Genomic DNA, 131,779 nt, shown 5'->3' with positions numbered 1-131,779 from the left:
GGATGCTTGCCATAGATGCAGGCGAAACGTCAGGAGAAATGCCTCTAGAACATGGCTCTATAGCCCGAAAAAACCCACAAGAACCTATTACCATATCCCTTTCTCCCTCCTTGGAGCAGCACACCTGTTAGGCCAGACCTTGCTTGCCTGCAGCCTGCCAACTCATAGTTCCAAAACTTCCATAACTCCATAATTTCAAAATGCTAAGGATTGGATCCCTGTTTTCCATACAGCACTACCTGACTTCCTGCACAAAATCTCAGACTCCAAAACACACTTCTTCCTCTTCCCTTGAAAACGAAGGCCAAAGTGACCAGACTGCTCCCGTGCAAATCTGCCACTCTCCATAACCCATCTCTCTCCATCTCCATTTCCTGGCCAGATGTCGATTCTTCTTGATTGGTGTTAGCCTTGTGTTGACTTCCTTCTTAACACTGTAAATATTTCTGTTATCACTGTCACAGTTCTATCACAATTTACTATTTCAGTTCTCATTAGCAAGTTTTAATTACAGTTTCAGCAAGCAGGTTTAGTCATTGCAAGCCATAACAGTTTACTGGTGTTTCCAAAATTATCAACTCTCATTCATTCATTCTTCCATTCTTCCGTACATACCCACATATCATATCAAATCCACATTTATCAAATCTGCATATTAAAATTTTGTGATATTTGTTCATGTTTTATGTTATATTTTTGATAGATTATTTTTTAAAAGTTATAGCTATTATGTTCAAGTTTAACAAAAGCTTTCCAAACTCCGTATTTTTAATGTATTGTCGAAGGCTTTCATGGCCGGAATCACTGGGTTGTTGTAGGTTTTTCCGGGCTATATGGCCATGTTCTGGAGGCAATTTTTCTCCTGACGTTTCGCCTGCATCTGTGGCAAGCATCCTCAGAGGTAGTGAGGTCTGTTGGAAGTAGGGAAAATGGTCATTCCACCCTAGTCATTCCATAGATATATAAACCCATTTTCCCTACTTCCAACAGACCTCACTACCTCTGAGGATGCTTGCCATAGATGCAGGCGAAACGTCAGGAGAAAACTTGCCTCCAGAACATGGCCATATAGCCCGGAAAAACCTACAACAACTCTGTATTTTTAATTTTGGGCAGTAACCCCACCCACTACTCCCTGGGGCAGAAAAGGCACCTTAGCCCAGTTCTCCCCAGTTCCTGAGCCGCAGTAGCAGCTAGAAAGGGGGAGGTTTGATGTTGTGGGGTTGACCGGCAGGATTGTGTGAATTCACAGAGAACCACTGAAAGAAATACAGTTACAAGTAAGCATCCTGTCCTTCTTCGAAGTCTTTGTGAATGCACACTTGTGGAGACTAGCCAGATATGGCAACTGCTGGCAGAATAGATAACACTGTTCTACAAATTTTCAGTTTTTCTCAGTTACGGAAACGAAATGTGCCGTTTCTTAATAAATGTAACATGCTGAATTCAAATATAATAATTGAATGTGTTAATTGGCTCTGGTTTTTATGCAACAGCTATTTCAATTTTCTCCACAATAGGTAACTCGTTAATATTATGATAATGCGCCTAACCTTACTGCATGTATATAAACCGTGAATATTTACTAAATTTTAGTCAAATTATATTGCCAATAGTTTATACATGAGAAATATTTATTTAATGAGTCTATTGTTTATGTTTGTGCAGCAAGAAACTATATTAGTAGGCCTAATGCAGTTGAAAAGTCTGAAAGTTTAAATGTCGCTTTAATCGTGACTTTAGTTTATATCCTGTTTGCTTCTCTTGACTTTTCTTTTGTATTCAAGGAAAGGATTATCTCTTTCAAGGCTCCAGCAGGAGTCTGACAGCATTGACGGAGTCCATTGGCCTTGATCTCTTTTTTCCATAGTGCTTTATTTACACACGTGCGAGGAGGCATCACTACAGTCAAAAGAACAATGTAAAATGATGTTTAATGATACTGTCGCAGTCTTCAACTGACTGACCCTCACCGTTCAAAAGTCTGGCCTTATAGAGGGCTTTCTGGCTTTTGCACACGCCACACAGCACTAATACTGCGTCATCAAACTTTCTAGAAAATTCTAGAGTCTTCCATAGTGTAAGTCGCAACATGCATTTTTTCAACCATACATGATCACGTGATTGCTTTTATCATAAAAACTAGAGCCAATATACATTTTTAAATGTCATTTTCGTTTTCAGCACCCCAAAATCATAAAAGAACAACTATTTTCAGGCCCGCAACTTTTTCTCCGTTGAACAGTGTAATCAAACCTACACCAGTATACAAACTAAACACATTAGGTTTATTTCACATTAGCAACAGGAGCCATATTGAGAATCTTGAAGCGCAACTTCATAGTAAACACCAGACTGTTATGAACAGCTATGAATAGTAATTAAAAAAACAAACTGTTTCCACATTAACTCTTCCTGGCAGTGCAGAAGGTCAGCAAGCATTTGATTGTTGTACAGAAAAACAACCATTACAAGGTCCTGAGGCCGACAGTAAGTGAAATAATACAGATGCCTTCAAGGAAGGTATGCTGGATGGTTGCACACAAGAAATCATGTAAATACATTTTGAACTTTGCCAAAAACCTTTTACATAATTAAACATCATGACACTGATAACCGTGAGTTTGTCTCTGAGTGTCCTTTCATCGGGAAGGAATAGCCTATGAGCCCGGTACCATTGAGGGCTGGGTTCCTGAAATGCTAGAGGCCGAACTGACCAGCCAAAGGCTGTGTCCTGATGGGATCTCACATCTAGTCTATAGTGTGAGACAAATGTCATTGGGTTGGCCCAAATGACTGCCCTACATATAGCGTCCAGTGGGATTCTGGGAAGGAAGGCTGTGAATGCAGCTCCCCCCCCCCCCCATCACTTGAGGTCGGATCAAAGAGGGTGGAGAGCGGTGTGCTGCACTTTGGTGCAGCTGGCTGGGTATCAGCTGCATTAAAATCACTACTGACCGAAAGGTCATGAGTTCGAAGTCAGCCTGGGTTGGAGTGAGCTTCCGATCAATTGTGTAGCTTGTTGTCGACCTTTGCAACCCGAAAGACAGTTGCATCTCTCAAGTAGGAAATTTAGGTACCACCTATGTGTGGGGAGACTAATTTAACTAATTTACGAGGAGATACAAAATCTCCAGCAAAAGCATGCGGGGAATGCGGAAAGTGCTTCATCAGTGTCGCAGGTGGACGGTGAAGCGACAGCTCCCCTGGTGGCCAGAAATTTGGAATGTTAAATAGCCTCTGACTGTCTGTCTATATGTGTTGTGTGTCTATGGCATTGAATGTTTGCCATGTATGTATACATTGTAATCTGCCCTGAGTCTCCTCCAGGGTGAGAAGGGTGGAAGATAAATACTGTAAATAAATAAATACATAAATACAAGAGTGTGGCACATGTGCAAGGGCTACACAGTCGATTTGGAAACCAATGGGATTATTCCAGTCCATGGCTAACTTGCAGGCTTGTAGGTTTAAGGTTTCAACCTGCCCTATCTCCCTGAGGGGACTCATGACTTACTCATGAATTGGTTAACCCACCACCACCACCACCACCAGGCTACAGGCCTGTTAATCCTTTTAGAACATGGAAACAGATTGCAATGGACTTCATTGTGGATTTGCCTGATAAGAAAGGGTTCACCACTATCTTGACTATCATAGACTTGTTCTCTAAACAGGCTCACTTTGTGCTGCTGAAACAGATCCTGAGTGCACCGCAACTGGCGAAGCTGTTAATACAACATGTTAATCACCTTCTTCATCTTCCCCTGAGAAAGAAGCCTGAAAGTGACCAGACTGCTCCCTTGCAGATCTGCCACTCTCCAAATACACCATCTCTGTCCTTCCCATGGAGCAGAGCATGGCGGGTGAACAGCGTCTCTGTCTGTCACAATTTGAGCATTATTAGACGGAGTCTTTTATAGTAATATTCTGTTGATGTAGTCCCAAAGTTGCAAATTAATGATAGACGTTTTCCATCCTGGATCCATCTCAGTGTTGATCTTCTTGATTGGTGTTAACAAGCACAAGGCTTGTGTTGACTTCCTTCTTAACATAAGGAAGGTTGCAAACATTTCCTTTATCACTGTCCCGTTCTTATGAGAGTTTACTCTTCAGATCTCATTAACAGGTTTTAATCACAAAACAGCAAGCAGGTAGTTAGTCATTGCAAGCCTTAATATTACACTGGTGTTTCCAAAATTATTAACTCCATCCATACATCCTTCCATTCATTCACACACATTCTTATTAAATTCACATTTATCAAATTTGCATTTCTTATTACACAAATATGAACACAGATGGAGTTTGGGGAAAATAGACCTTGATATTTGGGAGTTGTAGTTGCTGGGATTTATAGTTCACCTACAATCAAAGAGCATTCTGAACCCCACCAACAACAGAATTGGGGCAAACTTCCCACACAGAACCCCCATGAACAACAGAAAATACTTAAGGCCATCCAGTCCACCTCCCTTTACCAGGGCAAGAAAACATAATCCAAGCCCTCTTGACAAAGAGTCATCCAGCCATAGATATAGATAAATCTTGAAAAGAAGCAAGGGAGCGGAGGGATGATTTATTGTTGCCACCAATTTGAAAGGAACCAGTATTCAGGAGATTTTACCCCAGTTCCAAATTTTAAAAATAACTGGCCGATTTGCAATGGAGGTTGCCGATTAGGAACCAAATTTACCATCAAGTTAGAAGGGAGGCTGTTCAATTGCACCTCCTCCTTTATTAAGAAAGTAATAACTTAGTAGTAATTACACTGTATATACTGTAGCGTGACTGGAGAGAAGAATGTAGATTTATTTGGTTACTTTTCCCTGCGTTTCTGCCACCACGTGAGGTAAGTTGTAATATTGTGAGAAATGGCACTTTGGACACAGAATAGATGGAGCTGAGGCAATCTTCAAATAAAAGTTAACAATTTTATTAAGTACACAGCGTGTGGTTGCATGACATAACTTTTCCTTGTTGCACTTGGAATAATACTTGTAACTTTAACAGTTCATTCTTTCAAGTAACACAGTATCTTTCTGACGTAGAGCACTTGTTTCAGACAAAGTTTCAATACAGGGATTTTTCCCTTATTTGATCCTCCCTAAACCAAATACTAAGTAAACTATTCTTTAGCCTCTCCTTAGACTAAAAGAATACCAGCTCTGTTTCACCATTTGGCTGCACTAGCCTGAGAAACTTCCAATAGCCAAACCCAGCTTTTCAAAGCCTCAAAGCTTTGCTTCAAAAGTCACTCCGCTACTCCTCACTCCTCTGAACCTAACTCCTGACTGCTCACTCTTCTAAACCTAAACCCTAACTGATTTTTAACTGTCGTTTTTTCAAACTCTCCCCTCTAAGCTCCTCCCACTTCCCTCTCTCCTGCATCGGTCTCCATGGCAACGCACATGCAGGACTCCTCTGACTTAGGCCGCTCCAGCATTACTGCAGCCAATCTAAACACAAATACAGTTAAAATCATACAATTTATAATCAACTCCTGTACAATGTGATTCACACAGAGAGAGATATAGTATCATGATTTGAAAGGGACCCCTAAAGAAGGACAGTTATATGTTGCATGTTCCAGAGTAGGCAAACCAGACAGTCTCCACAACAACACTGACAAGGAAACAACAAGAAATACCGTTTACCTACAAGCAGAAAGAAATTACATATATTTGAGGCCAACACTTTTTAATTACTTTATTTTCCAGATCACTAGACTGGGCCACAGCAACGCGTGGTAGAGGACAGCTAGTAAATAAATAAATACATTTGTGATGCCTTGGTAGATGCTAAGGGGTGTTTCAGGGGTGCCAGTTTCAACAGCCCTACATCTCCCAGGGGAAGTGCTTGGCACCTGGAGCTGCAGCTCATCCTGGCATCCTTCCCGACTTAATCTGCTGGTGTCTGCTACTGCTTCTTCCATTGTGACACGTTCCCCTGACATGTAAGGGATGTGGAGGAGGAGGAGGAAGGGGCACCTACCGAGAACTGGCATCTTCAAGGCTGACTGTAGTGAAATCTACCTTTAAGGCGTCCAGGCCGAAGCCTGAGTGTCAGTAGCTGTCATCTTGAAAGACAGGCAGAAGCAGGAGGAGGAGTCAAGCCGACTCCTGATTGGTCAGAGCAATTAGGGGAGGAGTCGGTTGAGAGAGGAAAAGAGGCTGTCAGCTTTTGACAGGGAGAGAAGTGTCTTGACATCAGACACAGAAGGAAGGGATTTTTAGGAGACGAAGCTAGATAGAGTTCTTTCAGGGAAAGAAAGCTTTAAAGTGAGCCTTAAGGATAGGGAATAAGGTTGAGACAAGGGCTAGGGTTTTACTGTGTTGAGAGGGCCAGTAAAAGAAAGACTTGTCTTCTTATACTAAGGGAAAGTATAAGAGAGCTTATTGCCCTGTGTGTGAGACAGATAGGGGTCTGTTCTCCAGTAGATACTGTTTCTAAGAATAGAGCAGTGTGTTTAAGGAAACTCACAGTTTTAAAGGCTTTATTCTCAGTGGAACTACTTGTTAACCCAACTAAGTCTCTATAACTAAATTACGCTTCTGTACCGCTCATTTTATGAGTAGATATTTGTTTAAAGTTTAATAAACCTTTTCTAGTTCACTTTTAACTGGTGAATGCCTCAGTCTGTCAATCTCCTCAGAACCAAGTCAAGTCAATAATAGAAACCTCTTTAAAGTCCAGTCAGCCAGTGAAGAAGCAATAGAAGAACCAAGGGCAAACACACCTTACCTACAACATATTCACACCTTTGGTTCCTCACACCAATAAAAACTGAGGTGGTGGCAGTCATATCTACCAAAAACATCAGTCATTGATATATTTAATCCATGGTCAGCTGCTAATTATTTCACAGTGGTGACAGCGGTGGAATTCTTTGTTCCCCCCTGCCCCAGGTATCTTTGATCTACGTTACAGTGGTGGCAGCGGTGGGATTGAAAAGTCTTCCCCCCTGCCAAAGTCAAAAAGGTCAACGCTAATTTCGTTATACTGACCTTCCCTGCTGAGACCCTGCTAGGCACTGTGTATGTTGTATTTACTCAAGTCTAGTATGCCATAGAATCTAAAGTGCCCCTCCATTTACAAAGCCCTGAAACTAAAAAAGAAAAAGAAAAAAGGATTTCCTGCTGAATGTAATCTACAGTGGCGGAACGTGCCCTCTTTTTGTCACTTGGCCATTGCACTTGCTGCCTGCTGAGAATCCCTTCTTTCAACACAAAAGTGTTGGAGCACCAAAGCTTCCAGAATTGGAAATTCCATAACCGATTCGAAATAAGTGCGCCATAACCTTATCGAAAAGGTTAAAATGATATCACATCAGTTCTGCAAGTGTGAAACTTCATGAACATGCGGAGCCCACCTTTTGAAAACCACTAGTCAAGAAAAGCATGACCTTGTTAGAAGTCAACTCTTCAAACAAGTGATATTCATAAACATTCATGGAATGGCACACGGGTAACTCATCTGTTAGGGAAGATCATAAAGTTGCAAACAAACAGTGAATAGATGGAAATATTCTTTCTTTCTTTTAGTTACAGAGATAATCTTTTTCTCCAAGTGGCAGATAAGATTCTGGAATCTTAACACCCTAACTTCAAGCTGTTGTGGTTTAGAAAGAAGCAGGTTCCTTCCCTATCTATAACTGAAAGTTAGTTCATGAAACAAAGGGTGAAAACTCTCTCTCTATAACTATATAACTCAGTACACAATATGCTATCTATATACTAACTCAGTATAGCTTAATACTTATCTATAGTTTAGTTTTTGCAATGGTTTTTCCAGAGCTAGCTGCTTAGCCTTCAGCACGCCTGAGATCCTTCCTCAAACTGAAAAGGACAGGAAGGATTCCAAAATGGAGGTCTGGCCTGGTAGAAGGGGCGGGCTCAAAGGGCTGCTCCCTAGACCAATCATTGCAAAGAAGGCCTGCAGACTGGCTTTGCACACTCTGATACTAGTATCCTTTAGGGCAGTGTTTCTCAACCTGCGGGTCGGGACCCCTGGGGGGGGGGGTCGCGAGAGGGTGTCCAAGGGGTCGCCAAAGACCATAAGAAAAAACAGTATTTTCTCTTGGTCATCTGGGTTACGTGTGAAAAGTTAGGTCCAATTCTATTGTTGGTGGGGTTCAGAATGCTCTTTGATTGTAGGTGAACTATAAATTCCAGCAACTACAACTCCCAAATGCCAAGGTCTATTTCCCCCAAACTCCACTAGTGTTCACATTTGTGCCAAATTTGGTTCTGAATCCATCATTGTTTGAGTCCACAGATGTAGGTGAACTACAACTCCCAAACTCAAGATCCATGCCCACCAAACCCTGCTAGTGTTTCATGTTGGTCATGGGAGTCCTGTGTGCCAAGATTGGTTCAGTTCCATCATTGGTGGAGATCACAATGCTCTTTGATTGTAGATGAACTATAAATCCCAGCAAGTACAACTCTCAAATGATAAAACCAGTCCCTTCCCCAACCTCACTAGTATCCAAATTTGGGCATAGTGGGTATTTGTGCCAAATTTGGTCCAGTGAATGAAAATACATCCTGCATACCGGATATTTACATTACGATTCATAACGATCCTCAAACTTTTTAAACTGGGGGCCGGGTCACAGTCCCTCAAACTGTTGGAGGGCCGGATTATAATTTGAAAAAAAATGAATGAATTCCTATGAACATGGCACATCTTGCTGGCATCTAAAACACAGACATGTGCCTTTCATCTCAAGAACAGAGAAGCATCCTGAGCTCTGAAGATCACCTGGGAAGGAATCCCACTGGAGCATTGCAGCGCACCCAAATACCTGGGAGTCACTCTGGACCGTGCTCTGACCTACAAGAAGCACGGCCTGAACATCAAGCAAAAAGTGGGTGCTAGAAACAATATCATACAAAAGCTGACTGGCACAACCTGGGGATCACAACCAGATACAGTGAAGACATCTGCCCTTGCGCTGTGCTACTCTGCTGCTGAGTATGCATGCCCAGTGTGGAACACATCTCACTACACTAAAACAGTGGATGTGGTTCTTAATGAGACATGCCGCATTATCACGGGGTGTCTGCGCCCTACACCACTGGAGAAATTACACTGCTTAGCCGGTACTGCACCACCTGGCATCCGCCAGGAAGTAGCAGCCAATAGTGAAAGGACCAAGGCAGAGACATCTCCAGCTCATCCCGTTTGGGTATCAGCCAGCACGCCAACAACTTAAATCTAGACATAGTTTTCTAAGATCTACAGAGACCCTCGCTGGAACACCCCAGCAAGCGAGAGTCCAAAAGTGGCAGGCTCAAACCCAGCACCTCAACCAATGGCTGATACCAAATGAGAGACTCCCTCCTGGGCACACAGAGGACTGGGCGACTTGGAAGGCATTGAACAGACTGCGCTCTGGCACCACGAGATGCAGAGCCAACCTTCAGAAATGGGGCTACAAAGTAGAATCCTCGACATGCGAGTGTGGAGAAGAACAAACCACTGACCACCTGCTGCAATGCACCCTGAGTCCTGCCACATGCACAATGGAGGACCTTCTTGCAGCAACACCGGAAGCACTCCAAGTGGCCAGATACTGGTCAAAGGACATTTAACCAGCTACCAAACTCACAAGCTGTGTATTTTTCTGTTTGTTTGCTTTGTTCTGTTAGACTGGTTATTCTGACACGACAAAAAAAAAAAAAAACCAAACATGGCACATATCTTATGTGTAATTCAAAAAACACTTAAAAACAATACAATAATTAAAATGAAGAACCATTTTAACAAATATAAACTTATTCGTATTTCAATAGGAAGTGTGGGCCTGCTTTTGGCTGATGAGATAGGATTGTTGTTGTTGTTGTTGTGTGCTTTCAAGTCGTTTCAGACTTAGTTTGACCCTAAGCGAGGTCCGGGTAAATGACCTTGGAGGGCTGCATCCGGCCCCCGGGCCATAGTTTGAGGACCCCTGCTTTAGGGCCTTTGCAAACTGCAGCATCCCTGGAAAGAGTGCAAAGGAAGAACCTTAAGCAGCTGAGAGGTAAGGCAAACAGGATCCTGGAGGACGGAACATGCACTGTTTGTTTTTTGTATGCAACATTGCAAGTTTGTATTTCATCTCTGCTATTAAGAGTAAAGATTTTCTTTCCCTGTTCATTTCTACTCTTGTCTGTGAGTCTTGTGCATGGGACGTGGCTAAGATCCGCTTGTGTTGCAATCCAGAGCAGGGAACGAGGCCCTAAGGTAACTATCCACCACACTTGGCTGTGAAAAACAATCCTTTTTTATCGAAGAAAAATGGTTACAAAATAAAGGAAAAATGCAAGTCAAAAGCCACAGCAAAATCAGCAAACATGAATTTAAATGGACAAAGCAAAACCAAAAGCCTCACTGGGAAATGTGAGAGAGGAAGCCACAGGGAGGAGGGAGCAAGCTTGTTTTCTGCTTCCTTGGAGACTAGGACGCAAAGGAACAATGGCTTCAAACTACAAGAGAGGAGATTCCATCTGAACATGAGGAAGAACTTCCTGACTGTGAGAGCCGTTCAGCAGTGGAACTCTCTGCCCCAGAGGGAGTGTGGTGGAGGCTCCTTCTTTGGAAGCTTTGAAACAGAGGCTGGATGGCCATCTGTCAGGGGTGATTTGAATGCAATATTCCTGCTTCTTGGCAGAATGGGGTTGGACTGGATGGCCCATGGGGTCTCTTTGATTCTATGATTCTATGAAATACTGGAACCTGTTAGCAATCCACTAACCGTACTTGATATCCTAGAAATCTTCCCAAACTATGGCCAGGGAACCGGGAGAACTGCCAAGGTCTTCATCAATTCTGAAACGATGCCTGAACTGAGACAGTCAGCCCGGCGTAAGGCAATTAAAGCTCAAGAATTGGTTCCGTGAACCGCCCTTCTTCTTTGAAGCCAATGTTTTTAATTCTTGAATTCGGGAGGATCGACGCAAACTGAGTCATTTACTTCTGTCTTCCCAAATTTGGCCCCTTCTGTTGTCATTACAGTTATCAGGTGCAGAAGGGAGGGAAAGGTCATGGCTTCCCTCTGAAACATTCTCATGAACACTGGTACTTTCATTTTCCAAATCTACAGAAGTTTCTTCCTCACTAATTTCAGGAGCATTGGCATCAAAAGGTACATTTCCACTAGCATCAGTAAATATACTTTCATTAGCATCAGGAGGAACAACCAGAGAATCAGGTTCAAGTTCAAACTCAGGCTGAACCCCAACAGCTTGCTGCGCGACACCCTTTGGATATTTTCCCTATCAATTTCCATATTAATGCTCCATGTTTGGAATAGTTCCTCTATTATTTCTTCTTTTACTGTTATAATGTGTTCGTACAAGTCTCCTGCCATTTTTTCTCCCCTCTCAAACATTTCCTCATCACCTTCTCAAATGGGCCGTCTCTCCCCGTCTATAAATATTTTGTCTTACAGTCCGTCCAACTTTGGATCCAATTTCCTGCTCCTACCCAATTCTGAATTTCTTTTTGCTCTAATGCAGTGGTTCTCAACCTGGGGTCCCCAGATGTTTTTGGCCTACAATTCCCAGAAATCCTAACAGCTGGTAAACTGGCTGGGATTTCTGGGAGTTGTAGGCCAAAAACATCTGGGGACCCAAGGCTGAGAACCACTGCTCTAAAGGATTCCCATCTTCTGTGTACAACTCATCAACTGATCTTTTCCCTCTTCTTTCAATGCTTTACCTACATTTACGTCTTTGTTGTGATTAATTTACCATATTGTTACCAGATTGTTCTCTTTCTTCCACACTCTTATTGTTCCTTTAAACAGTTTCTTACATTTTGTTTCTTCTCTCCTATTCCATTATTTGAATATTATTTCTTTTTCTTTAATTTTCCCCCCATATTTACCCATTTTTTCTTAGTATACTGTATTTCTAACAGTGCTTGTGTTGTAACTCAGCGTGTGCCTTCAGTAACTACTAATGCTAGTAGGAGGAAACGAGGCTTGGAAGAGGAAGACGCTCAGCAACAGCTGAAGCGCATTAGGGACATTTTCCTTGAGACTACTGATGAGGAGGATTTTCAGGGGTTTACTCGTGAGGAGATGGAAACGGAGGATTACCGTGGTGTAAAGCGAGTAGCACGCAGTTCTGAGAGCGATGAGGAATCTATTTCCAAGCGTCTTAAAGACATAGCAGACTGCTAAAAATCTGACAGTGAAGATGAAGAGCTGGACTGGACTAGGATTCAGGAAGTCCAGGATGTGCTTAATGCTCCAACCTCCAGTGTTGAGTTCCAAGGGTTCACAGACTCATGGGTTTCAGATACTGCTTCGCAGGATGCAGCCCGGAGTGCAGACTGGCAACTATGGAGAGAACGATATTCACCTGTGGAAATGGATGCACCTGAAGCTGAATCTAGTGATTCTGATGAGATTTAAGGAGTAGCCTTGGAGCAGTCTTGTTGCAGAGTTCAAAGTGTCGTGTACCTGTGTATCCTGCTGCTAACTCTCGCCTTGAGTCTTTGTTTCCAGAACCGTGTCTTCGTGATCGTGCTGCTGACCTTGCCTGGCTTGGAATCGTGAGTCTTTCTCCTGCCCTGACCCTGGAACGTCTTGACCACTCTACGCTTCTGCCTGTCTCCTATCTGGACCTCGAGCCGCTCCTCATGCTGATTTTGTGTTAGGACTCCTGTACTGACTGTGTTTTGTTGCTGACTTCAAGCCCTTTTTTGCCTGCCTTATTCTTGCTTTCCTTTTGCTGAAGAGATTGCCTGGACTCTTGTTTGTTTACATTCTTGCAAGCGGCAGGCTCCTTTTGTGTTTTGCTCTGCAGATAAGAGCCCTTTTGAGTTGTTAATTACTATTAAACACCATTTGTTAACCCTTAAGCGGCTGTTTTGCCTGGGTCTTGACACCTTGAATGTGAAAGGCCTGGTGGTATGTTTCTAAGCTTGGTATTTCCCAGCCTCCTTCTTCATTTTTGCGTTTGGCCATTTATCTCTTATTCTGGGTCTTTTCCCGCCAACTGCCCATTTTTGTATTCTTCCATCCCATACCTTTAACATCCCCTTTTCTACTGTATTTGGTAATGTTTGGAACAAATATAAGTTTTTGGTATTATGAACATTTTTAAGGCCCTGATTTTATCCACTCTTGTTAATGTTTTTCCTTTCCATTTCTTGAATTATTTTCCATATTATCTTATAATTCCCCTTAACTATACTCTTTGGGTTTTTGTATATCCATATTCCTAAGTATCTTAACTTCTTTAATCCTCATCTCAATCCTGAGATTTTCCTAATCTACAATTGTTCCTTTGGTGGGATATTAAGACTTACTTAGGCGATCCCTCGCTTTCCGAGGATGATTGTCTTCCAATATTCTTGTGGGTCCGTAGGTGGCTGTGGAGCCCTATTCTTGCTCTGCATCTTCTTCCGCAGTGAGGGCATTGGTTTCCAGGTGGAAGGCGGTCTCAGTCAGGGTTGGCTTGACGCGCCTTACTCTTGGCACGTTTCTCTTTTTCACCCTCCACTCGTGCCTCCTCAAATTCTGCAGCACTGCTGGTCACAGCTGACCTCCAGCAGGAGCGGTCAAGGGCCAGGGCTTCCCAGTTCTCAGTGTCTATGCCAGAGTTTTTAAGGTTGGCTTTGAGCCCGTCTTTCAATCTCTTTTCCTGTCCACCAACATTCCATTTTCCGTTCTTGAGCTCGGAGTAGAGCAGCTGCTTTGGGAGACAGTGGTCGGGCATCCGGACAACATGGCCGGTCCAGCGGAGTTGGTGGCAGAGGACCATTGCTTCAATGCTGGTGGTCTTTGCTTCTTCCAGCACGCTGACGTTTCTCCGCTTGTCTTCCCAAGAGATTTGCAGGTTTTTCCGGAGGCAGCGCTGATGGAATCGCTCCAGGAGTTGCATGTGACGTCTGTAGACAGTCCACGTCTCACAGGCATAGAGCAGGGTTGGGAAGACAATAGCTTTATAAACAAGCACCTTGGTATCCCTACGGACATCCCGGTCCTCAAACACTCTCTGCTTCATTCGGAAAAATGCTGCGCTTGCAGAGCTCAGGTGGTGTTGTATTTCGGCGTCGATGTTGACTTTGGTGGAGAGGTGGCTGCCAAGGTAGCAGAAATGATCAACATTTTCTAATGTTACACTGTTAAGCTGTATCACTGGCATTGGAGAGGGGTTGGCTGGTTCCTGCTGGAAAAGCACCTTGGTTTTTTCAATGTTCAATGACAAGCCGAGCTTCTCGTATGCATATTAAGACATAGTATCTCTGATTTAATAATGTTTATATATAATCCTGATAAATTATTGAATTCCTCCAATTTTAAAACAAATATTTTACCATAGATCAGCGGTTCTCAACCTGAGGGTTGTTTGGCCATTACGGAGGGGTCACGAGGCAGCCTCCGAGAAGGCCCTGTCTCTCATCCCTACCAGTCGCGCCTGCCACAATGGCGGGACAGAGAGCAGGGCGTCCCCGGAGGATCTTAATCTCTGCGATGGTTCATAGAGGGAGATGCATTTGGACAAGTAAATTGGGCCGGGGCCATTTAGGGCTTTATACGCCAAAGCCAGCACTTTATATAGTGCCTGGCAGCAAACTGGCAGCCAGTGGAGCTGGCGTAAAACGGGAGTTGTATGCTCCCTGTATGCCGCCCCAGTTATTGACCTGGCTGCCTCTCGTTGGACTATTTGAAGCTTCTGAGTAGTCTTCAAAGGCAACCCTACGTAGAGAGCGTTGCAGTAGTCTATCCTGGATGTAACGAGAACGTGGACCACTGTGGCCAAGTCATATTGTATTCCTTATGATTAACCTTCTGTTGTTTCTCTGCCTTGTGCAAATTTATCCACCATTCTAAATACCTGTTTTAATTGTTGTTTGGGGCGTATATACAGACCAGAGTAATTCTACTTTTTCCTATTTTTCTTTATATCATTACCCACCACCCCTCTGAATCCTTTTTTACATTTTCCACCTGGAAATCTTTTGTATTTTTTAATTAAAATCGCCACACCATGTGCTCTATTTGAACCTCGATTCATAAACCTGACTTCAAATCCTATCATTAAATAATAGAGTCCTGTTCCCCATTCTCTTGTGAGATTCTTGCAAAAATAAAATGTCTACCTTTTATTATTATTATTATTATTATTATTATTATTACTATTATTATTATTAAACTCGCTAGAAACAACATCATACGAAAGCTGACTGGCACAACCTGGGGATCACAACCAGACACAGTGAAGACATCTGCCCTTGCGCTATGCTACTCTGCTGCCGAGTATGCATGCCCAGTGTGGAACACATCTCACCACGCTAAAACAGACGTGGCTCTTAATGAGACATGCCGCATTATCACTGGGTGTGCCCCACACCACTAGAGAAATTACACTGGTATTTCTACTACTACTTAGCTGGTATTGCACCACCTGACATCCGCCGGGAAGTAGCAGCCAATAGTGAAAGGACCAAGGCAGAGACATCTCCAGCTCATCCCCTGTTTGGGTATCAGCCAGCACGTCAACGACTTAAATCAAGACATAGTTTTCTTAGATCTACAGAGACACTCGCTGGAACACCCCAGCAAGCGAGAGTCCAAAAGTGGCAGGCTCAAACCCAGCACCTCAATCCATGGGTGATACCAGATGAGAGACTCCCCCCTGGACACACAGAAGACTGGGCGACTTGGAAGGCGCTGAACAGACTGCGCTCTGGCACCACGAGATGCAGAGCCAACCTTCAGAAATGGGGCTACAGGGTGGAATCCTCGGCATGTGAGTGTGGAGAAGAGCATACCACTGACCACCTGCTGCAATGCACCCTGAGCCCTGCCACATGCACAATGGAGGACCTTCTTGCGGTAACACCAGAGGCACTCCAAGTGGCCAGATACTGGTCAAAGGACATTTAACCAACTACCAAGTTTGCCAAATCTGTGTGTTTTTTTTCTTTTTAATCTGTGTGTTTGTTTTGTTCTGTTAGAATTGTAACACAATGGTATGGTTGCTGATGACACGATTAAATAAATAAATAAATAAATAAACTTTATTTGTACCCCGCTAGCATCTCCCAAACGACTCGATGCGGCTTACAAAGGCCAAGGCCTCGACACACAGTATGGCAATACAATATAACAATACAATATAACAATACAACAGTACAATACCTAAGCAAATTATCACAATTAAGCAAAATAAACACAGGCAATAAACAATACACTAAAACACAATCTTTAACCATTTTCATAACTTTTGATCTTTGTTGTGGAGTAAATAAACCATTGCAATGATGCTACATCGTTACTACTTCACACATATATTATTTGCATTTACCCTCCTGTAGTTTCTTTTCGCTGTCTGCTTGTCTTCCCATTCTTCCCCTCCGAGTCCAGACCTCTCCCTCCTTCCCTCAGAGGGAGACCTGAAAGAGTTTTCCCTTTGTTCTCTTTCATCCCCAGACTCTCCCTTGGGGACTGTGCTGCCCTTCCCGGTTCTCCTCTCTTGCAACTTCTTCCACCCATTTAACCCCATTTGTCCACATTTCATTATTCCACACTTCTTAGGCTGTTCATTCCTATGTCTCTGTACTGGATCTTGTTTCAATTCTTCTATTCTCCTCTCTTATTTTCTGTCTTTTAAGATCTTGTGATTGCTTCTCAATATTTTTAATTTTTTCCAAGTCAAAATCCATGTCCTTCAAGTTCCTTGAGATTCTTTTTTCTTCCATATCTTTTGGATTTCCCATAGGAAATCATCTCTGAGGTAAGCCTGTCCCTGCAGCTTCCAGGTCTTTCAGTGCATTTTGTCCAGCTGGCTTGTCCTTGGTCTTATCTGGATCTTCACGAGCGGTCTTCAAGGTCACCAACGTTTTGAAGGAGATTTCGATTTAAGTTTTTCAAAGCCATCAATTCATCTTCTTATCTTCTCAGCTTGGCTTCTGTCTCTTTGAAATTTTCTTGGCATTCTTCTACCTTAGTTACTATTAAAAAAATGTAATACAATTGTTTGGTTGCTACTGACACGATAAAATAAATAAATAAATACTATTAGCCCAAGACAATTATAAATTTGTGCAATTTGTTCTCTTCTCTGCTCGTTTCCCTGTCTTAAACTCTCCATGTTTAATTTAAGATATTCCAATGCGGTTATAATCTTGTTCACTCTTCCCCTTTCTATCAGCCATACTTACTATCGCCCGGTCTTCTGTTTGTATTCAGAGATTTATGGCTTTGGTAACCTTCAGTCATGACCGCTCAGCCTCCTCTCTTCTCTCTTCTGATCTGGAACCCAGTTAGGGAGAGATTTATGACACTTTATGGGCTTTTTGAGGTTTTAATTGTGCTTGTAGTTAGGAGAGAAATTAGGCACGTCTACTCTTGTTGACGCATGCACAGTCTCCACTGTTAATGAAGTTGTGTCCACACTCTAAGCATTTATTGGGTATCTCCCTAGTGTGAGTCCTTTGATGCACACATAGCTTTCCACTCTGAGTGAAGCTGTGTCCACACTCTGAGCATTTGTAGGGTTTCTCCCCAGTGTGAGTCCTTTGATGCACACGTAGATGTGAACTCTGAGTGAAGCTCTGTCCACACTCCAGGTACTTGTAGGGTATCTCCCCAGTGTGAATCCTTTGATGCACACGTAGACTTCCATTTTCAGTGAAGCTGTGTCCACAATCCAAGCATTTAAATGGTTTCTCCCCAGTGTGAATCCTTTGATGGACACGTAGATTTTCATTCCGAGTGAAGCTCTGTCCACACTCCAAGCATTTAAACGGTTTCTCCCCAGTGTGAGTCCTTTGATGTGAACGTAGATCTGAACTCTGAGTGAAGCTCTTTCCACACTCCAAGCATTTAAACGGTTTCTCCCCAGTGTGAGTCCTTTGATGCACACGTAGACTTCCATTTTCAGTGAAGCTCTGTCCACACCACAAGCATTTAAACGGTTTCTCCCCAGTGTGAGTCCTTTGATGTCTATGTAGATTTGAACAAGTCAATATTTTTCCACACTCCAGGCATGTATAGGGTTTCTCCCCAGTGTGACTCCTTTGATGTGAATGTGGATATGTTCTCTGAGTGAAGCTCTGTCCACACTACAGGCATTTATAGGGTTTTTTCCCAGTGTGAATCTTTTGATGTCTATGTAGATTTGAAATATGAGTGAAGCTCAATCCACACTCCAGACATTTATAGGGTTTCTCCCCAGTGTGAATCCTTTGATGTGAACATAGACCTGAACTCTGAGTGAAGCTCTGACCACACTCCAGGCATTTGTAGCGTTTCTCCCCAGTGTGAATCCTTTGATGGATACGTAGACTTCCATTCCGAGTGAAGCTCTGTCCACACCCCAAGCATTTAAACGGTTTCTCCCCAGTGTGAATCCTTTGATGTGAACGTAGATCTGAACTCTGAGTGTAGCTCTGTCCACACTCCAGGCATTTGTAGGGTTTCTCCCCAGTGTGAATTCTCTGATGCACACGTAGACTTCCATTTGCAGTGAAGCTCTGTCCACACTCCAAGCATTTGAACGGTTTCTCCCCAGTGTGAATCCTTTGATGGACACGTAGATCTGTACTCTGAGTGAAGCTCTGTCCACACTCCAGGCATTTATAGGGTTTCTCCCCAGTGTGGATCTTTTGATGTCTATGTAGATTTGAAATATGAGTGAAGCTCAATCCACACTCCAGACATTTATAGGGTTTCTCCCCAGTGTGAATCCTTTGATGTGAACGTAGATCTGTACTCTGAGTGAAGCTCTGTCCACACTCCAGGCATTTGTAGGGTTTCTCCCCAGTGTGAATTCTTTGATGCACACGTAGACTTCCATTTGCAGTGAAGCTCTGTCCACACTCCAGGCATTTGTAGGGTTTCTCCCCAGTGTGAATTCTCTGATGCACACGTAGACTTCCATTTGCAGTGAAGCTCTGTCCACACTCCAAGCATTTAAACGGTTTCTCCCCAGTGTGAATCCTTTGATGGACACGTAGATCTGTACTCTGAGTGAAGCTCTGCCCACACTCCAGGCATTTGTAGGGTTTCTCCCCAGTGTGAATCCTTTGATGGACACGTAGATCTGTACTCTGAGTGAAGCTCTGCCCACACTCCAGGCATTTATAGGGTTTCTCCCCAGTGTGGATCTTTTGATGTCTATGTAGATTTGAAATACGAGTGAAGCTCAATCCACACTCCAGACATTTATAGGGTTTCTCCCCAGTGTGAATCCTTTGATGTGAACGTAGATCTGTACTCTGAGTGAAGCTCTGTCCACACTCCAGGCATTTGTAGGGTTTCTCCCCAGTGTGAATTCTTTGATGCACATGTAGACTTCCATTTGCAGTGAAGCTCTGTCCACACTCCAAGCATTTAAACGGTTTCTCCCCAGTGTGAATCCTTTGATGGACACGTAGATCTGTACTCTGAGTGAAGCTCTGCCCACACTCCAGGCATTTGTAGGGTTTCTCCCCAGTGTGAATCCTTTGATGGACACGTAGATCTGTACTCTGAGTGAAGCTCTGCCCACACTCCAGGCATTTATAGGGTTTCTCCCCAGTGTGAATCTTTTGATGTCTATGTAGATTTGAAATATGAGTGAAGCTGAATCCACACTCCAGACATTTATAGGGTTTCTCCCCAGTGTGAATCCTTTGATGTGAACGTAGACCTGAACTCTGAGTGAAGCTCTGTCCACACTCCAGGCATTTGTAGGGTTTCTCCCCAGTGTGAATTCTTTGATGCACACGTAGACTTCCATTTTCAGTGAAGCTCTGTCCACACTCCAAGCATTTAAATGGTTTCTCCCCAGTGTGAATCCTTTGATGGACACGTAGATCTGTACTCTGAGTGAAGCTCTGTCCACACTCCAGGCATTTATAGGGTTTCTCCCCAGTGTGAATCTTTTGATGTGAATGTAGATTTGAAATAAGAGTGAAGCTGAATCCACACTCCAGACATTTATAGGGTTTCTCCCCAGTGTGAGTTCCTTGATGTCTATGTAGACTTGCATTATAAGTGAAGCTGTTTCCATACTCCAGGCATTTATAGGGTTCCTCCCCAGTGTGAGTGCTTTGATGTGAAGGTAGCACTGAATTTTGAGTGTAGCTCTGTATACACTCCAGGCACTTATAGGGTTTCTCCCCAGTGTGAGTCCTTCCTTGTTGCTGAAGATGAACCTTCTGAGTAAAACTCTTTCCGCACTCCAGGCATTTAAATGCTTTCTCTTCCATGTCAACAGTGATATGGTTGTTGAATGGCAATATGGATACTTGGCCCTATTTCCCTTTCTTATCTTAATTGAACTCAAGAATTCAGCAAGACCATCACCTTGGGAAGATTTCTTCTTCTTCTTCCAATATTATTGGTCTCCTAAGTGTACCCAAGAGATGGCTCCATAGAATCTTCCTTTCCCTGGTGAAGAAAGAAGCAAAAGATCAGTGAGGACAGGCAGCAACCTTTCCCTGCAAGACTTTCCCCCTTTCCCTTCATGGGTCATGTTGAAAATGGGAATACCAAGAAATGAAGACATCAGGGTCTCAAGCACGTACACAAATGCTAGCAAAGCAATCACTGATTCTTAAACAAGAAGGGAATGAATCCAGAAAGAAAAAAGGGATGGAGAACAAAAAGAATGAATGATAGAAGGAAGAAAGGGGAACCCCTTCTAATATTTATCTCCTAGGCTTGGGCAATCAAGAAAAAAATTGGTTCTAAACTCGTTTTGTTTCTAGTGTGCGCTAGCGTTTCGAAATTCTGAGGACTTCCGAAATTCCAAGATTTCGAAATTTCGAAAATTACGAATCGATCCGTTAATGGCGGACGCGATTGCGCAATATGCTAAAAAAAACCTCCAAATGGGACAGGGGGAACAACAACTATATTATATTATAATTATATTATTATATTATATATTATTATTATAATATAATATATATATATAATATAATAATTTATTATATTATATTATATTATATATATTATATTATAGTATTATTATATATTATATTATATCTTATATATTATTATATTATATTATAATATACAATTCTAATATAATAATATAGTAATTGTTGTTGTTGTTCATTCGTTCAGTCGTCTCCGACTCTTCGTGACCTCATGGACCAGCCCACGCCAGAGCTCCCTGTCGGCCGTTACCACCCCCAGCTCCCTCAAGGGCAGTCCAGTCACTTCAAGGATGCCATCCATCCATCTTGCCCTTGGTCGGCCCCTCTTCCTTTTGCCTTCCACTTTCCCCAGCATAATTGTCTTCTCTAGGCTTTCCTGTCTCCTCATGATGTGGCCAAAGGACTTCCACTTTGTCTCTAGTATCTTTCCCTCCAGTGAGCAGTCGGGCTTTATTTCCTGGAGGATGGACTGGTTGGATCTTCTCACAGTCCAAGGCACTCTCAGAACCTTCCTCCAACACCACAGCTCAAAAGCATCGATCTTCCTTCGCTCAGCCTTCCCTAAGGTCCAATTTATTATAATATAGTAATATAATATATAATATATAGTAATATAATATAATATACAATATATATACAATATAATGCACCAGACATACGAAAATAATTACGAAATAATTACGAAAATAGAGGAAAAAATCGATTCTTAATTACTCCTCACAATATTCCTGCATGGCTCGATATTGGGTCGTAAGCTAATTTAAATACGAATCAATAACGAATAACAAAATTAACGAACTGGATCGCCCAAGCCTATTATCTCCCTTCGGGGAGATAAAGCGGCATACAAATACTACTACTACTACTAATAATATATTTATAACCCATCCTCTCTCCTAGAGGAGACTCAGGGCAGTTTCCAGGGAATAATAAAAATTGGAAACATTCAAATGCCAAGAGGGAAGGGGGAATGGACAAGGGGCATAAGGGTAACGGGACTAAGGGGAAGTGGGATGAGAAACACTGTGTGGAGTTCACAAGTTAACAACATATGGTATAAAAATGACAGATAAAATAAAAGTGGCAACGCTTAATACAAGATGTCTTGGGAGTTGGTATAAAAGAATAGAATTGAAGGATTGTTTTTAAAAATGCTGCACATGTTTATTTTCTCCAAGAAACTCATCAAAAACAGGAAGATGTAAATGAACTAAAGTTAAACTGGGTGAAATATTATGAGAAACCATATGGCAACTCTAAATCTAGAGGTGGAGCCGTAATTGCAGCAAAGTAATGTAATTTTGTGAAAACTGAGGTACTGAAAGACTAAGAAGGTAGATTTATAATAATGGAAGGAGAAATTGGACAAGACAAATGTGTACTAGTGAATGTTTATGCCCCCAATGAAAAGAAAGAAGAATTTTACAATAAAGTGTTAAAGAAAATAACTAACTGGCAAGAAAAATATATAATTTTTGGAGGGGATATGAATATGGTAATGGATACAGTAGAAGATAAATCTAACCCAACAGCTAGAGATGAAAGTAACAATAAGACAAAGTTAAGTAGGACTATGGGCAAATGGAGATTGAGAGATGTTTGGAGATTACTAAACGGAGATGAGACAAGGTATACATATTTTTCAGAAGTGCATAAAACATACAAAAGAATGGACTATATGTCTATTACAAAAAAAAATTGTTAGATAATAATAATAATAATAATAATATAACTTTATTTTTATATCCCGCCAACCAGGGGCGGCTTACAAAGGACACGCCCAAAATTACAATTAAAACACATATGTAAAACACTTAACCAATTAAAACATCAGATAAAAACAAATAACAGCACAATATAAAAACAATACGGCTGAAAGAAACACAGCTGAGGTATAGATTCAATGAATGCAATACATTTTATAGGAGCGCAGGAAAGTGCAACTGATGGGAGCCATGAACCAAAGTGACTCCATTTTGAATACTGTCTATCTTAATATGTATCAGAAAGAGCATATTTCCAACTTCTTAATCTAAAGAGCAAACTTTGCCTCTCTGCCCTCTGGAAGCAGGTGTTGCAATAGTGTCAGCTTGTTCCAAGAGACCGTTTGTGGTCAGCCAATGTGGTTAGCTAGTTACTGTTAAGAAATGTATGCAATAGGTTTTGCTATATTTAATGTATATGGGGGGATGTTGACAGAGAGAGGGTCTTGCTAAATATGGAAGGTTTGTGGTGGCCCAATTCCCCGAACTGTTGACGCAGGAGGAATGGGTTGCCCAACCTAAAACTGTCGATAGGAGAAAAGGGGAACGTCTTCTTCGTAAACAGCCCTATTATAAAAGCCCCAGGACCAGAGGGTCTGGGGCAGACAGAACTTGGACTGCCATGTGATGTACATGACTTCTCTGCCTGTCTCCTATTGCGCAATAGAGAATAAAGGCTTGTGCTTGCTTGCTAGACTCTTGGACTCCTGTTTTGGATTCATAGCAAACTGGTAAGAACCTTGGGAAACTACGTTTTCCGCTACACAACAATACAGTAAACTGGGCAGGAAATACTCTTATAACGCATATTGTGGTAGAACGTATGCCAGTGTAAAGTGCGGAACTTCAAGTAGGGACAAGAAAGTTACTGGTGAGCTGCTTAGTCAAAAGCGCACCAGAACATCCAGGTTTTTAGTTGACTACGAAAGGAGGACAAGGTGGGAGCCCATCTGATCTCCCTAGGGAGGGAGTTCCAGAGCCAGGGGGCCACCACCGAGAAGGCTCTCTCCCTCGTCCCCATCAACTGTGCATGTGACGGCGGGGGAGAGAGGGCAGTGCCTCCCCAGAAGATCTCAAGGTACGCGCTGGTTCATAGGGGAAGATGCGATCGCGAAGATAAGCAGGTCCCGAACCGTTGAGGGCTTTATAGGTGATGACCTGCACCTTGAATTGGGAATGGAAACTTATTGGAAGCTAGTGGAGCTGTTTAAACAGGAGGGTTGACCGCTCTCTGTAATCAGCTCCCGTGAGTAGTTTGGCTGCAGATCTCTGGACCAACTGTAGTTTCCGGGTCATCTTTAAGGGCAACCCTACGTAGAGCGCATTGCAGTAATCCAACCAAGAGGTGACTAGGGCATGGAGCACCATGGCCAGATCAGATTTCATGAGGTACGGGAGCAAGTGGCGCACGAGTTTTAACTGTGCAAAGGCCCTCCCAGCCATTGCCGACACCTGAGCATCAAGCGTCAAAGTTACAAATACCGAAAAAGGAAATATAAGGATTACTGATCATGCTCTAGTCCAGGAGTCCTCACACTTTTTAAACAGAAGGCCAGGTCACAGTCCCTCAAAGTGTTGGAGGGCCGGATTATAATTTGAAGGAAAAAAAGAATGAATTCCTATGCACACTGCACATATCTTATTTGTAGTGCAAAAAAACATAAAAACACTACAATAATTAAAATGAAGAACAATTTTAAACATATTAATTGATTCGTATTTCAATGGGAAGTGTGGGCCTGCTTTGGTTGATGAGATAGGGTTGTTGTTGTTGTTTGCTTTCAAGTCATTACAGACTTAGTTTGACCCTAAGCGAGGTCCGGGTAAACGACCTTGGAGGGCCGCATTAGTTTGAGGACCCCTGCTCTAGTCAGTATAGAAATTTAAATTAAGCAAGGTTACAGTCAGATAAAAAGATGGAGATATAATCCTAGAATACTAAAACAGGAGGCAACTGTAAATGAATTAGCAAAACAGTGAGAAGAAATCTGGGACTGAAACAATAAAGAAATATCAAGAGCCTTATTATGATGAAAGCAATGATGAGAGGGCTGATAATAAAAGAAGCATCAAAGGTAAGAAAGAAGCAGGAAGAAAGGAATATTTTGAAAGAAAAAGGGATAGGAAAATGGCAAAATCAGTAGAATATAAAAAGAACCAAGTTTATATCCAATGAATTAAGGGCAAGAAAAGAAGAAATGAACAAAATGGAGATGGATCAGCTGGAAAAAAAATGATATATCTAAGGAGAGAATTCTTTGAATATAGTAACAGAAATTCAAGAATGTTGGCAAGGTCAGAATGTTGGCAAGGAAAGATATGTAGATTAATGAAAAAAAGGTTTAAAATATTCGAGGAATTCTACTCAGAGCTACATCAAATACGAGAACACTCAATTGATAAAATAAATGAATATGTGGAAGGAAATTGGAATATAAAATTAAGGGAGGAGGATAGGAAATTGTTAGAAGCCCCAATAAGCGAGAAAACAATAGAGAAAGTAAAATCGAAATTGAAGAATGGTAAAGCCCCAGGGTGGGATGGATTTGGACCAGAATATTATAAATTATTTCGGGGGAAAACAAATCCAAAATTAATAGTTATATAATGCAATATTAAATGGAGAAAAATTCCAGAATGACCAGCCACTGCCAGAAGGGACAGAGAGTTTCATCTATGCTGATGATCGTGCCATTACTGCTCAAGCAGGGAGCTTTGAGATGGTTGAACAGAAGCTCTCCAAAGCTCTAGGTGCCCTTACTGCCTATTACAGGGAAAACCAACTGATCCCTAATCCATCTAAAACACAGACATGTGCCTTTCACCTTAAGAACAGACAAGCATCCCGAGTCTGAAGATTACCTGGGAAGGAATCCCACTGGAGCATTGCAGTGCACCCAAATACCTGGGAGTCACTCTGGACCGTCCTCTGACCTACAAGAAGCACTGCCTGAACGTCAAGAAAAAGTGGGCGCTAGAAACAATATCATACGAAAGCTGACTGGCACAACCTGGGGATCACAACCAGACACAGTGAAGACATCTGCCCTTGCGCTATGCTACTCTGCTGCTGAGTACGCATGCCCAGTGTGGAACACATCTCACCACACTAAAACAGTGGATGTGGCTCTTAATGAGACATGCCGCATTATCACAGGGTGTGTGTGCCCTACACCACTGGAGAAATTACACTGTCTAGCTCAGGGGTCATCAAACTAAGGCCCAGGGGCCAGATGCGGCCCTCCGAGGTGATTTACCCGGCCCTCGCTTAGGGTCAACCTAAGTCTGAAGCGACTTCAAATCACACAATAACAACAACAATCCTTTCTCATCAGCCAAAAGCAGGGCCACACGTTCCATTGAAATACTAATAAGTTTATATTTGTTAAAATTGTATTGTTTTAAAATGTTTTTTGCACTACAAATAAGATATTTGCAGTGTGCATGATTTTTTTGAATTAAGATCCGGCCTGCCAACAGTCTGAGGGATTGTGACCTGGCCCTCTGTTTAAAAAGTTCGTGAAACCCTGGTCTAGCTGGTATTGCACCACCTGACATCCGCCGGGAAGTAGCAGCCAATAGTGAAAGGACCAAGGCAGTGACATCTCCAGCTCATCCCCTGTTTGGGTATCAGCCAGCATGCCAATGACTTAAACCAAGAAATAGTTTTCTAAGATCTACAGAGACACTCGCTGGAACACCTCAGCAAGTGAGAGTCCAAAAGTGGCAGGCTCAAACCCAGCACCTCAATCCGTGGGTGATACCATACGAGAGACTCCCCCCTGGGCACACAGAAGACTGGGCGACTTGGAAGGCACTGGACAGACTGCGCTCTGGCACCACGAGATGCAGAGCCAACCTTAAGAAATGGGGCCACAAAGTGAAATCCACAACATGTGAGTGTGGAGAAGAGCACACCACAGACCACCTGCTTCAATGCAACCTGAGCCCTGCCACATGCACCATGGAGGACCTCCTTGAGGCAACACCAGAGGCACTCCAAGTGGCCAGATACTGGTCAAAGGACATTTAATCAACTACCAAGTTTGCAAAATTTGTGTTTTTTATCCGTTTGTTTGTTTTGTTCTGTTAGAACTATACAATACATGTAATACAATGGCATGGTTGCTGATGACACAATAAATAAATAAATTAGTTAAATTAGCCTTCCCGCATAAGCGGTACTTAAATTTCTTACTTGACAGATCCAACTGTATTTCGGGCTGGAAAGGTTGACAGCAAGCAAGACAAATGGCCGGAAGCTCACTCCGACCCGGGCTGGCTTCCAACTCATGACCTCTTGGTCAGTAGAGATTTTTTAATGTAGTTGACTACATTTTGGCAAAATGTCTGGCCTCACAATTACAAACCAGTATTGGACTCACTACACACTACATTAAGGACTCTGCCCACTTCATAGAAAAAAAATCAGCTATTGCAAACTCAACACCAATGACAAAAGGACCAGCTTGGATGTGGTGTCCCTATTCACCAAGGGCCCCCCAGCAGACACCATCATACTCATTAACTGGAATTTCCCAGAAGACATCACTGCCCTATTTCAACATTGCCTACTGACAGGCTACGTCCAGTGGGAGAAAGAATTATATGAACTCAAAGGTTGGGCTGGGGGCTGGGGAGGGGGCTGGGTATGAGGAGTGGGAAAGGAGGGGGGCTGGGTGTGAGGAGTGGAAATGAGGGTGCCTTGGGTGTAGGAAATGGGCAGGAAGGGTGGCTTGGGTGTGGGCAGGGAGGGCAGCTTGGGTGGGAGGAATGGCAAGGATGGGACTTTGGGTATGGACAAGTGGGTGGGAAGGGCAGCTTGGGAATGCAGCTTGGATGTGGGGAGTAGGCAGGGAGTCTGCCTTGGGCATGGGGAGGGAGGGTAGCATGGGTGAGAGAAGTAGGCAGGGAGGGCACCTTGGGAGTGAGGCTTTGGAGTGGGGAGTGGGCACGGAAGGCCCTTTGTGTGTGGGCAGGGAGGGCGACGGGTGTGAGGAGCGGGTAGGGAGGGCAGCTTGGCATTGCAGCTTGTGTGTGGGGAATGAGCAGGGAGGGCAGCATGGGTGAGACAAGTAGGCATGGAGGGCACCTTTGGAGTGAGGCTTCGGTGTGGGGAGTGGGCAGGGAGGGCGACTTGGGTGTGAAGAGCGGGTACGGAGGGCAGTTTTGGTGGGGAGTGGGCAGGGAGGGTGGCTTGGGCATGGGGAATGGGCAGGGAGGGCAGCTTGGGAATGCAGCTTGTGTGTGGGGAGTGGGCAGGGAGTCCGCCTTGGACATGGGGAGGGAGGGCAGCATGGGTGAGACAAGTAGGCAGGGAGGGCACCTTCGGAGTGAGGTTTCGGTGTGGGGAGTGGGGCAGGGAAGGCCCTTTATGTGTGGGCAGGGAGGGTGACCTGGGTGTGAGGAGTGGGTAGGGAGGGCAGCTAGGGATTGTGGTCAGGCGATGGGAGGGCAGTTTTGGTGTGGGTAGTGGGCAGGGTGGGTGGCTAGGGCGTGGGGCGTGGGCCCCAATGCTGCAACATTCACAACTCCTTGAAACAAGGGTTCTTTCCACTGACCCTGGACATCCTGCAGATATTCTGCACACCCCACTTGCTTGACCTCCAACTGAACCGCTGAAGATGCAGCAGGCAAAACGTCAGGAGGGAGTGCTGTAGGAACATGTTTGCCACACAGCTTGAAAAACTCACAGCAACCCAGTGATTCCGGCCATGAAAGCCTTCGACAAGACAATAACAATAATTGTGTTTCTAACCCGCCTCCCCTCGTGTCTCAAGGCGGGTTACAGCAGAACTAAACACATTGTAAGCAATATAAAAAACCATAAAATACAAATACTGAATTTTAAAAAATGCACCATTAAAGCCTTGGCAGACCATGCAAAAAGAATCTGCGAAGCCCACCTCCTCCAAGATGAACTGAACCACCTCAACTGGGCTCTCCAGGCCAATGGAGACTCCACCTCAGACATCAGAAGAGCTGCAAGACAACCGAGAACAAGCCACGAGAATAAAGACGAAGATCCACCCAGAGGAAAAGTGTTCCTGCCAGACATCAAGGGAACCACTGATCGCATAGGGAAGCTGATGAGGAAACACAACATACAAATCTACAGACCCACCAAGAAAATCCAACAAATGCTACGTTCAACAAAGGACAAGAGGGATCCTCTTGCCTCTGCAGGAGTCTACCGTGTACCATGCAGCTGTGGACAAGTCTACACAGGGACCACCAAACGCAGCAGTATTGCCCAGACACACATCAAGGAACATGAAAGGCACTGCAGACTACTTCAACCAGAGAAGTCAGCCATAGCAGAGCACCTGATGAACCAACCTGGACACAGCATTTTTTTTGAGAACACAGAATCATAGAATCCAAGAGTTGGAAGAGACCCCCTGGGCCATCATCCAGTCCAACCCCATTCTGCCAAGAAGCAGGAATATTGCATTCAAATCACCCCTGACAGATGGCCATCCAGCCTCTGTTTCAAAGCTTCCAAAGAAGGAGCCTCCACCACACTCCGGGGCAGAGAGTTCCACTGCTGAACGGCTCTCATAGTCAGGAAGTTCTTCCTCATGTTCAGATGGAATCTCCTCTCCTGTAGTTTGAAGCCATTGTTCCATTGTGTCCTAGTCTCCAAATAAGCAGAAAACAAGCTTGCTCCCTCCTCCCTGTGGCTTCCTCTCACATAATGATACATGGCTATCATATCCCCTCTCAGCCTTCTCTTCTTCAGGCTAAACATGCCCAGCTCCTTAAGCCGCTCCTCATAAGGCTTGTTCTCCAGACCTTTGATCATTTTAGTCGCCCTCCTCTGGACACATTCCAGCTTGTCAATATCTCTCTTGAATTGTGGTGCCCAGAATTGGACACAATATTCCAGGTGTGATCTAACCAAAGCAGAATAGAGGGGTAGCATGACTTCCTTAGATCTAGACACTATGCTCCTATTGATGCAGGCCAAAATCCCATTGGCTTTTTTTGCCGCCACATCACATTGTTGGCTAATGTTAACTTGTTGTCCACGAGGACTCCAAGATCTTTTTCACACGTCCTGCTCTCACGCCAAGCGTTGTTCCCCATTCTGTATCTTTGCATTTTGTTTTTCCTGCCAAAGTGGAGTTGAAACATTCACACCTACCTCCAGCAGAGAAGAGTCCTTTGCCCCACCCCAGCCATTCCACAGATATATAAACCCTTTTTCCTACTTCCAACAGACCTCACTCCCTCTGAGGATGCTTGCCATAGATGCAGGCGAAACGTCAGGAGAGAATGCCTCTAGAACATGGCCCTATAGCCCGAAAAAACCCACAAGAACCGACTGAACTGTATTTCTACAAAAGACGAACACTGAAACGTGTTTCTATAAAATACAGATTGAAACGCACAGGACAGAGATCAAAACACAAGGCAGAGAGTTGAAAACCCGTGCTGAGAACGGGAAGGGAAGCTGAAGGCGGGCTCTGCGAGGAGGAGGAGGCTCCCTCCAGAAGGGCCCCCGGGTGTCTCTCCCTCTCTCTCTCTTTCAAGGCCTGGCCTCCAGGGAGGGAGGAAGGAAGGAAGGAATCCCTCAGGGAAGAGGAGGAGGCCGCGGCTGAGTCGGGAAAGGAAGGAAGGAAGGCCTCCCTCCCTCGCTCCTCCCTCCCCAAATGAGCCCCGGTTGGAAAACAGGGAAGGGGGGAAAGGAGGGAGGAAGAGAGAGAGAGAGACTGGGCCCAATCCCCTCACCTCCTCCTCCTCCTCCTTCTCTTTCCTTCCTTCCTTGTTGTCTTCCTCGCAGAAATGGCGGCGGCGAAGGGGGCGTGGCCTGGTTGACGCACGCGCCTCTATGACGTACAGGGGGCGTGGCCACGGGGCTTACAAAAGGGGGCAAGGCTGGATGACCTGTGGGGGCCCCTCCCTCCCTCCTTCCTTCCCTCCCTCCTTCCTTCCCTCCCTTCCTCCTTCCCTCCCTCCTTCCTTCCTCCCTCCCTCCTTCCTTCCTTACTTCCTCCCTCCCTCTTCCTTCCTTCTTTCCCTCCCTCCTTCCTTCCTCCCTCCTTCCTTCCTTCTCTCCTTCCCTCTTTCCTTCCTTACTTCCTCCCTCCCTCGTTCCTTACTTCCTCCTTCCCTCCCTCCTTCCCTCCCTCCCTCCTTCATTCCTTACTTCCTCCCTCCCTCCCTCTTCCTTCCTTCCTCCCTCCCTCCTTCCTTCATCCCTCCTTCCTTCTTTCTTCTTCCTTCCTCCCTCCCTCCTTCCTTCCTCCCTCCCTCTTCCTTCCCTCCCTCTTCCTTCCTTCCTTCTCTCCTTCCTTCCTTCTTTCTTCTTCCTCCCTCCCTCCCTCCTTCCTTCCTTCATCCCTCCTTCCTTCTTTCTTCTTCCTTCCTCCCTCCCTCCCTCTTCCTTCCTCCCTCCTTCCTTCTCTCCTTCCTTCCTTCCCTCCTTCCTTCCTCCCTCCTTCCTTCCCTCCTCCCTCCCTCTTCCTTCCTTCCCTCCCTCCCTCCTTCCTTACTTCCTCCTTCCCTCCCTCCCTCTTCCTTCCTTCCCTCCCTCCTTCATTCCTTACTTCCTCATTCCCTCCCTCCTTCCCTTCCTTCCTCCCTCCCTTCTTCCTTCCTTCCCTCCCTCCCTCCCTTCTCCCTCCCTCCCTCCCTTCTTCCTTCCTTCCCTCCCTCCTTCCCTCCCTCCCTCCCTCCTTCCTTCCTTCCTCCTTCCTTCCTTCTACCTTCCTTCCCTCCTTCCTCCCTCCCTTCTTCCTTCCCTCCCTCCCTCCCTCCTTCCTTCCTTCCTTCCCTCCCTCCCTCCCCCTCCCTCCTTCCTTCTTTCTTCTTCCTCCCTCCCTCCCTCCTTCCTTCCTTCATCCCTCCTTCCTTCTTTCTTCTTCCTTCCTCCCTCCCTCCCTCCCTCTTCCTTCCTCCCTCCCTCCCTCCTTCCTTCCTTCCTCCTTCCTTCCTTCTACCTTCCTTCCCTCCCTCCTTCCCTCCTTCCTCCCTCCCTTCTTCCTTCCTTCCCTCCCTCCCCCTCCCTCTCTCCTTCCTTCCTTCTTTCTTCTTCCTCCCTCCCTCTCTCCTTCCTTCCTTCTTTCTTCTTCCTCCCTCCCTCCCTCCTTCCTTCCTTCATCCCTCCTTCCTTCTTTCTTCTTCCTTCCTCCCTCCCTCCCTCTTCCTTCCTCCCTCCTTCCTTCTCTCCTTCGCTCCTTCCTTCCTTCCCTCCTTCCTTCCTCCCTCCTTCCTTCCCTCCCTCCTCCCTTCCTCTTCCTTCCTTCCCTCCCTCCCTCCTTCCTTACTTCCTCCTTCCCTCCCTCCCTCCTTCCCTCCCTCCTTCATTCCTTCCTTCCTCATTCCCTCCCTCCTTCCCTTCCTTCCTCCCTCCCTTCTTCCTTCCCTCCCTCCCTCCCTTCTTCCTCCCTCCCTTCTTCCTTCCTTCCCTCCCTCCTTCCCTCCCTCCCTCCTTCCTTCCTTCTACCTTCCTTCCCTCCCTCCTTCCCTCCTTCCTCCCTCCCTTCTTCCTTCCTTCCTTCCCTCCCTCCCTCCCTCCCTCCTTCTTTCCTTCCTTCCTCCCCTCCCTCCCTCCCCCTCCCTCCCTCCTTCCTTCCCTCCCTTCCTCCCTCCTTCCTTCCTTCTTCCTTCCTTCCTTCCCTCCTTCCTTCCTTACTTCCTCCTTCCCTTCCTCCCTCCCTCCTTCTCTCCCTCTTCCTTGCTTCCTTCCTCCCTCCTTCCTTCCCTCCTCCCTCCCTCACTCCTTCCTTCCTTCCCTCCTCCCTCCCTCCCTCCCTCCCTCCTTCCTTCCTTCCTCCTTCCTCCTTCCTTCCCAAGGGTTGCCAGGCTGTCTTGGCTGCAGGGAAGGTGCTGCCACCTCTTCTCCCTTGTGAGGATCCATCAGCTCAGAAGCCCAGACTAGGGATCATTCCCAGGCTGCACCCTCTGCCTGAACATCAAGCAAAAAATATTATAATTCTTTGATTGTTTTAGAATGTTTTAATGTATTTAATTTTGATTTTAATTCAAATGTATTTTAATAATATATTGCTGTTAAGGCATTTAATTTTTGCTTAACACTAAGACATCTTTAGTCAACTCCAGAGTAGAGAAAGACGGGATAATGTATTGTCGAAGGCTTTCATGGCTGGAATCACTAGGTTCTTGTGGGTTTTTTCGGGCTATAGGGCCATGTTCTAGAGGCATTTTTCCTGACGTTTCACCTGCATCTATGGCAAGCACCCTCAGAGGTAGTGAGGTCTGTTGGAACTAGGAAAACGGGTTTATATATCTGTGGAAAGACCAGGGTGGGACAAAGGACTCTTGTCTGCTGGAGCTAGGTGTGAATGTTTCAGCTGACCACCTTCATTAACATTTGAAGGCCTGGCAGAGCCTGGGAAAATGTTTTGTTGAGAGGTGTTAAGATGTGCCTGGTTGTTTCCTCTCTGCTGTTTTGCTGTTGTAATTTTAGAGTTTTTTAATACTGGTAGCCAGATTTTGTTCAAAGACGGGATATACCGTATATACTCGAGTACAGGAGAAGTTCCAGCAGATTGGAGGAGGGCCAATGTGGTCCCAATCTTCAAGAAGAGAAAAAAGGACGACCCAAACAACTACCGTCCGGTCAGCCTCACGTCGATACCGGGCAAGATTCTGGAAAAGATTGTTAAGGAAGTGGTCTGCAAACACTTAGAAACAAATGCGGTCATCGCTAATAGTCAACATGGATTTATCAAAAACAAGTCATGCCAGACTCATCTGATCTCTTTTTTTGATAGAGCTACAAGCTGGGTAGATGCGGGGAATGCCGTGGATGTGACGTACCTGGACTTCAGGAAGGTCTTCTTTGACAAGGTCCCCCATGACCTTCTGGCAAGGAAACTAGTCCAATGTGGGCGAGGCAAAACTACGGTGCGGTGGATCTGTAATTGGTTAAATGGACGAACCCAGAGGGTGATTTTCACCAATGCTTCCTCTTCATCCTGGAAAGAAGTGACAAGTGGAGTGCCACAAGCAGGGTTCCGTCCTAGGCCCGGTCCTGTTCAAAATCTTTATTAATGACTTAGATGAAGGGCTAGAAGGCAGGATCATCAAGTTTGCAGACGACACCAAATTGGGAGGGATAGCCAATACTCCAGAGGACAGGAACAGGATTCAAAACGATCTTGACAGATTAGAGAGATGATGGGCCAAAACTAACAAAATGAAGTTCAACAGGGACAAATGCAAGATACTCCACTTTGGCAGGAAAAATGAAATGCAAAGATACAGAATGAGGGACAATGCCTGGCTCGAGAGCAGTACGTGTGAAAAAGATCTTGGAGTCCTCGTGGACAAGAAGTTAAACATGAACCAACAATGGGATGTGGCGGCCAAAAAGGCCAATGGGATTTTGGCCTGCATCAAGAGGAGCCTAGTGTCTAGATCCAGGGAAGTCATGCTCCCCATGCTCTATTCTGCCTTGGTTAGACCACACCTGGAATGTTGTGTCCAATTCTGGGCACCACAATTCAAGAGAGATATTGACAAGCTGGAATGTGTCCAGAGGAGAGCGACTAAAATGATCAAGGGTCTGGAGAACAAGCCCTATGAGGAGCGGCTTAGGGAACTGGGCATGTTTAGCCTGAAGAAGAGAAGGCTGAGAGGAGATATGATAGCCTGTCACTGAACATCGAGAAAACCAAAGTGCTGTTCCAGCAGTCACCAGCCATCCCCCGCCCTCCTCACACGCAGGTCACCCTCCCTGTTGATCATTTCCGCTACCTTGGCAGCCACCTCTCCACCAAAGTCAACATCAACACCGAAATACAACACCGCCTGAGCTCTGCGAGCGCAGCATTTTCCCGAATGAAGTAGAGAGTGTTTGAGGACCGGGACATCCGTAGGGATACCAAGGTGCTTGTCTATAAAGCTATTCCCCTCCCAACCCTGCTCTATGCCTATGAAACGTGGACTGTCTACAGACATCACATGCAACTCCTGGAACGATTCCATCAGCGCTGCCTCCGGAAAATTCTGCAAATCTCTTGGGAAGACAAGCGGAAAAAGTCAGCGTGCTGGAAGAAGCAAAGACCACCAGCATTGAAGCGATGGTCCTCCGCCACCAACTCCGCTGGACCGGCCACATTGTCCGGATGCCCGATCACCATCTCCCAAAGCAGTTGCTCTACTCCGAACTCAAGAACGGAAAACGGAATGTTGGTGGACAGGAAAAGAGATTTAAAGACGGGCTCAAAGCCAACCTTAAAAACTCTGGCATAGACACTGAGAACTGGGAAGCCCTGGCTCTTGACCGCTCCAGCTGGAGGTCAGCTGTGACCAGCATTGCTGCAGAATTTGAAGAGGCACGAATGGAGGGCGAAAGAGAGAAGCGTGCCAAGAGGAAGACACGTCAAGCCAACCCCAACCGAGACCGCCTTCCACCTGGAAACCAATGCCCTCACTGCGGAAGAAGATGCAGAGCAAGAATAGGGCTCCACAGCCACATACGGACCCACAAGAATGTTGGAAGACAATCATCCTCGGAAAACGAGGGATCGCCTAAGTAAGTAAGTACAGTAAAGACATCTGCCCTTGTGCTATGCTACTCTGCTGCTGAGTATGCATGCCCAGTGTGTAACACATCTCACACTAAAACAGTGGATGTGGCTCTTAATGAGACATGCCGCATTATCACGGGGTGTCTGCGCTCTACACCACTGGAGAAATTACACTGTCTCGCTCAGTGGTTCTCAACCTGTGGGTCCCCAGGTGTTTTGGCCTACAACTCCCAGAAATCCCAGCCAGTTTACCAGCTGTTAGGATTTCTGGGAGTTGAAGGCCAAAAACATATGGGGACCCCAGGTTCAGAATCACTGGTCTAGCTGGTATTGCACCACCTGACATCCGCCGGGAAGTAGGAGCCAATAGTGAAAGGACCAAGGCAGTGACATCTCCAGCTCATCCCCTGTTTGGGTATCAGCCAGCACGTCAACAACTTAAATCAAGAAATAGTTTTCTAAGATCTATAGAGACACTCGCTGGAACACCCCAGCAAGCAAGAGTCCAAAAGTGGCAGGCTCAAACCCAGAACCTCAATCCATGGCTGATACCAGATGAGACTCTCCCCTGGGCACACAGAAGACTGGGCGACTTGGAAGGTGCTGAACAGACTGCGCTCTGGCACCACGAGATGCAGAGCCAATCTTAAGAAATGGGGCCACAAAGTGGAATCCTTGACATGCGAGTGCGGAGAAGAACAAACCACTGACCACCTGCTGCAATGCACCCTGAGCCCTGCCACACGCACAATGGAGGACCTTCTTGCGGCAACCTCAGAAGCACTCCAAGTGGCCAGATACTGGTCAAAGGACATTTAACCAACTACCAAGTTTGCAAAATCTGTGTTTTTTTTCTTTTTAATCTGTGTGTTTGTTTTGTTCTGTTAGAATTGTAACACAATGGTATGGTTGCTGATGACACGATAAAATAAATAAATAAATAAACAAACTTTATTTGTGCCCCGCTAGCATCTCCCGAACGACTCGATGCGGCTTACAAAGGCCAAGGCCTTGACACACAGTATAGCAATACAATATAACAATACAATATAACAATACAACAATACAAAACCTAAGCAAATTACCACAATTAAGCAAAATAAACACAGGCAATAAACAATATACTAAAACACAATCTTTAACCATTTTCATAACTTTTGATCTTTGTTGTGGAGTAAATAAACCATTGCAATGATGCTACATCGTTACTACTTCACACATATATTATTTGCATTTACCCTCCTGTACTTTCATTTCGCTGCCTGCTTGTCTTCCCATTCTTCCCCTCAGAGTCCAGACCTCTCCCTCCTTCCCTCAGAGGGAGACCTGAAAGAGTTTTCCCTTTGTTCTCTTTCATCCCCAGACTCTCCCTTGGGGACTGTGTTGCCCTTCCCCGGTTCTCCTCTCTTGCAACTTCTTTCACCCATTTAACCTCATTTGTCCAAATTTCATTATTCCACACTTCTTAGGCTGTTCATTCCTATGTCTCTGTACTGGATCTTGTTTCAATTCTTCTATTCTCCTCTCTTATTTTCTGTCTTTTAAGATCTTGTGATTGCTTCTCAATATTTTTAATTTTTTCCAAGTCGAAATCCATGTCCTTCAAGTTCCTTGAGATTCTTTTTTCTTCCATATCTTTTGGATTTCCCATAGGAAATAATCTCTGAGGTAAGCCTGTCCCTGCAGCTTCCAGGTCTTTCAGTGCTTTTTGTCCAGCTGGCTTGTCCTTGGTCTTATCTGGATCTTCACGAGCGGTCTTCCACATCACCAACTTTTTGAAGGAGATTTCGATTTAAGTTTTTCAAAGCCATCAATTCATCTTCTTATCTTCTCAGCTTGGCTTCTGTCTCTTTGAAAATTTCTTGGCATTCTTCTACCTTAGTTACTATTAATAAAATGTAATGAGACATGCCGCATTATCACAGGGTGCCTGCGCCCTACACCACTGGAAAAATTACACTGTCTAGCCGGTATTGCACCACCTGACATCCGCCAGGAAGTAGCAGCCACCAGTGAAAGGACCAAGGCAGAGACATCTCCAGCCCATCCCCTGTTTGGGTATCAGCCAGCACGTCAACGACTTAAATCTAGAAATAGTTTTCTAAGATCTACAGAGACACTCACTGGAACACCTCAGCAAGCGAGAGTCCAAAACTGGCAGGCCCAAACCCAGTACCTCAACCAATGGCTGATACCCAATGAGAGACTCCCCCCTGGGCACACAGAGGACTGGGCGACCTGGAAGGCACTGAACAGACTGCGCTCTGGCACCACGAGATGCAGAGCCAACCTTCAGAAATGGGGCTACAAAGTGGAATCCTCGACATGTGAGTGTGGAGAGGAGCAAACCACTGACCACCTGCTGCAATGCACCCTGAGCCCTGCCACATGCACAATGGAGGACCTTCTTGCAGCAACACCAGAGGCACTCCAAGTGGCCAGATACTGGTCAAAGGACATTTAATCAACTCTCAAATTTTGTAATCTGCTTGTTTGCTTTGCTCTGTTAGAAATGTAATATAATTTGACTGGTTGTTCTGACACGACAAATAAATAAATAAATAAATAATAAAATGTAATACAATTGTCTGGTTGCTACTGATACGATAAAATAAATAAATAAATAAATCCTATTAGCCCAAGACAATTATAAATTTGTGTAATTTGTTCTCTTCTCTGCTCATTTCCCTGTCTTAAACTCTCCATGTTTAATTTAAGATATTCCAATGTGGTTATAATCTTGTTCAATTTTTCTACTCCTCCTCACTCTTCCCCTTTCTATCAGAGATTTATGGCTTTGGTAACCTTCAGTCATGACCGCTCAGCCTCCTCTCTTTTCTCTTTTGATCTGGAACCCAGTTAGGGAGAGATTTATGATACTTTATGGGCTTTTTGAGGTTTTAATTGTGCTTGTAGTTAGGAGAGAAATTAGGCACGTCTACTCCTGTTGACGCATGCACAGTCTCCACTGTTAATGAAGCTGTGTCCACACTCCAAGCATTTGTAGGGTTTCTCCCCAGTGTGAGTCCTTTGATGCACACGTAGATGTGAACTCTGAGTGAAGCTCTGTCCACACTCCAAGCATTTGTAGGGTTTCTCCCCAGTGTGAATCCTTTGATGCACACGTAGACTTCCATTTTCAGTGAAGCTCTGTCCACACTCCAAGCATTTAAATGGTTTCTCCCCAGTGTGAATCCTTTGATGGACACGTAGATTTCCATTCCGAGTGAAGCTCTGTCCACACTCCAAGCATTTAAACGGTTTCTCCCCAGTGTGAATCCTTTGATGTGAACGTAGATCTGAACTCTGAGTGTAGCTCTGTCCACACTCCAGGCATTTGTAGGGTTTCTCCCCAGTGTGAATCCTTTGATGCACACGTAGACTTCCATTTTCAGTGAAGCTCTGTCCACACTCCAAGCATTTAAATGGTTTCTCCCCAGTGTGAATCCTTTGATGGACACGTAGACTTCCATTCCGAGTGAAGCTCTGTCCACACTCCAGGCATGTATAGGGTTTCTCCCCAGTGTGACTCCTTTGATGTGAACGCAGATATGTACTCCGAGTGAAGCTCTGTCCACACTCCAGGCATTTGTAGGGTTTCTCCCCAGTGTGAATCCTTTGATGCACACGTAGACTTCCATTTTCAGTGAAGCTCTGTCCACACTCCAAGCATTTAAACGGTTTCTCCCCAGTGTGAGTCCTTTGATGTCTATGTAGATTTGAACAAGTCAATATTTTTCCACACTCCAGGCATGTGTAGGGTTTCTCCCCAGTGTGACTCCTTTGATGTGAATATAGATATGTACTCCGAGTGAAGCTCTGTCCACACTCCAGGCATTTGTAGGGTTTCTCCCCAGTGTGAATTCTTTGATGCACACGTAGACTTCCATTTGCAGTGAAGCTCTGTCCACACTCCAAGCATTTAAACGGTTTCTCCCCAGTGTGAATCCTTTGATGGACACGTAGATCTGTACTCTGAGTGAAGCTCTGTCCACACTCCAGGCATTTATAGGGTTTCCCCCCAGTGTGAATTTTTTGATGTCTATGTAGATTTGAAATATGAGTGAAGCTCAATCCACACTCCAGACATTTATAGGGTTTCTCCCCAGTGTGAATCCTTTGATGTGAACGTAGACCTGTACTCTGAGTGAAGCTCTGTCCACACTCCAGGCATTTGTAGGGTTTCTCCCCAGTGTGAATTCTTTGATGCACACGTAGACTTCCATTTGCAGTGAAGCTCTGTCCACACTCCAAGCATTTAAACGGTTTCTCCCCAGTGTGAATCCTTTGATGGACACGTAGATCTGTACTCTGAGTGAAGCTCTGTCCACACTCCAGGCATTTATAGGGTTTCTCCCCAGTGTGAGTCTTTTGATGTCTAGGGAGATTTGAAATATGAATGAAGCTCAATCCACACTCCAGACATTTATAGGGTTCCTCCCCAGTGTGAGTGCTTTGATGTGAAGGTAGCACTGAATTTTGAGTGTAACTGTGTATACACTCCAGGCACTTATAGGGTTTCTCCCCAGTGTGAGTCCTTCCTCGTTGCTGAAGATGAATCTTCTGAGTAAAACTCTTTCCGCACTCCAGGCATTTAAATGCTTTCTCTTCCATGTCAACAGTGATATGGTTGTTGAATGGCAATATGGATACTTGGCCCTATTTCCCTTTCTTATCTTAATTGAACTCAAGAATTCAGCAAGAGCATCACCTTGGGAATATTTCTTCTTCTTCCAATATTATTGGTCTCCTAACTGTACCCAAGAGATGGCTCCATAGAATCTTCCTTTCCCTGGTGAAGAAAGAAGCAAAAGATCAGTGAGGACAGGCAGAAACCTTCTTTACCTGCAAGACTTTCCCCCTTTCCCTTCATGGGTCATGTTGAAAATGGGAATACCAAGAAATGAAGACATCAGGGTCTCAAGCTCGTACACAAATGCTAGCAAAGCAATCACTGATTCTTAAACAAGAAGGGAATGAATCCAGAAAGAAAAAAGGGATGGAGAACAAAAAGAATGAGTGATAGAAGGAAGAAAGGGAGACTCCTTCTAATATTTATCCTTCTAATATTTATCTCCAAGAGGGGAGAGGGAATGAACAAGGGACATAAGGATAATAGAACTAAGGGGAAGTGGGATGAGAAGCACTGCATAGAATCATAGAGTTGGAAGAGACCTCATGGGCCATGCAGTCCAACCCCCTGCCAAGAAGCAGGAATATTGCATTCAAATCACCCCTGACAAATGGCCATCCAGCCTCTGCTTAAAAGCTTCCAAAGAAGGAGCCTCCACCACACTCCGGGGCAGAGAGTTCCACTGCTGAACGGCTCTCACAGTCAGGAAGTTCTTCCTCATGTTCAGATGGAATCTCCTCTCTTGTTGTTTGAAGCCATTGTTCCGTGTCCTAGTCTCCAGGGAAGCAGAAAACAAGCTTACTCCCTCCTCCTCCCTGTGGCTTCCTCTCACATATTTATACATGGCTATCATATCTCCTCTCAGCCTTCTCTTCTTCAGGCTAAACATGCCCAGCTCCTTAAGCCGCTCCTCATAGGGCTTGTTCTCCAGACCCTTGATCATTTTAGTCGCTCTCCTCTGGACACATTCCAGCTTGTCAATATCTCTCTTGAATTGTGGTGCCCAGAACTGGACACAATATTCCAGATGTGGTCTAACCAAAACAGAATAGAGGGGTAGCATTACTTCCTTAGATCTAGACACTATGCTCCCATTGATGTAGGCCAAAATCCCATTGGCTTTTTTTGCCGCCACATCACATTGTTGGCTCATGTTTAACTTGTTGTCCACGAGGACTCCAAGATCTTTTTCACACGTATTATTTATTTATTTATTAACTTTATTTGTACCCCGCTAGCATCTCCCGGAGGACTCGATGCACACGTACTGCTCTGGAGCCAGGCATTGTCCCCCATTCTGTATCTTTGCATTTCATTTTTTCTGCCAAAGTGGAGTATCTTGCATTTGTCACTGTTGAACTTCATTTTGTTAGTTTTGGCCAATCATCTCTCTAATCTGTCAAGATCGTTTTGAATTCTGCTCCTGTCCTCTGGACTATTGGCTATCCCTCCCAAGTTCACAAGTTAACAATGGAGTTCACAAGTTTGGTATAAAAATGACAGGTAAACTAAAAGTGGCAACGCTTAATACAAGACGTCTTGGGAGTTGGTATAAAAGAATAGAATTGAAGGTTTGTTTGTTTTTTTAAAAAAATGCTGCACATGTTTATTTTCTCCAAGAAGCTAATCAAAAACAGGAAGATGTAAATGAACTAAAGTTAAACTGGGTGAAAAATTATGAGAAACCATATGGCAACTCTAAATCTAGAGGTGGAGCCGTAATTGTAGCAAAGTAATGTAATTTTGTGAAAACTGGGGTACTGAAAGACTAAGAAGGTAGATTTATAAGGATGGAAGGAGAAATTGGACAAGACAACTGTGTACTTGTGTGAATGTTTATGCCCCCAATGAAAAGAAAGAAGAATTTTACAAGAAAGTGTTAAAGAAAATAACTAACTGGCAAGAAAAATATATAATTTTTGGAGAGGATATGAATATGGTAATGGATACAGTAAAAGATAAATCCAACCCAACAGCTAGAGCTAAAAATAACAATATGGCAAAGTTAAGTAGGACTATGGGCAAATGGAGATTGAGAGATGTTTGGAGATTACTAAACGGAGATGAGACAAGGTATGCATATTTTCCAGAAGTGCATAAAACATACAAAAGAATAGACTATATGTCTATTACAAAAAAAACATTGTTAGATAATAATAATAATAATAATAATAATAATAATAAAATAACTTTTAATCAGTTAATCAGTAATCAGTTCCCGTGAGTAGTCTGGCTCCAGATCTCTGGACCAACTGTAGTTTCCAGGCCATCTTTAAGGGCAACCCTACGTAGAGCGCATTGCAGTAATCCAACCAAGAGGTGACTAGGGCATGGACCACCATGGCCAGATCAGATTTCATGAGGTACGGGAGCAAGTGGCGCACGAGTTTTAACTGTGCAAAGGTCCTCCCAGCCACTGCCGACACCTGACACCCGACAGCAACCCAGTGATTCCGGCCATGAAAGCCTTCGACAAGACAATAACAATAATTGTGTTTCTAACCCGCCTCCCCTCATGTCTCAAAGCGGGTTACAGCAGATCTAAACACATTGTAAGTAATATAAAAAACCATAACATACAAATACTGAACTAAAAAAAAAAGCCCCATTAAAGCCTTGGCAGACCGTGCAAAAAGGATCTGCGAAGCCCACCTCCTCCAAGATGAACTGAGGCACCTCAACTGGGCTCTCCAGGCCAATGGAGACTCCACCTCAGACATCAGAAGAGCTGCAAGACCAAGAACAAGCCACGAGAGTAAAGACGAAGATCCACCCAGAGGAAACGGGTTCTTGCCATACATCAAGGGAACCACTGACCGCAGAGGGAAGATGATGAGGAAACACAACATACAAACAATCTGCAAACCCACCAAGAAAATCCAACAAATGCTACGTTCAGCAAAGGACAAGAGGGATCCTCTCACCTCTGCAGGAGTCTACCATGAACCACGCAGCTGTGCACAAGTCTCCATAGGGACCACCAAACGCAGCATTGCCCCCACACACATCAAGGAAGATACTCCACTTTGGCAGGAAGAACGAAATGCAAAGATACAGAATGGGGGACAATGCCTGGCTCAAGAGCAGTACATGAAAAAGATCTTGGAGTCCTCGTGGACAACAAGTTAAACATGAGCCAGGAATGGGATGTGGCGGCAAAAAAAGCCAATAGGATTTTGGCCTGCATTAATAGGAGCCTAGTGTTTGGATCTAGGGAAGTCATGCTCCCCATGCTCTATTCTGCTTTGGTCAGACCATACCTGGAATATTGTGTCCAATTCTGGGCACCACAATTCAAGAGATATATTGACAAGTTGGAATGTGTCCAGAGGAGGGTGACTAAAATGATCAAGGGTCTGGAGAACAAGCCCTATGAGGAGCGGCTCAAGGAGCTGGGCATGTTTAGCCTGAAGAAGAGAAGGCTGAGAGGAGATATGAGAGCCATGTATAAATATCCAGTCCAACCCCATTCTGCCAAGAAGCAGGAACATTGCACTCAAATCACCCCTGACAGATGGCCATCCAGCCCCTGTTTAAAAGCTTCCAAAGGAGCCTCCACCACACTCCGGGGCAGAGAGTTCCACTGCTGAACGGCTCTCACAGTCAGGAAGTTCTTCCTCATGTTCAGATGGAATCTCCTCTCTTGTAGTTTGAAGCCATTGTTCCATTGTGTCCTAGTCTCCAAGTAAGCAGAAAACAAGCTTGCTCCCTCCTCCCTGTGGCTTCCTGTCACATATTTATACATGGCTCTCATGTCTCCTCTCAGCCTTGTCTTCTTCAAGCTAAACATGCCCAGCTCCTTAAGCTGCTCCTCATAGGGCTTGTTATCCAGACTCTTGATCATTTTAGTCCCCCTCCTCTGGACACATTCCAGCTTGTCAATAGAAATGCTGGACCACACCAAGCACCACTATGTCAGACTACACAGAGAAGCCATTGAAATCCACAAGAAGCATGCAGACAATTTCAACAGAAAGGAGGAGACCATGAAAATGAACAAAATCTGGCTACCAGTATTAAAAAAACTCAAAAATTACAACAGCAAAACACCAGAGAGGAAACAACCAAGCACAGCTTAACACCTCTCAACAAAAGATTCTCCCAGGCTCAGCCAGGCCTTCAAATGCTAACGAAGGTGGTCAGTTGAAACATTCACACCTAGCTCCAGCAGAGAAGAGTCCTTTGTCCCACCCTGGTCATTCCACAGATATATAAACCCATTGTCCTACTTCCAACAGACATCACTCCCTCTGAGGATGCTTGCTATAGATGCAGGCGAAATGTCAGGAGAGAATGCCTCTAGAACATGGCCATATAGCCCGAAAAAACCCACAAGAACCTACTGAACTGTATGTCTACAAAAGACGCACACTGGAACGTGTTTCCACAAAATACAGATTGAAATGCACAGAACAGAGATCAAAACACAAGAAGCAAGAGTTTGAAACCCGTGCTGGAAAAGGGATGGGAAGCTGAAGGCAGGCTCTGCGAGGAGGAGACTCCCTCCAGAAGGGCCCGGATGTCTCCCTCTCTCTCTCTCTAAGGCAGTGTTTCTCAACCTGGGGGTTGGGACCCCTTTGGGGGTCACAAGGGGATGTCAGAGGGGTCGCCAAAGACCATCAGAAAACAGTATTTTCTGTTGGTCATGGGGGTTCTGTGTGGAAAGTTTGGTCCAATTCTATCATCGGTGGGGTTCAGAATGCAATGTGGGTGAACTATAAATCCCAGCATCTACAACGCCCAAATGGCAAGGTCTATTTTCTCCAAACTCTACCAGTGTTCACATTTGGGCATATGAAATATCCATGCCAAGTTTGATCCTGATCCATCATTGCTTGAGTCCACAGTGTTCTCTGGATGTAGGTGAACTACAACTCCAAAACTCAAGGTCAATGTCCACCAGACCTTCCCAGTATTTTCTCTTGGTCATGGGAATTCTGTGTGCCATGTTTGATTCAATTCCATCATTGGTGGAGTTCAGAAGGCTCTTTGATTTAAGGTGAACTATAAATCCCAGCAACTCCAGCATTACCAAATGACAAAATCAATCACCCCCAACCCCACCAGTATTCCAATTTTGGGCGTATCGGGTATTTGTGCCAAATTTGGTCCAGTGACTGAAAATACATCCTGCATATTTATTATTTATTTATTTCATCTACTTATACCCCGCCCTTTTCACCCTGGGGGGGGGGGGGGACTCAGGGCGGCTTACAGGGAAGACACAATTAGATGCCCAAATCACACAACAAACAATACAAAATATAACAATTCAACAATTAAAATAAAACATCAATACCTAATAAAATCATAGAAACAATCTCATGCCAGAGTCCATATATCAGAGTCCATATATCCATTCCATTCCATTGTCCTTGTCTATTGACAGGTCCTTTAGTTAGTTGTCAGCATGACCAAAAGTTTGGTCCCACATCCAGGTCTTTAGTTTTTTCCTAAATGCTAGAAGGGGAATGTATTGTCGAAGGCTTTCATGGCCGGAATCACTCAGTTCTTGTGGGTTTTTTCGGGCTATATGGCCATGTTCTAGAGGCATTTCTCCTGACGTTTCGCCTGCATCTATGGCAAGCTTCCTCAGAGGGTGAGGAAGGTTGCCATAGATGCAGGTGAAACGTCGCTAGAAGGGAAGTCGCCGATCTGATCTCCCCGGGGAGTGAGTTCCACAGGTGGGGGGCCACCACTGAGAAGGCCCTGCTCCTCGTCCCCGCCAGCCTCACTTGTGCCACTGGCGGGGTCGAGAGCAGGGCCTCCCCAGAAGATCTTAAACTTCGAGATGGGATGTAGAGGGAGATCCGTTCGGACAAATACACTGGGCCGGAACCGTATAGGGTTTTGTAGGTCAAAACCAGCACTTTGAATTGTGCTCGGAATTGGATTGGCAGCCAGTGGAGTTGGCGCAACAGGGGGGTGGTGTGCTCCCTGTACGCCGCTCCGGTGAGCAATCTGGCTGCTTCTCGCTGGACTAGTTGAAGTTTCCGAGCAGTCTTCAAAGGCAACCCCACGTAAAGTGCGTTGCAGTAATCCAACCGGGATGTGACAAGAGCGTGGACCACCGTGGCCAGATCCGACTTCCCAAGATACGGGTGCAGCTGACGCACAAGTTTTAGTTGTGCAAAAGCTCTCCCGGCCACCGCCGAGACCTGGGCTTCCAGGCTCAGCGATGAGTCCAGGATCACTCCCAAGCTGCCAACCTGCGTCTTCAGGGGGAGTGTAACCCCGTCTAACACAGGCTGTAACCCTATGCCCTGTTCGGCCTTACGACTGACCAGAAGGACCTCTGTCTTGTCTGGATATATATCAGATATTTACATTACAAAATTACAGTTATGAAGTAGCAACAAAAATAACATTATGGTGGGGGGTCAGCACATCCTGAAGACCTGTACTAAGGGGTCACGGCATTAGGAAGGTTGAGAACCACTGCTGTAAGGCCTGTCCTCCCGGGAGGAAGGAAGGAATCCCTCAGGAAAGAGGAGGCGGCCGCGGATGAGCTGGGAAAGGAAAGAAGGCCTCCCTCCCTCTCTCTTCCCTCCCTCCCCAAATGAGTCCCGGATGGAAAACAGAGGAGGGGGAAAAGGAGGGAGGAAGCGAGAGAGGGAGACTCAGTCCAAACTCCTCACCTTCTCCTCCTTCTTCTCTTTCCTTCCTTCCTTGTTTACTTCCTCGCAGAAATGGCGGCGGCGAAGGGGGCGTGGCCTGGTTGACGCACGCGCCTCTATGACGCAAAAGGGGGCGTGGCCTGGTTGACGCACGCTCCTTTATGACGCAAAGGGGGCGTGGCCATGGGACTTACAAAAGGGGGCGTGGCTGGATGGCCTTTGAGGCCCCTCCCTCTCTGGGCTTCCCTCCTTCCTTCCTTCCTTCCTTCCTTCTCTCTCCTGCCAGGCTTTCTTGGCTGCAGGGAAGGTGCTGCCATCTCTTCTCCATTGTGAGGATCAAGCAGCTCCAAAGCCCAGACTAGTAGGGATCATTCCCAGGCTGCACCCTCTGCCTGAACATCAAGCAAAAACTGGGTGCCAGAAACAGTATCATACGAAACCTGACTGGCACAACCTGGGGATCACAACCAGACACAGTGAAGACATTGTTACAGGATATGGAGTTGTAAGTTTTGACAAGAATCATCTCTTCAGTATATGTGTGTGTTGAGGAAGAACCACTCCTCTCTGCCTATGAACCCACCAGGAGTTTGAGATCTTCCGGGGAGACCCCGCTCTCGATCCCGCCTGCTTCTCAAGCTCGGCTGGCGGGGACGAGAGATAGCGCCTTCTCGGTGGTGGCTCCTCGGCTGTGGAACGCCCTTCCTACGGACGTTAGACTAGCACCATCTCTAATGGTATTCCGCAAAAAGGTGAAGACCTGGATGTTTGTGCAGGCGTTTGAGTAATTTAGTGCAATCTGGTAATGGAACATAGGAATGGAACAATGGACGAGGAACCTGGACTACGCTTGGATGATGAGAAGATTGGGTACGGTTGTTTTTTGTAATAACTGTGCATTGTAATTGCTTATTGGTAATTTATGGATAATGTGTTAAGTCAATTGTTATATGTTGTATGGAACCACGGCTGTTTCTACTGTTTTTACTGTTTGTGAACCGCTGTGAGTCGCCTTCGGGCTTGAGATACAGCGGTATAGAAGCAAAGTAAATAAATACATAAATAAATAATAATTAATTAGGATGTATATCAGGTGAAGTTTTCTTGATGCAGGTAGTGGGTGAAATGAAGTAATCAGAGATGGAACTACACTACAAGGTTTGCTGGAAAGAAGCAGATTAATGCATTCTTTTGTAAGTGTTTTTTTCTTCAGCAATAGACAATGTGTTTGTCAAGGCTACTGTATTTTTCCTTTATAAAATACATGTGTTGACTACTCAAGAGTAAAGACATTTTTCTTTTACACTCTGTGTACTTCAACTTGGGGCCTGGAGCTGGGAAGACTGCTGTGTAATTTCAATATAAAAACTAACAAACCGCAACAGACATCTGCCCTTGCGCTCCCAAAGTCACCCATTTAAGGTGGAATCAGGCATCAAACAGGGATGTGTTATTGCCCCAACTCTATTCTCCATCTTCATCGCTATGATACTTCACCTTGTTGATGCGAAGCTTCCCACCGGAGTGGAAATCATCTACCGGACGGATGGCAAGCTATTCAACCTCAGCAGATTGAAATCCAAAACCAAGGTTACAACAACATCTGTTATAGAACTCCAGTATGCTGATGACAACGTCGTCTGTGCGCATTCAGAAGAAGAGCTACAAGCCACTCTAAACACTTTTGCAGAAGCATAGAATCATAGAATCAAAGAGTTGGAAGAGACCTCCTGGGCCACCCAGTCCAACCCCATTCTGCCAAGAAGCAGGAATATTGCATTCAAAGAATCATAGAATCAAAGAGTTGGAAGAGACCTCATGGGCCATCCAGTCCAACCCCATTCTGCCAAGAAGCAGGAATATTGCATTCAAATCACCCCTGACAGATGGCCACCCAGCCTCTGCTTAAAAGCTTCCAAAGAAGGAGCCTCCACCACACTCCGGGGCAGAGAGTTCCACTGCTGAACGGCTCTCACAGTCAGGAAGTTCTTCCTCATGTTCAGATGAAATCTCCTCTCTTGTAGTTTGAAGCCATTGTTTCGCGTCCTAGTCTCCAGGGAAGCGGAAAACAAGCTTGCTCCCTCCTCCTCCCTGTAGCTTCCTCTCACATATTTATACATGGCTATCATATCTCCTCTCAGCCTTCTCTTCTTCAGGCTAAACATGCCCAGTCTGAAGCATACGAGAAGCTCGGCCTGTCACTGAACATCGAAAAAACCAAAGTGCTGTTCCAGCAGTCACCAGCCATCCCCTCCCCAATGCCAGAAATACAACTTAATGGTGTAACATTAGAAAATGTTGACCATTTCTGCTACCTTGGCAGCCACCTCTCCACCAAAGTCAACATCAACACCGAAATACAACACCGCCTGAGCTCTGCGAGCGCAGCATTTTCCCGAATGAAGTAGAGAGTGTTTGAGGACCGAGACATCCATAGGGATACCAAGGTGCTTGTCTATAAAGCTATTCCCCTCCCAACCCTGCTCTATGCCTGTGAAACGTGGACTGTCTACAGACATCACATGCAACTCCTGGAACGATTCCATCAGCGCTGCCTCTGGAAAATTCTGCAAATCTCTTGGGAAGACAAGTGGAAAAAGTCAGCGTGCTGGAAGAAGCAAAGACCAACAGCATTGAAGCGATGGTCCTCCGCCACCAACTCCGCTGGACCGGCCACATTGTCCGGATGCCTGACCACCGTCTCCCAAAGCAGTTGCTCTACTCCGAACTCAAGAACGGAAAACGGAATGTTGGTGGACAGGAAAAGAGATTGAAAGAGGGGCTCAAAGCCAACCTTAAAAACTCTGGCATAGACACTGAGAACTGGGAAGCCCTGGCCCTTGACCGCTCCAGCTGGAGGTCAGCTGTGACCAGCAGTGCTGCAGAATTTGAAGAGGCACGAATGGAGGGCGAAAGAGAGAAGCGTGCCAAGAGGAAGGCGCGTCAAGCCAACCCCGACCGAGACCGCCTTCCACCTGGAAACCAATGCCCTCACTGCGGAAGAAGATGCAGAGCAAGAATAGGGCTCCACAGCCACATACGGACCCACAAGAATGTTGGAAGACAATCATCCTCGGAAAACGAGGGATCGCCTAAGTAAGTAAGTACAGTAAAGACATCTGCCCTTGTGCTATGCTACTCTGCTGCTGAGTATGCATGCCCAGTGTGTAACACATCTCACACTAAAACAGTGGATGTGGCTCTTAATGAGACATGCCGCATTATCACAGCACCACTGGAGAAATTACACTGTCTCGCTCAGTGGTTCTCAACCTGTGGGTCCCCAGGTGTTTTGGCCTACAACGCCCAGAAATCCCAGCCAGTTTACCAGCTGTTAGGATTTCTGGGAGTTGAAGGCCAAAAACATCTGGGGACCCCAGGTTCAGAATCACTGGTCAAGCTGGTATTGCACCACCTGACATCCGCCGGGAAGTAGGAGCCAATAGTGAAAGGACCAAGACAGAGACATCTCCAGCTCATCCCCTGTTTGGGTATCAGCCAGCACGTCAAAAACTTAAATCAAGAAATAGTTTTCTAAGATCTATAGAGACACTCGCTGGAACACCCTAGCAAGCAAGAGTCCAAAAGTGGCAGGCTCAAACCCAGAACCTCAATCCATGGCTGATACCAAATGAGAGACTCCCCCCTGGGCACACAGGAGACGGGGCGACTTGGAAGGTGCTGAACAGACAGCGCTCTGGCACCACGAGATGCAGAGCCAATCTTAAGAAATGGGGCCACAAAGTGGACTCCTTGACATGCGAGTGCGGAGAAGAACAAACTACAGACCACCTGCTGCAATGCACCCTGAGCCCCGCCACATGATGCACGATGGAGGACCTTCTTGCGGCAACACCAGAGGCACCCCAAGGGACCACACACTGGTCAAAGGACATTTAACCAACTACCAAGTTTGCAAAATCTGTGTTTTTTTTTCTTTTTCTTTTTAATCTGTGTGTTTGTTTTGTTCTGTTAGAATTGTAACACAATGGTATGGTTGCTGATGACACGATAAAATAAATAAATAAATAAACAAACTTTATTTGTACCCAACTAGCATCTCCCGAACGACTTGATGTGGCTTACAAAGGCCAAGGCTTCGACACACAGTATAGCAATCTATATATATAAATTTGTTAGGGGCATCCAACGAGGAAACAAAACTCAAAAACCCCCCAATGAAACTTAACTAAAATCCCGGTGCCCATAACACAACCCACAAGGTACAAACATCTACTCAAAATGAAAAACAACACAACAACACACTCACAAAACGGCAAAACAACTGAGGATGCGCATTGGCGCCCAGCCGCAAGTTCCCTGGCGTGCACACATGGCCTTCCGGCCAACGTTCCCTCTGCGGAAACCATGCCCACTCCAAGCCCCGCCACGTCGCTTCCCGCACACACACACACACTGCCGCACACACACACGCAACCCCACGCTCCATCACTCCCCCCGCCGCCGCATACACACACACAACCCCACTCCCCCCGCCGCCACACACACACACGCAACCCCACGCTCCATCACTCCCGCCGCCGCCGCATACACACACACAACCCCACTCCCCCCGCCGCCACATACACACACGCAACCCCACGCTCCATCACTCCCCCCACCGCCGCACACACACGCAACCCCACTCCCCCCGCCGCCGCACACACACACGCAACCCCACGCTCCATCACTCCCCCCGCTGCCGCACACACACACGGAACCCCACGCTCCATCACTCCCCTGCCCCAATCTTACCTCCTTTTACTTCAGGCCACCTCCAAACCCCACCCTGCCCCTTCCCGCCCTGTCAAAATCTAGGAAAGACAGGAAGGAAGGAAGAAAGAGAAAGGGAGGTAAAGAAAAAGAGGGAAGGAAGGAAAGTTAGAGGAAGAAGAAAAGGAAAGAAAAGGAAAGATGGAAGGAAAGAAAAGAGAGACAGCAGAAGAGAAAGAAAAAGGGGGAAGGAAGGAAAGAGATAGAGAAAGAAGGAAAGATGGGAGGGAAGGAAGGAAGGAGGGAGGGAGGGAGGGAAAGAAGGAGAGAAAGAGGGAAGATTGGCCACAGCAACACGTGGCGGGTAAAGGTTGTTATTTCTATTATTATTATTATGCTATTGTTCCTATGAGACCCTTTTAGGGGGAATGGGAGAGGCGTCAGGTCCCAGAGGCAATGCATTGCATTATTGTTATTGTTATGATGGTGGTGAAATAAAAGGAAATAAAAAGTGAAAGAAGGAAGCAAACAGGGAGGGAAGAAAGGCAAAGGAAGAAAGGGGGAGGGAATGAAGGAAAGAGAGAAGGATGAAACCAAGTAGTGAAAGAAGGAAAGAAAGAAAGAAAGAAAGAGGTAGAGAAGGAAGAAAGGAGAGAAAGGGGGAGGAAAAGGGGGAAGGAATAGGTAGGGACCTCTCTTTCATAATAGTCCAGGTATCTACCTCAACTTTGATAAGTTTTACTATAGGCCACAGCAACGCATGGCAGGGCACTGCTAGTACAATATAACAATACAATATAACAATACAACAATACAAAACCTAAGCAAATTACCACGATTAAGCAAAATAAACACAGGCAATAAACAATACACTAAAACACAATTTTTAACCATTTTCATAACTTTTGATCTTTGTTGTGGAGTAAATAAACCATTGCAATGATGCTACATCGTTACTACTTCACACATATATTATTTGCATTTACCCTCCTGTACTTTCATTTCGCTGCCTGCTTGTCTTCCCATTCTTCCCCTCCGAGTCCAGACCTCTCCCTCCTTCCCTCAGAGGGAGACCTGAAAGAGTTTTCCCTTTGTTCTCTTTCACCCCCAGACTCTCCCTTGGGGACTGTGTTGCCCTTCCCCGGTTCTCCTCTCTTGCAACTTCTTCCACCCATTTAACCCCATTTGTCCACATTTCATTATTCCACAGTTCTTAGGCTGTTCATTCCTATGTCTCTGTACTGGATCTTGTTTCAATTCTTCTATTCTCCTCTCTTATTTTCTGTCTTTCAAGATCTTGTGATTGCTTCTCAATATTTTTAATTTTTTCCAAGTCAAAATCCATGTCCTTCAAGTTCCTTGAGATTCTTTTTTCTTCCATATCCTTTGGATTTCCCATAGCAAATAATCTCTGAGGTAAGCCTGTCCCTGCAGCTTCCAGGTCTTTCAGTGCATTTTGTCCAGCTGGCTTGTCCTTGGTCTTATCTGGATCTTCACGAGCGGTCTTCAAGGTCACCAACTTTTTGAAGGAGATTTCGATTTAAGTTTTTCAAAGCCATCAATTCATCTTCTTATCTTCTCAGCTTGGCTTCTGTCTCTTTGAAATTTTCTTGGCATTCTTCTACCTTAGTTACTATTAAAAAAATGTAATACAATTGTCTGGTTGCTACTGACACGATAAAATAAATAAATAAATAAATAAATACTATTAGCCCAAGACAATTATAAATTTGTGTAATTTGTTCTCTTCTCTGCTCGTTTCCCTGTCTAAAACTCTCCATGTTTAATTTAAGATATTCCAATGCGGTTATAATCTTGTTCAATTTTTTTACTCCTCCTCACTCTTCCCCTTTCTATCAGCCATACTTACTATCACCCGGTCTTCTGTTTGTATTCAGAGATTTATGGCTTTGGTAACCTTCAGTCATGACCGCTCAGCCTCCTCTCTTCTCTCTTTTGATCTGGAACCCAGTTAGGGAGAGATTTATGACACTTTATGGGCTTTTTGAGGTTTTAATTGTGCTTGTAGTTAGGAGAGAAATTAGGCACGTCTACTCTTGTTGACGCATGCACAGTCTCCACTGTTAATGAAGCTGTGTCCACACTCCAAGCATTTGTAGGGTTTCTCCCCAGTGTGAGTCCTTTGATGCACACGTAGATGTGAACTCTGAGTGAAGCTCTGTCCACACTCCAGGCACTTGTAGGGTTTCTCCCCAGTGTGAGTCCTTTGATGCACACGTAGACTTCCATTTTCAGTGAAGCTCTGTCCACACTCCAAGCATTTAAATGGTTTCTCCCCAGTGTGAATCCTTTGATGGACACGTAGATTTCCATTCCGAGTGAAGCTCTGTCCACACTCCAAGCATTTAAACGGTTTCTCCCCAGTGTGAATCCTTTGATGTGAACGTAGATCTGAACTCTGAGTGAAGCTCTGTCCACACTCCAGGCATTTGTAGGGTTTCTCCCCATTGTGAATCCTTTGATGCACACGTAGACTTCCATTTTCAGTGAAGCTCTGTCCACACTCCAAGCATTTAAATGGTTTCTCCCCAGTGTGAATCCTTTGATGGACACGTAGACTTCCATTCCGAGTGAAGCTCTGTCCACACTCCAGACATGTATAGGGTTTCTCCCCAGTGTGACTCCTTTGATGTGATCGTAGATATGTACTCCGAGTGAAGCTCTGTCCACACTCCAGGCATTTGTAGGGTTTCTCCCCAGTGTGAATCCTTTGATGCACACGTAGACTTCCATTTTCAGTGAAGCTCTGTCCACACTCCAAGCATTTAAACGGTTTCTCCCCAGTGTGAGTCCTTTGATGTCTATGTAGATTTGAACAAGTCAATATTTTTCCACACTCCAGGCATGTATAGGGTTTCTCCCCAGTGTGACTCCTTTGATGTGAATGTAGATATGTACTCCGAGTGAAGCTCTGTCCACACTCCAGGCATTTGTAGGGTTTCTCCCCAGTGTGAATCCTTTGATGCACACGTAGACTTCCATTTGCAGTGAAGCTCTGTCCACACTCCAAGCATTTAAACAGTTTCTCCCCAGTGTGAATCCTTTGATGCACATGTAGACTTCCACTCTGAGTGAAGCTCTGTCCACACTCCAGGCATTTATAGGGTCTCTCCCCAGTGTGAATCTTTTGATGTCTATGTAGATTTGAAATATGAGTGAAGCTCAATCCACACTCCAGACATTTATAGGGTTTCTCCCCAGTGTGAATCCTTTGATGTGAACGTAGACCTGAACTCTGAGTGAAGCTCTGTCCACACTCCAGGCATTTGTAGGGTTTCTCCCCAGTGTGAATCCTTTGATGCACACGTAGATTTCCATTGTCAGTGAAGCTCTGTCCACACTCCAAGCATTTAAATGGTTTTTCCCCAGTGTGAATCCTTTGATGCACACGTAAACTTCCATTTTCAGTGAAGCTCTGTCCACACTCCAAGTATTTAAACGGTTTCTCCGCAGTGTGAATCCTTTGATGTGAATGTAGATATGTACTCCGAGTGAAGCTCTGTCCACACTCCAGGCATTTATAGGGTTTCTCCCCAGTGTGAGTTCCTTGATGTCTATGTAGACTTGCATTATAAGTGAAGCTCTTTTCATACTCCAGGCATTTATAGGGTTCCTCCCCAGTGTGAGTGCTTTGATGTGAAGGTAGCACTGAATTTTGAGTGTAGCTCTGTATACACTCCAGGCACTTATAGGGTTTCTCCCCAGTGTGAGTCCTTCCTTGTTGCTGAAGATGAACCTTCTGAGTAAAACTCTTTCCGCACTCCAGGCATTTAAATGCTTTCTCTTCCATGTCAACAGTGATATGGTTGTTGAAGTGCAATATGGATACTTGGCACTATTTCCCTTTCTTATCTTAACTGAACTCAAGAATTCAGCAAGAGCATCACCTTGGGAATATTTCTTCTTCTTCCAATATTATTGGTCTCCTAACTGTACCCAAGAGATGGCTCCATAGAATTTTCATTTCCCTGGTGAAGAAAGAAGCAAAAGATCAGTGAGGACAGGCAGAAACCTTTCCCTGCAAGACTTTCCCCCTTTCCCTTCATGGGTCATGTTGCAAATGGGAATACCAAGAAATGAAGACATCAGGGTCTCAAGCACGTACACAAATGCTAGCAAAGCAATCACTGATTCTTAAACAAGAAGGGAATGAATCCAGAAAGAAAAAAAGGGATGGAGAACAAAAAGAATGAATGATAGAAGGAAGAAAGGGAGACTCCTAATATTTACCTCCCTTCGGGGAGATAAAGCGGCATATAAATACTACTACTACTAATAATAATAATAATAATATATTTATAACCCGTCCCTTCTCCAGGGAATAATAAAAATTGGAAACATTCAAATGCCAAGAGGGGAGAGTGAATGAACAAGGGACATAAGGATAATAGAACTAAGGGGAAGTGGGATGAGAAGCACTGCATAGAATCATAGAATCATAGAGTTGGAAGAGACCTCATGGGCCATGCAGTCCAACCCCCCGCCAAGAAGCAGGAATATTGCATTCAAATCACCCCTGACAAATGGCCATCCAGCCTCAAACGGGTAAGAACCTTGGGAAACTACGTTTTCCGCTACACAACAATACAGTAAACTGGGCAGGAAATACTCTTATAACGCATATTGTGGTAGAGCGTATGCCAGTGTAAAGTGCGGAACTTCAAGTAGGGACAAGAAAGTTACTGGTGAGCTGCTTAGTCAAAAGCGCACCAGAACATCCAGGTTTTTAGTTTTTAATGTTCCTGCTTCTTGGCAGAATGGGGTTGGACTGGATATTTATACATGGCTCTCATGTCTCCTCTCAGCCTTGTCTTCTTCAGGCTAAACATGCCCAGCTCCTTAAGCTGCTCCTCATAGGGCTTGTTCTCCAGACTCTTGATCATTTTAGTTGCCCTCCTCTGGACACATTCCAGCTTGTCAATAGAAATGCTGGACCACACCAAGCACCACTATGTCAGACTACACAGAGAAGCCATTGAAATCCACAAGAAGCATGCAGACAATTTCAACAGAAAGGAGGAGACCATGAAAATGAACAAAATCTGGCTACCAGTATTAAAAAAACTCAAAAATTACAACAGCAAAACACCAGAGAGGAAACAACGAAGCACAGCTTAACACCTCTCAACAAAAGATTCTCCCAGGCTCAGCCAGGCCTTCAAATGCTAACGAAGGTGGTCAGTTGAAACATTCACACCTAGCTCCAGCAGAGAAGAGTCCTTTGTCCCACCCTGGTCATTCCACAGATATATAAACCCATTGTCCTACTTCCAGCAGACCTCACTCCCTCTGAGGATGCTTGCCATAGATGCAGGCGAAACGTCAGGAGAGAATGCCTCTAGAACATGGTCCTATAGCCCAAAAAAACTCACAAGAACCTAACAATTATTATTGTATTGTCGAAGGCTTTCATGGCCAGAATCACTGGGTTGTTGTAGGTTTTTTCAGGCTATATGGCCATGTTCTAGAGGCATTTTCTCCTGACGTTTCGCCTGCATCTATGGTAAGTATCCTCAGAGGTAGTGAGGTCTGTTGGAATTAGGACAATGGGTGGTCAGTTGAAACATTCACACCTAGCTCCAGCAGAGAAGAGTCCTTTGTCCCACCCTGGTCATTCCACAGATATATAAACCCATTGTCCTACTTCCAGCAGACCTCACTCCCTCTGAGGATGCTTGCCATAGATGCAGGCGAAACGTCAGGAGAGAATGCCTCTAGAACATGGTCCTATAGCCCAAAAAAACTCACAAGAACCTAACAATTATTATTGTATTGTCGAAGGCTTTCATGGCCAGAATCACTGGGTTGTTGTAGGTTTTTTCAGGCTATATGGCCATGTTCTAGAGGCATTTTCTCCTGACGTTTCGCCTGCATCTATGGTAAGTATCCTCAGAGGTAGTGAGGTCTGTTGGAATTAGGACAATGGGTGGTCAGTTGAAACATTCACACCTAGCTCCAGCAGAGAAGAGTCCTTTGTCCCACCCTGGTCATTCCACAGATATATAAACCCATTGTCCTACTTCCAACAGACCTCACTACCTCTGAGGATGCTTGCCATAGATGCAGGCGAAACGTCAGGAGAGAATGCCTCTAGAACATGGTCCTATAGCCCAAAAAAACTCACAAGAACCTAACAATTATTATTGTATTGTCGAAGGCTTTCATGGCCGGAATCACTGGGTTGTTGTAGGTTTTTTCAGGCTATATGGCCATGTTCTAGAGGCATTTTCTCCTGACGTTTCGCCTGCATCTATGGTAAGTATCCTCAGAGGTAGTGAGGTCTGTTGGAATTAGGACAATGGGTGGTCAGTTGAAACATTCACACCTAGCTCCAGCAGAGAAGAGTCCTTTGCCCCACCCTGGTCATTCCACAGATATATAAACCCATTGTCCTAATTCCAACAGACCTCACTCCCTCTGAGGATGCTTGCCATAGATGCAGGCGAAACGTCAGGAGAGAATGCCTCTAGAACATGGCCATATAGCCCGAAAAAACCCACAAGAACCTACTGAACTGTATGTCTACAAAAGACGCACACTGGAACGTGTTTCTACAAAACACAGATTGAAATGCATAGAACAGAGATCAAAACACAAGAAGCAAGAGTTTGAAACCCGTGCTGGAAACGGGATGGGAAGCTGAAGGCAGGCTCTGCGAGGAGGAGACTCCCTCCAGAAGGGCCCGGATGTCTCCCTCTCTCTCTCTCTAAGGCAGTGTTTCTCAACCTGGGGGTCGGGACCCCTGTGGGGGTCACAAGGGGATGTCAGAGGGGTCGCCAAAGACCACCAGAAAACAGTATTTTCTGTTGGTCATGGGGGTTCTGTGTGGAAAGTTTGGTCCAATTCTATCATTGGTGGGGTTCAGAATGCAATGTGGGTGAACTATAAATCCCAGCATCTACAACTCCCAAATGGCAAGGTCTATTTTCTCCAAACTCTACCAGTGTTCACATTTGGGCATATGAAATATCCATGCCAAGTTTGATCCTGATCCATCATTGCTTGAGTCCACAGTGTTCTCTGGATGTAGGTGAACTACAACTCCAAAACTCAAGGTCAATGTCCACCAGACCTTCCCAGTATTTTCTCTTGGTCATGGGAATTCTGTGTGCCATGTTTGATTCAATTCTATCATTGATGGAGTTCAGAAGGCTCTTTGATTTTAGGTGAACTATAAATCCCAGCAACTCCAGCATTACCAAATGACAAAATCAATCACCCCCAACCCCACCAGTATTCCAATTTTGGGCGTATCGGGTATTTGTGCCAAATTTGGTCCAGTGACTGAAAATACATCCTGCATATTTATTATTTATTTATTTCATCTACTTATACCCCACCCTTTTCACCCCGGGGGGGGGGGGGGGGACTCAGGGCGGCTTACAGGGAAGGCACAATTAGATGCCCAAATTACACAACAAACAATACAAAATATAACAATTCAACAATTAAAATAAAACATCAATACCTATTAAAATTATAAAAACAATCTCATGCCAGAGTCCATATATCAGAATCCATATATCCATTCCATTCCATTGTCCTTGTCTATCGACAGGTCCTTTTGTTAGTTGTCAGCATGACCAAAAGTTTGGTCCCACATCCAGGTCTTTAGTTTTTTCCTAAACGCTAGAAGGGAAGTCGCCGATCTGATCTCCCCGGGGAGTGAGTTCCACAGGTGGGGGGCCATCACTGAGAAGGCCCTGCTCCTCGTCCCCGCCAGCCTCACTTGTGCCACTGGCGGGGTCGAGAGCAGGGCCTCCCCAGAAGATCTTAAACTTCGAGATGGGATGTAGAGGGAGATCCGTTCGGACAAATACACTGGGCCGGAACCGTATAGGGTTTTGTAGGTCAAAACCAGCACTTTGAATTGTGCTCGGAATTGGATCGGCAGCCAGTGGAGATGACGCAACAGGTTGGTGGTGTGCTCCCTGTACGCCGCTCCGGTGAGCAATCTGGCTGCTTCTCGCTGGACTAGTTGAAGTTTCCGAGCAGTCTTCAAAGGCAACCCCACGTAGAGTGCGTTGCAGTAATCCAATCGGGATGTAACAAGAGCGTGGACCACCGTGGCCAGATCTGACTTCCCAAGGTATGGGCGCAGCTGGCGCACAAGTTTTAGTTGTGCAAAAGCTCTCCCGGCCACCGCCGAGACCTGGGCTTCCAGGCTCAGCGATGAGTCCAGGATCACTCCCAAGCTGCCAACCTGCGTCTTCAGGGGGAGTGTAACCCCGTCTAACACAGGCTGTAACCCTATGCCCTGTTCGGCCTTACGACTGACCAGAAGGACCTCTGTCTTGTCTGGATATATATCAGATATTTACATTACAAAATTACAGTTATGAAGTAGCAACAAAAATAACATTATGGTTGGGGGGGGGGGGGTCAGCACATCCTGAAGACCTGTACTAAGGGGTCACGGCATTAGGAAGGTTGAGAACCACTGCTCTAAGGCCTGGCCTCCAGGGAGGAAGGAAGGAAGGAATCCCTCAGGAAAGAGGAGGAGGCCGCAGATGAGTCTGGAAAGGAAGGAAGGCCTCCCTCCCTCTTTCTTTCCTCCCTCCCGAAATGAGTCCCGGATGGAAAACAGAGGAGGGGGAAAAGGAGGAAGACAGAGAGAGAGAGAGAGACTCAGTCCAATCCCCTCACCTTCTCCTCCTCCTTCTCTTTCCTTCCTTCTTTGTTTACTTCCTCGCAGAAATGGCGGCGGCGAAGGGGGCGTGGCCTGGTTGACGCACGCGCCTCTATGACGCAAAGGGGGCGTGGCCACGGGACTTGCAAAAGGGGCGGGGCTAGATGGCCTTGGGGCCCCTCCCACTCTGGGCTTCCATCCTTCCTTCCTTCCTCTTTGAGGGCTGCCAGGCTTCCTTGGCTGCAGGGAAGGTGCTGCCATCTCTTCTCCATTGTGAGGCTCAAGCAGCTCAGAAGCCCAGACTAGGGGTCATTCCCAGGCTGCACCCTCTGCCTGAACATCAAGCAAAAAGTGGGTGCCAGAAACAATATCATACGAAAGCTGACTGGCACAACCTGGGGATCACAACCAGACACAGTGAAGACATCTGCCCTTGCGCTCCCAAAGTCAACCATTTAAGGTGGAATCAGGCATCAAACAGGGAAGTGTTATAGCCCCAACTCTATTCTCCATCTTCATCGCTATGATGCTTCACCTTGTTGATGGGAAGCTTCCCACCGGAGTGGAAATCATCTATCGGACAAATGGTAAGCTGTTTAACCTCAGCAGACTGAAAGCCAAAACCAAGGTTGCAACAACATCTGTTATAGAACTCCAGTATGCTGATGACAAAGTCGTCTGTGCGCATTCAGAAGAAGAGCTACAAGCCACTCTAAACACTTTTGCAGAAGCATAGAATCATAGAATCAAAGAGTTGGAAGAGACCTCCTGGGCCATCCAGTCCAACCCCATTCTGCCAAGAAGCAGGAATATTGCATTCATAGAATCATAGAATCATAGAATCAAAGAGTTGGAAGAGACCTCCTGGGCCATCCAGTCCAACCCCATTCTGCCAAGAAGCAGGAATATTGCATTCAAATCACCCCTGACAGATGGCCACCCAGCCTCTGCTTAAAAGCTTCCAAAGAAGGAGCCTCCACCACACTCCGGGGCAGAGAGTTCCACTGCTGAACGGCTCTCACAGTCAGGAAGTTCTTCCTCATGTTCAGATGGAATATAAGAACTGTAAATAAATAAATAAATAAATTGTAGTTTGAAGCCATTGCTCCATTGCGTCCTAGTATCCAAGGAAACAGAAAACAAGCTTGCTCCCTCCTCCTCCCTGTGGCTTCCTCTCACATATTTATACATGGCTATCATATCTCCTCTCAGCCTTCTCTTCTTCAGGCTAAACATGCCCAGCTCCTTAAGCCGCTCCTCATAGGGCTTGTTCTCCAGACCCTTGATCATTTTAGTCACCCTCCCCTGGACACATTCCAGCCCGTCAATATCTCTCTTGAGTTGTGGTGCCCAGAATTGGAAGTTCTTCCTCGTGTTCAGGTGGATTCTCCTCTCTTGTAGTTTGAAGCCATTGTTCCCTTGCGTCCTAGTCTCCAAGGAAGCAGAAAACAAGCTTGCTCCCCCCTCCCTGTGGCTTCCTCTCACATATTTATACATGGCTATCATACCCCCTCTCAGCCTTCTCTTCTTCAGGCTAAACGTGCCCAGCCTGAAGCATACGAGAAGCTCGGCCTGTCACTGAACATCGAAAAAACCAGTGCTGTTCCAGCAGACACCAGCCATCCCCTCCCCAATGCCAGAAATACAACTTAATGGTGTAACATTAGAAAATGTGGACCATTTCCGCTCCCTTGGCAGCCACCTCTCCACCAAAGTCAACATCAACACCGAAATACAACACCGCCTGAGCTCTGCGAGCGCAGCATTTTTCCGAATGAAGCAGAGAGTGTTTGAGGACTGGGACATCCGTAGGGATACCAAGGGGCTTGTTTATAAAGCTATTCCCCTCCCAACCCTGCTCTATGCCTGCGAAACATGGACTGTCTACAGATGTTACATGCAACACCTGGAACGATTCCATCAGCGCTGCCTCCGGAAAATTCTGCAAATCTCTTGGGAAGACAAGCGGAAAAAGTCAGCGTGCTGGAAGAAGCAAAGACCACCAGCATTGAAGCGATGGTCCTCCAACACCAACTCCGCTGGACCGGCCACATTGTCTGGATGTCCGACCACCGTCTCCCAAAGCAGTTGCTCTACTCCGAACTCAAGAACGGAAAACGGAACGTTGGTGGACAGGAAAAGAGATTGAAAGACGGGCTCAAAGCCAACCTTAAAAACTCTGGCATAGACACTGAGAACTGGGAAGCCCTGGCTCTTGACCGCTCCAGCTGGAGGTCAGCTGTGACCAGCAGTGCTGCAGAATTTGAAGAGGCACGAATGGAGGGCGAAAGAGAGAAGCGTGCCAAGAGGAAGACACGTCAAGCCAACCCCAACCGAGACCGCCTTCCACCTGGAAACCAATGCCCTCACTGCGGAAGAAGATGCAGAGCAAGAATAGGGCTCCACAGCCACATACGGACCCACAAGAATGTTGGAAGACAATCATCCTCGGAAAACGAGGGATCGCCTAAGTAAGTAAGTACAGTAAAGACATCTGCTCTTGTGCTTTGCTACTCGACTGCTGAGTATGCATGCCCAGTGTGTAACACATCTCACCACATCTCACACTAAAACAGTGGATGTGGCTCTTAATGAGACATGCCGCATTATCACGGCACCACTGGAGAAATTACACTGTCTCGCTCAGTGGTTCTCAACCTGTGGGTCCCCAGGTGTTTTGGCCTACAACTCCCAGAAATCCCAGCCAGTTTACCAGCTGTTAGGATTTCTGGGAGTTGAAGGCCAAAAACATCTGGGGACCCCAGGTTCAGAATCACTGGTCTAGCTGGTATTGCACCACCTGACATCCGCCAGGAAGTAAGCAGCCAATAGTGAAAGGACCAAGGCAGAGACATTTCCAGCTCATCCCCTGTTTGGGTATCAGCCAGCACGTCAACGACTTAAATCAAGACATAGTTTTCTAAGATCTACAGAGACACTCGCTGGAACACCTCAGCAAGCGAGAGTCCAAAAGTGCCAGGCTCAAACCCAGAACCTCAATCCATGGGTGATACCAGATGAGAGACTCCCCCCTGGGCACACAGAAGACTGGGCGACTTGGAAGGCGCTGAACAGACTGCGCTCTGGCACCACGAGATGCAGAGCCAACCTCAAGAAATGGGGCCACAAAGTGGAATCCACGACATGCGAGTGTGGAGAAGAGCAAACCACCGACCACCTGCTGCAATGCACCCTGAGCCCTGCCACATGCACAATGGAGGACCTTCTTGCGGCAACACCAGAGGCACTCCAAGTGGCCAGCTACTGGTCAAAGGACATTTAACCAACTACCAAACTCACATATCGCTTTTCAGTTGTGTTGCCCAGAATTGGACACAATATTCCAGGTGTGGTCTAACCAAGGCAGAATAGACCATGGGGAGAATGACTTCCCTAGATCTAGACACTAGGCTCCTATTGATGCAGGCCAAAATCCCATTAGCTTTTTTTGCCGCCACATCACATTGTTGGCTCATTTTTAACTTGTTGTCCACGAGGACTCCAAGATCTTTTTCACACGTACTGCTCTCGAGCCAGGCATCGTCCCCCATTCTGTATCTTTGCATTTCATTTTTTCTGCCAAAGTGGAGTATCTTGCATTTGTCACTGTTGAACTTCATTTTGTTAGTTTTGGCCCATCTCTCTAATCTGTCAAGATCGTTTTGAATCCTGCTCCTGTCCTCTGGACTATTGGCTCTCCCTCCCAATTTGGTGTCGTCTGCAAACTTGATGATCCTGCCTTCTAGCCCTTCATCTAAGTCATTAATGAAGATCCTGAACAGGACCGGGCCCAGGACGGAACCCTGCTTGTGGCACTCCGCTCGTCACTTCTTTCCAAGATGAAGAGGAAGCATTAGTGAGCACTCTCTGTGTTCGTCCACTTAACCAATTCCAGATCCACCTCACCGTAGTTTTGCCTCGCCCACATTGGACTAGTTTCCTTGCCAGAAGGTCATGGGGGACCTTGTCGAAGGCCTTACTGAAATCCAGGTACACTACATCCACGACATTCCCCGCATCTACCAAGCTTGTAACTATCGAAAAAAGAGAACAGAGCTTCTCTCCTCGAGGGCTGCTAGGCTGGCCTGGGAGGTTGAGCAGGGCCAGCCCTGGGGGGGACTTGGGTGGAAGGAAGACCCTCCAGGACTCAGGAGTGGGGGAGACCCCAGGAGGGCCTGCCTGGCCTACCTTCCCCCACATTCAAGCCCCACACCAGCACACAGGAAAGAGGAACAACAACACTCTCCAATCAGGAACAGAAGCTGGTTCACATTACGCTATTATTATTACTCTTCTGTGTCTTCCGGGCCTCTCCTTAGGGCTGGAGGCAGAGCACAACCTAGTTAGAACACTTGGGTTGTGTACAGGGCTGGCCCTAGGTAATTTTCAAGTGTAAGCAAAAAGTATTTTGGCGCCCCGCCCCTAAAACAATCACTGAAAATTTTTACACACACACACACATATGGGGCATGGACAAATTTTGGCCTTCCAGGTATTTTGGACTTCCTACTGGCTGTTTGGAATTGTGGGAGTTCAAGTCCAAAACACATGGAGGGCCAAAGTTGGCCCATGCCATATATATATATATATATATATATATATATATATATATATATAATACACACACACACACACACACATACATATACACACACACATATACATACCTTCCTTCTTCTCATCTTTTTCCCTGCCCTCTTCCTATTCTCTTTGTGTGTGTGTATCTATACATATCTCTATATATAGATATTCCCCTTCCTCACCCTTTTCCTATTCTCTTTGTGTGTTGCTTTTTGTTTTTTTGTTAGTGATGGTCACTTGTTGGCCTGACAGGGGTATTGTGCCCAAAATTGGTGTCAATTCATCCAGTGGTTTTTGAGTTATGTTAATCCCATAAACAGACATTACATTTTTATTTATATAGATATCTACACTGGTATTCCCTGTAGTCACCTACGGATGTGAGAGCTGGACCATAGGGAAGGCTGAGCGAAGGAAGATCGATGCTTTTGAGCTGTGGTGTTGGAGGAAAGTTCTGAGAGTGCCTTGGACTGCGAGAAGATCCAACCAGTCCATCCTCCAGGAAATAAAGCCCGGCTGCTCACTGGAGGGAAGGAGACTAGAGACAAAGTTGAAGTACTTTGGCCACATCATGAGGAGACAGCAAAGCCTAGAGAAGACAATTATGCTGGGGAAAGTGGAAGGCAAAAGGAAGAGGGGCCGACCAAGGGCAAGATGGATGGATGGCATCCTTGAAGTGACTGGACTGACCTTGAGGGAGCTGGGGGTGGTAACGGCCGACAGGGAGCTCTGGCGTGGGCTGGTCCATGAGGTCACGAAGAGTCGGAGACGACTGAACGAATGAACAACAACAAAGATATCTACACACACACACACACACAAAGGCCTGAACCAACTTTGTCCCTCCCTCCAGGTGTTTTGGACTTCAGTTCCCACAATTCCTAACAGCCAGAATTGTAGGAGTTGAAGTCCAAAACACCTGGAAGGAGGGCTGAAGTTGGCCCAGGCCTGATATATATATATAGACATGTACACCCTAACCTTTTCCTGGCTTCATCTCAAGCCCCTTTCCACACTGCCATACAATCCAGATTATCAAAGCAGACAATCCACATTATTTTCTTTGAATTGGATTATATGAATTTACACTGCCATCCAATCCAGTTCAAAGCAGATAATCTGGATTTTATATGGCAGTGTAGAAGGGGCCTCAGCTTCAGGACAGCCATTTCCGCAGTTGCAACCACCTATGGCTTGAAAATATTATCATCTTAGAACTGGATTACAGGAGAGGTTAGGAGTTGTAATCAGCGTTAAAAGACGGCAGGATGGATGCTGACACTTCTGGGGAAGGTGAAAAACCTCCTGTTGTGAGCAGGCTTTCTCCTCACATTTATCAGCCAGAGAAATTATTTTTTTTCCACTGTCTATTTATTCCTTTGCTTCTGTCAAACCTAATTTGGTGGGTGCATCAACATTGCAGAATTAATGCAGCTTGACAGCCCTACAGCTGTCATGGCTGGATGCTATGGAATCATAGGAGTTGTAGTTTTACAGTCTTTCTCCCAACCTGGACATTATTCAGATAGATAGATAGATAGATAGATAGATAGATAGATAGATAGATAGATAGACAGATAGATAGATAGACAGACAGACAGACAGACAGACAGACAGACAGAGATAGACTCCACTTGCCTCATCTCCAACTGACCTCTGAACAAACCTCTGAGATTGCTTGCCACAGATGCAGGTGAATCATAGAATCATAGAATCAAAGAGTTGGAAGAGACCTCATGGGCCATCCAGTCCAACCCCATTCTGCCAAGAAGCAGGAATATTGCATTCAAATCACCCCTGACAGATGGCCATCCAGCCTCTGCTTAAAAGCTTCCAAAGAAGGAGCCTCCACCACACTCCGGGGCAGAGAGTTCCACTGCTGAACGGCTCTCACAGTCAGGAAGTTCTTCCTAATGTTCAGGTGCAATCTCCTCTCCTGAAATGTCAGGAGAGAATGCTACTAGAACATGGCCGGATAGCCCGAAAAGCTCGCAGCTTTTCCTCTTCCTTCCTCCTCCCCCTTTTTCCTGCCTTCTTCCTATTCTCTTTTTGTTTGTATGTATGTATATGTGTGTATCAGGTCTAGGTTAACTTTGGCCCTCCTTCCAGGTGTTTTGGACTTCCAACTCCCACCTTTCTCTACCCTGAAAAGGACTCAAGGCAGCTTTTCAAATGGCAACTATTTGATGTCTTTAAAAAAATGCACATTAAAACATATAAACTTTATAATCACGATTAAAATCACACCATCCATGCTTGTAATCTGGGACCATTCTGAAAATCATTAATCATACATTCATTATGTGTATTTGATTATCTTTAAAAGTGTTTCTTTCCCATATTCCGTATGCAATTAAGTTGCTTAATAAAAACTTTTTTAAAACGAAAACAAGTCCCAATTTTTCTTGAAGATGCTCAAAGGTTTCCCTTGAATCAGCAGAGTCACTCTGTCCATCTCTGATCGTTCGCAGATGTTCATCAGTCCTTCTTTTTGTGTGGGATAATGACTTCTTACCATCTCTGAGGATAAATGGTGCTTGCTGCAGTTATCAGCTTGGCAGGAAGGCACAGTTAAAGCCCTCCCAACAGACAGCCATGCAATCTCAGCTCAAAGCCCTCCAGAGTTGACTCCAGACTCCTTGGACCAAGATTGTGGCGCAGATGGTTGTGAATCAGCTGCATTAAGATCACTACTGACCAAAAGGTCATGAGTTCGAAGCCAGCCTTGGTCAGAGTGAGCTCCTGACCATTTGTCTAGCTTGCTGTCGACCTTTGCAGCCTGAAAGACAATTGCATCTGTCAAGTAGGAAATTTAGGTACCGCTTATGCAGGGAGGTTAATTTAACTAATTTACGACGCCATAAAATCTCCAGCAAGTAAGCAAGGAATGAGGTAGTACTCCATCAGTGTCTCAACTGGACGGTGGAGCAACAGCTCCCCTGGTGGCCAGAATACCCTCATGAAAGCTAGAATGTTAAATAGCCTCTGTATGTCTGTTTATATATGTTGTGTGTCTATGACATTGAATGTTTGCAATGTATATGTACATTGTAATCCGCCCTGAGTCCCCTGTGGGGTGAGATGGGCAGAATAGAAATACTGTAAATAAATAAATAAATAAATAGGCAATCTATACTTCACTGGGATTGTACGGGACCCTCATACGGTATTTAGTCCAGCCCCTCTTCAACCAGCCAGAAAGGCACAGTCAAAGCACTCATGGAAGGCTCTGCAGCCTCTGCTTAGAAACATTTAGAGAGCTCTAATAATTACAGAAGGGGAATGCTGGTGTGTTCAAGTGTAGGTTCTGTTACAACTTTTGTTATTTGCACAATAATGACCAGAAATAATTAAGAAAATAAAATCTGTTGATAAAAATCAAATAAAATCTGGATCCGCTATAGTGGAAACTACACAAGAATGGTTTATATAGTAGAAAGTATATTAAACAAATATTTCTATATAATTATTTTATACATATATTAAAAATCTTATAAGGGGTTGGTTTCAGCTTGAATTATCAGTGATGCTCTGTCCACACTCCAGGCATTTATAGGGTTTCTCCCCAGTGTGAGTCCTTTGATGCACACGTAGACCTGAATTATGAGTGAAGCTCTCGCCACACTCCAAGCATGCATAGCGCATAGGGTTTCTCCCCAATGGGAGCCCTTTGATGTGAACATAGATTTCCATTGTGAGTGAAGCTTTGTCCACACTCCAGGCATATATAGGGTTTCTCTTCAGTGTGAATCCTTTGATGTGAACGTAGATTTCCACTCTTAGTGAAGCTCTGCCCACATTCCAGGCATGCATAGGGTTTCTCCCCAGTGTGAGTCCTTTGATGCACACGTAGCTTTCCATTCTCACTGAAGCTCTTTCCACACTCCAGGCATTTATAGGGTTTCTCACCAGTGTGAGTCCTTTGATGCACACGTAGATGTGCATGCTGCGAAAAACTCTGTCCACACTCCAGGCATTGATAGGGTTTCTCCGCAGTGTGAGTCCTTTGATGCACATGTAGACCTGAATTATGAGTGAAGCTCTTTCCACACTCCAAGCATGCATAGGGTTTCTCCCCAGTGTGAGTCCTTTGATGCACACGTAGACTTCCATTCTCGCTGAAGCTGACTCCACACTCCAGGCATTTATAGGGTTTCTCCCCAGTATGAGTCCTTTGATGTGTACGTAGACGTCCACTCTGAGTGAAGCTCTTTCCACACTCCAGGCATTTATAGGGCTTCTCCCCAGTGTGAATCCTTCGATGCAAACATAGACTTCCACTGTCAATGAAGCTCTTTCCACACTCCAGGCATATATAGGGTTTCTCCCCAGTGTGAGTTCGTTGATGCACACGTAGCTTTCCATTCTTACTGAAGCTCTTTCCACACTCCAGACATGTATAGGGTTTTTCCCCAGTGTGAGTTCTTTGATGCACACGTAGACTTCCATTTTTACTGAAGCTTTGTCCACACTCCAGGCATATATAGGGTTTCTCTCCAGTGTGAATCCTTTGATGCACACGTAGATTTCCATTCTTACTGAAGCTCTTTCCACACTCCAGGCATGTATAGGGTTTCTCCCCAGTGTGAGTCCTTTGATGCACACGTAGACTTCTATTCTCACTGAAGCTCTGTCCACACTCCAGGCATGTATAGGGTTTCTCACCAGTGTGAGTCCTTTGATGCACATGTAGATGTGCATGCTGTGAAAAACTCTGTCCACACACCAGGCATTGATAGGGTTTCTCCCCAGTGTGAGTCCTTTGATGCACACGTAGACCTGAATTATGAGTGAAGCTCTTTCCACACTCCAAGCATGCATAGGGTTTCTCCCCAGTGTGTGTCCTTTGATGCACACGTAGATTTCCATTCTCACTGAAGCTCACTCCACACTCCAGGCATTTATAGGGTTTCTCCCCAGTATGAGTCCTTTGATGTGTACGTAGACGTCCACTCTGAGCGAAGCTCTGTCCACATTCCAGGCATGTATAGGGCTTCTCCCCAGTGTGTGTCCTTTGATGTCTATGTAGATGTGAACTATGAGTAAAGCTCTGTCCACACTCCAGGCATGTATAGGGTTTCTCTCCAGTGTGAGTCCTTTGATGCACACGTAGATTTCCATTCTTACTGAAGCTCTGTCCACACTCCAGACACTTATAGGGCTTCTCTCCAGTGTGAGTCCTTTCATGTTGCTGCAGATGAAGCCTCTGAGTAAAACTCTTTCCACACTCCAGGCATTTAAATGCTTTCTCCTCCATGTCAACAGTGATATGGGTGTTGAATTGCAGTACAGATACTTGGTGTTACTTTTTTCCCTTTCTTATCTGTAAGTGAAGTCAAGAATCGGCAAGATCATCACCTTGAGATTATTCCTTCCTTCTTCCTATATTAATGGTTTCCTTACTGCATCCAAGAGTTGGCTCCCTGGAATCCTCATTTCCCTGGTGAAGAAAGAAGCAAAAGATCAGGGATGAAAGACAGAAACCTTCTTTACCTGCAAGATTTTCCCCTTTTCCCTTCATGGGTCATGTTGAAAATGGGAATACCAAGAAATGCAGACATCGGGTTCTCAAGCACATACACAGATGCCAACAAAGGCAATCAGTGATTCTTAAACAAGAAGGGAATGCATCCAGAAAGAAAAAAAAATGAAAGGACAGGATGGAGAACGAAAAGAATGAATGACAAAAGGAAGAAAGGGGGACTCCTAATATTTACCTCCATTTGGCAAGATAAAGCAGGGTATAAATATAAATATAATAATAATTCCCCCCGATGGGTGCCACTTTGTCGTGGTGGGGGCTTAACTGCTCCAAGGAGGCTGAGAGCTGTGCTGGCCGTAGTGTAACTACCAGCAGATCCAACCAAGCCAGAGAGGTCTCAGCTGAGGAGTGGAACCAAGAGCACCTAACCCATTAGCACTATGGAGAAGCAAACCAAAACGAAGTCTATACTGGCTTGGTTGACGCCCAGGATAAAAAGGACCGCAGAGGAAGCTGCTGATTCTGGACATCCATCGACAAGTGAGCTACAGAATCAAAATACAAATGAACAATCACAGAAGCGGCAGAAATATACAATGCCAGAAAACGGCACAGTTATGAAATGCTATTACAAACCAGAACCTCAAAAGCGTGGCTACCAAAAAAGGATGCATCAGTTGTGGAAACAAGAATATCCTGACTCACAGGTAACTGAAGCCCGGCTGGCTGATTAACCAAGATTCATAATCAGAAACAAAGTGTTCAGTGAACTCAAAGAAATTCAGAGAATCTGCAAAGCAAATGACGATCAGGTCACAGCACAGACAGTAGCAGAGACTTAGATGAAGGTGGAGATGCATTCGGAGAGGTAAGCAGGGCCAGAACCGACTTAGATGAAGGGCGAGAAGGCAGGATCATCAAGTTTGCAGACGACACCAAATTGGGAGGGATAGCCAATACTCCAGAGGACAGGAGCAGGATTAAAAACGATCTTGACAGATTAGAGAGATGATTGGCCAAAACTAACAAAATGAAGTTCAACAGTGACAAATGCAAGATACTCCACTTTGGCAGAAAAAATGAAATGCAAAGATACAGAATGGGGGACAATGCCTGGCTCGAGAGCAGTGCGTGTGAAAAAGATCTTGGAGTCCTCGTGGACAACAAGTTAAACATGAGCCAGGAATGTGATGTGGCGGCAAAAAAAGCCAATGGGATTTTGGCCTGCATCAAGAGGAACCTAGTGTCTAGATCTAAGGAAGTCATGCTCCCCATGCTCTATTCCGCTTTGGTTAGACCACTTTACCTGGAATATTGTGTCCAATTCTGGGCACCACAATTCAAGAGAGATATTGACAAGCTGGAATGTGTCCAGAGGAGGGCGACTAAAATGATCAAGGGTCTGGAGAACAAGCCCTATGAGGAGCGGCTTAGGGAACTGGGCATGTTTAGCCTGAAGAAGAGAAGGCTGAGAGGAGATATGATAGCCATGTATAAATATGTGAGAAGAAGCCACAGGGAGGAGGGAGCAAGCTTGTTTTCTGCTTCCTTGGAGACTAGGACGCAATGGAACAATGGCTTCAAACTACAAGAGAGGAGATTCCACCTGAACATGAGGAAGAACTTCCTGACTGTGAGAGCCGTTCAGCAGTGGAACTCTCTGCCCCGGAGTGTGGTGGAGGCTCCTTCTTTGGAAGCTTTTAAGCAGAGGCTGGATGGCCATTTGTCAGGGGTGATTTGAATGCAATATTCCTGCTTCTTGGCAGAATGGGGTTGGACTGGATGGCCCAGGAGGTCTCTTCCAACTCTTTGATTCTATGATTCTATGACTTCAGCAACACTTGGAACTCTGGAACAGACTGAACCAGAAGAAAATGTGCAGCTTTTGCAAGAATTTGAAGGACCAGCACTTGAAGCACTTGTTGAACTACCAGGATCATTGACAGCAAGACAAGAAGAGCACAAGGATAAAATCATGGCCCATGCTGTATCAAATGCAGTAAGAAAGCGACTCCCAACTTTCAAAACAGTGCCTAAGAGACACCTGGCGCCTCTCGTGAAGGATGTGAAAACATTACTTTCTACCGTCCAAATAACACCCATTGAACAAACAAACCAGTTTGCCTAGAGTACAGCAGTGATAGTCACAGAAGAGCTTGGGCTCCTACAACCAATGCACATATATGGCAAACATTCAATACCAATTTGACATACAAACATATACAGACATACACAGAGGCTGTTTAACTTTTTCTGGCCACTGGGGAGCTGTCGTTTTCATCGTCCATCTGCAACGCTGATGTAATATTGTGTATTGTGTACTGTGCTCTTTTGTTTTGAATTGTAGATTGTTGACTGTTTTTATCCTGTTTTAAACCGCGTTGAGTCGCCGGTTAGGCTGAGAAACGGCGGTATACAAATAAAGTAAATAAATAAATAAGCACTTCCGCATTTCCGCATGCTTCCCCGCTGGAATGCTTTGCTGGAGTCTTCTTTATGGCCTCATAAATTTAGCCTTTAGTTAATTTAGTTCATTTAGCCTTCACACTTTTTAAGGTGGTACCTTATTTTCCTACTTGACAGATACAACTGTCTTTCGGGTTGCAAAGGTCGACAACAGGCTACACACAATTGGTTGGAAACCCACTCCAACCCGGGCTGGCTTCGAACTCATGACCTTTTGGTCAGAGCGATCTTAATGCAGGTGACACTCAGCCAGCTGCGCCACAATCCCGGTGCAATCCCATGAGGCTGGATGGCCATTTGTCAGGGGTGATTTGAATGCAATATTCCTGCTTCTTGGCAGAATGGGGTTGGACTGGATGGCCCATGAGGTCTCTTCCAACTCTTTGATTCTATGATTCTATGATTCTTCCAACTCTATGATTCTATGACTCTATGATGCTATGAGGAAGACCAGGATAGTGGCAACCATGGAGGGAAGAAGGTATTGGATTGGCTGACATGGAAGACTGGACTGAATAGGATCATTTCCCCCCCCCCCCCCCCCGGAGAACTTTTGGTCAGCATGAAAAAAATTGAGGGCCACGATATAGCTTTATGAAGATGTCTATTATGACAGAAGGGGATAACAGCAGAAGTCAATGGAAGAGAACAGCAGAAGCCGAGAAGTTGACTTTGGGTCAAGAAATAGTAGTCAAAGTACCTCCAACAGATGGCCATCCAGCCTCTGTTTAAAAGCCTCCAATGAAGGAGCCTCCACCACACTCCGGGGCAGAGAGTTCCACTGCTGAACAGCCCTTATTCACAGTCAGGAAGTTATTCTTAATATTCAGGTGGAATCTCCTTTCCTGTTATTATTATTATTATTAAACTTTATTTGTACCCCGCTAGCATCTCCCGAAGGACTCAATGCAGCTTACAAATCATAGAATCATAGAGTTGGAAGAGACCTCCTGGGCCATCCAGTCCAACCCCATTCTGCCAAGAAGCAGGAATATTGCATTCAAATCACCCCTGACAGATGGCCATCCAGCCTCTGCTTAAAAGCTTCCAAAGAAGGAGCCTCCACCACACTCCGGGGCAGAGAGTTCCACTGCTGAACGGCTCTCACAGTCAGGGAGTTCTTCCTAATGTTCAGATGGAATCTCCTCTCTTGTAGTTTGAAGCCATTGTTCCGCGTCCTAGTCTCCAAGGAAGCAGAAAACAAGCTTGCTCCCTCCTCCTCCCTGTGGCTTCCTCTCACATATTTATACATGGCTATCATATCTCCTCTCAGCCTTCTCTTCTTCAGGCTAAACATGCCCAGTTCCCTAAGCCGCTCCTCATAGGGCTTGTTCTCCAGACCCTTGATCATTTTAGTCGCCCTCCTCTGGACACATTCCAGCTTGTCAATATCTCTCTTGAATTGTGGTGCCCAGAATTGGACGCAATATTCCAGGTGTGGTCTAACCAAAGCGGAATAGAGGGGTAGCATTACTTCCTTAGATCTAGACACTAGGCTCCTCTTGATGCAGGCCAAAATCCCACTGGCTTTTTTTTGCCGCCACATCACATTGTTGGCTCATGTTTAACTTGTTGTCCACGAGGACTCCAAGATCTTTTTCACACGTACTGCTCTCGAGCCAGGCATTGTCCCCCATTCTGTATCTTTGCATTTCATTTTTTCTGCCAAAGTGGAGTATCTTGCATTTGTCACTGTTGAACTTCATTTTGTTAGTTTTGGCCCATCTCTCTAATCTGTCAAGATCGTTTTGAATCCTGCTCCTGTCCTCTGGACTATTGGCTCTCCCTCCCAATTTGGTGTCGTCTGCAAACTTGATGATCCTGCCTTCTAGCCCTTCATCTAAGTCATTAATACAGATGTTGAACAGGACCGGGCCCAGGACGGAACCCTGCGGCACTCCGCTCGTCACTTCTTTCCAGGATGAAGAGGAAGCATTAGTGAGCACTCTCTGTGTTCGTCCACTTAACCAATTACAGCAGTGAGACCAAAACAGCAATAACATTAATAGACGATATTAACAGTACTGACAATGGGTTGTTGTAGGTCCTTTTGGGCTATATGGCCATGTTCTAGAGCAGCGGTTCTCAACCTGGGGGTCGCAACCCCCAGAGGGGTCGCGGTGCCATGTCCATTGGCCCCCGCCCCCTCCACCAGGCTACGCAGTGCTGCCTTGCTCGCCTGGCTTTTGCTGCTTGCCAGGCCCAACGGGCGGCACAAGCCAGGCAAGGATCTGGTCCATGTTCTTGTCACATCCCGACTGGATTACTGCAACACACTCTACGTAGGGTTGTCTTTGAAGACTGTTCGGAAACTCCAACTAGTTCAGCGGGAGGCAGCCAGATTGCTCACCGGAGTGGCATACAGGGAGCATACCACCTCCTGTTGTGTCAGCTCCACTGGCTGCCGATCCAATTCCGATCACAATTCAAAGTGCTGGTTTTGACCTACAAAACCCTATACGGTTCCGGCCCAGTGTATCTGTCCAAACGGATCTCCCTCTACGTCCCACCTCGGAGTCTAAGATCTTCTGGGGAAGCCCTGCTCTCCACTCTGCCTCTATCACAAGTGAGGCTGGCGGGGACGAGGAGCAGGGCCTTCTTGGTGGTGGCCCCTCACCTGTGGAACTCACTCCCCGGGGAGATTAGATCAGCGACTTCCCTTTTCTCATTCAGAAAAAAAAATTGAAGACCTGGATATGGGACCAGGCTTTTGGCAGCTAAAGGAAAGACCATGATGATGGGCAGGTATTGACGTAATGGAATGGATTTATGGAACTCTGAACACTGACCATGAGATTGTTTACTATTGTGTTATGTATTGATGTTTTTAATCTGTTAATTGTTTAATTGCTTGTATGTATGTATGTATTTTGACATAGGCATCGAATTGTGCCTTCTTTTGTAAGCCGCCCTGAGTCCCCCCTTGGGGGTGAGAAGGGCGGGGTATAAGTAGCGAAAATAAATAAATAAATAAATAAATAAGGGGGTTTCCCGTGAGGCCAGGCCATGTGATGGTGCCTCACTCACCTGGGTTGTGCTGCCCGCTGGGTGTGGCAAGCGGCAAAAGGTCTCGGCGGTGGTCAGGGGAGCTTTTGCACAATTAAAACTTGTGCACCAGCTGCGCCCGTACCTTGGGAAGTCTGACTTGGCCACGGTAGTCCACGCTCTGGTTACATCCCGTTTATAGACTACTGCAACGCTCTCTATGTGGGGTTGCCGCTGAAGACTGCCCAGAAGCTTCAATCAGTCCAACGTGCGGCAGCCAGATTGCTAACAGGAGCAGGGTACAGAGACCATACGACCCCTCTGTTACGCCAGCTCCACTGGCTGCTGATCAGCTTCCGGGCACAATTCAAAGTGCTGGTTTTGACCTATAAAGCCCTAAACGATTCTCCCCTATGAGCCATCAAGGCTACTAAGATCTCCCGGGGGGGGGGGGGGTCCTGCTCTCGGTCCCACCACCCTCACAATCACGGTTGGTGGGGACGAGAGACAGGGCCTTCTCGGTGGTGGCTCCCCGGCTTTGGAACTCCCTCCCACTAGAGGTTAGATCTGCCCCCTCCCTCCTGACGTTCAGGAAATCGCTAAAAACATGGCTCTGGAATGCGGCATTCGAGGACTGAACCTAGAACCTTCCCTGTGATGAATTAAGATGAACTGTGACTATGAATATGATTAGGACTATGAATGGATTGATGATTTGGCGTAGGAAACTGTAATGATGTAATGATGTTTTTACTGTACTGAGTTGTACTATTTTAATATGTAATTATTTGTATTTGCTGTTTTTTATATGATTGTATTTGATATGTACTGTAAACCGACCTGAGTCCCTCGTTGAGGTTGAGAAGGCCGGCATAGAAAACTGACTCTGCCTCCAGATTCCATCTGAACATGAGGAAGAACTCTGCCTCCAGATTCCATCTGAACATGAGGGGCTGGACTAGATGACCTTTGGGGTCCCTTCCAACTGAGAATAATAATAATAATTCTAATAATAATAATAATAATGTAATAATAATAATAATGTATAATAATAAAATAGTAACTCTTATTTTTCCTGCTTGGCATAAAGAAGGGGCTGGACTAGATGACCTTTGGGGTCCCTTCCAACTGAGAATAATAATAATAATAATAATAATAATAATAATGTATAATAATAAAATAGTAACTCTTATTTTCTTGCCTGGCATAAAGGAGGGGCTGGACTAGATGACCTTTGGGGTCCCTTCCAACTGAGAATAATAATAATAATAATAATAATGTATAATAATAAAATAGTAACTCTTATTTTCCTGCCTGGCATAAAGGAGGGGCTGGACTAGATGACCTTTGGGGTCCCTTCCAACTGAGAATAATAATAATAATTCTAATAATAATAATAATAATAATAATAATGTAATAATAATAATAATGTAATAATAAAGCCCTAAACGGTTCCGGCCCAAAATACCTTGCAGACCGCATCTCGGCCTACGAGCCCACGAGGACCTTGAGATCATCTGGGGAGGCCCTTCTCTCGGTCCCGCCTGCCTCACAGGCACACCTGGCGGGGACAAGAGAGCGGGCCTTCTCGGTGGTGGCCCCCCGGCTGTGGAACTCCCTCCCTGCTGAAGTTAGACAGGCGCCCTCCCTCATGGCCTTTCGTAAGGGCCTGAAAACATGGCTTTTCGAGATGGCCTTCAACTGAGTGCTATGTTATTGGAAATGATGACCGGAATGGACTACGACTATGAGATTGATTATGACCCCATGACAAGACGAAGCGGATTTTTAGTATAAGTAGATGTTATGTAGTAGTAGAATGTTGTTGTGCTGTCTTGACCTATTGTAAATTGTCTTTTCTATGTTTTTGTACACCGCCACGAATCGCCCTAGGGCTGAGAGCGGCGGTTAATAAGTGCAAGTAATAAATAAATAATAAATAATGTATAATAATAAAATAGTAACTCTTATTTTTCCTGCCTGGCATAAAGAAGGGGCTGGACTAGATGACCTTTGGAGTCCCTTCAAACTGAGAATAATAATAATAATAATAATAATAATAATAATAATAATGTATAATAATAAAATAGTAACTCTTATTTTTCTGACTGGCATAAAGGAGGGGCTGGACTAGATGACATTTGGGGTCCCTTCCAACTGAGAATAATAATAATAATAATAATAATGTATAATAATAATAATAATAATGCATAATAATAAATAATAATATAATAACAATTCTATCTTCCTGCCTAGCAGAAAGAAGGGGTTGGATTAGATGACCTTTGGGGTTCCCTTCCAACTGTCTGAGTCTAATAATAATAATAATAATAATAATAATAATGTATAATAATAGTCTCCTGGAGTGACTGCAGGTGAAATAAAACCCTTCTGGTATTTTCTGTTGGTCATGGGTGTTTTGTGTGCTAAGTTTGGTTCAATTCCATCGTTGGTGGAGTTCAGAATGCTCTTTGATTGTAAGTGAACTATAAATCCCAGCAACTACAACTCCCAAATGTCAAGGTCTATTTTCTCCAAACTCCACCTGTGTTCACATTTGGGCATAATGAGTGTTTGTGCCAAGTTTGGTCCAGATCCATGGTTATTTGGGTTTACATTTGCTCTCCGGGTGTAGGTGAACTATATCTCTCCTAAATCACTGCCAAACCCCTCCAGTATTTTTTTTGTTGGTTATGGGGGTTCTGTGTGCCAAGTTTGGTATAGATCTTTCATTCGTGGGGGGGTCTCAGAGGTCTGTGGAAGTCAGAGCTGAATCTGTTGAAGGTACTGCAAAGCCCATCATCCATTGTCCATACTCCCCCAAACATACTGTTTTGGTGATTAATCTCTATGCTTTAAATTATGTTCAATTTGTAATGATGAAAATACATCCTGCATATCAGATATTTACATACCAATTCATAACAGTAGCACAATTACAGTTATGAAGTAGCAACGAAAGTAATTTTATGTTTGGGGGTGGGGGAGGAACTGTATTTAGGGGTCATGGCATTAGAAACGTTGAGAACCACTGTTCTAGAGGCATTCTCTCCTGACGTTTCGCCTGCATCTATGGCAAGCATCCTCAGAGGTAGTGAGGACAACAACCCAGTGATTCCGGCCATGAAAGCCTTCAACAATACACAGTACTGACAATAATGATAACAATAATAATGGCATCACCACTACTACTACTAATAACCGCAATAACAATAACAAATAATATATTCTGGCTACTTGGCCTCAGTTCCTGAAACCGATTCTGTCTAAGCAGGGCCAGCCCTGGTTCGGATTTGGATGGGAGGCCACCAAGGAGTCCCAGGTTGCTTCTAGCCTAAGACGAACCTTACAAATCTCATAAGTCAATAGGAAACCGGGAGGATCTGGCTTTTGTCCCTTTGCCCCAAGTGCTGCAGGCCAGAACTTCCAAAACAATGGGGGAAAGGAGCATTTTTGGGCAGTCGCCTACTAGGGCCAACCACCCCTTTCTAACACTTACTAGGGCCTTACTAGGGCCTAGTAAGGGCCTAGTAACCCTTACTAGGGCCAACCACCCCTTTCTAACACCCCTTTCTTTTTAACAGTCGGCTTCTTACAGTGGCAGTTGGTGGAAAGAAGGTTGTAGGTTTCTTTGTACACAGGGCAAAAAACTAGCATATATTTACAGATATAAAAATTAAAATATGTCTGCATGTTTGTTCATTTGTGACACAAAGGCTGTTGCCAGGTGAAGTGGCCCTCTGTGATGTCACTGGGAAAGAAAGGTGACGTGTGTATGAGGAGAAGGAAAGAGGGGAAGGAAGGAAGGAGGTAAAGAAGGGAAAGAAAGGAGAAGTGAGGGAGGGAGAAGGAAGTAAAAGGGTGGAAGGAAGGAAGGAAGGAAGGAAGGAAGGAAGGAAGGAAGGAAGGAAGGAAGGAGGTAAAGAAGGGAAAGAAAGGAGAAGTGAGGGACGGAGAAGGAAGTAAAAGGGTGGAAGGAAGGAAGGAAGGAAATAAGGAAGGCAGGTCGGGTATCCAAAAACCAAACTTCTCCACCTGGGAGACTGAGGAAGTGACACCTTGGCTTTATTTTGACTGTCTAATTAATCCTTATGATTTTTTTAAGTTGAGACCAGCAAATTGCAAGGAAAGTAATGAGAACAGGTGGAAAAATAGAAAAACCAACAATACTGATACAATAGCCCCATATATCGTCAATGGCTTTATGTCCAGCCTCTGAGGATGGCTGACACAGATGCAGGCTAAAGGTCAGGAGAGAATGCTTCTAGAACATGGCCATACAGCCCAAAAACCCTGAAGACGCAGATTCGCAGCTTGGGAGTGATCCTGGACTCCAGGTCTCGTCGGTGGCCGGGAGAGCTTTTGCACAATTAAAACTTGTGCGCCAGCTGCACCCGTATCTTGGGAAGTCGGATCTGGCCATGGTGGTCCATGCTCTTGTTACATCCCGGATAGATTACTGCAACACACTCTACGTGGGGTTGCCTTTGAAGACTGTTCGGAAACTCCAACTAGTCCAGCGGGAGGCAGCCTGATTTCTCACTGGAGCGTTATACAGGGAGCATACCACCCTCCTGTTATATCAGCTCCACTGGCTGCCGATCCAGTTCCGAGCACAATTCAAAGTGCTGGTTTTGACCTACAAAACCCTATACGGTTCCGGCCCAGCGTATCTCTCCGAACGCATCTCCCTTTACGTCCCATCTCGGAGTCTGAGATCCTCTGGGGAGACCCTGCTCTCGACCCCACTTCTGTCACAAGTGAGATTGGCGGGGACGAGGAGCAGGGCCTTCTCAGTGGTGGCTCCTCACCTATGGAATTCACTCCCCGGGGAGATCAGATTAGCAACATCCCTCCTTTCTTTCAGAAAGAAATTAAAAACATGGATGTGGGACCAGGCGTTTGGGCAATCTGGCAGATGAATAAGGGACTGTGACGATGGATAGGAACTGGACAAGGTGGAACGAAATATGAACTCTGAGTGGCGAACGCTGTGTCTGAGATTGGCTATTGATTGTGTGGTATATTGTTGTTTTAATTGTTTTTAATTGTTGACCATTTAATTGCTGGTTTTATATGTTATTGTATTTGTGCAGGCACCAAGATGTGCCTTTTTGTAAGCCGCCCTGAGTCCCCTCTCGGGGGTTGAGAAGGGTGGGGCAGAAGTATACAAAATAAATAAATAAATAAATAAATAATAAAAACCTACAACAACCCCCGCTTTATGGCCATGTTCCAGCAGCATTCTCTCCTACCATTTTACCTGCATCTGTGGCTGGCATCGTCAGGATCCAACCAACAAAACCTGCAGGAAAAACAAACACTCTGATCAAGAACTCCTCAATTCATCTTAGCAGCAGAGTCTTACAGCAGAGCAAGACCCTTGCAAGGATACACAGATCTACACAGATCAGAAACCCTCCCTTCTAGGCTTTTGGACTTCCAAAAATCCATGAGAACCCCACTCCGGTCAGACTCACAGTGAGCGCCACTGGATCCCCCAGATACATTTTGGCAAAATTTCTGGCCGCACAACTACAAAACTGTATTGGGCGCAGTACACACGACACTAAGGACTCAGCCCACTTCATAGAAAAAAGAATCAGGTATCTCAAACTCAACACCAATGACAAAAGGACCAGCTTGGATGTGTGTCTCTATTCACCAAGGGCCCCCCAGCAGACACCATCGCACTCATTAACCGGAATTTCCCAGAAGACATCACAGCCCTGTTTCAACATTGCCTCACGACAGGTTACAGACAGTGTGAGAAAGAATTCTATGAACGGAAAAACAGGGTGGCTATTATTATTATTATTATTATTATTATTATTATTATTATTATTATTATTATCTCCCGAAGCTTCTGCTTCTGAGGTTGCTACTGAGACAAGCATCCTGAGCTCTGAGGATTACCTGGGAAGGAATCCCACTGGAGCATTGCAACACACCCAAATACCTGGGAGGAGTCACTCTGGACCATGCTCTGACCTACAAGAAGCACTGCCTGAACATCAAGCAAAAAGTGGGCGCTAGAAACAATATCATACAAAAGCTGACTGGCACAACCTGGGGATCACAACCAGACACAGTGAAGACATCTGCCCTTGCGCTACGCTACTCTGCTGCTGAGTATGCATGCCCAGTGTGGAACACATCTCACCACACTAAAACAGTAGATGTGGCTCTTAATGAGACATGCCGCATTATCACGGGGTGTCTGCGCCCCACACCACTGGGGAAATTACACTGCTTAGCCGGTATTGCACCACCTGACATCCGCCGGGAAGTAGCAGCCAATAGTGAAAGGACCAAGACAGAGACATCTCCAGCCCATCCCCTGTTTGGGTATCAGCCAGAACGTCAACAACTTAAATCAAGACATAGTGTTCTTAGATCTACAGAGACACTCGCTGGAACACCTCAGCAAGCGAGAGTCCAAAAGTGGCAGGCCCAAACCCAGCATCTCAATCCATGGGTGATACCAGATGAGAGACTCCCCCCTGGGCACACAGAAGACTGGGCGACTTGGAAGGCGCTGAACAGACTGCGCTCTGGCACCACAAGATGCAGAGCCAACCTTCAGAAATGGGGCTACAGGGTGGAATCCACGGCATGCGAGTGCAGAGAAGAGCAAACCACTGCAATGCACCCTGAGCCCTGCCACATGCACAAGGGAGGACCTCCTTGCGGCAACACCAGAGGCACTCCAAGGGGCCAGAGACTGGTCAAAGGACATTTAACCAACTACCAAGTTTGCAAAATCTGTGGGGTTTTTTTTTTTAATCTGTGTGTTTGTTTTGTTCTGTTAGAAATGTAATACAATGGTATGGTTGTTGATGACACGATAAATAAATACCTCCCGAAGGACTTGGCGCAGCTCACAAAGGCCAAGGCCCTCAATAAATCAACAGCATAACAAACACAACAATAAAACTCATAAAGCAAACCAATAAACATTAAAGCAATAACAGTAAAGCATCAAAACAATACATCACGACACATTTAAAACTAAGGGCCGGGCCAAAATGTAATGAATAAATTCAAAGTGCTGGACATGACAGGTGAAATGTAAGGATTTTAGGGTAGGTGCGATGTGCAGGCAATCTTAAACCTCTGGTAAAGTGCTTCTGGGACATATTGCTGGAGTTTCCTGTTCTGGAAAGGCACACTGGAACAGCCAGGTCTTCAAGCTCTTCCTAAAGACTGCCAACGTTGGGGCTAGTCTGATGTCCTTGGGGAGGGAGTTCCAGAGTCGGCCACGAGGAGGGGGCTGGGTGTCAAGAGTGCGAAGGGAGGGCTTGGGTGTGGGGAGTGGGAAGGGAGTGTGCCTTGGGTGTGGGGAGTGGGCAGGAAGCGCAGTTCGGGTGTAGCGAAGTGGGCAGAGAGGGTGCCTTGAGTGCAGGGAGGGGGCTGGAAGGACAGCTTGGGAATGCAGCTTGTGTGTGGGGAATGAGCAGGGAGGGGCCCATGGGTCCAGGCAGGGAGGGTGGTTTGGTTGTGCGGAGTGGGCAGGGATTTTGGCCTGCATCAAGAGGAGCCTAGTGTCTAGATTTGGGAAGTCATGGTCCCCATTCTCTATTCCACTTTGGTTAGACCACACCTGGAATATTGTGTCCAATTCTGGGCACCACAATTGAAGAGAGATATTGACAAGCTGGGATGTGTCCAGAGGAGGGCGACTCAAATGATCAAAGATCTGGAGAACAAGCCCTATGAGGAGCGGCTTAAGGAGCTGGGCATCTTTAGCCTGAAGAAGAGAAGGCTGAGAGGAGATATGATAGCCATGTATAAATATGTGAGAGGAAGCCACAGGGAGGAGGGAGTAAGCTTGTTTTCTGCTTCCTTGGAGACTAGACGCGGAACAATGGCTTCAAACTACAAGAGAGGAGATTCCATCTGAACATGAGGAAGAACTTCCTGACTGTGAGAGCCGTTCAGCAGTGGAACTCTCTGCCCCGGAGTGTGGTGGAGGCTCCTTCTTTGGAAGCTTTTAAGCAGAGGCTGGATGGCCATCTGTCAGGGGTGCTTTGAATGCAATATTCCTGCTTCTTGGCAGAATGGGGTTGGACCGGATGGCCCATGAGGTCTCTTCCAACTCTTTGAGTCTATGATTCTATGGCCCCTTGGGAGTAGGGAGGGAGGGATGCTTGCGATTGCGGCTTGGGTTTTTGTTTTTTTTTTGTCCTGTCAGAAGCGACTTGAGAAACTGCAAGTCGCTTCTGTGTGTGAGAGAATTGGCCATCTGCAAGGATGTAGCCCACGGGACGACGGGATGATTTGATGTTTTTACCATCCTTGTGGGAGGCTTCTCTCATGTCCCTGCATGAGGAGCTGGAGCTGATAGAGGGAGCTCATTAGCCTCTCCCCGGATTCGAACCTGCGACCTGTTGGGCTTCATTCCTGCTGGCACAGGGGTCTAACCCACTGTGCCACGGGGGGGGGGGGGCTTGGGTGCAGGGAGGGCGGTTTTGGTGTGGGGATTGGGTTAGGCAGCTTGAGTGTGGGGAGTGGGCAGAGAAAGCAGCTTGGGAATGTGGCTTGGGTGTGGGGCTTGGGCAGTGAGGGCAGCTTGGTGTGGGGGGTGGGCAAGGAGGGCAGCTTAGGTGTGGGGAGTGGGTAGGAAGAGAAGCTTGGGAATGCAGCTTGGGAATGCGGCTTGGGTGTGGGGGGTGGGCACGGAAGGCCCCTTGGGAGTGGGCAGGGAGTCCGGCTTGGGTATGATAAGTGGGAAGGGAGGTCAGCTGGAGGGTGGGGAGTGGGAAAGGAAGGGAGGGAGGGGGCTTGGGTGTGGAGAAGTGGGCAGGGAGGATGCCTGGTGAACTAACTAGGTGTGGGGAGTGGGCAGGGAGGGCAGCTTGGGAATGCAGCGTGTGTGGGGGGGAATGAGCAGGGAGGGCCCCATGGGTCTGGGCAGGGAGGGGAATTTGGTTGTGGGGAGTGGGCACGGAGTGCGACTTGGGTGTGGGTAGTGGGCAAGGAAGGCCCTTTGGGTGGGGGCAGGGAGGATGGTTTGCGTGTGAGGAGTGGGTAGGGAGGGAAACTCGGGATTGTGGCTTGGGTGTGGGGGGTGGGCACGGAAGGGCAGCTTGGGAATGCAGTGTGTGTGGGGAATGAGCAGTGAGGACAGCATGGGTGTGGGCTGGGAGGGTGGTTTTGTTGTGGGGTGTGTGCAGAGAGAGCAGCTTGAGTGTGGAGAGTGGGCAGCATTAGTGTGAGAAGTATTCAGGGAGGGCACCTTGGGAGTACTGCTTGGGTGTGGGCAGGGGGGAGTGCGCTGGGAAGGCCCCTTGGGTGTGGGCAGGGGGGGGGGGTTGACTTGGGATTACAGCTTGGGTGCAGGGAGTGGGCAGGGGAAGGGCCCTTGAGAATGGGGGTGGGAGGGCAGCTCAGGTATGATAAGTGGGAAGGGAGGGCGACTTGATTGTGGGGAGTGGGCAGAGAGGGAAGTTTTGGTCTGGGGAGTGGGCAAGGAGGAGTGCTTGGGATTGTGGGAGGGCATCTTGGGTGTGAGGAGTGGGAAGGGTGGGGCCTTGGGTGTGGAGAAGTGGGCATAGAGGGTGCCTTGGGTGTGGGGAGTGGGTGGGAAGGGCAGCATGGGTCTGGGAAGTAGGTAGGGATGGCATCTTGGTAGTAGGGAGAGGGCAGGGAAGTCCCCTTGGGTGTGATGAGTGGGCAGGGGAAGGGCCCTTGGGAATGGGGGTGGGAGGGCAGCTTGGGTAGGATAAGTGGGAAGGGAGGGCGACTTGATTGTGGGGGGTGGGCAGGGAGGGCAGTTTTGGTGTGGGGAGTGGGCAAGGAGGAGTGCTTGGGATTCTGGCTTGGGTGTGGGAGTGGACAGGGAGGCCGGCTTGGGCCTGGAGCTTGGGCAGTGAGGGTGGCTTAGGTGTGGGGAGTGGGCAGGGAGAGAAGCTTGGGAATGCGGCTTGGGTGTGGGGAGTGGGCAGGGAGTCCGGCTTGGGTATGATAAGTGGGAAGGGAGGTCAGCTGGAGGGTGGGGAGTGGGAAAGGAAGGGAGGGGGCTTGGGTGTGGAGAAGTGGGCAGGGAGAGTGCCTGGTGAACTAACTGGGTGTGGGGAGTGGGCAGGAAGGGCAGCTTGGGAATGCAGTGTGTGTGTGGGGAATGAAGAGAGGAGGATTCCACCTGAACATGAGGAAGAACTTCCTGACTGTGAGAGCCGTTCAGCAGTGGAACTCTCTGCCCCAGAGTGTGGTGGAGGCTCCTTCTTGGAAGCTTTTAAACAGGAGCTGGATGGCCATCTGTCAGGGGTGATTTGAATGCAATATTCCTGCTTCTTGGCAGAATGGGGTTGGATTGGATGGCCCATGAGGTCTCTTCCAACTCTAGGATTCTATGATTGAGCAGGGAGGGCAGCTTGGGTGTGGGGAGTGGGCAGGGAAGCTGCCTTGGACGTGGAGGGCGGCTTGGGTGTGAGTTGCTCAGCGGTGTTTTGGTGTGAGCAGTGGGAAGGCAGGGCAGCTTGGGATTGAGGCTTGGGTGCAGGGGGGGGGCATTTTGGGTGTGGGGAGTGGTCAGGGAGGGCAGTTTGGGAATGTGGCTTGGGTGTGGGCCCAATGCTGCAACATTCACCACTCCTTGACACAAAGGAGGGATCTTTCCTCTGACCCTGGTCATCCCAGAGATATTCTGCACACCCCTCTCCCTTGACCTCCAACTGCACCTCTGAAGATGCAGCAGGCAAAACGTCAGGAGAGAGTGCTGCGGGAACATGTTCGCCACACAGCCTGAAAACACTCTCAGCAACCCAAGGATTCCGGCCTTTTTTTAAAAAAAAAAAAACAAAACGTGTCAGGAGCGATTTGATAAAAGCCTTCAAGAAGACAATAACAATCGTTGTGTCTCTAGCCCACCTGCCCTTGTGCCTCAAGGTGGGTCACAGCAGAACTCTCTCTAAAATCACAACAGCAAAACAGCAGAGAGGAAACAACCAGGTACATCTTAACACCTCTCAACAAAAGATTCCCCCAGGCTCAGCCAGGCCTTCAAATGCTAATGAAGGTGGTCAGTTGAAACATTCACACCTAGCTCCAGCAGAGAAGAGCTCTTTGCCCTACCCCAGCCATTCCACAGATATATAAACCTTTTTTCCTAGTTCCAACAGACCTCACTACCTCTGAGGATGCTTGCCATAGATGCAGGCGAAACGTCAGGAGAGAATGCCTCTAGAACATGGCCATATAGCCCGAAAAAACCCACAAGAAACTAGTGATTCCAGCCATGAAAGCCTTCGACAATACAACCAGGCACATCTTAACACCTCTCAACAAAAGATTTTCCCAGACTCAGCCAGGCCTTCTAATGCTAATGAGGGTGGTCAGTTGAAACATTCACACCTAGCTCCAGCAGAGAAGGGCTCCTTGCCCCACCCCGGCCATTCCACAGATATATAAACCCTTTTTCCTAATTCCAACAGACCTCACTACCTCTGAGGATGCTTGCCAGAGATGCAGGCGAAACGTCAGGAGAGAATGCATCTAGAACATGGCCCTATACCCCGAAAAAACCCACAAGAACCTAGAACTCTCTCCCTCTCTCTCTCTCTCTTAAGGCCTGGCCCCTCAGGAAGGAGGAGGCCGCGGCTGAGTTGGGAAAGGAAGGTCTCCCTCCCTCTCTTCTCCTCCCCTTCCTCCCGAAATGAGCCCCGGTTGGAAAATAGAGAAGGAGGGAGAGGGAGAGACTCAGGCCAAACCCCTCACCTTCTCCTCCTTCTGCTTCTCCTTCCTTCCTTGTTGTCTTCCTCGCAGAAATGGCGGCGAAACAAGGGGGCGTGGCCTTGGAGGCGTCGGCGCCTTTCTGGCGCAAAGGGGGCGTGGCCTTGGAGGCGTCGGTGCCTTTCTGACGCAAAGGGGGCGTGGCTTACAAAGGGGCGTGGCCTTGGAGGAGTCGGCGCCTTTCTGACGCAAAGGGGGCGTGGCCTTGGAGGCGTCGGTGCCTTTCTGACGCAAAGGGGGCGTGGCTTAAAAAGGGGCGTGGCCTTGGAGGAGTCGGCGCCTTTCTGACGCAAAGGGGGCGTGGCCTTGGAGGCGTCGGTGCCTTTCTGGCGCAAAGGGGGCGTGGCTTACAAAGGGGGCGTGGCCTTCGCTGCAAAGGGGGCGGGGCTGGATGGCCTTTGGGGGGCCCTCCTCCCTCCCTCCCTCCCTCCCTCCCTTTCTCTCTGGGCTTCCCTCCCTCTTTCCTTCCTTCCTTCTCTCTCCTGCCAGGCTGTCTTGGCTGCAGGGAAGGCGCGGCCCTCCCTTCTCCCTGGTGAGGCTCAAGCAGCTCCAAAGCCCAGGCTAGGGATCATTCCCAGGCTGAACTCTCAGGAGGAGAGAGAGAAGGAGGGAGGGGAAGGGCCCACCCCCCAGAAGAGCCATAGAATCATAGGCTCAAAGAGTTGAAAGAGACCTCCTGGGCCATCATCCAGTCCATCCCCATTCTGCCAAGAAGCAGGAATATTGCATTCAAATCACCCCTGACAGATGGCCACCCAGCCTCTGCTTAAAAGCTTCCAAAGAAGGAGCCCCCACCACACTCCAGGGCAGAGAGTTCCACTGCTCAACAGCTTTCACAGTCATAGAATCCTAGAGTTGGAAGAGACCTCATGGGCCATCCAGTCCAATCCCATTCTGACAAGAAGCAGGAATATTGCATTCAAATCACCCCTGACAGATGGCCATCCAGCCTCATAGAATCCTAGAATCAGAGTTGGAAGAGACCTCATGGGCCATCCAGTCCAACCCCATTCTGCCAAGAAGCAGGAATATTGCATTCAAAGCACCCCTGACAGATGGCCATCCAGCCTCATAGAATCCTAGAATCAGAGTTGGAAGAGACCTCATGGGCCATCCAGTCCAACCCCATTCTGCCAAGAAGCAGGAATATTGCATTCAAAGCACCCCTGACAGATGGCCATCCAGCCTCATAGAATCCTAGAATCAGAGTTGGAAGAGACCTCATGGGCCATCCAGTCCAACCCCATTCTGCCAAGATGCAGGAATATTGCATTCAAAGCACCCCTGACAGATGGCCATCCAGCCTCATAGAATCCTAGAATCAGAGTTGGAAGAGACCTCATGGGCCATCCAGTCCAACCCCATTCTGCCAAGAAGCAGGAATATTGCATTCAAAGCACCCCTGACAGATGGCCATCCAGCCTCATAGAATCCTAGAATCAGAGTTGGAAGAGACCTCATGGGCCATCCAGTCCAACCCCATTCTGCCAAGATGCAGGAATATTGCATTCAAAGCACCCCTGACAGATCGCCATCCAGCCTCTGCTTCAAAGCCTCCAAAGAAGGAGCCTCCACCACACTCCCCCTGGGGCAGAGAGTTCCACTGCTGAACGGCTCTCACAGTCACAGTCCTCATGTTCAGATGGAATCTCCTCTGTTGTAGTTTGAAGCCATTGTTCAGTCTCCTAGGAAGAGCCAAACTCTTACGGGTCATAGAATCAAAGAGTTGGAAGAGACCTCCTGGGCCATCATCCAGTCCAACCCCATTCTGCCAAGAAGCAGGAATATTGCATTCAAAGCACCCCTGACAGATGGCCATCCAGCCTCATAGAATCCTAGAATCAGAGTTGGAAGAGACCTCATGGGCCATCCAGTCCAACCCCATTCTGCCAAGAAGCAGGAATATTGCATTCAAATCACCCCTGACAGATGGCCATCCAGCCTGTTTCAAAGCTTCCAAAGAAGGAGCCTCCACCACACTCCAGGGCAGAGAGTTCCACTGCGGAACGGCTCTCACAGTCAGGAAGTTCTTCCTCATGTTCAGATGGAATCTTCCCATCCTCACCCCAAGAAGGGGTCCCATGCATTGTCCAAGCTTTCATGGCCAGAATCAGAGAGGTCAGCCAGAGCAGAGCACCAGATGAACCAACCTGGGCACAGCAGGTTGTTATTATTGGAGGACACAGAAATGCTGGACCACTCTCACAACACCCATGTCAGGCTACACAGAGAAGCCATTGAAATCCACAAGAAGCATGTGGACAATCTCAACAGAAAGGAGGAAACCATGAAAATGAAGAAAATCTGGCTAACAGTATTTAAAAAACTCTAAAATTTCAACAGCAAAACAGCAGAGAGGAAACAAACAAGGACATCTAATCAACTCTCAACAAAAGATTGCTCCAGGCACTGCCAGGCAATCAAATGGACACAGAAATGCTGGACCACTCTCACAACACCCATGTCAGGCTACACAGAGAAGCCACTCAAATACACAAGAGGCATGTGGACAATCTCAACAGAAAGGAGGAAACCGTGAAAATGAACAAAATCTGGCTAACAGTATTATTTATTTATTTATTATTTATTTATTTATTTACAGTTCTTCTATTCCGCCCTTCTCACCCCGCAGGGGACTCAGGGCGGATTACAGTAAACACATATATATGGCAAACATTCAATACCAGTTTGACAGACAACATTTAACAGACAAATACATCAAGGCTATTTAACTTTTTTTTTTCTTCTGGCCGCCAGGGGAGCTGCTGCTTTCCATCGTCCATCAGCGACACCGATGAAGTTCTTCCACATTCCACATTCCCCGGAGTCTTCTTTCTTTATGGCCTCATAAATTAGTTAAATTTAGCCTCCCACACAAGGTGGTACCTTATTTTCCTACTTGACAGATGCAACTGTCTTTCGGGTTGCAAAGGTCAACAACGGGCTACACAATGGCTGGACGCCCACTCCAGACCGGGCTGGCTTCGAACTCATGACCTTTTGGTCAGAGTGATCTTAATGCAGCTGACACTCAGCCAGCTGCGCCACAATCCCGGTTGTGCCACAATTAAAAAACTCAAAAATTTCAACAGCACAACAACAGAGAGGAAACAAACAAGGACATCTAATCAACTCTCAACAAAAGTTTGCTCCAGGCACTGCCAGGCTATCAAATGCTAATCAAGGGGATGGCACAGGCCCCAGAACAGCAATAACAACCCCAAGGGGCCCCTTCTGGGTCTGCCTGGCTTGAGACCCCTTGAGGCCCCCGCTCTTTCCACCCAAGGAAGGAATGCCCCCCAGGACTCAAAAGTGAGGGGGGACCCCAGGAGGGCCTTCCTGGCCTCCCTTCCCCCCACATGCAAGCCCCGCACCCTCACACAGTAAGGAACCACGCTCTCCAATCAGGAACGGAAACTGGGTCACATTCTCTTACTTATTATTATTACTCTAGAGCAGGGGTCCTCAAACTAAGGCCCGGGGTCTGGATACGGCCCTCCAAGGTCATTTACCCGGCCCTCGTTCAGGGTCAACCTAAGTCTGAAATGACTTGAAAGCACATAACAATAACAATCCTATCTCATCAGCCAAAAGCAGGCCCACATTTTCCATTGAAATACTAATAAGTTTATACACCCTGGTTTCCTGAGCTGTCGATAGTTAAATGCATTGTATTGTCGAAGGCTTTCATGGCTGGAATCACTCAGTTCTTGTGGGTTTTTTTCGGGCTATATGGCCATGTTCTAGAGGCATTTCTCCTGACGTTTCGCCTGCATCTATGGCAGGCATCCTCAGAGGTGAGGTCTGCTGGAGCTGGAGCTGTCAGGCTACACAGAGAAGCCATTGAAATCCACAAACATGTGGACAATTTCAACAGAAAGGAAGAAACCATGAAAATGAACAAAATCTGGCTACCAGTATTAAAAAAACTCTAAAATTGCAACAGCAAAAACAGCAGAGAGAAAAACAGGCAGGGACATCTAATCACCCTTCAAGAAGAGTTTGCCCCAGGCACAGTCAGCCCATTGTATGCTAATCAAGGTGGGCAGTTGAAAGATTCACACCTAGCCCAACTTACAAAAGCCCTTTGTCTCACCCTGGTCATTCCACAGGTATATAAACCCCTTTTTTCCCAGTTCCAGCAGACCTCACCTCTGAGGATGCTTGCCATAGATGCAGGCGAAACGTCAGGAGAAATGCCACTAGAACATGGCCATATAGCCCGAAAAAACTTGTTAACATTGTTCCTCATTTTAATTATTGTATTGTTTTTAAGTGTTTTTTTACACTACAAATAACATATGTGCAGCGTGCATAGGGATTCATTTTTTTTCCAAATTATAATCTGGCCCTCCAACAGTTTGAGGGACTGCGACCTGGCCCTCTGTTTAAAAAGTTTGTGGACCCCTGCTCTAGATTTTTGGGGCCTCTTCTCAGGGCTGGAGGCCAAGCACAACCCAGTTAAGACACTTGGATTGTGTATTCCAGGATGGCAAGAAGGGGGAGGGGGGGGTCACACTAGATGGTATTTCAGGTCCCTTCCAAACCTCATATACATTTCCCAGGAGTCTGGTGGAGTGAGTCGCCTTCTCTGGAGGTCTCCTAACCCAAGGAGTGACCTTCACTCAAGAAAATTGATTTTGTCATTTGAGAGTTGTGTTGTTGTTCATTCGTTCAGTCGTCTCCGACTCTTCATGACCTCATGGAGCAGCCCACGCCAGAGCTCCCTGTCGGCCATCACCACCCTCAGCTCCTTCAAGGTCAGTCCAGTCACTTCAAGGATGCCATCCATCCATCTTGCCCTTGGTCAGCCCCTCTTCCTTTTGCCTTCCACTTTCCCCAGCATCATTGTCTTCTCTAGGCTTTCCTGTCTCCTCATGATGTGGCCAATGTGTGTGTGTTATCGCCCCAACTCTATTCTCCATCTTCATCGCTATGATACTTCACCTTGTTGATGGGAAGCTTCCCACCGGAGTGGAAATCATCTATCGGACAGACGGCAAGCTATTCAACCTCAGCAGACTGAAAGCCAAAACCAAGGTTACAACAACATCTGTTATAGAACTCCAGTATGCTGATGACAATGTCGTCTGTGCGCATTCAGAAGAAGATCTACAAGCCACTCTAAACACCTTCGCAGAAGCATACGAGAAACTCGGCCTGTCACTGAACATTGAGAAAACCAAGGTGCTGTTCCAGCAGTCACAAGCCAATCCCTCTCCAATGCCAGTAATACAGCTTAATGGTGTAACATTAGAAAATGTGGACCATTTCCGCTCCCTTGGCAGCCACCTCTCCACCAAAGTCAACATCGACGCCGAAATACAACACCGCCTGAGCTCTGCAAGTGCAGCATTTTCCCGAATGAAGCAGAGAGTGTTTGAGGACCGGGACATCCGTAGGGAGACCAAGGTGCTTGTCTATAAAGCCATTGTCCTCCCAACCCTGCTCTATGCCTGTGAGACGTGGACTGTCTACAGACGTCACATGCAGCTCCTGGAACGATTCCATCAGCGCTGCCTCCGGAAAATCCTGCAAATCTCCTGGGAAGACAAGCGGACAAACGTCAGTGTGCTGGAAGAAGCAAAGACCACCAGCATTGAAGCAATGGTCCTCCAACATCAACTCCGCTGGGCCGGCCACGCTGTCCGGATGCCTGACCACCGTCTCCCAAAGCAGTTGCTCTACTCCGAACTCAAGAACGGAAAACGGAATGTTGGTGGATAGGAAAAGAGATTTAAAGATGGGCTCAAAGCCAACCTTAAAAACTCTGGCATAGACACTGAGAACTGGGAAGCCCTGGCCCTTGAGCGCTCCAGCTGGAGGACAGCTGTGACCAGCAGTGCTGCAGAATTCGAGGAGGCACGAGTGGAGGGTGAAAGAGAGAAACGTGCCAGGAGGAAGGTGCGTCAAGCCAACCCCGACCGGGACCGCCTTCCACCTGGAAACCAATGCCCTCACTGCGGAAGAAGATGCAGAGCAAGAATAGGGCTCCACAGCCACATACGGACCCACAAGGAAATCCATAATGGAAGACCATTTTACACGTCCAACGAGGGATCGCCTAAGTAAGTAAGTAAAGGCCAACGGACTTCAACTTTCCCTCTAGTCTCCTTCCCTCCAGTGAGCAGCCGGGCTTTATTTCCTGGAGGATGGACTGGTTGGATCTTCTCGCAGTCCAAGGCACTCTCAGCACTTTCCTCCAGCACCACAGCTCAAAAGCATCTCTCTTCCTTCGCTCAGCCTTCCCTAAGGTCCAGCTCTCACATCCGGAGGTTACTACAGGGAAGACCATGGCTTTGACTAGGCAATGGATCTTTGTTGCCAGTCTGATGTCTCTACTCTTTACTATTTTATCGAGAATGGACATTGCTCTCCTCCCAAGAAGGAAGCGTCTTCTGATTTCCTGGATCACTGCCGTGTTGTGGCACTGGAGCTTGAGCAGCTCAATGATGTCATGAGCGAAACCATGAAGGGCCACCCAAGACGGGACGGTCGTGGCAGAGAGGTCAGACTAAGCGTGATCCTTGGGGAAGGCAATGGCAAACCACCCCAGTATCCTTGCCAAGAAAACTAAATGGACCACTCAGGCCTGTAGCCAGGATTTCGATTCGGGGGGGGGGGGGGGGAGCTGAGTTTCGGGGGGGCTGTGTCTGAGTGAAAGAGGGTCTACCCTAGCAAACCTTTTGTATCATTACCCCAATACCCCCATGCATATGGGATATATTGAGTATGGTGATCAGATCATGATATGAATAAACATAACAGTTTAAATAATGCACCAATAAGGCCTTTTCATGAACCACCATGAGAATTTTTTTTGGGGGGGAGGGGGCTGAAGCCCCTCAAGCCCCCCCCCCCGCTACATTTATGGGACCAGTGCTTCTTTATGGCCTCATAAATTAGTTAATTTTAGCCTCCCCACACTTTTAAGGTGGTACCTTATTTTCCTCCTTGACAGATGCAACTGTCTTTCGGGTTGCAAAGGTTGACAACAGGCTGCACAATGGTTGGAAACCCACTCCAACCAGGGCTGGCTTCGAACTCATGACCTTTTGGTCAGAGTGATCTTAATACAGCTGACACCCCAGTGCAATAACAACCCCAAAGGGTCTCTTCTGGGTCTGCCTGGCCTGAATCCCTTGGAGGCCCCCGCTCTTTCCTGGCTGGCCTGGGAGGCTGAGCAGGGCCGGGGGGGGGGCCTTGGGGGGGAGACCCCGGGAGCCCCAGGAGGGATGCCCTGCTGCTCCCAGCCCAGGAAGGAAGGAATCATAGAATCAAAGAGTTGGAAGAGACCTCATGGGCCATCCAGTCCAACCCTGAGACATCACACTGGCAACAAAGATCCGCATAGTCAAAGCCATGGTATTCCCTGTAGTCACCAACGGATGTGAGAGCTGGACCTTAGGGAAGGCTGAGCCAAGAAGCAGGAATATTGCATTCAAATCACCCCTGACAGATGGCCATCCAGCCTCTGCTTAAAAGCTTCCAAAGAAGGAGACTCCACCACACTCCGGGGCAGAGAGTTCCACTGCTGAACGGCTCTCCCAGTCAGGAAGTTCTTCCTAATGTTCAGATGGAATCTCCTCTCTTGTAGTTTGAAGCCATTGTTCCCTTGCGTCCTAGTCTCCAGGGAAGCAGAAAACAAGCTTGCTCCCTCCTCCCTGTGGCTTCCTATCACATATTTATACATGGCTCTCATCATATCTCCTCTCAGCCTTCTCTTCTTCAGGCTAAACATGCCCAGCTCCTTAAGCCGCTCCTCATAGGGCTTGTTCTCCAGACCCTTGATCATTTTAGTCGCCCTCCTCTGGACACATTCCAGCTTGTCAATATCTCTCTTGAATTGTGGTGCCCAGAATTGGACACAATATTCCAGGTAAAGTGGTCTAACCAGAGCAGAATAGAGGGGTAGCATTACTTCCTTAGGAAGGAAGCCCCCTCCCCAGAAGGGGTGGGGGGAGACCCCAGGAGGGCCTTCCTGGCCTCCCTTTCCCCCACACCCTCACACAGGAAGGAACCACACTCTCCAATCAAGAACAGAAGCTGGGTCACATTCTCTTACTTATTATTATTACTCTAGATCTTCAGGGCCTCTCCTCGGGGCTGGAGGCAGAGCACAACCTAGTTAAGACACTTGGATTGTGTATTCCAGCATGGCAAGAAGGGGGGGGGGGGCACACTGGATGATATTTTGGGTCCCTTCCAAACCTCATTTAGACTTCCTGGGAGTCAGGTGGAGTGAGTTGCCTTCTCTGGAGGTCTACTAGCCCAAGGAGTAACCTTCACTCAAGAAAATTGATTTTGTCATTTGAGAGTTGTGTTGTTGTTCATTCATTCAGTCGTCTCCGACTCTTCGTGACCTCATGGACCAGCCCACGCCAGAGCTCCCTGTCGGCCGTCACCACCCCCAGCTCCTTCAAGGTCAGTCCAGTCACTTCCAGGATGCCATCCATCCATCTTGCCCTTGGTCGGCCCCTCTTCCTTTTACCTTCCACTTTCCCCAGCATAATTGTCTTCTCCAGGCTTGGCTGTCTCCTCATGATGTGGCCAAAGTACTTCCACTTTGCCTCTACTATTCTTCCCTCCAATGAGCAGTCGGGCTTTATTTCCTGGAGGATGGACTGGTTGGATCTTCCATCCAGTTGGGGGAAATAGACCTTGACATTTGGGAGTTGTAGTTGCTGGGATTTATAGTTCACTTACAATCAAAGAGCATTTTGAAGCCCACAAATGACAGAATTGGGGCAAATTTCCCACACAGAACCCCCATGAACAACAGAAAATAACTTAAGGTCATCCAGTCTAATTCCCTTCACTGGGGCAAGAAAACGTAAACAAAGCCCTCCTGACAAAGAGCCATCCAGCCATAGATAAAGATAGATAGTAGGCTTGGGTGGTTTCGTTCGTTAATTTCATAATTCGTTATTAATTCGTATTTAAATTAGCTTACGATCCAATATTGAGCCATGCAGGAATAGTGTGAGGAGTAATTAAGAATCGAAACAATTTTTCCAATTTTCGTAATTATTTCGTAATTATATATAATATATAATACAATATATTATAATAATATAATATACAATAATATAGTATATTAATAATAATAATATAATATATATAATATAATATATAATATAATAATATAGTAATATTATAATATAATATAATAATGTATAATATAATATATTATAATAATATAATATAATAATATATAATATAATATATATAATATAATATACAATAATATTATTTAATATATATAATAATATATAATATTATAATATAATATAAAATAATATAATATACAATAATATAATATTATAATATAATAATATTATAATAATATAATATAATATAATATAATATAATATAATATAATATAATATAATATAATATAATATAATATAATATAATATAATATAGTTGTTGTTTGTTTTATCACACCAACAGTCAACAACAGAGGGAGAGGGAAGCTTCAGAAGTTCCCCCTGTCCCATTTGGAGGTTTTTTTAGCATATTGCGCAATCGCGTCCGCGTCCGTACATTTCGAAATTTTTAAAAGGATAATTTCGGAAGTCCCCCCCCAAAAAAAAACCCGAAACACCATCGCCCCCTAGAAACAAAACGAGTTTAGAACCAAATTTTTCCGTTGTTACCCAAGCCTAATAGATAGATATGATTCACACACAGAGAGATATAGTATCATAGATTTGAAAGGGACCCCTAAAGAAGGACAATTATATGTTGTCTGTTCCAGAGTAGGCAAACCAGACAATCTCCACATCAACACTGACAAAAAACAAAAAATACTGTTTACCCACAAGCAGAAAGAAATTACATATATTAGAAACCAACACTTTCTAATTACTTTATTTTCCAGATCACCAGACTGGGCCACAGCAACGCATGGCTGGGGACGGCTAGTAAATAAATAATTTTGTGACGCCTTGGTAGATGCTCAGGGGTGTTTCAGGGGTGCCAGTTTCAACAACACTACATCTCCCGGGGGAAAGTGCTTGGCACCTGGAGCTGCAGCTCATCCTGGCAGCCTTCCCTTCTCACTCTGCTTGTGGCTGCTTGTACTTCCATTGTGACACGTTCCCCTGACATTTAAGGGATTCTGAGGAGGAGGAGGAGGAGGAAGAGGGACGGATCCAGAAGGTGTTATTGGGTGACACCTGTTCGGCCCCACAACCGTTGTTGTGTGGAGTCCCACAGGGTTCAATTTTGTCCCCGATGTTATTTAACATCTACATGAAGCCGCTGGGGGAGATCATTCGGAGTTTCGGAATGAGATGTTATCTCTACGCAGATGATGTCCAAATCTGTCACTCCTTCTCACCTGTCACCAAGGAGGCTGTCCAGACCTTGAACCGGTGTTTAGCCGCTGTATCGGACTGGATGAGAGCTAACAAATTGAAATTGAATCCAGACAAGACAGAGGTCCTACTGGTCAGTCATAAGGCCGAACAGGGTATAGGGTTGCAGCCTGTGTTAGACGGGGTTGCACTCCCCCTGAAGACGCAGGTTTGCAGCTTGGGAGTGACCCTGGACTCATCGCTGAGCCTGGAACCTCAGGTCTCAGCGGTGGCCGGGAGAGCTTTCGCACAATTAAAACTTGTGCGCCAGCTGCGCCCGTACCTTGGGAAGTCAGATCTGGCCACGGTGGTCCACACTCTTGTCACATCCCGGCTGGATTACTGCAACGCACTCTATGTGGGGTTGCCTTTGAAGACTGCTCGGAAACTACAATTAGTCCAGCGAGAAGCAGCCAGATTGCTCACCGGAGCGACGTACAGGGAGCATACAACCCCCCTGTTGCGTCAGCTCCACTGGCTGCTGATCCAATTCCGAGCACAATTCAAAGTGTTGGTTTTGACCTACAAAACCCTATACGGTTCCGGCCCAGTGTATTTGTCCGAACGGATCTCCCTCTACGTCCCACCTCGAAGCTTAAGATCTTCTGGGGAGGCCCTGCTCTCGACCCCGCCACTGTCACAAGTGAGGCTGGCGGGGACGAGGAGCAGGGCCTTCTCAGTGGTGGCCCCCCACCTGTGGAATTCACTCCCCGGGGAGATTAGATCGTCATCTTCCCTTCTGGCGTTTAGGAAAAAACTGAAGACCTGGATCTGGGATCAAGCCTTTGATCATTCTGACAGCTAACTGAAGGATCTGATGATAGACAAGTGGAATGGAATGGATATATGGACTCTGTACCCTGAGCATGAGACTGTTTTATTGTTTTATTATGTACTGATGTTTTTAATTAATTGTTCAATTGTTGTATTTGTATTTGTGAGGAAGCGTTAATCCCACCGCTTGTCAACAAAATTATGTGAGGAAGTATTAATCTTCTTTAATGTCACCAATATTCTGTGAGGAACCTTCTTTTAGATATCAATTAAGCTGCCACCAATATGTTTAGAGACGCTGGTTTATGTCTCTGTTTATCTTTAGTTGTGTTGTGAGGTGACTTTGGTAGTGTGGAATGCACCAAGCATAAAAGCAATGGAGGAGGCAGGTTTGAAATACAAAGAGAACAAGTTTTATTGTTAACAGAACGTAATTGTTGCAGTTTTGAGAATTTGAACTTGGCACAAGGCTTGATGTTACAAAATGGCTGGTTTGAGATACATACAGGCTTCTGATGTTACAATTCTACAAACTCCTTCTTTAGTGAAGTGCTTATACTACTTCAGAGTTCCCTATTGTGAATATCCACACTGTTTGCCCTATACTCGGAACAAACCACTGATCACCAGTCTTTCCTTACTGGCGATCCTAAAACCTCCTCTGTTAGATTCTTTTTCCTCAAAGTAATCTAACTAGGTTTCACCTTCAGCTCTCTTGCTGAAGAAATATTCACAAATTCTAAGAACTACTGGATTCTCACAGCTTCACAACCCAGAGCCCTAACTGACTCTGAACCTCTTCCCCGGGTCTCATCCACCGGACTGAATATTAACTGACGCTTTCAAACCTTTTATTCCTTAAACTCCGCCCACCTCCTCTGAGGCTTTGTTACTATGGCAACCTATCTCTTACAGTTAGGCCATAGCAACTAATGTAAACCCTAAATACAGTTTAAATACAGTATAATAAACACTCTATAATAAACATTTCTCTACAGTATTGTTTGTGAATTGTCTTGGGCATCTAATTGTGCCTTCCCTGTAAGCCGCCCTGAGTCCCCCTCGGGGTGAGAAGGGCAGGGTATAAGTAAATGAAATAAATAAATAAATAAATACCGAGAACGGGCATCTTAAAGGCTAATGTGCCATAGAATCTAAAGTGCCCCTCCATTTACAAAGACTTGAAACCAAAAAAGAAAAAGAAATTTCCTGCTGAATGTAATGTACAGTGGCAGAACGTGCCCTCTTTTTGTCACTTAGCCATTGCGGTCACTGCCTGCTGAGAATCCCTTCTTTCAACACAAAAGTGTTGCAGCACCAAAGCTTCCAGTATTGGAAATTCCATAACCTATTGGAAATAAGTGCGCCATAACCTTATCGAAAAGGTAAACATGATGTCACATCAGTTCTGCAAATGCAAATCTTCATGAACATGCGGAGACCACCTTCTGAAAACCACTAGTCAAGAAAAGCATGAACATGAAAGGCACTGCAGACTCCTTCAACCAGAGAAGTCAGCCATAGCAGAGCACCTGATGAACCAACCTGGACACAGCATATTATTTGAGAACACAGAAATGCTGGACCACTCTCACAACCACCATGTCAGGCAACACAGAGAAGCCATTGAAATCCACAAGCATGTGGACAATTTCAACAGAAAGGAAGAGACCATGAAAATGAACAAAATCTGGCTACCACTATTAAAAAACTCTAAAATTACAACAGCAAAACAGCAGAGAGGAAACAACCAGGCACATCTTAACACCTCTCAATAGAACATTTTCCCAGGCTCAGCCAGGCCTTCAAATGCTAATGAAGGTGGTCAGTTGAAACATTCACACCTAGCCTCAGCAGAGAAGAGCTCTTTGCCCCACCCCAGCCATTCCACAGATATATAAACCCACTTTCCTACTTCCAACAGACCTCACTACCTCTGAGGATGCTTGCCATAGATGAAGCAAAACGTCAGGAGAAATGCCTCTAGAACATGGCCCTATAGCTCGAAAAACCCCACAAGAACCTAAAGCATGACCTTGTTAGAAGTCAACTCTTTGAACAAGCGATATTCATAAGCATTCATGGAATGGCACACGGGTAACTCAGCTGTTAAACTGAAGAACCATGTCTTTAAACTGCCAAGGATAAAGACATGCCACTACAAAAACAGATTTGGTTAGTGTTGAGTTTCATCCCTGACTCTACAAGGCTCCAGCCCTCAATGAGTACTTAGCCTAGATAGATTAGAATTTATTTATTTATCTTGTCAGGAGCGAACCAAAACAGTTGTATTGCATTAAAAAACAGACAAACAAACAAACAAGACACAAAGTTTGCAGACTTGGTATTCTATTAAATGTCCTTTGAACAGTAGCTGGCCACTTGGGGTGCCTCTGGTGTTGCCGCAAGAAGACCATTGTGCATGTGGCAGGGCTCAGGTTGCATTGCAGCAGGTGGTCAGTGGTTTGCTCTTCTCCACACTCGCATGTAGAATCATAGAATTGTAGAGTTGGAAGAGAACTCATGGGCCATTCAGTCCAACCCCATTCTGCCAAGAAGCAGGAAAATTGCATTCAAAGCACCCCTGACAGATGGCCGTCCAGCTTTTGTTTACAAGCTTCCAAAGAAGGAGCCTCCACCACACTCCGGGGCAGAGAGTTCCCCTGCTGAACAGCTCTCACAGTCAGGAAGTTCTCAGGGAGCAGGCTATCTCATCGCCTGAGCTCTGCAAGTGCAGCATTCTTCCGAATGAAGCAGAGAATGTTTGAGGATCGGGACCTCCATAAGGTGACCAAGCAATTGTCCTCCCAACCCTGCTATATGCCTGCGAGACGTGGACTGTCTTGTTGTTGTTCATTCGTTCAGTCGTCTCCGACTCTTTGTGACCTCATGGACCAGCCCACGCCAGAGCTCCCTGTCGGCCGTCACCACCCCCAGTTCCTTCAAGGTCAGTCCAGTCACTTCAAGGATGCCATCCATCCATCTTGCCCTTGGTCGGCCCCTCTTCCTTTTGCCTTCCACTTTCCCCAGCATAATTGTCTTCTCTAGGTTTTCCTGTCTCCTCATGTCTCCTCCTTCAACTTTGTCTCTAGTCTCCTTCCCTCCAATGAGCAGTCGGGCTTTATTTCCTGGAGGATGGACTGGTTGGATCTTCTCGCAGTCCAAGGCACTCTCAGAACTTTCCTCCAGCACCACAGCTCAAAAGCATCTCTCTTCCTTCGCTCAGCCTTCCCGAAGGTCCAGCTCTCACATCCGTAGGTGACTACAGGGAATACCATGGCTTGGACTAGGCAATGGATCTTTGTTGCCAGTCTGATGTCTCTACTCTTGACTCTTTTATCGAGTTTGGACATTGCTCTCCTCCCAAGAAGTATTTTTCTGTAAGCGACCCCAAAATGGCAGGGCCAAGCAGGACCGCAGCACTGTGTAAACAGGGCCTTTCTCTCTCCCACACCCTTCACAGGGAACAGGCTTTTACTTTAACTTTCTATTGGCAATCCATTCGGCATGGCCAAAGAGGTCTATAGCACTGTGATCGCACACACGCCGGGTGTAAAAGGAAAACTATAAGTCTGGCTATTCCTGGTGGCTATCGGTATACCCTCTGATGTACTTCAGTTCTTTAAAATAAAGACTCTTGAGACAGGATTAAAGATAACCAAATATGTTTACTGGATCAAAAGGCAAAGTTAACTTCAGTCAAGAGTTCTTGAAAGGCGAATCAAAATAAAATATTACAAAGACAAAGTTTGTTGCTTGAATCTGGTTACACTGGAAATGAACACTTGACTATATTTGCACAATATGAGGTAAAATACTTGGCTATCATTGTGGTAAGTCATTTGGTAAAATACTTGGCTATTGAAAGTAAAATATTGGACTACAATGGTAAAGTACAGAACTATAATAACTATATGGTAGAAGTACAAGGTACAATGACTGTTTTGTAAATACTCAGTAAATACTAAGCTATATGATATATACACAGCTATGATGGTAAATACTATCTATGCTAATGGTATAGTACAAGCTATGATGATGGACAAAGCTATATTGGTAAAGCACTCTGGGCTATAGTGGTAAGTACTAGACTATGTTGACTATGTGGTAAATACACAACTATGTTGTTGTTGTTCATTCGTTCAGTCGTCTCCGACTCTTCGTGACCTCATGGACCAGCCTACGCCAGAGCTCCCTGTTGGCCGTTACCACCCCCAGCTCCCTCAAGGTCAGTCCAGTCACTTCAAGGATGCCATCCATCCATCTTGCCCTTGGTCGGCCCCTCTTCCTTTTGCCTTCCACTTTCCCCAGCATAATTGTCTTCTCTAGGCTTTCCTGTCTCCTCATGATGTGGCCAAAGTACTTCAGCTTTGTCTCTAGTATCTTTCCCTCCAGTGAGCAGTCGGGGTTTATTTCCTGGAGGATGGACTGGTTGGATCTTCTCGCAGTCCAAGGCACTCTCAGCACTTTCCTCCAGCACCACAGCTCAAAAGCATCGATCTTCCTTCGCTCAGCCTTCCCTAAGGTCCAGCTCTCACATCCGTAGGTGACTATGGGGAATACCATGGCTTTGACTATGCGGATCTTTGTTGCCAGTGTGATGTCTCTACTCTTCACTATTTTATCGAGACTGGACATTGCTCTCCTCCCAAGAAGTAAGCGTCTTCTGATTTCCTGGCTACAGTCTGCATCTGCAGTAATCTTTGCACCTAGAAATACAAAGTCTGTCACGGCCTCCACGGTTTCTCCCTCTATTTTCCAGTTGTCAATCATTCTTGTTGCCATAATCTTGGTTTTTTTGACGTTTAGCTGCAACCCGGCTTTTGCGCTTTCTTCTTTCACCTTGATTAGAAGGCTCCTCAGCTCCTCCTCGCTTTCGGCCATCAGAGTGGTGTCATCTGCATATCTGAGGTTGTTAATGTTTCTTCCAGCAATTTTCACCCCAGCTTTGCATTCATCCAGCCCCGCACATCGCATGATGTGTTCTGCATACAAGTTAAAAAGGTTGGGTGAGAGGATGCAGCCTTGCCGGACGCCTTTCCCAATCTGGAACCCGTCTCCTGTTCCGTGGTCAGTTCTTACTGTTGCTACTTGGTCCTTGTACAGATTCCTCAGGAGAGAGACAAGGTGGCTTGGGATGCCCATCCCACCAAGAACTTGCCACAATTTATTATGATCCACACAGTCAAAGGCTTTAGAATAGTCAATGAAGCAGAAGTAGATGTTTTTCTGAAACTCCCTGCTTTTCTCCATTATCCAGCGGATATTGGCAATCTGGTCTCTCGTTCCTCTGCCTTTTCTAAACCCAGCTTGAACATCTGGCAACTCTCGCTCCATGTATTGCTGGAGTCTTCCTTGCAGGATCTTGAGCATTACCTTACTGGCATGAGAAATAAGGGCCACTGTACGGAAGTTTGAGCAGTCTTTCGCATTTCCCTTTTTTGGTATGGGGATATAAGTTGATTTTTTCCAGTCTGATGGCCATTCTTGTGTTTTCCATATTTGCTGGCATATGGCATGCATCACCTTGACAGCATCATCTTTTAAGATTTTAAACAGTTCAGCTGGGATCCCGTCGTCTCCTGCTGCCTTGTTGTTAGCAATGCTTCTTAAGGCCCATTCAACCTCACTCCTCAGGATGTCTGGTTCTAATTCATTCACCACACCGTCAAAGCTATCCTCGATATTGTTATCCTTCCTATACAGATCTTCTGTATAGTCTCGCCACCTTCTCTTGATCTCTTCAGCTTCTGTTAGGTCCCTGCCATCTTTGTTTCTTATCATACCAATTTTTGCCTGAAATTTACCTCCAATGTTTCTAATTTTCTGGAAGAGGTCTCTTGTCCTTCCTATTCTGTTGTCTTCTTCCACTTCCATGCATTGCTTATTTAAAAATACTTCCTTATCTCTTCTGGCTAACCTCTGGAATTGCGCATTTAACTGGGCATATCTCCCCTTATTATCCCTGTTTCCTTTTGCTTTCCTCCTTTCTTGGGCTACTTCCAGTGTCTCAGCAGACAACCATTTTGCCTTCTTGGTTTTCTTTTTCTTTGGAACGTACTTTGTTGCCGCCTCCTGAACAATGTCGCGGACTTCTGTCCATAGTTCTTCTGGGACTCTGTTTACTAAATCTAGTCCTTCAAATCTGTTCTTCACTTCCACTGTATATTCGCTAGGAATGTTAGTGAGATCATATCTAACTGGTCTGTGTATTTTCCCTGATCTCTTTAGTTTTATTCTAAATTGGGCAATAAGAAGTTCGTGATCTGAGCTACAGTCAGCCCCAGGTCTTGTTTTCACCGACTGGATGGATGTCCGCCACCTTTGGCTGCAAAGGATGTAGTCAATCTGATTTCGGTGTTGACCATCTGGTGAGGTCCATGTATAAAGCCGTCTTTTAGGTTGTTGGAAGAGAGTGTTTGTTATACACAGCGAGTTTTCCTGGCAAAATTCTATCAGCCTGCGTCCCGCTTCATTTTGTTCTCCCAGACCATGCTTGCCTGTGATCCCAGTTGTCATTTGACTTCCCACCTTGGCATTCCAGTCTCCTGTAATGAAAATAATGTCTCTTTTTGGTGTGTTATCCAGTAGGTCCTGCAGATCCTCATAGAACTGATCTACTTCTGCTTCTTCAGCAGCTGTGGTTGGGGCGTATATTTGGATCACTGTGATGTTGAAAGGCTTTCCTTGCACTCGAATTGAGATCATTCTGTCATTTTTTGGGTTGTATCCAAGCACCGCTTTAGCGAATTTCTTATTAATTATGAAGGCTACTCCATTTCTTCGATGTTCCTCTTGTCCGCAGTAGTAGATCTGGTGGTCATCTGATGTGAAGTGGCCCATTCCAGTCCATTTCAGTTCGCTGACCCCCAGAATGTCTATCTTTAGTCTTGACATCTCACCAATAACAACATCCAATTTACCCTGGCTCATAGATCTTACATTCCAGGTTCCTATGGTGTGTTGATCTTTAGAGCATCGGATTCGTCGTTCGCCTCCAGTACCGTCGGCCGCTAGCCTTCCTTTCGGCTTTGAGCTAGCTGCGTCATCACATCTGGGGCTAGTTGAACTTATCCTCTGCTCCTCCCCAGTAGCATTTTGGCCATCTTCCGACCTGGGAGTCCCATCTTCCAATGGCATACCGACATCTCTCTGGTTGTACTGGTCCATTTAGTTTTCTTGGCAAGGATACTGGAGTGGTTTGCCATTGCCTTCCCCAGGGATCACGCTTGGTCTGACCTCTCTGCCACAACCGTCCCGTCTTGGGTGGCCCTTCACGGTTTCGCTCATGACATCATTGAGGTGCTCAAGCTCCAGCGCCCCGACAAGGCGGTGATCCTTTGCTATGATGAGGTATATATATATACGTGCTATAGAATACCTGTTTAGATTTCCAGGCCAAGGAACCCAGACAATTTCTGGCCTTCTTCTCTAAAGCTCTAACCCAGAATAAGGAGGGAAAACCCTTTCAGACAAGTTCTGAGGCAAAAAGGCTAAACCAACAGAGCCAGGCCTACAGGTTTTAAAAAATCTTGTAACCTGACTTTCTGGATGTTCCTCGTACAGTGCGAACTTTGCACTTGGAGGGAAGCAGAATAAGGACGCTCACTTTTCACCTTCACCACAATGCCAGTCATAGAATCCTAGAGTTGGAAGAGACCTCGTGGGCCATCCAGTCCAACCCCATTCTGCCAAGAAGCAGGACAATCGCCTTCAAAGCACCATCCAGCCTCTGTTCAAAATCCTCCATAGAAGGATGCTCCACCACAATTCGGGGTAGAGAGTTCCTCTGCTGAACAGCTTTCACAGTTAGGAAGTTCTTCCTAATGTTCAGGTGGAATCTTCTTTCCTGTAGTTTGAAGCCACTGCTTTGTGTTCTAGTCTCCAGGGCAGCAGAAAACAAGTTTGCTCCCTCCTCTCTGTGACTTCCCCTCGCATATTTATATCATGTCTATCATGTCTCCTCTCAGTCTTCTCTTTTGCAGGCTAAACATGCCCAGCTCTTTAGGGCACTCGTCATAGGGCTTGTTCTCCAGACCCTTGTAGTCCACGCTCTGGTTACATCCCGTTTAGACTACTGCAACGCTCTCTACGTGGGGTTGCCTTTGAAGACAGCTCGGAAGCTCCAACTAGTCCAACGCTCGGCAGCCATGATTTTAACAGGAGCGGAGCGCAAGGAGCATACAACCCCCCTGTTGCGCCAACTCCACTGGCTACCGATCTGCTACCGGGCTGAATTCAAAGTGCTGGCGTTGGCCTTTAAAGCCCTAAACGGTTCTGGCCCAAGCTACCTATTTGACCGCATCTCTGCCTATGAACCCACCAGAACTTTGAGATCTTCCGGGGAGGCCCTGCTCTCGATCCCGCCTGCTTCTCAAGCTTGGCTGGCGGGGACGAGAGATAGAGCCTTCTCGGTGGTGGCTCCTCGGCTGTGGAACGCCCCTCCTACGGACATTAGACTAGCACCATCTCTAATGGTATTCCGCAAAAAGGTGAAGACCTGGATGTTTGTGCAGGCGTTTGAGTAATTTAGTGCAATCTGGTAATGGAACATAGGAATGGAACAATGGACGACGAACCTGGACTACGCTTGGATGATGAGAAGATTGGGTACGGCTGTTTTTTGTAATAATTGTGCATTGTAATTGCTTATTGGTAATTTATGGATAATGTGTTAAGACAATTGTTATATGTTGTATGGAACCACTGCTGTTTCTACTGTTTTTACTGTTTGTGAACCGCCGTGAGTCGTCTTCGGGCTTGAGATACAGCGGTATAGAAGCAAAGTAAATAAATAAATAAATAAAATAGTCGCCCTCCTCTGGACACATTCCAGCTTGTCAATATCTCTCTTGAATTGTGGTGCCCAGAATTGGACACAATATTCCAGGTGTGGTTTAACCAAAGCAGAATAGAGGGGTAGCATTACTTCCCTGGATCTAGACACTATGCTCCTATTGATGCAGGCCAAAATCCCATTGGCTTTTTTTGCCGCCATATCACATTGTTGGCTCATGTTTGACTTGTTGTCCACAAGGACTCCAAGATCTTTTTCACACGTACTGCTCTCGAGCCAGGCCTCGTCCCCCATTCTATATCTTAGCATTTTGTTTTTTCTGCCTAAGTGGAGTATCTTGCACTGTTGAACTTCATTTTGTTAGTTTTGGCCCATCTCTCTAAGGATTTAACTAAATTTATATGGAATGGAAGAAAATCTATCATTGCTTGCAAAAACCTAACAGATGTCAAAGAGAGGGGGGCTTAGCGCTGCCAAACATTGGTTATTAATATGAAGCGATAGGCTTCCGCTGGCTAAAGGAGTGGGTTAGATTAGAAAATTGAGTTTTACTCTATCTAGAAGGATATAAACTAAATTTGGCTGGAATAAGAGTAAGTCTATTAGCGATTTTGAAAAGATATAAGACTTTTTAATGTAATAGTGATTATATAAAACAAATCTGTCTATATTATGATATAATATTTATATTCAAAATCTTATAAGGGGTTGGTTTAACCTCTGGTTTCCAGTTGAACTGAATTATCATGTTGCGAAAGGATTAATGTCTAAAAAGAGTGTCACCAACATGAAAAGTTTGGAAAGCTCTGTTTTCGGGAGTCTCTCTGGGGTCAAATACTACTGTTCTTTCCAATGTGAATTCTATGTCTATGTAGATTTGAACTCTCAGGCTCTTTCCACACACCATGCGTTTCTAGAGTTTCTCCCTAGTGTGGGTCCTTTGATGCAATCGTAGATTTCCAATCTGAGTGAAACTGTGTCCACACTGCAAAGCATTTATAGGGTTTCTCCCCAGTGTGAGTCCTTTGATGCGAGCACAGGTGTGCATGCTGAGTGAAGCTCTGTCCACACTCCAGGCATGTTTAGGGTTTCTCCCCAGTATGAGTCCTTTGATGTGAACGTAGACCTGAATCATAAGGGAAGTTCTTTCCACACTCCAAGCATGTATAGGGTTTCTCCCCAGTGTGAGTCCTTTGATGCAAACGTAACTTTCCACTATCAATGAAGCTCTTTCTACATTCCAGGCATTTATAGGGTTTCTCCCCAGTGTGAGTTCTTTGATGCATAAGTAGACCTCCATTCTTAGTGAAGCTCTTTCCACACTCCAGGCATATATAGGGTTTCTCCCCTGTATGAGTCCTTTCATGAAAACGTAGACCTGAATTACGAGTGAAGCTCTGTCCACACTCCAGGCATTTAAAGGGTTTCTCCCCAGTGTGAATCCTTTGATGCGAACGTAGTTGTGTACTACGAATAAAGCTCTGTCCACACTCCAGGCATTTGTAGGGTTTCTCCCCAGTGTGAGTCCTTTGATGTGTACGTAGATTTCCATTGTCACTGAAGCTTTGTCCACACTCCAGGCATTCATAGGGTTTCTCCCCAGTGTGAGTCCTTTGATGTTTACGTAGATTTCCATTGTTAGTGAAGCTCTGTCCACACTCCAGGCATGTATAAGGTTTCTCCCCAGTGTGAATTCTTTGATGTTTATGTAGACTTGAATTATCAATGAAGCACTTTCCACACTCCAGGCATGCATAGTGTTTTTCCCCAGTGTGAGTCCTTTGATGCAGTCGTAGATGTCCACTGACATTGAAGCTCTGTCCACACTCTAGACACTTATAGGGTTTCTCCCCAGTGTGAGTCCTTTGATGTGTACATAGATTTCCATTGTTATTGAAGCTCTGTCCACACTCCAGGCATTTAAAGGGTTTCTCCCCAGTGTGAGTCCTTTGATGCAAATGTAGACTTGAATTACGAGAGAAGCTCTGTCCACACTCCAGGCATTTATAGGGTTTCTCCCCAGTGTGAGTCCTTTGATGTGTACGTAGATTTCGATTGTTATTGAAGCTCTGTCCACACTCCAGGCATTTAAAGGGTTTCTCCCCAGTGTGAGTCCTTTGATGCAAATGTAGACTTGAATTACGAGAGAAGCTCTGTCCACACTCCAGGCATTTATAGGGTTTCTCCCCAGTGTGAGTCCTTTGATGTGTACGTAGATTTCCATTGTTATTGAAGCTCTGTCCACACTCCAGGCATTTAAAGGGTTTCTCCCCAGTGTGAGTCCTTTGATGCAAATGTAGACTTGAATTACGAGAGAATCTCTGTCCACACTCCAGGCATTTATAGGGTTTCTTCCCAGTGTGAGTCCTTACATGCACTCGTAGATTTCCATTCTCAGAGAAGCTAAGTCCACACTCCAAACATTTAAAAGGTTTCTCCCCAGTATGAGTTCTTTGATGTCTATGTAGACTTGAATTATCAGTAAAGCTCTTTCCGCACTCCAGGCATGCATAGGGTTTCTCCCCAGTGTGAGTCCTTTGATGCAAACGTAACTTTCCACTATCAATGAAGCTCTTTCTACATTCCAGGCATTTATAGGGTTTCTCCCCAGTGTGAGTCCTTTGATGCTTACGTAGATTTCCATTGTTAGTGAAGCTCTTTCCACACTCCAGGCATTTATAGGGTTTCTCCCCAGTATGAGTCCTTTGATGCAAATGTAGACTTGAATTACGAGAGAAGCTTTGTCCACATTCCAGGCATGCATAGGGTTTCTCCCCAGTGTGAGTACTTTGATGTCTATGTAGACTTGAATTATCGGTAAAGCTCTTTCCGCACTCCAGGCATGCATAGGGTTTTTCCCCAGTGTGAGTCCTTTGATGCAGTCGTAGATGTCCACTGACAGTGAAGCTCTGTCCACACTCTAAACACTTATAGGGTTTCTCCCCAGTGTGAGTCCTTTGATGTCTACGTAGACTTCCATTGTTACTGAAGCTCTGTCCACACTCCAGGCATTTATAGGGTTTCTCCCCAGTGTGAGTCCTTTGATGTTTACGTAGATTTCCATTGTTAGTGAAGCTCTTTCCACACTCCAGGCATGCATAGGGTTTCTCCCCAGTATGAGTCCTTTGATGCAAACGTAGACCTGAATTACGAGAGAAGCTCTGTCCACACTCCAGGCATTTATAGGGTTTCTTCCCAGTGTGAGTCCTTACATGCACTCGTAGATTTCCATTCTCAGAGAAGCTAAGTCCACACTCCAAACATTTAAAAGGTTTCTCCCCAGTGTGAGTCCTTTGATGTTTACGTAGATTTCCATTGTTAGTGAAGCTCTTTCCACACTCCAGGCATGCATAGGGTTTCTTCCCAGTATGAGTTTTTTCATGCACACGTAGACTTTCATTCTCACTGAAGCTCTTTCCACACTCCAGGCATTTATAGGCTTTCTCCCCAGTATGAGTTGTTTGATGTCTATGTAGATATGAACGATGAGTGATGCTCTGTCCACACTCCAGAGACTTATAGGGCTTCTTCCCAGTGTGGGTCCTTTCATGTTTCTGCAGATGATCCCTCCGAGTAAAACTCTTTCCACACTCCAGGCATTTAAATGCTTTCTCCTCCATGCCAATAGTGATATGGATGTTGAATTGCAATGCAGATAGTTGGCACTACTTTTTTCCCTTTCTTATCTGTAAATGAAGTCAGGAATCGGCAAGATCATCACCTTGAGATTCCTTCTTCCTATATTAATGGTTTCCTTACTGCACCCAAGAGTTGGCTCCATAGAATCCTCATTTCCCTGGTGAAGAAAGAAGCAAAAGATCAGGGATGAAAGACAGAAACCTTCTTTACCTACAAGATTTCCCCCTTTTCCCTTCATGGGTCATGTTGAAAATGGGAATACCAAGAAATGCAGACATCAGGGTCTCAAGCACATACACAGATGCCAACAAAGGCAATCACTGTTTCGTAAACAAGAAGCGAATGCATCCTGAAAGAAAAAATGAAAAGAAAGGATGGAGAATGAAAAGAATGAATGATAGAAGGAAGAAAGGGTGATTCCTAATATTTATCTCCCTTTGGCAGGATAAAGCACGGTATACATATAATACTAATTCTAATAATACTAATACTACTACTAATAATAATACCACCAAAGTCAACATCGACGCCGAAATACAACACCGCCTGAGGTCTGCAAGTGCAGCATTTTCCAGAATGAAGCAGAGAGTGTTTGAGGACCGGGACATCCGTAGGGAGACCAAGGTGCTTGTCTATAAAGCTATTGTCCTCCCAACCCTGCTCTATGCCTGTGAGACGTGGACTGTCTACAGACGTCACATGCAGCTCCTGGAACATTCCCATCAGCGCTGGCTCCGGAAAATTCTGCAAATCTCCTGGGAAGACAAGCGGACAAACGTCAGTGTGCTGGAAGAAGCAAAGACCACTAGCATTGAAGCGATGGTCCTCCAACATCAATTCCGCTGGGCCGGCCACGTTGTCCGGATGCCTGACCACCGTCTCCCAAAGCAGTTGCTCTACTCCGAACTTAAGAACGGAAAACGGAACGTTGGTGGACAGGAAAAGAGATTTAAAGATGGGCTTAAAGCCAACCTTAAAAACTCTGGCATAGACACTGAGAACTGGGAAGCCCTGGCCCTTGAGCGCTCCAGCTGGAGGACAGCTGTGACCAGCAGTGCTACAGAATTTGAGGAGGCACGAATGGAGGGTGAAAGAGTGAAACGTGCCAGGAGGAAGGCGCGTCAAGCCAACCCCGACCGGGACCACCTTCCACCTGGAAACCAATGCCCTCACTGCGGAAGAAGATGCAGAGCAAGAATAGGGTTCCACAGCCACATACGGACCCACAAGGAAATCCATAATGGAAGACCATCTTACTCGTCCAACGAGGGATCGCCTAAGTAAGTAAGTACTACTAATAATAATTTTATTTATAACCTGCCCTCTCCCCCCGAGGGGACTCTGGGTGGTTTCCAGGAAATAACAAAAATGGCAAACATTCAATGCCAAGAACAGCTGCGTAGCAATAAAGACGTAAACAAGGAATAAATGATCTCAATATAACTTATAAAACCAACCCAAAATTAGCTGAGAATTAAATTAAGTAAACATAATGTAACATAAGGAGTCATACAAATTAAACACAATACATTAATACTATGCCATGTCCAGCGGGCTGAGGTAGACCAACGTGAGGATATATGCAAAAGGATATTAATCCTCCACCTCTCCATAAACTAGATTGCAGATAGGTTTTTTTAAAGGAGGAAAGAGGGAGGCATTTATATATTTTCAAATATTTTATCAGACAATGCATTTTTTTTACTGACATATGCAGATACAAAGACAACCCACCACCCACAGTAGAGCAACCCCACAACCTACCCACTACATTGACTTTCATCACTTTACCTCACGGGGTCTGTACACATTTTATTTAACCCTTTATATTTCTAGTTCAATTAATTCCTCTTACGAGAGAGAATTCACACCATCCGCAAAGAACTCGCAAACACAGACAAGGAACTGCTGCACCTCCATATCAACATCAGTAATGCTAATCAAGGTGATCAGCTGAAACATTCACACCTAGCCCCAGCAGACAAGAGTCCTTTGTCCCACCCTGGTCATTCCACAGATATATAAACCCATTTTTGCTACTTCCAACAGACCTCACTACCTCTGAGGATGCTTGCCATAGATGCAGGCAAAACGTCAGGAGAAAAATTGCCTCCAGAACATGGCCATATAGCCCGGAAAAAACTACAACAACCCAATTCCTAGGTTCTTGTGGGTTTTTTCGGGCTATAGGGCCATGTTCTAGAGGCATTTCTCCTGACGTTTCACCTGCATCTATGGCAAGCATCCTCAGAGGTAGTGAGGTCTGTTGGAATTAGGACAATGGGTTTATATATCTGTGGAATGGCTGGGGTGGGGCAAAGAGCTCTTCTCTGCTGGAGCTAGGTGTGAATGTTTCAACTGACCACCTTCATTAGCATTTGAAGGCCTGGTTGAGCCTAGGAAAATCTTTTGTTGAGAGGTGTTAAGATGTCTACCGTATACCATGCAGCTGTGGACAAGTCTACATAGGGACCACTAAACGCAGCGCCCAAACACGAATCAAGGAACATGAAAGGCACTGCAGACTACTTCAACCAGAGAAGTCAGCCATAGCAGAGCACCTGATGAACTAGCCCAGACACAGCAGATTATTGGAGAACACAGAAATGCTGGACCACTCTCACAACCACGTCAGGCTACACAGAGAAGCCACTGAAATCCACAAGCATGTGGACAATTTCAACAGAAAGGAGGAAACCATGAAAATGAACAAAATCTGGCTACCAGTATTAAAAAAACTCTAAAATTACAACAACAAAACAGCAGAGAGGAAACAACCAGGCACATCTTAACACCTCTCAACAAAAGATTTTCCCAGGCTCAGCCAGGCCTTCAAATGCTAATGAAGGTGGTCAGTCGAAACATTCACACCTAGCTCCAGCAGAGAAGAGCTCTTTGCCCCACCCCACATCCTTCTCCAGATTGACCCCCTCTCTTTCCTCCCTTTCCTTTCCCCCCCCCCCCCCCCCCGCCTTTCTCTCTTGAGTCTTGGCTCTCGGCAGCATGGAGGTACCTGCTGGGAACTCACACGGGAGGGATTGTGTGTGTGTGTGTGTGTGCGCCGAGAAAGCTCACCCATATTGAGTTATGGGAAGGAATTCTGGGAAATGAAGTCCAGTATTCAAAGAAAGGACAAAAAGGCGCGCTTTGTGAGTTAACAAAAGCTGTCCAGGAAGGCACAATCAAAACACTCCCAAAAGATGTCCATCAAGTTTTACTTTATAGCAACCCTGGGCTATAATATATCTACAATAATAATATCTATATATCTATCATAATAATATATATAAGTCTACCATATGTGTGTGTGTGTGTGTCTATGATATCTATATGCCTGTAACAATAATATCTACTAGGCTTGGGCGGTTTTGTTCGTTAATTTCGTAATTCATTATTAATTCGTATTTAAATTAGGTTACAATCCAATATTGAGCCATGCAGGACTACTGTGAGGAGTAATTAAAAATCGAAACAATTTTTCCAATTTATTTCGTATTGTTTCGTAATTGTTTCGAAATTGTTTTGTAATTGTTTCGTAATTATTTCCGTATGTCTGGTGCAAGTTTTATAGTTGTTTGTTTTATCATTGATAAAAAATAAATTATCACACCAACAGTCAACAACAGAGGGAGAGGGAAGCTTCAGAAGTTCCCTCTGTCCCATCTGGAGGGTTTTTTAGCATACTGCGCAATCACGTCTGCCATTAACGTATATTTTGAAATGTTTTAAAGGGAAACTTCGGAATTCTTTAAAAAAAACGAAACGCAAGGGCCCCCCTAAAAAACGAAACGAGTTTAGAACCAAATTTTTCTATAGTTACCCAAGCCTAATATCTACATGTCTATAATAATATCCATATGTCTATAATTATAATATCTGTCTGTCAATAATATCTATACATCTATTATAATAATAATACCTATATGCCTATAATCTCTATGTCTATAATAATAATATCTATATTCACGTATAATATCTGTCAAGACCCAGGCGGACCAGCAAGGCAAGACAGCAGTTAAGGAGTTAAACAAAGGTCTTTAATGTCAATTAACATAAGAAAATGGGCTCTTAAAAGCAGAGCGGTAAACACAAAAGGGCTTGCAGCCAGCAAGATCAGTCCTCGCTGGGAAAAGGAAAGCAGCAATAACACAGGCAGTAAGGCTTGAAGTCAGCAGCAAAAACTCAGTCCATTCCAAATCCAAACAAAACAGCAAACAGCAATCCGCATGAGGAGCGGTCCAACTAAGTCACCAAGGGATAAGCAGGAGCGTAGAGTGGTCAGGCAGTCCGAGGGTCAGGGCAGGAGATAAGACTCACGAATCCAGTCCCGGCAAGGTCGTCCACACAATCAGGAATCCACGAAGCTGTAAGCAGGAGCTCAGGGCAAGAGTTAAACACAAGGCACACAGTAACACGACACTTTGAACTCTGCAACTAGACTGCTCCCAAACTGCTCCTTAAATCTCATCCGAGTAGCTGGAGTCACTTCCAGGTGCATCCATTTCCACAGGTGAATCACGACTTCTCCATTGCTGCCATTCTGTACTTCGGACTGCATCCTGCAAAGTAGTATCTGAAACCCAAGTGTCAGTAAAACCCTGGAACTCATCACTAGAAGTGGGAGCATTAACCACATCTAACACTTCCTGGACCTTGGTCCAATCCAGCTCTTCCTCTTCGCTGTCAAACTCCTCACAATCAGCTACATCTTTAAGGCATTTAGAAACAGATTCCTCATCACTATCCGAGCTGCGTGCTACTCGCTTTACACCGCGGTAATCCTCCACCTCCATTTCCTCACGAGTAAACCCCTCAAAATCCTCCTCATCCGTAGGCTCTAGGAACAAGTCTCTAATACGCTTCAGCTGTTGCTGAGCATCTTCCTCTTCCAAACCTCGTTTCCTTCTACTACTACTAGTAGGTACATGAGACAGACGCTGAGTCACAACAATATCTATAATATCTATATGCCTATAATAATATCTATAAGTCTGTAATAATATCCATACATCTGTTCCCGGTTTTTGCTCGAAAGATATTTAACCCTGTGCTCCTTCTATTTTCAATCAGTTTTATACTAATTTATGCAATGCTTTCGATATGAAATAAATAAATAACATCTATAAACATAATACCTACATGCCTTTAATAATATTTGTGTCTATAATACTATCTATATACCTATAATAATATCTATACATCTGTAACAACAACAACAATAATATCTATATAATATCTTTGGACTGGGTTATATGGCAGTGTGGACTCAGGTAACCCACGGCCCTTCCACATATCCATATAACCCTTTGGCCTCAAGGAGACTGAAATGGGCCTATATTAGGCTGACACTTTGCCACTTCAGTTGTGTATTGATAGCTTAGGAACCAGCTCTTCCTCTTTTCTTTCTTTCTCATTTCTCCGCAATGGGCCACAGCAATGCGTGGACGGGTACAGCTAGTCTGTATAAATAAAAATGTAATGTTCGTTTGTGATATTCACAGAACTCAAAAACTGCTGGGAAAATTGACACCAAATTTGTACACAACACAACATTCAGAGCAATCTATGTCCTGCACTAAAAAAAAAATCCTCCCAAAAAACAGTAAGACCTTTAAATTTAAAAAAAAGGAAAAAGAGAACACTGCGCATGCGTACAAACCCATTATCTTTCCCCCCACCCCTGCCGCGCGGGCACAGCCAGCGTGAGAGGCACCAACGGCATGCCCAACCGGCAATCAGCCGAGATGGCATCCCGCAGCCATGGCAGAACAAAGGGGCAGCACTGGGTGAGCAAGGCCTGCCTCCAAAGCACTTCCCTCCCGCCTGCGAGGATCCTTCCTTCCACAGGCAAGAGGTAAAGATGGGAAGGAAGGAAAGCAGGAGAGAAGAAAGGAGAGAGGAAAGAGGGAGGGGAAAAAAGCAGGAAAGAGAGAAGGAAGGATGGAAGCAAGAGCAAAGGAAGGAAAGAGGGAAAGAAGGAAGAAAGGAGAGAAAGAAGGAAAATAAAAGAAAAGGGGGAGGGAGGGAGGAAAGAGAGACAGAAAGGAAAAAGGAAGGAACGAAGGAAAGAGGGAGAGAAGAAAGGAGAGAGAGAAAGAGGGAAAGAAAGCAGGAAAGAGAGAAGGAGGGGTGGAAGTGAAGAGCAAAGGAAGGAAAGAGGGAGAGAAGGAAGAAAGGAGAGAAAGAAGGAAAATAAAAGAAAAGGGGGGAGGGAGGAAAGAGAGAAGGAAAGGAAAAAGGAAGGAATGAAGGAAAGAGGGAGAGAAGAAAGGAGAGAGAGAAAGAGGGAGGGAAAGAAAGCAGGAAAGAGAGAAGGAGGGATGGAAGCGAAGAGCAAAGGAAGGAAAGGGAGAGAAGGAAGAAAGGCGAGAAAGAAGGAAAATAAAAGAAAAGGGGAGGGAGGAAAGAGTGGAGGAAAGGAAAAAGGAAGGAAAGAAGGAAAGAGGGAGAGAAGAAAGAAGAGAGAGAAAGAGGGAGGGAAAGAAAGCAGGAAAGAGCGAAGGAGGGATGGAAGCGAAGAGCAAAGGAAGGAAAGAGGGAGAGAAGGAAGAAAGGAGAGAAAGAAGGAAAATAAAAGAAAAGGGGGGGAGGGAGGAAAGAGTGGAGGAAAGGAAAAAGGAAGGAATGAAGGAAAGAGGGAGAGAAGAAAGGAGAGAGAGAAAGAGAGAGGGAAAGAAAGCAGGAAAGAGAGAAGGAGGGATGGAAGTGAAGAGCAAAGGAAGGAAAGAGGGAGAGAAGAAAGAAAGGAGAGAAAGAAGGAAAATAAAAGAAAAGGGGGAGGGAAGAAATTTATTTATGTATTTATATTTATTTCGTGTACTTCTACCCCGCCCTTCTCAACCCCCGAGGGAGGACTCAGGGCGGCTTACAAAAAGGCACAATTCGATGCCGGCACAACAACAAGGTAAAAAGTAAAACATATAAACAGTAATTAAAACAATTAAAACAATCCATTATACATCACAATCCCTAAAAACAATCTAGTGCTCAACGTTTACCAGCTCATAGTCCGTAAATTCAAATTCCACATTGTCCAATCCATCAATTCTAGTCGTCGCTTGTCCCTTATCTATCCACCAGATTACCCGAAAGCCTGGTCCCAAATCCATGGTTTTAATTTCCTTCTAAAGGAGACGAGGGATGTCGATGACCTAATCTCCCTGGGGAGTGAGTTCCACAGGTGAGGGGCCACCACCGAGAAGGCCCTGCTCCTCGTCCCCACCAATCTCACTTGTGATAGAGGTGGGGCCGAGAGCAGTGCCTCCCCAGATATTAAACTACGAGGCGGGATGTAGAAGGAGATGCTTTGAGAAAGTTTGAGAAAGTAAAGAACAGATGGGAATATGGATCATATCTGATGGGGAAAATGGCAAGATAAACTCCCAATAAATAAAAAGGACAAGCTCCTAGTGCCGAAATATGCGAAAGACATTGGAACAGCATGGTGTAGTAAAGACTGCATGGTGTAGTAAAGACTGAGGACCTATTGAAACCGGATGGAAGCGTAACACAACGGGAGGAGAGAAAAGAGAAGTGCGGGCACGGAACTCGACCACAATGGGGAGGGCTGTCTAAAAAGAGAACAGAAGGGAACCTCAGAAACACATCTAGACAAAACAATAAAATGGAACCATGTTCTAGAGGCATTTCTTCTGACGTTTCGCCTGCATCTATGGCAAGCATCCTCAGAGGTAGTGACCCGTCTCAGCCTGCCCTGGTCGAGTGGGAAGAGGCCCCAATGGGTTCCGGATGGGAAACACAGGAGGAGGAGGAGGGCCAAAGAGGCTCCACAACAACAACCACTCTCACCTTCTTCTTCCTTCCTTGTCTTCCTCTCAGACATGGCGGCTGCGCAGGGGGCGTGGCCTGGGAGACGTCGGCGCCTTTCTGACGCAAAGTGGGCGTGGCCACTGGCCTTACGGAAGGGGCGGGGCCTGCCAGGCGAAAGGGGGCGGGGCTGGATCTGCCTTTGGGGGCCCCCTCCCTCATAGAATCATAGAATCAAAGAGTTGGAAGAGACCTCCAGGGCCATAATCCAGTCCAACCCCATTCTGCCAAGAAGCAGGAACATCGCATTCAAAGCACCCCTGACAGATGGCCATCCAGCCTCTGTTTAAAAGCTTCAAAAGAAGGAGCCTCCACCACACTCCGGGGCAGAGAGTTCCACTGCTGAACTGCTCTCACAGTCAGGAAGTTCTTCCTCATGTTCAGGTGGAATCTCCTCTCTTGTAGTTTGAAGCCATTGTTCCATTGCGTCCTAGTCTCCAAGGAAGCAGAAAGGAAGCTTGCTCCCTCCTCCATAGAATCATAGAATCAAAGGGTTGGAAGAGACCTCCTGGGTCATCATCCAGTCCAACCCCATTCTGTCAAGAAGCAGGAATGTTGCATTCAAAGCACCCCCGACAGATGGCCATCCAGCCTCTGTTTCAAAGCTTCCAAAGAAGGAGCCTCCACCACACCCCCCCTGGGGCAGAGAGTTCCACTGCTGAACAGCTTTCACAGTCATAGAATCCTAGAGTTGGAAGAGACCTCCTGGGCCATCATCCAGTCCAACCCCATTCTGTCAAGAAGCAGGAATATTGCATTCAAATCACCCCTGACAGATGGCCATCCAGCCTCTGTTTCAAAGCTTCCAAAGAAGGAGCCCCCACCACACTCCCCCTGGGGCAGAGAGTTCCACTGCTGAACAGCTTTCACAGTCATAGAATCCTAGAGTTGGAAGAGACCTCCTGGGCCATCATCCAGTCCAACCCCATTCTGTCAAGAAGCAGGAATATTGCATTCAAATCACCCCTGACAGATGGCCATCCAGCCTCTGTTTAAAAGCTTCCAAAGAAGGAGCCTCCACCACACTCAATCCAGGGCAGAGAGTTTCACTGCTGAACGGCTCTCACAGTCAGGAAGTTCTTCCTCGTGCTCAGGTAGAATCTCCTTTCTTGTAGTTTGAAGCCGTTGTTCCATTGCGTCCTAGTCTCCAGGGAAGCAGAAAACAAGCTTGCTCCCTCCTCCATAGAATCCTAGAATCAAAGAGTTGGAAGAGACCTCCTGGGCCATCATCCAGTCCAACCCCATTCTGCCAAGAAGCAGGAATATTGCATTCGAATCACCCCTGACAGATGGCCATCCAGCCTCTGCTTAAAAGCTTCCAAAGAAGGAGCCTCCACCACACTCCAAGGCAGAGAGTTCCACTGCTGAACGGCTCTCACAGTCAGGAAGTTCTTCCTCATGTTCAGATGGAATCTCCTCTCAAGGCTTCTCTCCTTCCTTCTGGAGGGCTGCCAGCAAGCCTGTAGCGAGGGGGGGGGGTCAAGGGGTTCAACCGCCCCCCCCCCCCCGAAATGTTTCAGATTTTTTTTTAAAAAAAACCCAGTTTACTCATGAATTTTAACTGGTTAACGTAATCCCCATGCTGCTAAGTCTATGAGATGCAAAAACTCAAGAGTCTCTGCAGAACTGCAAGCACTATCTCAGGCAAATATTGACAATTTATTCACACTGTTTGAGAACCGCCTATCTGCGTGTCTGCATCTCTGTGTATGAACCCACACGATCTCTTCATTCATCTGGAGAGGCCCTATTATTATTATTATTATTATTATTATTATTATTAAACATTATTTGTACCCCGCTAGCATCTCCCGAAGGATTCGATGCGGCTTACACAGGCCGAGGCCTCAACACACAACACAACAGTACAATCTAAGCAAATCAAACAATGAAAAAGAATAAAGCAAAATGAACAACGGCCACAATACACTAAAACACAATAAAACTGGGCCGGGCCAGAGAATGGGTACAAGATTAAAAGTGCTGATGTGACAAGAGGTGTATAAAGGGCTTCCAGGGCAAGTGCGATGTGCGATGTGCAGCAATCATTGGTTCTGGTAAAGTGCTTCTGGGACTTGGTAGTGGAGATTTCCTAATCTGGGAAGGCGCATCGGAAAAGCCAGGTCTTCATGTTCTTTCTGAAGACAGCCAATGTAGGGGCCTGTCTAAGGTCTTTGGGGAGGGTGTTCCAGAGTCGGGGGGGGGCCACCACAGAAAAGGCCCTGTCCCGCATCCCCACCAAGCACGCTTGCAACGCAGGCGGGATCACGAGCAGGGCCTCTCCGGATGAACGAAGTGAGCATGTGGGTTCATAAACGGAGATGCGGTCACGCAGGTAAGCTGGTCCCAAACCGTTCAGGGCTTTGTAGGTAAGCACCTGCACCTTAAATTGGGCTCGGAATATAAACGGCAGCCAGTGGAGCTCCTTAAACAGGAGGGTTGACCTCTCTCTGTAAGGGGCCCCAGTTATCATCCTTACTCACGATCCCACCTGCATCGCAAGTGCAATTGGCGGGGACAAGGGATAAGGCTTTCTCGGTGGTGGCCCCGCGACTCTGGAACTCTCTCCCTAAGGACATCTGGCAAGCCCCAGCCAGGATAACTGCATGCCCACCCCCCTCCAAACACCTACCCTTTTCACCTGGTCATGCCCAGCACTTTTTAATTTTAATTATTACATTTGGCCCTGCCACAGATTCTAACTGCATCATGGTGTGTTGTTAATGTTATTGCCTTGTTTTTGAGTTATTTTGCTGTATTGTTGTTGTTTTTACTGTTGTATTTGGGCTCGGCCTCTTGTAAGCTGTTGGTCATGGGGGGTCTATGTGGGAACTTTGGCCCAATTCTATTGTTGATGGGGTTCAGAATGCTCTTTGATTGTAGGTGAACTATAAATCCCAGCAACTACAACTTCCAAATGCCAAGGTCGATATTCCCCAAATTCCACCAGTGTTCATATTTGGGCATATTGAGTATCTGTGTCAAGTTTGGTCCAGATCCATCATTGTTTGAGTCCAAAGTGCTCTCTGGATGTAGGTGAACTACAACTCCAAAATTCAAGGTCAGTGCCTATCCACCAAACCCTTCCAGTATTTTCTGTTGGTCATGGGAGTTCTGTGTGCCAAGTTTGGTTCAACTCCATCCTTGGTGGACTTCAGAATCCTCTTTGATTGTAGGTGAACTATAAATCCCAGCAACTACAACTCCCAAATGACAAAATGCACCCCCCCCCCAAACCCATCAGTATTCAAATTCGGATGTAGCAGGTATTTGTGCCAAATTTGGTCCAGTGAATGAAGATTCATCCTGCATGTCAGATATTTGCATTACGATTCATAACAGTAGCAAAATTACAGTTATGAAGTAGCAATGAAAGTAATTGTCGAAGGCTTTCATGGCCGGAATCACTAGGTTGTTGTAGGTTTTTTCGGGCTATAAAATGCCTCTAGAACATGGCCATATAGCCCGAAAAAACCTACAACCTAATGAAAATAATGTTATGATTAGGGGTCCCCACCAAATGAAGAACTGTATTAAGGGGTCGCGGCAATAGGAAGGTTGGGAAACACTGATGTTATTATAGGCATGTAGATATTATTATTATTATTATTATTATTATTATTATTATTATTAAAGGCATATGGGTATTATTATTATACTGTAGATGTGATTTATTTATTTATTTAGTATCAAAAGCATTGCATAAATTAGTAAAACTGATAAAAACAGAAGGAGCACAAAGGCTAAATACCTTTCGAGCAAAAACGGGCAACAGATGTATGAATATTATTACAGACCCATAGATATTATTATAGACATATAGATATTATTTATTTATTTCTTTATGTATTTACTTTGCTTCTATACCGCTGTATCTCAAGCCCGAAGGCGACTCACAGCGGTTCACAAACAGTAAAAACAGTAGAAACAGCAGTGGTTCCATACAACATATAACAATTGACTTAACACATTATCCATAAATTACCAATAAGCCATTACAATGCAGAATTATTACAAAAAACAACCGTACCCAATCTTCTCATCATCCAAGCGTAGTCCAGGTTCGTCGTCCATTGTTCCATTCCTATGTTCCATTACCAGATTGCACTAAATTACTCAAACGCCTGCACAAACATCCAGGTCTTCACCTTTTTGCGGAATACCATTAGAGATGGTGCTAGTCTAATGTCCGTAGGAAGGGCGTTCCACAGCCGAGGAGCCACCACCGAGAAGGCCCTATCTCTCGTCCCCGCCAGCCGAGCTTGAGAAGCAGGCGGGATCGAGAGCAGGGTCTCCCCGGAAGATCTCAAAGTCCTGGTGGGTTCATAGGCAGAGATGCGGTCAGATAGGTAGCTTGGGCCGGAACCGTTTAGGGCTTTAAAGGCCAACGCCAGCACTTTGAATTCAGCCCGGTAGCAGATCGGTAGCCAGTGGAGTTGGCGCAACAGGGGGGTTGTATGCTCCCTGCGCTCCGCTCCTGTTAAAATCATGGCTGCCGAGCGTTGGACTAGTTGGAGCTTCCGAGCTGTCTTCAAAGGCAACCCCACGTAGATAGCATTGCAGTAGTCTAAACGGGATGTGACCAGAGCATGTACCACCGTGGCCAAGTCAGACTTCCCAAGGTACGGGCGCAGCTGGCGCACAAGCTTTAGCTGTGCAAATGCTCCCCTGGTCACCGCCGAAACCTGGGGCTCCAGGCTCAGCGATGAGTCCAGGGTCACACCCAAGCTGCGAACCTGCGTCTTCAGGGGGAGTGCGGCCCCATCCAACACAGGCTGTAACCCTATGCCCTGTTCGGCCATGCGACTGACCAGGAGGACCTCTGTCTTGTCTGGATTCAATTTCAATTTGTTCAATTATTATACACATCGATATTATTATAACCTATAGGTATGATTATCATTATAGATGTATAGAGATTATTGACATATAGGTATTATTATTACAGATGTATGGATATAATTATTACAGACCTATAGATATTATAGGCATCTAGATATTATTATTATTATTATTATTATTATTATTATTATTATTATTATTATTATTGATTTGATATAGCTATTGTTATTACAAAAGTGGAGCCCCCAGTGGCACAATTGGTTAAACCCTTGTGCTGACAAGACTGAAGACCGACAGGTCGCAGGTTTGAATTCTGGGGAGAGCGCAGATGAGCTCCCTCTGTGAGTTCCAGCTCCCCATGCAGGGACATGAGAGAAGCCTCCCACAAGGATGGGAAAACATCAAACATACCAGAAGTGACTTGCCGTTTCCCAAATCACTCCTGACATGAAAATTTTTTACAGAGGTATAGATATTTTATTGGTATTCACATATTCTTATAAGTGTATAGATATTATTATTATAGATATGATATTGCTATTATTATTACAAAATGGTGGGATCACAAGCCGGAAAAAGTTACAGAGCATGAACATGTCAAGTTACTCTGGGACTTCCGAAATCAGACAGACAGAGTTTTGGAGCACAAGACTCCTGACCTCATAATTGTGTTAAAAAATGAAGTATGGATAGTCGATGTCGCAATCCCAGGCGACAGCAGGATTGAAGAGAAACAACTGGAAAAGCTGACACGATATGAGGATATAAAGAACGAACTGCAAAGACTCTGGCACAAGCTAGTCAAGGTGGTCCCAGTGGTGATCGGCAAACTGGTTGCAGTGCCTAAAGACCTTGGTTTGCATTTAAACACAATCGGCACCGACCAAAATTACCATCTGCTAGCTGCAGAAAGCTACCTTACTGGGATCTGCACACATTATTTACCGATACATCACATAGTCCTAGACATTTGGGAAGTGTCCGACGTGTCATCCAATACAACCTCCAGCAGTGATCTTGTCTGCTGTGGACTCATCTTGTTGTGTTTCAAATAATGATGATGATGCGCTGAGGATGCTGTGGTCTTCCCCATCCCTGCATCCTTGGGCTTCGGAAAGAGATGCAGCCTAAGATGATGCAAAAGCCTAAGGTTTTGCATCACCTTCAGAAAGGGTTCCAAGTTATAAGGCACTAACTACACTGGAGCAAACAATTATTTCAATGTTCTCATGAATGTCCCTTCATAGAGTGGGTAAAAAAATCTGTTAATGAATACACTCCTATTACACTTTGGGAGTATACAGAAAGGGCACAACATGGAGGGTCTGGAGAACAAGCCCTATGAGGAGTGGCTTAGGGAACTGGGCATGTTTAGCCTGAAGAAGAGAAGGCTGAGAGGAGATATGATAGCCATGTATAAATATGTGAGAGGAAGCCACAGGGAGGAGGGAGCAAGCTTGTTTTCTGCTTCCCTGGAGACTAGGACGCAATGGAACAATGGCTTCAAACTACAAGAGAGGAGATTCCATCTGAACATGAGGAAGAACTTCCTGACTGTGAGAGCCGTTCAGCAGTGGAACTCTCTGCCCCGGAGTGTGCTGGAGGCTCCTTCTTTGGAAGCTTTTAAGCAGAGGCTGGATGGCCATTTGTCAGGGATGATTTCACTGCAATATTCCTGCTTCTTGGCAGAATGGGGTTGGACTGGATGGCCCATGAGGTCTCTTCCAACTCTTTGATTCTATGATTCTATGCACGCCCTTCCATATTTTCCTGTTGGGGCATCCAGATAATGCCCAACAGAAACATGAGCATATTTGGCACAAAGCAGGAAAACCCTGCTTAATGCTGAGGTAATTTGTTAGCGGGAAAGACCTGCGTCTTTTCACTATGGCCGGAGTCTGGACTGCCCCCTCCGAACTCCTAGGACTTCTAAGAGGGACGTCCGCACAGCCCTCTCGCGTTTTCCAGGCTGAATCAGTCCGGAAAATACTGAGTGTGTGGCAGAATGTACACATAGCCTGCTGTCTCCACCTATGCTATATCAGTGTTACAACAATGACACCCCTCACACACCCCTCACAGGGGGCAAGCTTCTAATGTCTTTAAGGGCAGGCAGACAGGTATTTTTCACTTTGAAAACTGCCCTTCTCCCCCTCATAACCTTCAGGGAGTGGGCCCGATCTTTTTTGTCTCAATAAGCAATCTAATAGACATCGAATTGTGCCTTTTTGTAAGCCGCCCTGAGTCCCCCCTCGGGAGTTGAGAAGGGCCGGGTAGAAGTACTCAAAATAAATAAATAAGTAATATAATAATATAATATATATAATATACAACTATAATATAATATTATAAATAATAATATTATAATAATATAATATATATAATATATTATAATATAATATACAATTATAATATAACAATGATATAGTTGGCTGTGGAACGACCTTCCCATGGACATTAGATCAGCCCCTTCGTTAATGGTGTTTCGAAGAAAACTAAAAACAGGCGTTCGGTTAAACAATGCAATGTACACGATGAATATAGGAAACGGAATTATGGAAGACGAATTGGATCACGATTCTAGTTACGAGACGTTAATGTGTTGTTATTGATGTGTCATTTTGTATATTTGCTGTTAATGGTTTTTAAATTTTGTATGCTGTTGGATTGACTTTTGCTCTTGTTGTAAACCACGTTGAGTCGCCTACAAGGCTGAGAAATTGCGGTATACAAGCAAAGTAAATAAATAAATAGTAATATAATATATAATATATGCTGTTGGATTGACTTTTGCTCTTGTTGTAAACCGCGTTGAGTCGCCTACAAGCAAAGTAAATAAATAAATAGTAATATAATATATAATATAATATACAACAATATAATATAATATTATAATAATATAATATAATATAGTTGTTGTTTGTTTTATCACACCAACAGTCAACAACAGAGGGAGAGGGAAGCTTCAGAAGTGCCCCCGTCCCGTTTGGAGGTTTTTTTTTAGCGTATTGCGCAATCACGTCCGCCATTAACGACTCGATTCGTATATTTACGAAATTTCGTAAATCTTGAAATTTTGAAATCTGAAATTTCGGAAATCCTCTCAGCTTAGAAACACGGGCGCCCCCTAAAAAAGCAAGCCTGGTGGCCGTCATCTCGCTGAGTTCTGTAATTAGTTATTCCATTCAACTTATCATAATCCGTTTCCATAGCATCTTGTTATCATTCTCCTTGTCAGTCTGCCAGATTACCCAAAAGCCTAGTCCTATATCAATGTTTTTAATTTCTTTCTGAAAGAGAGGCGGTATGATGATGATCTAATTTCCCCGGGGAGTGAATTCCACAGGCGGGGGCCACCACCAAGAAGGCCCTGTCCCCATCCCCGCCAGTCTTGTTTATGACAAGAGCAGGGCCTCTCCAGAAGATCTTAAATTCCTAGGTGGGACGTAGGAGATACATTTGGACAGGTATGCTGGGCCGGAGCCGTGATGGCATGCCGGGTGTAAACGGAAAACTATATGTCTGGCTATTCCCGGTGGCTATCGGTATACCCTCTGAAGTACTTCCATTCTTTAAAATAAAGACTCTTGAGACAGGATTAAAGAGAACCAAATAAGTTTACTGGAACAAAAGGCAAAATTAAATTCAGTCAGAGTTCTTGAAAGGTGAATCAAAATAAAGTATTACAAAGACAGCGTTTGTTGCTTGAATTTGGTTACACTGGAAATGAACACTTGACTATATTTGCACAATATGAGGTAAAATACTTGACTATAATTGTGGCAAGTCATTTGGTAAAATACTTGGCTATTGAAAGTAAAATATTGGACTAAAATGGTAAAGTGCAGAACTATAATAACTATGTGGTAGAAGTACAAGCTATAATGACTATTTTGTAAATACTCTTGGTAAATACTAAGCTGTATGATATATACACAGCCATGATGGTATATAGTATCTATGCTAATGGTATAGTACAAGTTATATTGGTAAAGTACTTTGGGCTATAGTGGTAAGTACTACACTATGTTGACTATGTGCTAAATACACAGCTATGATGAGGTATATACGTGCTATAGAATTCCTGTTTAGATTGCCAGGCCAAGGAACCCAGACAATTTCTGGCCTTCTTCTCTAAAGCTCTAACCCAGAATAAGGAGGGAAAACCCTTTCAGACAAGCTCTGAGGCAAAAAGGCTAAATCAACAGAGCCAGGCCTATAGGGGGTTTCAAGCCCCACCCCTAAAACTGAGCACAAATTGTTGAGACTCAGCGTTTGTCTCATGCACCTACTACTAGTAGTAGAAGGAAACGTGGTTTAGAGGATGATGAAGCTCAGCAACAGCTGAAAAGGATTAGAGACTTGTTCTTAGAGACTACGGATGAGGAGGATTTTGAGGGTTTTACTCGCGAGGAAATGGAGCTGGAAGATTACAGAGGTGTAAAGAGAGTAGCCAGCAGCTCAAATAGCAATGTGGGATCTGTTGCTAAACGCCTGAGAGATGTAGTTGATTGTGGGGAGTTTGACAGCGAAGAGGAAGAGCTGGACTGGACTAAAGTTCAGGAAGTAATGGATGTGATTAATGCTCCCACGTCTAGTGATGAATTCCAGGGTTTTAATGATACTTGGGTTTCAGATAATACTTTGCAGGATGGAGCCCGAAGTACTGACTGGCAACAATGGCGCAGCCGGGATTCACCTGTGGAATTAGACGCAGCTGAAAGTAACTCCAGCGATTCTGATGAGATTTAAGCAGCAGTTTGGGGACAGACTGATCGCAGAGTTCAAAGTGTCGCGTTACCGTGTGCCTTGTGTTTAACTCCTGCCCTGAGCTCTTGTTGCAGCTTCGTGTTTCCTGATCGTGTGAACAACCCTGCCGGAACCAGACTCGTGAGTCTTCCTTGCCTTGACCCTCGGACTGCCTGACTACGCCCCTGCTTATCCCTGGAAACTTCGTTGGACCGCTCTTCATGCGGATTGCTGTTTGCTGTTTTGTTTGCCTTTGAAACGAACTAAGTTTTACTGCTGAATCCAAGCTGCCTGCTTTTGTTTAGACCTGCTTTCCTTTTGCCAGCAAAGACTGACTGAGACCAGTTTGTTTACATTCCTGCTGACCGCAAGCCTTCTTTGTTTACAACTCTGACTTGAAGAGTCTCCTTTTGTTTTGTTAATAGACATTAAACACCTTCATTTAACTCTTACATTGCCGTTTGCTTTGCTGGTCTGCCTGGGTCTTGACACAAATGGAAGAGTCCAAGACATCATCACAGATGACAAAATGTACTGAACTGAATGGTGATCCTGTGGAAAAATAATCTAACACCTATGCTATAATCCATGTAAGCTTTATTCAAACATATTCATTCTTTGTATTTTAAAAATCTTGTAACCTGACTTTCTGGATATTCCTCATACAGTGCGAACTTTATTACAGAATGTGCATATGTATGCTAAGTTTTTACAAGGATCATTGCCTGCGTGTTGAGGAAGAACACCTGGACAATTACGCAATTAATTTTGAGCCACTCCCTGAAAGGAGTATATCATGAGGAGTGCTTCATGGTGTATTCAGATGGAGATGGTGATCAGATGATGGGACTTCTACACTACAGGACTTGCTGAAGATCCTGAACAACTTACTACAAGACTCATTGCACCAATGAAGAAGCAGAGAATGCATAATTTTAATGCATTGGACTTTTGTGTGAGTTATTTTGCTGCAATGGACTAAGTTTATTTTCAAGGCTGGTTATTTTGTAAAGCTGCATATTTATCTCTGACTACTCAAGAGTAAATTTTGTTTTTCCTTTTACTCTGACTCTGTGTGATTCAACTAGAGGGCTGGGGCTGGGAAGACTAGTGGGTAGCTTCCGCATAGACTGATAAACTGCAACAAACTTTGCACTTGGAGGGAAGCAGAAGAAGGACGCTCACTTTTCACCTTCACCACAATGCCAGTCATAGAATCATAGAGTTGGAAGAGACCTCGTGGGTCATCCAGTCCAACCCCATTCTGCCAAGAAGCAGGACAATCGCGTTCAAAGCACCATCCAGCCTCTGTTCAAAATCCTCCATAGAAGGATGCTCCATCACACTTCGAGGTACAGAGTTCCTCTGGTGAACAGCTTTCACAGTTAGGAACTCCTTCGTAATGTTCAGGTGGAATCTGCTTTCCTGATGTTTGAAGCCACTGCTCTGTGTTTTAGTCTCCAGGGCAGCAGAAAATAAGTTTGCTCCCTCCTCCCTGTGACTTCCCCTCACATATTTATACATGGCTATCATGTCTCCTCTCAGTCTTCTCTTCTGCAGGCTAAACATGCCCAGCTCTTTAAGATGCTCTTCATAGGGCTTGTTCTCCAGACCCTTGATCATTATAGTCACTTCTCTTCTGGACACATTCCAGCTTGTCAATATCTCTCTTCAATTGTGTTGCCCAGAATTGGACACAGTATTTCAGATGTGATCTAACCAAGGCAGAACAGAGCATCTACCCAGCTTGTAACTCTATCGAAAGAAGATATCAACTTAGTCTGGCATGGAGTCCTCGTGGACAACAAGTTAAACATGAGCCAACAATGTGACGTGGCGGCAAAAAAAGCCAATGGGATTTTGGCCTGCATCAATAGGAGCCTAGTGTCTAGATCTAAGGAAGTCATGCTACCCCTCTATTCTGCTTTGGTTAGACCACACCTGGAATATTGTGTCCAATTCTGGGTGCCACAATTCAAGAGAGATATTGACAAGCTGGAATGTGTCCAGAGGAGGGCGACTAAAATGATCAAGGGTCTGGAGAACAAGCCCTATGAGGAGCGGCTTAGGGAACTGGGCATGTTTAGCCTGAAGAAGAGAAGGCTGAGAGGAGATAGGATAGCCATGTATAAATATGTGAGAGGAAGCCACAGGGAGGAGGAGGGAGCAAGCTTGTTTTCTGCTTTTTGGAGACTAGGACGCAATGGAATAATGGCTTCAAACTACAAGAGAGGAGATTCCATCTGAACATGAGGAAGAACTTCCTGACTGTGAGAGCCGTTCAGCAGTGGAACTCTCTGCCCTGGAGTGTGGTGGAGGCTTCTTCTTTGGAAGCTTTTAAACAGAGGCTGGATGGCCATCTGTCAGGGGTGATTTGAATGCAATATTCCTGCTTCTTGGCAGAATGGGGTTGGACTGGATGGCCCATGAGGTCTCTTCCAACTCTTTGATTCTATGATTCTATGACACCAACTTCTCCCACAAAAATTCCCCACGAGAGCTACATGCCTTGTAACCTTACTTTCCAGATAACCCGTGTATTTAATAATTAAAGTATAAAAATTAAAATCAAACTTGGAGCCATGCGACCGACATATAGGCGGGAATCCATATGTCCTTTGTCATCCTTGTCTATCATGTGGATGTAAGAAATATTCAATATTAGAATTAAGGAAGACAGCTGTATTGAAGGAGTGAAAATACAAGGACAAGAATTCAAAGTTAAAGCATATGCTGATGATATGGTATGCATTACAGAAGAGCCACCGAAAAGTATTCAAAGCTTGATGGAAATGATTAATAAGTATAATGTGGCAGGATTAAAAATGAATAGAGAACTCCATCTTCCTCACTAAAAAATCTGTCAAAAAGCAATATTGATAAATTAGACAATTTATCAGCTGGTAAGGTAGCCTCGCAAGTAACGTATCTAGGATTATGGCTAACCAACAAAAATATCTTCTTTCAAAATAATTGTGAAAAAACATGGAAGGAGATTAAAGAAAATTTGGAAAGATGGCAACGAATTCAATTAACTTGGGTGGGGAGAATATTGGTGATAAAAATGATGATCTTACTCAAAATGCTGTTTTCATTCCAAAATCTACCAATATTTAAAGGAGTGAGAATTTTCAAACTTTGGAGGAAGGATTTAACTACATTTTTATGTTGTACACCGCAATGAGTCGCCCGTGGGCTGAGAATTGCGGTATATAAGAGCAGTAAATAATAATAATAATAATAATAATAATAATAATAATAATAGTAATAATAATAATAATTTATATGGAATGGAAGAAAAGCTAGCATTGCTTACAAAAACCTAACAGATGTCAAAGAGAGGGGGGCTTAGCGCTGCCAGACATTAGTTATTAATATGACGTGGTTGGCTTCCGCTAGCGAAAGGAATGGGTTAGATTAGAAAATTGAGTTTTACTCTACTTAGAAGGATATAAGCTAAGAATTGGCTGGAATAAGAGTAAGGCTATTAGTGATTTTGAAAAGATATAAGACCTTTTACGTAGTAGTGAGTATATCAAACAAATCTGTATTATGATATAATATTTAAATTCAAAATCTTATAAGGGGTTGGTTTAATCTCTGGTTACTAGCTGAATTCAATTACTAAAAAGAGTGTCACCATCATCGTCATCATCACCATTTAATTACTTATTAGTCGCCCTCCATCTAAGATGCTCTAGGCAATTTACAAGCTAAAATGGTAAAGGATAAAAATACATACATACAGATCTTGATAAAATTAACAAAGGTCAAAAGCTCTAGTAAAAAG

General features: G+C 45.5%; 3 protein-coding genes across 3 annotated transcripts; all 3 read right to left on the bottom strand.

Moving 5' to 3' along the window:
- Positions 1-16,038: 16,038 nt before the first annotated feature.
- Positions 16,039-30,443, bottom strand: LOC132761664 (zinc finger protein 850-like). Its single transcript, XM_067472313.1, has 2 exons — positions 30,372-30,443; positions 16,039-20,380 (listed from the first exon to the last, which is right to left on the bottom strand). The coding sequence occupies exon 2, from the start codon at positions 20,197-20,199 to the stop codon at positions 18,070-18,072; it is 2,130 nt and encodes a 709-aa protein (XP_067328414.1). The 5' UTR covers positions 20,200-20,380; positions 30,372-30,443; the 3' UTR covers positions 16,039-18,069.
- Positions 30,444-37,465: 7,022 nt separating this feature from the next.
- LOC132761684 (zinc finger protein 850-like) lies at positions 37,466-87,039 on the bottom strand. Its single transcript, XM_067463202.1, has 6 exons — positions 86,986-87,039; positions 67,940-69,774; positions 59,771-59,865; positions 53,147-54,952; positions 39,901-39,932; positions 37,466-39,799 (listed from the first exon to the last, which is right to left on the bottom strand). Exons 2-6 carry the CDS (start codon positions 69,589-69,591, stop codon positions 38,069-38,071), a joined length of 5,316 nt encoding a protein of 1,771 aa, XP_067319303.1. The 5' UTR covers positions 69,592-69,774; positions 86,986-87,039; the 3' UTR covers positions 37,466-38,068.
- Positions 87,040-107,919: 20,880 nt separating this feature from the next.
- Positions 107,920-118,429, bottom strand: LOC137097675 (zinc finger protein 850-like). Its single transcript, XM_067472164.1, has 2 exons — positions 118,381-118,429; positions 107,920-110,728 (listed from the first exon to the last, which is right to left on the bottom strand). The coding sequence occupies exon 2, from the start codon at positions 110,550-110,552 to the stop codon at positions 108,015-108,017; it is 2,538 nt and encodes an 845-aa protein (XP_067328265.1). The 5' UTR covers positions 110,553-110,728; positions 118,381-118,429; the 3' UTR covers positions 107,920-108,014.
- Positions 118,430-131,779: the final 13,350 nt, after the last annotated feature.

The sequence above is a fragment of the Anolis sagrei genome, chromosome 1 (genome assembly GCF_037176765.1).
Source record: "Anolis sagrei isolate rAnoSag1 chromosome 1, rAnoSag1.mat, whole genome shotgun sequence".
In the NCBI taxonomy this organism is placed as follows: domain Eukaryota; kingdom Metazoa; phylum Chordata; class Lepidosauria; order Squamata; family Dactyloidae; genus Anolis; species Anolis sagrei.
This window is presented reverse-complemented; position numbering and strand designations above follow the sequence as displayed.

Excerpts from the sequence above, each read along its gene's own strand:
- LOC132761684 (XM_067463202.1), bottom strand. The coding sequence starts at position 69,591 with ATGGAGGAGAAAGCATTTAAATGCCTGGAGTGTGGAAAGAGTTTTACT. Across the intron at positions 54,953-59,770 it reads AAGAGAAGGAGGAGGAGAAG|TATCCATATTGCACTTCAAC; the intron begins GTGAGGGGATTG and ends AATAGTGCCAAG. Across the intron at positions 39,933-53,146 it reads CAACAAGAGTAGACGTGCCT|GGAAAGGAAGATTCTATGGA; the intron begins AATTTCTCTCCT and ends TTTCTTCACCAG.
- LOC132761664 (XM_067472313.1), bottom strand. The coding sequence starts at position 20,199 with ATGGAAGAGAAAGCATTTAAATGCCTGGAGTGCGGAAAGAGTTTTACT.
- LOC137097675 (XM_067472164.1), bottom strand. The coding sequence starts at position 110,552 with ATGGAGGAGAAAGCATTTAAATGCCTGGAGTGTGGAAAGAGTTTTACT.